Raw genomic sequence first — 144179 nt, 5'->3', positions numbered from 1 at the left:
TTAGACAAAAAGCCAAATATTGCTCGTCGCAATGTCAGGAGAATAAACGAGGGGAGATTTGGGCACAAAATCAAATATCTGGATAGGTTATACTGCCAACTGTGCAGTGTGCGGTCTGGCGGTACCCTGCAATAGAAGCACAGTATTCAGTCTCCTTGGTCACTCCTCGTAGATTGTGACCGGATGTTGTTTCAATTTTTTACAGCCGGAGATTAAATGTTAGGAACATATGTTGCGCACATCTGGGCTCATGCCAAGAACTTGGACGCTGTAGATAAACTGACTGGCCCCAAAATCTTGAAAGAGTTTGAGATCATTACTGATGAAGTAACTAATTATTAGTCTCACAAAGACGATCGTCCCAAGGCACAAAATGCCAGTGCAATCAAATAATATTCTACCCACGCACCCCGACAACAGGATCAGTATCTCTTCAGCTTGATGACAAGGCAAGCCATATCTCAGGCAACTTTGCTATTACCTCGCATTAAGCAGTTCACGCCACACGAAATTATCTCCTGCTTCCTCAGCGACTACACTGCACAATAAGTTTGAATTATCACTATTTGGAAACCTAGTAAATCTCTCCCACTGCAATGCCAAAGTTCCAAATTTGGCGCAAATGTGGGTACAAACCTGCTCAGTAATGGTGCAAAAGCGCGTCGCCCTGTGACGTCATCATCGGGCTCGGCGGTGCTTCAAACAGCAAAGTGCTGACGCATGCAGGAAGAAGGCCGCAGCTGAGAAGTTCCAGTGAGCTGTCAGTAGGATTTATGATGTCGCGTTGGCACCAAATTTCACCACAATTTTGCCCAATGCCACCGTGAGGAGAGCGACACACCCTCTCTTATCCACAACTGTCCATTCACAAATGTTCTACTATTGGCGAGTCTGCGACACCCACAGCTGAGATCCCCCGGTTTCCTAAGGAGTGGCCGGCAAAATATTTCAGACACACCGACACTCAGAATCCCCACAAAAAGGCCCCGGTGGGTGGCATAAAGGCGTCAATGAAACCACCCCCTTGTTCTGTGACTTACCAGGGTGATTCTGCCTGCCTGTATTGGGGATCAGTTAGGTATCAGTGAAGAACTGCCAGGACAGTTACGTCCTCGGCAGCAACGTTACGATCGACGAGAAACTGTAGAGTTTCCGTGGGCGATGCGCTTTCATTCAATACATTCCGACAAAGCCGGCCAAGAACGGCAACGAGATCTTCGCCATGTGCGACCCCGAGGTGCTCTACACTTCTTGCGTGGAGGTGTACGCTGGAAAGCAACTTGACGGAGCTTTCCGCAAGACCAACTCCCCATCTCATGCGATTGCATGCCTCATAGCCAAGTTATGAGGATCGGGAAGAAACCTAACGACGGACAACTGGTACACTAGCGTTCCACTGGCCACTACGTCCCTACACAAGCACGAGATGACCCTGATTGGAACGGTTAGGGAAAACAAGAGATAAATCCTTCAGGTATTCACTGGGACCACTGGCCGCCCATTCTCCAGCAGCATGATCGGGTTCAGTGCCCAGACCACACTGGCGTCCTACACTCCAAAAATGTGATTCTTCTCTCCATCTTTCCCCGTGATGATCATATAGATGAATCGACTGTGGACAGTAAGAAGCCTTAGGTGATTACCAGCTACAATTAGGCCAAGGCGGTGACGACACAGTCGTTCAGTTGTGCGGAACTTCCGACGTGAGCCGCACGTGCAGAAGATGGCCACTCACGATCTTCTTCTCGATACTTAGCTTCCCTGGAATCAATGGGCAAGTGGTTCACTTCTGCAACTAGCATCAGAAAACCCTTACACGACGACAATTCCTCAAAAACCAAGCCCTCGCCCTTTTTCATTGTAAAATGTTATCAACATACTAATTTTTTTCATTGTACATTGTTCTAAAGCTGTGTGAACAAGAAACGAAACGTAAAGCAAAATGTATTAGAGGTCTTACACGGAAAATCACTGAGGGAGGACAGTTGTAGGCATGGAGGTGTACTGCGCCCTCCCTTTGTGTTTTGTTTTAGGATGCTCCTTTCTAACGGAGGGTACAACAACAGAATTATCGATGTGTGTTTCTTGTTTTCCGAACACCATAGTTGTACATTACAAAATTCCCTTTTGAGTATAATTCACCTTTCCTGTACAATCACAGTTCTCACGCCAACGTGTAGTTATAATTTAATATCTTACTTCCGATTGACACAGTCCTTCAGATTAATAAACAAATTAACAGTAATTAATGACAGTCATAATAAGCATAATAACTACAGTTTTGTTTCAAAAATTATTTTTAAACTACTTGCTAATTTCGTAGTCCACAAGAAGCTGACGCCTTTCGCCGACAGTCGTAACCACTTGCATCTAGCTGCTGCATCGGAGTGTATGTGTCATGCGGTAACCGTGACTCATGGTCTGAAGCCGTCTTCTCGCTACCGTCACGTACTTAACAAGGGTGCGGTACAAAGCACTAAGTCTCATGGTCATTATAGTTTTCTTTTCTTTTAATTTTTTTAAATAGAACTGCTCTTACAGAGTATGATGATTCAGTGAATTGCGCAACTGGCGAAAATAACAACAGGATACAGATAGCGATACCTTCAATGTAAATGACGACGTTCCTAGAGAATTCATATAAAAAATTACCCTGATACCTTCAGCGTAAAATATTGCCATCAGAAATAAAAAGTAACTGAGTGAAGCCAGTTTAATTTCATTACCCCATTATTGCATAATCAGATAGATCTAATCGTAAATTACTGAAAGACATTAATTGGTTGAATGTAAGCGACATCTCAGTAGTGTATGAAAGCTACTAATCATGTGGACAAATACTTTTTGTTACTCAATGTGCATCCTGTGTGTCTGACCAATAATACTATCACCGTTATAGTTCAGCTGCAATTTAAGTGAATCATATCAACAATAAATGGCGCTGTACAATTAGCAACACTATTCTGTATTCTAATCTGCAACGAAACTTGTGGGAAGATTACTACATAAATTTTCGTACACAATTTTTCATAACTTGGCACAGCAGTGCTCTTTAGAAACTTCTACTTGCCTGGGGTGACATGAAACAACAATCTTTATATACCTTCCACTTGTTCTCCTGCAGGACGACAGCAGAAATTGTTATGAAAATTTTGCACTTCATGTTTTGCCCATCGACCGCAGTAAAGTATTTTCTCGTTATGTAGTCAAAAGACAATCCAGTCACTTGTACAGACTCTCCTATGCGTTTGGTACAAGCATTCAACTTAGTATCTCCGAAATGCAAATTCTAATGAGGATAGCTGTAATTAAGGCTATCTTCACTTCTAGTCGTCGTTTGTGGAATGATTAGTACAAATTTTGAAGTACAGTACGTTTTTTACATAAAAGGCAAATTGGAAGTATTGTTGCTTTTAATCAGAAATTGCAATATATTTAAAATGTATGTATGACTGATTATTTTCTGATCACATAAAGTTCTGAACAAAAATATTAGGTCTGATGACTTTACCTGATACTATTCCTAAGCCGTGACGTCAGCTCCTAGGTGATGATGTAGGCGTATAGCATTCTCAAAGGAAGCACATCAGGTAAGTGAGATGAAACACGTGGTTACCACACAAAAATGAAGTTTCCGAATCAACAGCTTCTGATATCCAGTGCCTACTCGATTACATGTAAAGATCGAATAGAAAGTCATTTACATTGCAGAAGCCACGGCACACGCAACAATGAAAGACAGTTGATGATCGCTAAGTTCGTATCCGCGGAAACGCATCCCTTGAGTCGCTTTAAGATGACGGAGCGTGTCGGAAGTGATCATGTCGCTGTGCCCGAGGTAAAGAGGAGGCCGTAGTACGCGCCGTGGCTCGAGTACGGAAAGGTAAGTGATGTGTTGCACACGGTTTCAGTAAGAGACGTAGGAGTGGAAAGCGCACAGTTTAGAAGCTACAGAATTCGGATGCGGTGTCCACCGCTCCACTTTCATAAAACGACTTTAATATTGACTCAGTGACTTTGGAACTTACATTCAACGATATTACTTATTATAAGAGACATGCAAAAATGCTGAGATACTGTGTAGTTATTATTTCTTTGCTGGAAATGGGGGTCGATATTGTGTGGTTTTGTGTTCTACGCATTTCATAAATAGATGAAATGAAGCAGACGTGACTTGTCATTATCAAAATTCCTCCATGACCGATACAAAATCGTAGCTACAGTGATCAAACCGTTGCACTTCGAAATGTGTATCTATATTGCGTTTCATTAAGAATCTGTTGAGCTGACATGGCCTTAAAGCGTGTGCGACTCACCCGTTGGATGTTCCTGTTGGTAATTCGTTGCCCTACGTCGTAGCAAGCCTGGTGATAGATTTTCAATTGATACTGCGTACTATCTGATGTTGGTATTTTCCGACAGTTTCTTAATTTCCGAATTTTGAATAAAAAATTGCCGCGAGTGAGAGAAAATACCCGCCAACTTAATTTATGAAGCACAGGAAGTTAGGAAAGAGCAATGTGATTCTTTATCCACATCAGATTAATTATCCGCCGTGTCCACTTCCTATAATTCATCATGGGAACCCTTACCAATAAAAAGGCCTTGGACAGAGGAAGTGAACCTTTATCTTTTGTTGTACATCTCACACGCCACACTACCGTTGCTTATATGCTTGACTTGAAATTTTTGTTTTTTGACAGCAAACGCTGGTTGTATGCAATATCATTTGCCTAACGTCAGTAATATTACAATGCTAGCAGCAAATATGAGCTACAAAAAAGTGACACCATAAAAAATATTTCTCAACTTCAGTTTTATAGTTGAAATCAAGAACGTGATACTTCCAAAAATACGCAATATTATAAAATCTGAACATAATAGGTATCTATGAGCACACTTAAGCATTCGAATTGTAGTTCACGATTTGCTGGAAAATTCTACGATCTGGCATTCTGATGAAGTTTTTTGTCGATTTTTCACATAACCTAATTGAAATGTTGAAAATATTTTTTTTTTTTTCGTGGTAACCGAAATTTCACTTCCATAAAGTAACAAAGTAACCATCATCACTTTGGCCCCTAAACTGCAAAACGAAACCAACGCGAATTTTTACAATGTTCTGTTACAGACGGTTCGATTATTTATTTTATTTTCAACATTATTTTCGATATCGTCCCCTTAAGTAAAAGATGCATTTCATTAGGTGTTTATAGCAGGTGTATATTACTCTGATGTGTATGGGATGTTATATTTTGAGTAGTTTGTGGGATATTTGCTACACATGGATAGAAATAAGTAATTACATGCAGTCGAGGGGATAGTATATGATCAATTGAAATTTATTTTCTTTTTAACCCGATATTCATTTATCAAAACAGGGCTAATATTTTTCTGCACTTCACCTGTTTGTATGTAGGGCCTACACTAATTCTGAGGTGTACATATTCTCCTGATTTTGGCTCTTGTCCCGAAGTTTTATCATCATTCTTATCTCTCTTACATTTATGCAGTTATGCGGTGGATTGGGCTAGGAAACAATCTTATTCACTGCAATTACATCGTCCTCCAGGAAATAGCTGACGAAGAGAAGGAAGTATGAGTTCTTCCAACATTTCGCAGTCATAAGCACTACAAAGCGGACGCTCAAGTTCCCTCAGCATGCCGCAGCCATTTGCTGATATCCAGCCCGAAACTGTGATAGACGCCCGGCCACACCTTTGGCTCTGCTGGACATATTTACGGTCGTATCTGGTTCCACGTGGTCGATACACATGGACAGAGCTATTTGGAGCAGTTGGTAAATATAACTAGTTCCCAGTATGAAAGCGGCATCCTTCTGTAGGCCAGTACGAAATTTAACCTGGCAGCCCTATGTTGCTCTTTCAGCATTTCCTTAACAGACGATTTCCGTCCATACTTTCCTTCCTCGTTGAGCCGACGACGTATGGTCGACCTGCTCACTGTTAGCTGCAGGATGTTTTTAATTTCTCTGCTGCTCCTGAAAGGGTCCTCATCACTGCAGCGGAGTATACTCCTGTCTTCACTCTCTGTGGTAGTCCGTGGGCGTCCAGAGCGACGACGATGGTTTAAGTGGCCATCATCTTCCATCCTCTTCACCCAGAGATGAGCAGTGGATTTTCTGTATCCCAGAACAAGGAGAATGGCGCTGATACAGTAGCCGTCTTCATAAAGCGCTAGGATACGACCTTTATCAAACTCACTGAGCTGTGTCATGTCGCCTTGACAGAAGTAAGAACCGACTCACAAGCCAACAGGAAACGATGTGCCACACAGGACGCAGGGCACTCGCACGAGCACCGAATTCAGATCCATTCAAGATTTCAAGCTTTCAATACTGTGACACACAGATTATATTCACGATTTCATTGGAACGTTTAGAGCAATATCATTAAATCATGTTGCGTACGATCCAATTGTAACCGATAGGTGGGTTCAGTTTATGGGTATATCTGCCAAAATCACTAGTCTGAAATACGCAGCTGTTGATTTACCACATATGTCGTAAAAAACAAGAGCTTGAACCATGATATAATTTGTCATCTAACACAGCTCCTTAAAATAGTTCTATCTGTTTAGCAAAATTCAGGTTAAACAGAAATATGTTTTAGTCGTAACTATTACTTCGAAGAAACGAACATACACTCCTGGAAATGGAAAAAAGAACACATTGATACCGGTGTGTCAGACCCACCATACTTGCTCCGGACACTGCGAGAGGGCTGTACAAGCAATGATCACACGCACGGCACAGCGGACACACCAGGAACCGCGGTGTTGGCCGTCGAATGGCGCTAGCTGCGCAGCATTTGTGCACCGCCGCCGTCAGTGTCAGCCAGTTTGCCGTGGCATACGGAGCTCCATCGCAGTCTTTAACACTGGTAGCATGCCGCGACAGCGTGGACGTGAACCGTATGTGCAGTTGACGGACTTTGAGCGAGGGCGTATAGTGGGCATGCGGGAGGCCGGGTGGATGTACCGCCGAATTGCTCAACACGTGGGGCGTGAGGTCTCCACAGTACATCGATGTTGTCGCCAGTGGTCGGCGGAAGGTGCACGTGCCCGTCGACCTGGGACCGGACCGCAGCGACGCACGGATGCACGCCAAGACCGTAGGATCCTACGCAGTGCCGTAGGGGACCGCACCGCCACTTCCCAGCAAATTAGGGACACTGTTGCTCCTGGGGTATCGGCGAGGACCATTCGCAACCGTCTCCATGAAGCTGGGCTACGGTCCCGCACACCGTTAGGCCGTCTTCCGCTCACGCCCCAACATCGTGCAGCCCGCCTCCAGTGGTGTCGCGACAGGCGTGAATGGAGGGACGAATGGAGACGTATCGTCTTCAGCGATGAGAGTCGCATCTGCCTTGGTGCCAATGATGGTCGTACGCGTGTTTGGCGCCGTGCAGGTGAGCGCCAAAATCAGGACTGCATACGACTGAGGCACACAGGGCCAACACCCGGCATCATGGTGTGGGGAGCGATCTCCTACACTGGCCGTACACCACTGGTGATCGTCGAGGGGACACTGAATAGTGCACAGTACATCCAAACCGTCATCGAACCCATCGTTCTACCATTCCTAGACCGGCAAGGGAACTTGCTGTTCCAACAGGACAATACACGTCCGCATGTATCCCGTGCCACCCAACGTGCTCTAGAAGGTGTAAGTCAACTACCCTGGCCAGCAAGATCTCCGGATCTGTCCCCCATTGAGCATGTTTGGGACTGGATGAAGCGTCGTCTCACGCGGTCTACACGTCCAGCACGAACGCTGGTCCAACTGAGGCGCCAGGTGGAAATGGCATGGCAAGCCGTTCCACAGGACTACATCCAGCATCTCTACGATCGTCTCCATGGGAGAATAGCAGCCTGCATTGCTGCGAAAGGTGGATATACACTGTACTAGTGTCGACATTGTGCATGCTCTGTTGCCTGTGTCTATGTGCCTGTGGTTCTGTCAGTGTGATCATGTGATGTATCTGACCCCTGGAAAGTGTCAATAAAGTTTCCCCTTCCTGGGACAATGAATTCACAGTGTTCTTATTTCAATTTCCAGGAGTGTATTTTAGTACTGAAGACTGAAGTAAACTGTGGCGTTGAGATTATATGAGGTATTGCATACATTGCTGTATGTCACTTAGAACGCTCGTTGTGGGGAGCAGGGGGAAAACAGTCTCCACAAACTTCCGATTTGTAAGTCTCACAAGGTGTGGGTCTGATATGTGCGCTACCGATTTTGATCAAATATTGTATGGACGTTCTAGCTGTCTGCTAGACTCTCCCTAGCTTTTGAAAAAATCGAAGCCAAAATTGAGGATGGACAATGGTATTTTCAATGCTGTACACAAAAAGAGCGTCTACAAATACAACGTTTTATTAGTACGTTACTGGTTCTATCTGGTATGTGGTGGCGAACTGGTAAAGAGCAAGAGTACGAATACAAAGGTCTCAGATTTGATCCCTGGTCAGTCCAACGATTTTTATCTCCCATTTTACACTTATTTCCCCTTGGGTAGTGTTTGTCGATGTGAAAAATGCCGAGTTGCACGGTTGTCCGAAAGCCACGTTAAACTGTAGGTAACCCAATTATCTGGCTAGGTAAGTCAACTGAAAGGTCAGAGGAAAGCAATGGCATACATCTCCAACTGGACCGTGCTCATTAAAGCACTGAGTTCCAAAGTTAATGATCTATGGGTTACTGACATTAGTGCTCGGCCGGTTACTTACGTTTACTGGTATCAATCTACAGCACGAGAACACACAGTCACCGTTCGAATTGTCAAGGTGGTATAAGACGATGCTGTAGGCCACAGTTACAATCTTGTTCATGGCTATGTCTCAGTCGAATACCCCTTTGTTCCTTTCTGTGTATTTTGAGATATACTTTTATACACTTGGTACGCATCCACATTGATATCTGATAGAGCTATATTTAGCAACATGAATCAGATATATTCTGATATATTGCTCGGAAAACATATGTCAGTGCAGCGAGATTTCATTTGAGTGTTGCGCATGGCGCAAGAAATATTTGTGTTTTGCTTGCTTCTGTGATAGGTTTCACCCCACTGAATGCGCGCAAGTTCATGAATAGACTATCAATAATTGGAATTACGCATTAATACACTTAAAAGATGTATTTTTGTATTATATAACCCGATGAAAATAACTATAAATAGATTATAAGCCTACTTGCTTATTACTCGCGCTTCTAGATGCTTTCCTCAAAAAATTAAAAGAAAAAGAAAAAGAGAGAAAGAGAGAGAAAACAAATTTATTTCAAATATCACCTCGATGACGCAATGTTCGTCTCGTGATGTAAAGCAAGGACAGTTGATAGGTATTATCTCGTGGTAGTAGCGATATGTATGGCTACAGGGTTCTCTCTGTTACTGAATTCTGTTCTGGTTGTTTGCAGAGGGAAAAAAGTGGTAAGAACACCTATTCAGTGCACCATTTGCAGCGCGGTCTGGGGGGGTTCCACTCGTGGACTGTGCGGCTGGTCCCGGCGGAGGTTCGAGTCCTCCCCCGGGCATTTGTGTGTGTGTTTGCCCTTAGGATAATTTATGTTAAGTAGTGTGTAAACTTAGGGACTGATGGCCTTAGCAGTGAGTCCCATAAGATTTCACACACATTTTTGCAGTGCACCATTAAAATACTCAGACTGTCTTGGTTATTTTGTTATTGTTATTCGTCACCTCACAACAACTTTCCTATCACTCATTGCTGCCGATGCACGTAACGAATGGATCAGGATGAATGGAATGTGGGATGTTTCGTCACGGAGAATATACACACTTATCTCGGCGTCTTGTGTTCAGTTGTTGTTGTTGTTGTTGTTTTTGTTGTTGTGGTCTTCAGTCCTGAGACTGGTTTCATGCAGCTCTCCATGCTACTCTATCCTCTGCAAGCTTCTTCATCTCCCAGTACCTACTGCAACCTACATCCTTCTGAATCTGCTTGGTGTATTCATCTCTTGGTCTCCCTCTACGATTTTTACCCTCCACGCTGCCGTCCAATACTAAATTGGTGATCCCTTGATGCCTCAGAACACGTCCTACCAACCGATCCCTTCTTCTACTCAAGTTGTGCCACAAACTTCTCTTTTCCCCAATCCTATTCAATACCTCCTCATTAGTTACGTGATCTACCCACCATATCTTCAGCATTCTTCTGTAGCACCACATTTCAAAAGCTTCAATTCTCTTCTTGTCCATACTAGTTATCGTCCATGTTTCACTTCCATACATGGCTACACTCCATACAAATACTTTGAGAAACGACTTCATGACACTTAAATCAATACTCGATGTTAACAAATTTCTCTTCTTCAGAAACGCTTTCCTAGGCATTGCCAATCTACTTTTTATATCCTCACTACTTCGACCATCATCAGTTAGTTTGCTCCCCAAATAGCAAAACTCCTTCACTACTTTCAGTGTCTCATTTCCTAATATAATATCCTCCTTTCAAGACACTGTCCATTCCGTTCAACTGCTCTTCCAAATCGTTTGCTGTCCCTGACAGAATTACAATGTCATCGGCGAACCTCAAAGTTTTTATTTCTTCTCCATGGATTTTGATACCTACTCCGAATTTTTCTTTTGTTTCCTTTACTGCTTGCTCAATATACAGATTGAATAACATTGGGGAGAGGCTACAACCCTGTCGCACTCCCTTCCCAACCATTGCTTCCCTTTCATGCCCCTCGATTCTTATAACTGCCATCTGGTTTCTGTACAAATTGTAAATAGCCTTTCGCTCCCTGTATTTTACCCCTGCCACCTTTAGAATTTGAAGAGAGTATTCCAGCCAACATTGTCAAAAGCTTTCTCTAAGTCTACAAATTCTAGAAACGTAGGTATGCCTTTCCTTAATCTAGCTTCTAAGATGAGCCGTAGGGTCAGTATTGCCTCACGTGTTCCAATATTTCTACGGAATCCAAACTGATCTTCCCCAAGGTCGGCTTCTACTAGTTTTTCCATTCGTCTGTAAAGAATTCGCGTTAGTATTTTGCAGCCGTGACTTACTAAACTGACAGTTCGGTAATTTTCACATCTGTCAACACCTGCTTTCTTTGGGATTGGGATTATTATATTCTTCTTGAAGTCTGAGGGCATTTCGCCTGTCTCATACATCTTGCTCACCAGATGGTAGAGTTTTGTCAGGACTATCTCTCACAACGCCGTCAGTAGTTCTAATGGAATGTTGTCTACTCCCGGAGCCTTGTTTCGACTCAGGTCTTTCAGTGCTCTGTCGAACTCTTCACGCAGTATCATATCTCCCATTTCATCTTCATCTACATCCTCTTCCATTTCCATAATATTGTTCTCAAGTACATCGCCCTTGTATAGACCCTCTACATACTCCTTCCACCTTTCTGCTTTCCCTTCTTTGCTTAGAACTGGGTTTCCATCAGAGCTCTTGATATTCATACAAGTGGCTCTCTTTTCTCCAAAGGTCTCTTTAATTTTCCTGTAGGCAGTATCTATCTTACCCCTAGTGACATAAACCCCTACACCCCATTTTGCACTTCCTGTCGACCTCATTTTTGAGACGTTTGTATTCCCTTTTGCCTGCTTCATTTACTGCGTTTTTATATTTTCTCCTTTCATCAATTAAATTCAATATTTCTTCTGTTACCCAAGGATTTCTACTAGCCCTCGTCTTTTTACCTACTTGATCATCTGCTGCCTTCACTACTTCATCCCTCAAAGCTACCCATTCTTCTTCTACTGTATTTCTTTCCCCCACTCCTGCCATTTGTTCCCTTACGCTCTCCCTGAAACTCTGTACAACCTCTTGTTTAGTCAGTTTATCCAGGTCGTATCTCCTTAAATTCCCACCCTTTTGCAATTTCTTTAGTTTTAATCTACAGTTCCTAACGAATAGATTGTGGTCAGAGTCCACATCTGCCCCTGGACATGTCTTACAATTTAAAACTTAGTTCCTAAATATGTCTTACCATTATATAATCTATCTGATACCTTTTAGTATCTCCAGGGTTCTTCCATGTATACAACCTTCTTTCATGATTCTTGAACCAAGTGTTAGCTATGGTTAAGTTATGCTCTGCACAAACTTCTACCAGGCAGCTTCCTCTTTCATTTCTGAGCCCCAATCTATATTCACCTTCTATGTTTCCTTCTCTCCCTTTTCCTACTACCGAATTCCAGTCACCCATGACTATTAAATTTTCGTCTCCCTTCACTATCTGAATAATTTCTTTTATTTCATCATACATTTCTTCAATTTCTTCGTCATCTGCAGGGATAGTTGGCAAATAAACTTGTACTACTGTAGTAGGCGTGGGCTTCGTGTCTATCTTGGCCACAATAATGCGTTCACTATGCTGTTTGTAGTAGCTTACCCGCATTCCTATTTTCCTATTCTTTATTAAACCTACTCCTGCATTACCCCTATTCGACTTTGTATTTATAGCCCTGTATTCACCAGACAAAAGGTCTTGTTCCTCCTGCCACCGAACTTCACTAATTCCCACTATATCTAACTTTAACCTATCCATTTCCCTTTTTAAATTTTCTAACCTACCTGCCCGATTAAGGGATCTGACATTCCACGCTCCAATCCGTAGAACACCAGTTTTCTTTCTCCTGATAACGACGTCCTCCTGAGTAGTCCCCGCCCGGAGATCCGAATGGGGGGCTATTTTACCTCCGGAATGTTTTACCCAAGTGGACCGCATCATCATTAACCATACAGTATAGCTGCATGCCCTCGGGAAAAATTACGGCTATAGTTTCCCCTTGCTTTCAACCGTACGCAGTACCAGCACAGCAAGGCCGTTTTGGTTAGTGTTACAAGGCCAGATCAGTCAATCATCCAGACTGTTGCCCCTGCAACTACTGATAAGGCTGCTGCCCCTCTTCAGGAACCACACGTTTGTCTGCCCTCTCAACAGATACCTCTCCGTTGTGGTTGCACCTACGGTAAGGCTATCTGTATCGCTGAGGCACACAAGCCTCCCCACCAACGGCAACGTCCATGGTTCATGGGGGGTTGTGTTCAGGGTAATACGAAAATCTCAGTAAGAGAAGACAACAATGGGATGCCGGTGATTCAGGCAATAATACCCAACTATTTCTGTCGACTTAACACCATGAGGACAGACAAATTGGCTTCTCAATGTATTTTGATTATACTTCGTTAGCCTTCTTGTGAGCACATTCTAATACCTCGTGGGAGCAGGCATAATATTTACCTTTTTGAACACCGAGCAATAACATACGAAGGTAGTAGATGGAAGTATACATAGTAACAATCAGACTTATGGGTGTGGATCCAGTTCACCATTAGAAGACTAAACAAGAGCAATGAATACGCTGGTTAGTATACATTATTTGTATAAATCTGAAGATGAAAAAGCGCAGATCTGCACAGTGCCACATCTGCACTTTAGTTTCTGTCTTAATGAGCATAATTTTTAGTTTCTTGATTATTACGTGGCACAGAATAGTTAGTTAACTTTGTTTCTTATAGCTTCCATTCCCACCAACATTTTTCTAGATTCTCGTGCAATTCATGAAATTCTACTTGTATGATCACAAGACTGCAAATAGATGCAATCGATTTCAAGGTGCAACGTGTTTGTTATCTTACTTTTTCTGACAGGTGGCCCAAATTGATTTTTAAAGACATTTTATTGTACTGAAATAATCTTTTGTCACAAAGTACCAGGGTAAGTGTTTCATTCGGATATATTTTGTGGGAAACTGTAATTGTGATGGAAGTTTATACACCTTAATGTTAGACACAGCTGGTAGGAGAAAACGCTGCATATTAACCAAACCTCGCGCCTCCTCTCCGTATCCTCCTATGACACTAGCACGGGATTCTCCTCGCACACTGCTACAGAGCTGTTCCTAGCACAACCGAGAATTGGCAACATTGTCACAAAAATTTGGCAACACTGTGACAGTGCATTCATTTCTACGTATAGTACTAAATTGACTTGCTCAATTCACTTGATATTCACTTTCCATTTGAATGACTCGTGCTGTATAGCCCCTAGACAGTGAGACAGAAAATTCAATTTTTTGGCTAAGAAAATGCTATTCTTCATGTAAATGACAACTTTTACTACCTTTCACGATGCGTTCTGAGGCTGAGCGACCAATACCATGATGAGAGTGGGCTGCTGGCAGCAGTGTGTCCGTGGCCCCGTGCCTCCGCCCGTATCTCGTCTCTCAACGGCTCAATGAGTCGTCAGTTAGAACTGTGGCAGGGATCAGCTGGTGAGAGCTTTTTTTCTGATTTATTTTATTGAGCTACGAATTTCCAGAAAAAATTCTGTGACGAAATCGTAAGAAAACCTGTACTACACATCAAGTCCTCTTGGTAGCTCGACACAGCAAGTTGTGTTAATGGTCATAGAGCTTGGCTTTCTGACTGTCGAGTTGCTTCACATTACCAGCATCTTTAATTTCATCTCTGAAGAAATTCGATTCGACTGTCAACGATACTAATTTCAATATTGGTCTTCACTTAAGCCACATGCCTGGAAAGGAAATGAACCTCTTGATTTCTATAGGGTCTATATGCTAAATTTCCACAGTAGCCATTGGGAACTCCCTGCAAACATTTGCGCTCTGTGCCTTGACTAACACATATGAATTCATGACAAAAATAAATTATTTGAAGAATCTCCTGTGAAAGGAAGAAGAACAGGATGTGATGCTTTAATTATAGAACACTATATCAGGAACAATGAAATTAATTCAGTGCCACATTGATGTATTGCATACCAGTGTAATAAAATACTCATCAAATAAAAACGGTTTTGTGGCCCCATTGCTATCGAGTGTGAAACACAAAACATAGATTTTATGGCTCAAATGGTTGAAATGGCTCTGAGCACTATGGGACGTAACTTCTGAGGTCATCAGTCCCCTAGGACTTAGAACTACTAAAACCTAACTAACCTAAGGACACCACACACATCCATGGCCGAGGCAGGATTCGAACCTGCGACCGTACCGGTCGCGCGGTTCCAGACTGAAGCGCCTAGAACCGCTCGGCCACACCCGCCGGCTACAGATCAACATGGATTCCGGAAACAGCGATCGTGTGAGACCCAACTCGCCTTATTTGTTCATGAGACCCAGAAAATATTAGATACAGGCTCCCAGGTAGATGCTATTTTTCTTGACTTCCGGAAGGCGTTCGATACAGTTCCGCACTGTCGCCTGATAAACAAAGTAAGAGCCTACGGAATATCAGACCAGCTGTGTGGCTGGATTGAAGAGTTTTTAGCAAACAGAACACAGCATGTTGTTATCAATGGAGAGACGTCTACAGACGTTAAAGTAACCTCTGGCGTGCCACAGGGGAGTGTTATGGGACCATTGCTTTTCACAATATATATAAATGACTTAGTAGATAGTGTCGGAAGTTCCATGCGGCTTTTCGCGGATGATGCTGTAGTATACAGAGAAGTTGCTGCATTAGAAAATTGTAGCGAAATACAGGAAGATCTGCAGCGGATAGGCACTTGGTGCAGGGAGTGGCAACTGACCCTTAACATAGACAAATGTAATGTATTGGGAATACATAGAAAGAAGGATCCTTTATTGTATGATTATATGATAGCGGAACAAACACTGGTAGCAGTTACTTCTGTAAAATATCTGGGAGTATGCGTACGGAACGATTTGAAGTGGAATGATCATATAAAACTAATTGTTGGTAAGGCGGGTACCAGGTTGAGATTCATTGGGAGAGTGCTTAGAAAATGTAGTCCATCAACAAAGGAGGTGGCTTACAAAACACTCGTTCGACCTATACTTGAGTATTGCTCATCAGTGTGGGATCCGTACCAGGTCGGGTTGACAGAGGAGATAGAGAAGATCCAAAGAAGAGCGGCGCGTTTCGTCACTGGGTTATTTGGTAACCGTGATAGCGTTACGGAGATGTTTAATAAGCTCAAGTGGCAGACTCTTCAAGAGAGGCGCTCTGCATCGCAGTGTAGCTTGCTCGCCAGGTTTCGAGAGGGTGCGTTTCTGGATGAGGTATCGAATATATTGCTTCCCCCTACTTATACTTCCCGAGGAGATCACGAATGTAAAATTAGAGAGATTAGAGCGCGCACGGAGGCTTTCAGACAGTCGTTCTTCCCGCGAACCATACGCGACTGGAACAGGAAAGGGAGGTAATGACAGTTGCACGTAAAGTGCCCTCCGCCACACACCGTTGGGTGGCTTGCGGAGTATCAATGTAGATGTAGATGTTATGGATCACCACTCAACAGCATTAAAGCACGTTACACTGTCGAGAGTGCGGAGTGGAGCAGATGTTGAGATGTTGTCGGCAGAAGGCGAGGCAATGCAGTGCCTGAGCCCCCCCCCCCCCCCCCCGCCCCCCACCCGGTACGCAGCAAACGGGTCTATGAGAACTCAGGAACTCGGCCGGCCATCTGCCTCTGACAACCACATGCGTCTAAGAAATCTCTCGCTAAAATAGTGTTGAATCAAACTGTTATTGACAATGTGACAGATAGCGAAATATATTGTACATTCGCTTGAATTGCACTCATAACTTTAGCACCAAGAGGAAAGGAGCGATAAAAGTATTGTCGACATGTGCTTTTTCTTGCCAGATGTCGTATTGGCTAGTCTCGTGTTTTACCTCAAGACTACAGTTGTAGTCAAGACTGATGCACTCAGACTGCAGTCAAGACTTCCTAGAGGATGTGCCGTAGTCCACAGTGTTTCCAGATCGAGCATACTGCTGGACATAGAATTCTGAGGGGAGCACGACTGTATTGTCCACCTTACATGAACGACTCAGCGGTCAGTTTTTTTTTACCGAAGGCAGCATCTACAACACATATTGCACGCTGAAGACCCAGAAGAATTAAAAAAAATAGTTTATGAGAGCAACGTTAACTATAGTGTATAAGCGTTCATAGTATTATATACGTGTGTGTAAACGCCGTCCAATGCCCACTCAAGGAAGACAAGGATAAACAGTCTAGCTTCAATATTATAAATACGCCTCAGTTTGTGAATGAACTCAGACTTAGATTGATAATCATTTTGAATATTTAGCAATACTGTACCCATTGGTGTTAAACTCGTTTTCAACCAATGATTCCCACAGCTACAGGAACACCACTTGTGATACCTCTTAGACAAAATACTTACGCAGTGCTATCAGATGGAAAGATCAACCTGACACAAACTGTGGGAAGTTTGTTTTACAACCTTCGTACCTGGATAAAGAGCTTTTCATGTTTGAGATATCTGTGAAAGTTGCTGCATAAGACGATTTAAGAAGAAACTATATTCGTTCAGCTACGACAATTTTTAAAGAAATCGTCTTAACGGCACTAAATCGTGGTTTGTGAATCGTTTACCAGCCGCACTCTGCCACATTTCGCTGGTTGGAGGGCAAAAAGCTTGCTGACAAGTTTCACAGAAGGAAAAGGGGGACGAAATGTCTCTCACTGGAAGGTCATGTTTTATTTAAATGATTAACAAATCAATTAAAACGAACAGTTAGGTTGTCAGTATAAGCACATTACTGTTGTCAGTATAATGTCGCACTGCCCACGGCCTGTAATGATAAAGGGCCCCTTTAGATCAGGCATATTGTATACAGAAGTGGAAGAGAGAGCACCACTGAATTCTACAATCCGTATGCATTGCATACACACAGAAATTACTGTTACAGTGTGCTAATGGAGCCCAACGAGTGAATTGCATATTTTTCCGTTGAGAAAGGGCACTGGGAAACAGTCTTCGCTCCATTAGTTTACTTAAACTGGTGTCACTCTGAGCTAGAATTTATGGTCAGCGACTAAGTGTAAGGACAATGAGTCGGATGCGGTTTTGCAACTGTGAAATACTTTCCTACATTACAGAAGCGAATATTAAATTTGAACTATTATTGTGAAAATTTTGAACTTGGATAGCTTAGAATGAGAATCTTTCTGTTTATTGAAAAGGAAAACAACTGATTATCTAAAACATTCTGTGTCATACACAACTTGAAACAGGTCACGTCGACAGAATCATATGGAAGAACTGACAGCGACGTATATCGGAAGGCAGTAAGATCCCTTGGCTTTTGGTTTGGCAGTATTCGACAGCTATTTCTAGGCGCAAGTAAATGAAGAAAGACAGCGCATTTTTGTTATCAACTGACGTCTTCATCAATTACTTTAGTTTTAATGTAATCTACGAGTAATTGCTGATGTTTGATATTAACATGAAAAGAATTCTGTTGACAGGGAAAGATACTTGTGCTTGAAGATCATTTAATCTGTTTTGGTCATTATAGAAGTAGTTGCCCAAGAACATGTGTTCCAGCGGCGGTATGAAGAAATTGATAGTAATAATGACGGGAATAATCGAATTATCCGGTAACTTCACACTTCACAGTGGATTTTCTCGAACTAAGAAATTTTATGAATTTGTGAAAAATTTCAAAATGGCTTCACATCGAGGCAATGATGCCTAGAAGATTTTTTACATCCTGCTGACATGAGAATAGCATGATCTCGACGTCAGAATCTTGCTTATACTTAACCATTTAACAGACTCAAATTCTTTTCCACCGTGACTAATTTTGTAATCTAAGCACGTCATCCGTTACAGCACACTCCTGGGGCTGGAAAATATGGCCACAATGGTCTGGTGGAACGAACTATTACAGGTTCAGACATTTACTTTTAAGAGAGACAGATTTACCTTACCTCTGGTAACCTCAAGAGAAAGATGTTATAATCCATAATCCGCATTAAACATCAAATTCCTTCATTACCAATTGGGCAGAGCCTGTTTACGTTGGGCAATGACATAGGTGGAAGACATGGTAAACAGAAATAATGTCGCCAGCGTAAACTTACTTACATTAGAAAGTTTTCTTTTATTTCATGAACCGATAGCCATTTAAAGGAACAGGTCTCTTATTTTACTTGTACTTGATTGAACTACAGACGTTGAAAAATTTGATGCTGGACTGTGGTTTGAATTCGTATCTCCTCTCTCGAGGATCTAAATCTCTCGGAACAGTAAGGTTCAATCATTTCATTCCTTCTCCCAAGACTGCAATCTTCTCTAGGTCTCCTCCAAAGATAAGTATGTGGGTCCGAATCCTGATCCAGTACAAAACTATTCATAATTTCATTTCAAGCCTTATCACGAGCATACCGGCCTGCTAGTGAAAATTAACATGCATTTTTAATGTCTGTTCACGTTTTGCCAACATTCGCAATAAGTGTTATTTCTGGTCAACCACGCACAAATCATACTGTTGGTGAGTAACCAATTGATACTTAATCTACATTCGTGGATGACAAAGAAGGCGTCCGGTTCGACTGTCGCTCAGGCACAAAAAATTTTATCCTAATTTTAGATTCAAACACCTAGCAGCTGGTAATAAAAACCGATACATAACATTTTATTTTACTTAGTTAACAATCCAATTACGTGTTGGGTTCGTATCTCCGTCACACGACTTCAAATCATGCGCTTCATCTTTAAATGCATGCACACTTTGTTACTTCTGAATGGAAGTATATCAGACATCTTTCGTGGTTAGCTAACAGGGACGAAGGGGTCTTGATAGGAGTCCCAGTTTATTACAAAACTTGTCGTCTTTTATTTTCAAGTTTAGATTTGGTTACTGGTATTGGCAAAAATTGCGGTAATTCATGACTCTTCATGGCTAGTCGTCAATATGATGTGATTAGATTAGATTTGATTACATTAGATTAATTCTTGTTCCAAAGATCATGAATACGACATTTCGTTTATTTTTATTTATACGTTGTGCTCGAGTATCGGCGAGGCACAGAAACGCCTGCGAATGAGTTTCTTAGTTTTAAGTACACTTACGAAAGAAATATAAAAACAGCTATGAGAGTTACTGATCTATGACGCTTAGTTTACAGTCAGTTCTGAGTATTATTAGTAACTACACTCCAGTCCCTAAACCTAGTTACAGAAATGCGAATCAGACGCATTACGTATTCCAGGCCGTGACAGCCACGTCTTTGAGGTGGCTGCTATGGTCACTTCCCAGCCCGCTGTAGGATCACATCGGTTCGTCTTCTTCCTGTTGCTAATGTAACTGAGATTTGGCAAGAAGGCAAGGTATGTTTGGCAACTCTGTAGTCGACGAGTTACTTTCTGGGGTGCACAGAATTAAGCCTCAAAGTTCACTTCATTTTTTCCTGTCATTTCCTTTGAAGATTCTGAGTTATTTTCGCTTGAGGTGTAACGAAATATTGTAAATTTACGGTTTTCAGCCCAGGAAAGTCGTTTCACGTGGAAATCGCAACTAATCTTGTCCTTTAAATAGCGATTTTACGAGTTCTAGTCACTATTGGCCTAGTAATAAGAATGCAAGACACACACCTGAGTGCTAGCTATGTGGTAACGTGCTGTCCTGTTAAAATGAAGTGTCTGTTCTGGTTCGTGATTCCAGTCCCGCTGACTGCAACGTTTTTATCCCTTCTACAAGCAGTCAGCTCAAACATCGATAAGGAAAACGCAAGAAAATACTTTCCGCTCATAGTGCAATGGTGAAAAACTTAACAATGCGGCACAAGACATAAGGCCTCTTTCCGTTGCTGACAAGCAAATTTTGGGTTTCCAGGAATACATAACTTTATTTATGAAATGCTACATTTGCATACCTTTTTAATATGACACAGCATACCAATTAAACATAGACCCAATCGAAATCTAAGTGAGTAGTATCTTACTAATTCAGTCCGATAGAGGAACGCTTCTGTACAGATACTCAGCTTTATTAAAACAGACTTTCGTCGGAAGGTTATTTTGGGTAGTTTCATTTCATTTCTTATTTTACAGTGCACAATTTTCGTAGGGTTTCTTTTAGTGTTTAATTTCTCTCTCATGTTTACTATTGTTTAGTCATCAACGATATATGCGAATTCTCTGATGTTATTTATAACAGTCTGACAATGTAAATTCAGTTTATTGATTACATGCATGTAGAAAACTTGTTCTGAGTTAAAGCTGTCAAACAAGGTTTGAAGAAGAATAAAATGCCACTACCACACGACAGATAATGTAGAAAATACTTTTCTGATGTATTTTGGCACGATACGCTCTTCCCATACATAATACAAAAGTTTCGAGATGCATCTGCTGCCTGGCCGTCTATTACACCTGAATATAACAAAATGCCACAGCAGTCGGCCCTTTTTCCACATGCGACTATTTTTGGTTGAGGAATTATGTTCAAGGTTCCATTAGATTGATAACTTCAGCAGATAGCAGAATTGCGTTTCAAAAATGTAGCTGTGAATGTATTTGAACTCGCGACATTTCGTCTACAGTGCACTCCATATACCGTTACACTACTAGCTTAACCCTAGCTACAGCATCTCCAGAAGTCAACAACAATTCCTCCAGAACTTCCGCATTCCACCGTGTTGTGAGATAATGCATAAGGCCAGAAATATCTCAGGACAGACAGTTCCAGCTTTTCTTTTGCACTGCAAGACGTTTTCAACCAACAGATTGCGCAATACAGTAGCTCAAATGGAAATAAACACTTCCTATTTAAATTTCTGCATCCTACAGTCGTTTGACTATTGAAAGTGGTTCCAACAAGTAACCACTAGAAAACACTGTTCTGTATCGCAATAACTCAAGATGTTCCCTGATATTTGTAGTACCTTGGAATTACTTCACATCTTATCACAGATATGACGGTTCTTCAGGCTTGTAAGCTCACATTTATTACAATATGTGACATACATGAAATGTTACCAAACTCATTATTACGTCAGATCGGTAATTAACGTACTAAGTTCGTCGTATTCATGATTTCCTCTTGAAAATAACATACCGTAATTATTATTTAACACAAAATGACAATAAAAAATTAAGTTATTCACGAGCAGCTAGTTGAGAATATTTATGAACTTCAAATGACACGACGAACCGTCTCGTTCTGCATATGGATTCAAACCCAGGACATGCAGACTAAGCAAAGACTTCGGGACTGACGGAAACTAAAATCGAGGTATATCACTCTCTGTATGCCTAGTCAGGAATGACTGTTAGACAGTGTCAGATGGCAGATATCTACTTCAAATTACAGAACGTAAACATTGTTAACGGACGTGAATTCCTACCCAGCATCTATTGTCCTTGTTAACGAACTACGAGAGATGTTAAATATTGCTTCTTCACAAGTAACTTACTTGTAATGCCGTGATGTAAATCTTTGCGTTGGACAGGGATTCGAACCCAGAACCTAACCGGATTGTTATCGAAGCACAATCAACTGCGACACATCGGATTTTCTCGGCAGTAGCTAGATGTTTTAACTGAAATGACGAGAAGAAACAATTTTTTCCTTCCCAGGACTCCAACACGGAACCTATCGCTGTTATTTATTAGAGAAAACGAACGTTAAATATGGGTTTCTTACATCAGCCGCGACATGTGACCATGTTTGAACTAGAAATAATATGACGAAGAGTTCAATGCTGACTGGGAATCGAACCCCCACACATACCGTTGTTGACTACACACAAAGAGACGTCAGCTACAGAATTTTTCTCCACCAGTAGCTCGGAATAACATCCTTGAACTTAGAGTGATCTCTCAAATAGTTCTGTGTCTCACTGGGAGTCAAAAACGTCAAATATCGTCAGTGTTGACAACGAATGGAAATATATTAAAAATCTAAATTATTATCCACCAGCAGAATAGGTGTTCTCATGCTAGAGCTTGATAATACATAATGAAATCTTTAGTGCCGGGCCAGGATTCGAATCCATTCACGCGCAATATGTGGAGATGTTAGGAAATCTGCAGTTCTGAACAAACAACAAATTGCAGCCGAGCTTTATTGTCACGAAGGGATCAAATTCCGCGTTAAGGGCGGTCTGAGTTGCATTCCCAGATCAGAACCAATTTTATCGACATACAGAAGCTCAAATAAAAGATGGAATAAGTGTCCTGTGACCCTACATTGCGTTTGTTTAGTCACTAGACATAAATAACTAATATAAGAAAGGTTACTGGTGACAGAGTTTCTACATGTCGCCACTCCTTACTTTATCGTGGTTCCACATAACGCCTACTTGGTAGAGAAGGAATATCACGTTTAATGTGATTTTCAGACCAAAATGCCATTATAACTTCTTCACTTGGCGTAGCCAGAAGAGAACAGAATCTGTCTCTCCTTATCAAAAATTATCAGCAGAAGTCGGAATCGAACACAGATCATAAGTATATTAACCTAGCATCAATCCAAGAGACCACCAAATTCTCTGCACTATCACTCATTATTGTATCATAACAATGTTGCGGCACACTGGATGATAATTCTGTCACATAGACTCCCGGTAGTGGTTTGCAGCTTGTTCAGTACATTCATTTACTTGGTTGACCGAATTACCATGAACTAGCTGCCTCGGCAACCCAGTGCATACATTCGATTCTTTTGTAATCACCGAAATAAATTCGCGTAACTGACACCTACACAGAACTGCCAACAGTGTAGGATGCAGAAATTTAAACAGGAAGTGTTCCTTTCGAGTTGAGCTCCTCTATTGCGCTATCTGTTTGTTAAAAACGTCGTGCAGTGCAAAAGAAAAGCTGTAACTGTCTGTCTCTCAGAAGTCTAGATCCGGCCATATGCATTATCTCACAGCACTGTGCAATGCGCAAGTTCTGGAGGAACTGTTGTTGAGTTCTGGAGGCGTTGTAACTGTGTGTCAGCTAGTAGCGTAACGGTAAGCGTCGCGCACTGTTGATAAGACGTCGCGAGTTTGGGTACATTCACTGCTACATTTCTTTAAACGCTATACTGCTGTCTGCTGAAGTTATCGATCTAATGGAACTTTGAACATAATTCCCTTCACTTCTCAACCGAAAATAGACGCATGTGGAAAAAGGGCTAAATTCTGCGACATTATGTTCTTTTCAGGTTTAATAGATGGCCAGGCTGCAGATGCATCTCGAAGCTTTTGTATTATGTATGGGGAGAGCGCATCGTACCACAATATGTCAGAGAAGTATTTTCTACATTAGCTGTCGTGTGGCAGTGGCATTTTATTCTTCATAAGACCTTGTTTGACAACTTTAACTCAGAACAAATTTTCTACATGCATGTAATCAATAAACTTCATGTGGTTTGTTAGACTGTTATAGATAACATCAGAGAATTCGCACATATCGTTGATGATTAACTTCTCTCTCATGTTAACTAATGTTTTAACAACACTAAATGAAACCGTACGAAAATAGTGCACTGCATTATAAGAAATAAAATATAACTACCCACGATAACCTTACCACGAAAGTCTGTTTCAATAAAACTTAGTATCTGTACACAAGCATGCCTCTATCGACACGAATTAGTAACACACTTCTCACTTAGATATCGATTGGGTCTGTGTTTGACTCGTATGCTGTGTCATACTCAAGTGGTATGTAAATGTGGCATTTCATAAATAAAGTTATGTATTCCTAGAAACCCAAAATTTGTTTGTCAGCAGCGGAAAGAGGCGTTACCTGTTGTGCAGCATTGTAAGTTTTTCACCATTACACTATGAGCCGAAAGTATTTTCTTGCGATTTTCTTATCGATGTTTGATCTGACTGCTTGTAGCTCTTTCACAGAAGGGATAAAAACTTTACAGTCAGCGAGACTGGAACCACGACCTATAACAGACGCTTTTTCATAATTCAGCAGGTCAGAAGGCAGGCTAGAACTCAATAAACCGCTATTTAAAGGACAAGATTAGTTGCGATTTCCATGTGCAGCGATCTTCGTGGGCTGAAAACGGTAAATTAACAATCTTTTGTTCCACCTCAAACCATAATAACGGAGATTATTCAATGGAAATGACAGGAAAAATCAAGTGAACTCTGTGATCGACGAGTTACTTCCTGGTGTGCACGGAATTAAGCCTCAGAGTTGGCAAATATACCTTGCCTTGTTGCCAAATCTCAGTTACATTACCAGCAGGAAGAAGACGAACCGATGTGATCATACAGCGGGCTGGGATGTCACCATGCTGGAAAGTGGCCGCTACAGCCTGAAATACGTAATCCGTCAGATTCACATGTCTGAAACTGGGTCTAGGGACTGGAGCGTAGTTACTAATAATACTCAGAACTGACTGCAAACTAAGCTTCATAAATCAGCAACTCTCATAGTTCTTTTTATATATCTTTCGTAAGTGTACTCAAAACTAAGAAAATAATTGACGAACAATATTTATCCAAAATTTATGTAATATGTCAAACTTGCAGTATTTCATAGTACTTCAGAGGGTCCCCACAGGTATCCAAATACTCTAATTGTTTTCTGCCACATTTTTCTCAAAAACCACTTAAAGCATAATTTGTGTATGTGCGAACATTGAATGAACCCATAAATTTATTACCTTCCAAATCTAAATTATTGTCACATTTCTAAAGTAGAGCAGGAAAGCAGCTGCAATAATAAACAGACGACTAAGCATATTTTATATCGCCAACTTGATAGAAATCCTCAGACTAGCTGAGGCTTGTAAAATATGTAGAGATTTCGAGAGCAGTGACCCGCTGCTGAAGTACTTTTCCTTATACCCAGAACCATCACATCCAGTCAGCAGAACATTAAATGCATGCAACTTCACGAGACACACATAGGCACTACGACTTTTAGTGCACTTGTCAACAAGAGTAAACAATGTTTTCACCATGTCAAATCTCCTCTGATATCAAATGCAATCAAACATTATAATGAACTCCTAAAACAAATTAATTTCCGTACCTATGGTGCTTCCATGTATCACAATATTTTCTCCACATATAAAATTCTTCAAGAAACACAGCAGAAATGCAAAAAGTGCAGTGTTGGCATTGTGTATCACAATGTTTATATTAATTAAACACTGTCATTATCTGCACGTATTTGCCATATGGGTTGCAAATCATTATTGTGAACTACGAAGTATACTGTTTGCGTGTCAAAACACATGGCGTTTATGAAAAGTAACAGACATTTCAAATTACACATTAGGCCTACAAGATCAAAACTGTCCTAACCGAGATAAAGTTCTAGATATGCACACAAACAAGTATGAATTTTGAATGTATAACTGAGCCTACTCATTTAGAAACACCCTTTATTTCAGCGCCAATTTAAGAAAGGTGAAGATAATGCATCATATACCAGATTGCAATTATTATATATTATTGGACCTAGTCAAGGTGATGTCTCAGATACACATATCTACACATGGTATTGCCTATAATCATCACAAACATGTAATAAAAGCAACATACATTCACAGATGTCCAAACACTGATTTAGGAAGGAAGGAATAAGGTGGTTCACTGTAATATAGTTTATCGAGTAGTAAAGCGCGCGCGCGCGCACGCGCACACACACACACACACACACACACACACACACACACACACACACACACACACACACGGAGGCTTCAAAAAAATGGTTCAAATGGCTCTGAGCACTATGGGACTCAACTGCTGAGGTCATTAGTCCCCTAGAACTTAGAACTAGTTAAACCTAACTAACCTAAGGACATCACAAACATCCATGCCCGAGGCAGGATTCGAACCTGCGACCGTAGCGGTCTTGCGGTTCCAGATTGCAGCGCCTTTAACCGCACGGCCACTTCGGCCGGCCATGGAGGCTTCCATAATAAGATTATCTCACTGCAGCGGAGTGTGCACTGATATGAAACTTCCTGGCAGAAAAAAAACTATGTGCCTTACCGAGTCTCGAACTCGGGACCTTTGCCTTTCGCGGACAAGTGCTCTGCCAATTGAGCTCCCAAGCACGACGTCTGTCTGCAATATACTTTCTTTCAGGAATGCTAGTTCTGCAGGTTCGCAGGAGAGCTTCTGTAAAGTTTGGAAGGTAGGAGACGACATACTGGCAGAAGTAAAGCTGTGAGGACGGGGCGTTAGTCGCGCTTGGGTAGCTCAGTTGGTAGAGCACATGCCTGCGAAGGGCAAATGTCCCGAGTTTGGGTCTCGGTCTGGCGCATAGTTTTAATGTGCCAAGAAGTTTCACATGGAAGCTGTTTATCGTAAAAGTGTAACTACAGATCCCTATGACAACTACATCAAAATTAAAACGCATTATTTTTCAAAGTATGGAAGATTTCATACACTTTTCAAGCACAATGGATATTCAATTTAAAATTTTCCACGACTAAATTACTTACCCCTTGAGAGAGCCTCAGTCACTCCTACGAACGTGTTATAGAGCCATAATTCCGATTGCTGAAGTTTGTTCCATACCTAGCCTGGACTACATCGAGTCATGTGCAATAACTGCCATCGATTTACGTTTCTTAAGATAGATTATCTTTGAAGCTCCTGAAATGGTGCTGGGAAACAGCGTGTTACAACAAGAGTAACCCCAAAATACCTATTTGTTTCTCTGCATATCTATAATTGCATGCTGGAGGCGACAGTTTACATCTTTTACTCCTAACTTACAATGTCTACTGCGGTATTTTTCTTAAATCACTTGTGATTACGTATGGAAATAGTATAGTCTAGAGTTTACTGTTATTTTTTAGGCGCCAGTATGATAAATATGTGTGGAAAACAACAGAGCAATATTTGGCTTAAACTTTATTATACTCAACATAAACACTGCAATTTTTGTATAGCTAGCAAGTCTTTTGCAGATGTGTTAAATGTGAAAAGAATATTTTGATACTTGACGAAAATGTGGAAATTAATTAGTTTGAGTGGGTTTACTGCACTGTTAGAGTGAGTTTGATATCAGATGAGATTTAACTCAGAAAGACATTGTTTACTCTCTTCAGCAGCAGAATACACACAAGGGAACATTCCAAGATATAAAGAAAGATTTTGACGAAACTTGGCAGATACATAGAGGAGTGCAAATAATGCTATAATTATTATCACGTTTTTGGCCACTTTCACTTTTATGGGGTGTAAACACATCCAAAAAGGTAAAGAGTCACTTTAGGATTAGAGGGAATATCCTCAAAACCTCAAAACATTTTTTATATGTGTTCATATAATTGTTAAAATGTAATTAACGTTTTACAGGCCAGTATAACCAATTTTTGTTATAATCTGAAGTTTTGTAAATTACCTTGGCACAATTAATTAATGTTTGAAAATGAAGGCTTTCATTACAAAATCAACTACACAAAATCTCACACCACTTCCACCCTCATTTATTGAAGCTCGTCTCTGAAATGCCATTTCTTGGAAATAAGTTTTAAAGGATACACTGTTGAATTATTTTCGCAATACTTAATTGAAAACACAAATAGACTTATAATGGTTATTTTATCTGTTTTATATGTTATTATTATTAGATTTTTGGTGTGGTCACTGCCTGTCCTCAGTATGAGATTCAATACGGTGCTTTCAAAAACTGTTCATTTGGTAACCCCAAAAGTCTCGACAGAACTGGTTCACCTCCGGCACGATTATGATGATAGGCTGCACTTGAGAAGCAATATAATCCAGCTGCAGTAGCCAGTACAAAATCTTTTCCCTTCACCAAGGTTTTCTAGTCTACTGAAATATGCATGGTGCACAGGAGGATGCTGTGAGTATCACTCGCAACTGTTTCAGAATTTTTCTGCATTTTGTTTTGTATTGTGTTGTTAGTGGTATGCATTATGTAGATAAATTTCTTTCATGGTGTAAAAAAGTGTGCCAAGTTTTTCTTTATAGATTATCATTGCTGTAATGATTTCATATTATCAAAAATAATTATCTATTATTTTTAATTAACATCCTATACATACATGTAATGGTAAACAAAGACCATAAAACATCGATTTAAAAGTAAAAATAACAATTGAAAACACAAAGCGAAGCGAAATAAGGCAAAGAATTATATGCATAATGAACATTCTTGTATTTCAATTAGAGATGTTGAAACTACTCCAACAGCACGTTTTGTGCAATATATTTCATAAAAATGGTGTTTGAGGAGTCAGCTTTATTACATATGGGTGGATATGGAAAGAGAGTGTCTCTAATCTATGTTGTAACAGAAGCTTTAATTTCTCAAAATTTATTGGTAGGTGTGGGATAATTTGTATAAAAATTCAGTTTATACCGGAGCAAAGTTAATACAGTTCTACTTCTATGTGGAACACACTTTCTTGTTCACCATGCACCAAATTACATTTGGGTTGTGATTTTACCCCCTAAGTGAAAATGGGCAAAAACGGGAAAAATGTGTATTGCATTATTTGGACCAGTTTACATACCCACCATATATCATCAGCCCATTTACTTACATTTGGAAAGTTCTCTTGTTAGTCAGCGACTCAATATTTTCGCAATCTTTAAGCATGTTATGCATTTTTGTCCAGTCGAGAGTTCGTGTGAGGTGAGCGCACATATTCTAAGAGGCTTGTAAAATGCAGAGTCCCGCTGGTTTGCTGTCCACCTTGTGACGCCTGACAGCAATTAGATGTGGGAAGCAATTGATTTGAGCATTGTGTTGATCTCTGCACGTACAGAAATGCTGATTTACGTAATATTTTTGATAAAAATGGTGCTAGGTGTTTCCTATTTCCGAACCCAACTTTAAAATACTACGCAGCAAGTTACAGTCTTTATGTAATTTTTTTATGTATTTGAATATGTGTGTGTGTGTGTGTGTGTGTGTGTGTGTGTGTGTGTGTGTGTGTGTGTGTGTGTGTGTGTGTGAGTTTACAAAACGAAATAAATCTTTCTCCACAAAATTAGGTGCCTACATTGTAAAAGAGATACCACAAACAAGGACTACGTTTTAAATATACTTTCCTTATTTATTGAAACTACGGGTACTTTCTGACTAGTTGCATCATTTTCATATTACATAGTAAATGGCTAGAGAGAATGGAGGAGAGGAAGTTGGACAATGAAGGACGAAGACATGAGCAGCACACGAAGTTAATCTTAATATTTTTCCATAGATTTACTCGGAAGTATTTATACACTTAACCTAATGAATCTTCTGCACCGCTACATGAGGGTAACCACCATAGGTTAGTGTGTTGCTACTCTGTAATCAACAACTAATTACATGCTGGTAACTACACCTGCATTCGACAAGGTTCCGATTCCCAGCAATAATATAGGAAATCATATGCCATTCTCTCAAGTTTGCACCAAAACAAATAGCTTGTTGGTAGCCACTAGACCTCACCAAGTCCACTGCCTTTGTTGAACACCACCACCAGCTATCATACTACTCTGTGCTCGTCTGTGTGGGAGCTTGCAACCAAGCAACTACACGCTCATAGAATCCCAACAAATGACTAGATCATTGAAAAATGATGAAACAGAATTTCTCAGCTCCACACAGTAAACATACGTGTTAATCCTTATACTACTCTGCAGGAACATAAACTATAAGTTAGCACGTGACACATTTGAAAAGAGTGTCAGGACTCGCTGTGTGTGATGTTAATTTCTATTTCCTTCCCCTTCTCTACACATCTGTTTCAGCTAAACTGTCCTACTATAACAAAAAAAAAATGTATAATGAGAGTAATGTCACCCACATCGTAGAACAGGTCTCTCGTTAATGGCAGTTAAGCCGAAACAAATGTACAGTGAAAGGGAAAAAAAATAAAAATTATTATCATACAGCAGCAAGTCTGGACATTGCTTATAAAAAATAATTCTCCCAGGCATTCTGTCTCATAAAAGGAACCCCACTGACCACGACCCAACGTGATGTACAGAAGACTCGCAGACTTACCTCTCCACATGAGGACCTCTTGTACCATGGAAGGCTGTTGGACAACTCCCCGACTTAGCAAGTCCCTAGAAGTTTTACGAAAATGTTTAAGCTTTCAGCCAGTTAACCACAACTAACAGCAGTCTACAGCAAAATGATGCTCCCTCCTAGGAGTTCTCAGACTGTCTTGTAAAAGATTTGCTGTCACAGTAAATCCATTTGCCACTAGTATACTATGGTAGCCCCGACTGCCCGACTACAATCCCTTTCGAAGGATTATGGGTAGAAGAGCCCATCATCGCCAGTCTCCACAAATTCATCCTCCCCAGACACCAGAAACTGGATCCTGCCTTCATAGTATGCATTCAAATACACATCGTAGAGTCCTCGTCTCTTGGTGACAGAAAACAATGACCTTGAAACCCCACATTACATATTAGCGGGAAGCCGTCCGTAAGTCCAAGTAGTGAATTAACGAAGTGATAAAATATTATGATGGCGCACTTCAGTGTTACCGGAGGCATCTTTCTTTATTTTACCTTATCATCATGTTGTACATTGAACATTCCTGAGAATTTAATTGAGCTTTAATGAAAAGTCCAACATATGATTGATTGAAATTTCCAGATAATCAGGGAAACAAAATACTCATAACTCTCAACGCCTTAAATATCATTAAAGAAAACCTGTAAATATGAGGAGATGAGTTAGCGAAATCAGAATGAATTACAGATATTACTTACAACAAACAAATTACCATCTCAAGTTTTTAATGAAACTAACATACAATCCCACAATCTGGGCCTAACACTACGAAATCAGGCTCTGCCTGTCGACCCCAAAAGTGCAAGCATATCTTGGGATCCTGTAGGCGTGCAACTACATGCTTACGGAAGTCGCAGGGACTTGCATGCTCTGTGGCAGATATACCAAGTTGAAAAAGACGAGCGAATATTACATCGGAACGACAAATGTGAAATCATTGCGAAAATTTGGTGAGCTCTAAGGATTGACAATTTGTTGGACTACCAAAACATCACAATTTCTTGTGTTCAGAATACACATTATCAGGACGAATGTGTTATGAACAATGTGGGATATAGGATCTATGATATATTATTGCTCATATTCACGGATTTCCTTTTTTCAATGTTTGAAACAGATTTTATTGTAAATAAGAGCTTTATCAAACCAGTAGTGAATTTTTCTTTCGTATCAATTAACTGTCAATACTCCCTCTTTGCTGTGGGGCAAAGGCTTCACCCTGATATGTGAGAACAGCAGCCATAGTACAGAAAAAACTGAATAATTTTGGGACCTTCAAGAGAAGCAGAAGATGAAAATAACTACAATGAATATTAAGATTTTCTTCGACGACTGTAATCTGACGTGGAATAGAAGTAAATTATTAACCGGTACAGGGAAACAGCCTACACACAGAAGGACCAAGACATTTTGAATTTGATTTTGTCGAACTGTGTCGAACGTATAGTCTTCAGTTAATATCGAACACAAACTAAGTAAAGAGGAGACAGGGCCTCCACTTGGAAACTCGAACGATGAGAAATCGGCTATGTGCCCCATTTTAAGACTGTGATGAAGGAAATTAAGAATATTAAAGTTCAAAGGGGCACCAAGTATCATTTAGATAATTACCTCTCCAGGATTAAAATGAATTTCATTCCTTACAGAAAGGCTCCAACAGCTGGAAAGAACTAATGCAGAAATGATGTGGCAGAATTATAAATCAATTAACAAGTTTTGGGAGTGTGCCATCAGCAACTGACATTTCGTCTTAGAGCTGGACAGAGAGTACAATACAACAGACAATACAAGAAGCAGCTAATGTCTAAACCTTGAAACTTTGCAAACTGAAACGTAGATGGTGCAACGAGATCTCGGACCAAAGTCACGCCTATAGAACACTGTCGTTGAAAAAAATGAAACCCGCCGAAGGAACACCAATATTTGAACTCCTTTTGTGTAAGTCGGAAGCACGCAACCCCTGTGATCAGACTTGTAAGGCAATTGTTTTAGAAACAACGGATGGAACGTATTGATCAGGATATTCTAAAGAACAATCTCTGGGATTTCAATCAAATTTTCAAGTCTAGTCTGAAAGTGTAACAACCCCCAACCATGTGGCTCATGGAAAAAATGGAATGCTGGGCATGAACAAAAAATCTAATACCCTAATCTTGGCAGCGTGCTTAAAAAACCGGCGAAAAGAAAACGAACCAAAAGGGAATAACCCGTATGACAAGCTACTCGAATAGCGACAAACGCACATCCACACATCTAAGACAGAAATTAAAGAGATCATGGCCGCCCTAAGGAATAATATAGCAGCTTGAAAGCAATCAATTGTCGCAGATTTCCTGAAGCTGGTCAATGAAGACATTCGGAACATACCAGCTGAAGTCTTTGAGGAGATACAGAGAGCTGGTCGCGTATCGTCCGAGTGGCTATCGGTGCTAGTCCACCAACTCCAAAAAAATGGTGGCTCAAAACTGTATCAACGTTGGACGGATATTATATTAGTTGATGGTGTTAGGACAGCAACCAACTGGTTGCTGTCCTAACACCATCAACATTTGTCTTCAAACAACAGCCACGGTCTCCATCATGTCATCATATGACAAAATTGTATTATATTAGTATATGTTTCATGGGAGACGCTCTCCAAAACAGTCCAGAACTGAACTGATGTTTATTTTTATAAACAGACTAATAAGTACCAGGCTAATTTCAGGAAAGGAAGTTTCTGCCTAGAGGAGAATTTCAACTTGAAACGCATTATCAGGTACAAAACGTGGTAGGTACTACTGTGCGATACTGTGCATTGATTAAAAAAAGGTGCACGACTCGGTTGAAAGTAAGTCACTGTTGAACGTTATGGAGGGATTTGGAGTGGATAATTTAACAGGTTCTGATCGATAAAAGGGTCAAAAGTTAATTTCTTTTCCAACATCTCGGACCCCTTTCAAAACCAAAACTGGTATCAGACAACTAGATGAAGTTTCTCCACTCCTTTTCAATTGAGTCTTGGAAAAGGTCATTCAAGAATGGAAGAAGACAATGAGCTAAGAGGATCGGAATAAATAATGATTCAACTAGGACCCAAACATAGCTGATGATCTAGCCATTTTTTCCACCAACATTAACTCACCAATCACGAAGATTCATCAACAGAGATAGCTGAGAAAGTAGGATTACAGGCCTCCTTTGAGAAGATAAAATAAATTGAAAATATCAGTCATGGACCACAACAGACTATTTAAAATAAAGGGAAGATTAATCGCGTGAAAAAATTTAGATGCCTAGGTTGGATGATTCAGCAGAAAAGCTTGCAGCAGAAGCGATTACTTTTAGGATTTGCGAAATTTCGTCTACCCTATTGAATGACGTAAAGCATCTATAAGAAATGTCAGATGCTATTGGAGGCAAGATCAGACCGTATGGTACGACTGTGTAACTGGGAGGACTATATCCGTTGGAAACAATGGGTATTTTTTAGTTTTTAATTTATTTATTTATTCACTCATTAATTTAATCTGGCAATCTGGGGGCCGTTAGGCCCCCTCTCACATCTGACCAGGCTATTCACTTACTTTACACGACATACATCTCGATAACCATGTAATACTACATCATGAAATTGAAAAACTACGATAGTGAACATAAAAAAGGATACAGGCACAAAGTTTATTTCTCTCCTTGCAGTGCACTTGGAAAGAGGTCGTTGCAGAGTTCATCGTGCATCGGATGACACTAACTTAATAATACTTTTAACAGCGACTGTTGAAGTCAGGGAAGGAGTTGAAGCTTGTTTGGTTGGTGATAACACGAGCTTACTTGTCTTGTTGGCTGCCCACCCAGCATCAGAGAACAAATTGAAATTGGTGGTACCAAAGAAAGGCAATCAGCACACAGGATGTGACACTGTAACAGCTATCTACAAGAGCGGAAAAATTACACCGTATAGGAAAGTGCAAGCTAACAACGCTCTTCAGACGAAACGTTTAGACTTCAACGACCCCAAAGCTGACCGCAGTGCAGTTTCTGACATAGAATACCGCAGGAAGGCTCTGAGCACTATGGGACTTAACAGCTATAGTCATCAGTCCCCTAGAACTTAGAACTACTTAAACCTAACTAACCTAAGGACAGCACACAACACCCAGTCATCACGAGGCAGAGAAAATCCCTGAGCCCGCCGGGAATCGGACCCGGGAACCCGGGCGTGGGAAGCGATAACGCTACCGCACGACCACGAGCTGCGGACCCGCAGGAAGGAACCACGAGCTGCGGACCCGCAGGAAGGAAATGATTTTCAGTCTGATGTTCTCCCTCACGGAACAAGGATCAGGTCTGAAGTGTACTGTGCTACCCATTGAAAAGTAAACAAACGAATGCAGCCTCTTCTCCGCCACGAAGGTGCAAACGAACTTCTGGTCCCGACAACGCGGGGCCCCACATGCGCCCGAGCAGAGCTCACGAGCCTTCATTACACCGTTGTTCCTCACCCATCCTGCAGACTGGATCTCGCACCTCCCGACTTCCATCTGTTTGGCCCAATGAGAGACGCACTCCGCGGGGAGCAGTACGTGGATGATGGGGAGGTTACTGGAGCAGCGAGACGCCGGCTGCAACGCCCACCAGTAGAGAGGTACCGTGCGGGCGTAGGGGTCCTCCCAGTAATGTGGTGTGAGGCCGTCGCATAGGAAGATGATTGTGCTGAAAAACGGGGTTCTGCAGCCAAGAGAGTGGAGAATATAAGAGTCAAATACATCAAACAAATCCAACCTCGGCGAAGAGTTCTCGGGCTTCCAGCCGGTAGCTCAGATGGTAGAGCACTTGCCCGCGAAAGGCAAAGGTCCCGAGTTCGAGTCTCGGTCGGGCACACAGTTTTAATCTGCCAGGAAGTTTCATATCAGCGCACACTTCGCTGCAGAGTGAAAATCTCATTCTGGAAACATCCCCCAGGCTGTGGCTAAGCCATGTCTCCGCTATATCCTTTCTTTCAGGAGTGCTAGTTCTGCAAGGTTCGCAGGAGAGCTTCTGTAAAGTTTGGAAGGTACGAGACGAGATACTGGCAGAAGTAAAGCTGTGTGTACCGGGCGTGAGTCGTGCTTCGGTAGCTCAGGTGGTAGAGCACTTGCCCGCGAAAGGCAAAGGTCCCGAGTTCGAGTCTCGGTCGGGCACACAGTTTTAATCTGCCAGGAAGTTTCATATCAGCGCACACTCCGCTGCAGAGTGAAAATCTCATTCTGGAAACATCCCCCAGGCTGTGGCTAAGCCATGTCTCCGCTATATCCTTTCTTTCAGGAGTGCTAGTTCTGCAAGGTTCGCAGGAGAGCTTCTGTAAAGTTTGGAAGGTAGGAGACGAGATACTGGCAGAAGTAAAGCTGTGTGTACCGGGCGTGAGTCGTGCTTCGGTAGCTCAGATGGTAGAGCACTTGCCCGCGAAAGGCAAAGGTCCCGAGTTCGAGTCTCGGTCGGGCACACAGTTTTAATCTGCCAGGAAGTTTCATATCAGCGCACACTCAGCTGCAGTGTGAAAATCTCATTCTGGAAACATCCCCCAGGCTGTGGCTAAGCCATGTCTCCGCTATATCCTTTCTTTCAGGAGTGCTAGTTCTGCAAGGTTCGCAGGAGAGCTTCTGTAAAGTTTGGAAGGTAGGAGACGAGATACTGGCAGAAGTAAAGCTGTGTGTACCGGGCGTGAGTCGTGCTTCGGTAGCTCAGATGGTAGAGCACTTGCCCGCGAAAGGCAAAGGTCCCGAGTTCGAGTCTCGGTCGGGCACACAGTTTTAATCTGCCAGGAAGTTTCATATCAGCGCACACTCCGTTGCAGAGTGAAAATCTCATTCTGGAAACATCCCCCAGGCTGTGGCTAAGCCATGTCTCCGCTATATCCTTTCTTTCAGGAGTGCTAGTTCTGCAAGGTTCACAGGAGAGCTTCTGTAAAGTTTGGAAGGTAGGAGACGAGATACTGGCAGAAGTAAAGCTGTGTGTACCGGGCGTGGGTCGTGCTTCGGTAGCTCTGATGGTAGAGCACTTGCCCGCGAAAGGCAAAGGTCCCGAGTTCGAGTCTCCGTCGGGCACACAGTTTTAATCTGCCAGGAAGTTTCAGTTGCACTATACATCAGTTAAAAAAAATAAGTAATTATACATACACACGTCACATATTTTCTTAGCATAAACATAATATAGTTGCACATAAACATGTTTACATCATCATTACATCGCTATAGGTTATTACATTGTGTCACATTTGATTACATGAATTGCAGATATTTACATCTTCTTTAGCGGTTTTGCTGGGATATTATCGATGTTTTTTGTGATGTCATCTGAAATTAAGATAGGTTAGACACAACATTCATTACATCAGTAGGCAAGACCAGGCGTTTTCACTACTCAGTAAATATTCAAAATAGTAAGAGAGAGAAAATGTTCGATTCCTCGCGTTTTGTGCGTGTGTGTAGAGTGTCTGTGTGGCCTTGACTACTGATAGATGCTTTTCGTGTTGAGAGATGTGCGTCTAATCTATTTCTCAAAGTAAAAGATCGCTTCACAGATGACGTCTGTCAGTTCGTCAGGTGTCACACCAAGTCAGTGGTACCTTCAGTAACAAATGTTCCGTGAAAAATTAATATGTCATCCACTGCTACGTAATCATAAATTTTACTTTAATATTCCGTCTTTCAGGTGGAGGCGCGCGCTGAAAGAAGAGTTCTTCTGTCTTCAACTGCGTCACTGGAACCGCTGAAATGAAAATTTCTATACTTCTTATTATCTGTGTTGTAACAACAGAGTTTTTCGAGTTGCTTAGCAATATTTTGATGGGTATGACTTTGACATTATTCAGCATGAAATGCTCTAAGATCTCGGTGTGCGTATAGCCCAATAATTATGTTAGTTCTAGGATGTTGTAACAGATACGCACCAGGATGCGGTATGTTAACAATTATATAAGGTCCTTCATATAGCAGACGCCACTTAGCGTTGCGTCGTTTGAGTGCTACAGATTTATGATGAGTACGAAGTAGTACAAGCATTCCCACCTCGAATTTTTGTTTTCTTTTTATTATGTTTCTGTGATGTTTGTTTCGTATTTGTGCGTGATGTGTCAATGTAGTCAATACTTCTTTTATTTTCTGATCAGGTGTGATTTCCTTGTCTGACAACTTAGGTAATGGTTCTATCCACTGATCGTTCTGTTTGCAATTGAACATGATCTCGTTAGGTGTGTAATTCGTATCGTAAATATTTAAGTTATTGTGTACGTCTTCGAAAAGACTTAGGTAGGACACCCAATTAGTATGTTTTGATGAAATATAGGTCCTCATGAATCGATTTAATTCTCGGAAAAGTCTCTCAGTCGCGTTACATTGTGGACTAAACCTCGAAATAAATATACTTTTAATGTTATTGTCCTTCAAGAAATTTCTCCATTTGTACCCAGAGTAGTATGCTGCATTATCTGACAGAATTGCTTTAGGTTTTCCCACGTGCGTCAGGTAATCACTTGAGAATCTTCGTATTATAGCATTTGCAGTGGCGGATTTTAAAGCATAAAGTTTTACATGTTTAGAAAATATATCGTAAAAAGCTAAGATATATTTGACGCCTCCAGAGCTTGCTGGATGCGGTCCACTGATGTCAGTACACAGAATTTCCAGGGGTTTACTAGGTAAAATAGAATGTAAATCTGTTTTTGTGGATAAATTCTGAGGTTTTGATTTTTGACATATGACACATGTTTTTAGTTCCCTGTAAATTTTTCTTCTCATATTGCTAAAATACTAGTATGTACTGAGCTTTGTCAAACACTTTTTCGTCCCATAATGACCCCAAACTAAGTGTGTGTGCCAAATTAGATTACGTTCAGACTCTTTGAGAATGCATACACACCAGTTAGTAGCATTTGGATGTCGGCGGTAAAATAACACATCATTGTGTAACTTGTAATACTTAGTCAAAGGATGATTGTGTTTTTCTACCAGTAATGTTATTATCTTATACCAGTGAGGATCAGATTTTTGTAATTCAACCATGTTTCTGCACATATCAATATAATATTGGTGATACTGCTTGTCTTGCATTAAGAGAATCCTGTAGTCATTTATATTTTCTAAGTCACTGTTGGTATCATTCATACCTTGTGGAAGTCTAGACAAAGTGTCTGCAATGGTGTTGTCCTTACCTCTTATGTACTTAATTTCAAAAGAGTAGTTCTAAAGTGTAACTGCCCATCGTGATAGTCTAGGATGTACAAGTTTACAAGTTAACAAAAATGTCAGGGCCTAGTGATCGGTGTAAATTACCGTATGTCTTCCAAATAAATAATAATTGAATTTCTTGAATGCCCATACTATGGAAAGTGTTTCTAACTCAGTAGTGGAGTATGTACGCTCACATTCAGTTAGAGTGCGACTCGCAAACCCAATAATTCTTATCTGTTCCTCCTCTTTATTCTTTACAACTTGAAATAAGCAACAGCCCAAGCCAGTACGTGAAGCGTCACAAGTCATACAAAAATCTAAATTGAAATCTGGATGGCTCAATATGTTAGCATTCACTAAAGCATGTTTAATTGTATTAAAGTCATTCTGGCACTGTTCCGACCAGATCCAAACTTGACTCTTTCTGAGTAGATTTAGCAGATGTTTACTGTTCAAAAGTGGTTGTGGCAAAAAACGTCTGAAAAATGAACATAGCCCAAGGAATGATTTTAACTGCTTTTTAGTTCGAGGGCTAGGAAAGTTTCTGATAGCATCTAATTTACTGGGATCCGGACGTATGCCCTGTGAATTAATGATATGTCCTAAATACTTTATCTCACTGCAACCAAATTTTGATTTTCTTAGGTTGGCTGTGACTCCAGCTTGTGCAAATTTTTCTAAAATTCTTTGAAGAGTGTCAACGTGTTCATTCCAAGATCGTGTAGCTATCAGTATATCATCTACATAGTGTGTGACTGTCTCAACTAAATCGTCGCCAAGCACGGTATCCAGGGCTGTAATGAATACCCCAGAGCTGACATTCAGTCCAAAGGGTAGAACACAAAACTGATAGGTTCGCCCCCCGAACATAAATGCAGTATATTTCCGAGAATCAGGAGTGATACCCACCTGCCAAAACGAATTAGCGAGATCTATTGTGGAAAAATATTTTGCATCTAGAAATTTCTGTAATTGCTCTTCTAAATTTTCAGGTTTTGTGTGAACCGGTAAAATTATTTCATTAATAGCTCGTGCGTCTAACACTAACCTAATGCTTCCATTTGATTTTTTGACAACAAGTAGAGGACTACAATAAGGTGAGGTGGATGGTTCAATGACCTTCCAGTCTAACATTTGTTTTAATTCTTGCCACACAGCAGGTCGTTGAGATAACGGCACGTTATAAATCTTATGGTAGAAGATCTTGTGAGGCTTAACTTCAATCTTGTACACATACGTGTTGATAACACCTAATCGTTTGGTAAAAACTTGTAAATATTTGGATAACACTTCCTGTAGTTTTATACGTTCATGTACACTGAGAGCTGTAGCTTCACTTATCTTATGATCAAGCAATGTTTTCAAGTCCATTAGCTCTGTGTCAGATGAGTGTGTTTGCATGTCTTGAATGTCTTTGTCAAGTACTAACTGAACCTTGTACCCTGTACAGTGTTTGTCATGCTTTAGAGTTCTCCTGTCCAAATCAATAATAATTACACTGCTTTTATCATTTAAAATACATTTACCTTTGGAGAAGTCTATAATGCAGTCCTTCTCGCTCATAATATCTATTCCTAATATGCAATTTGTCACAAGGTTTTGTACAACCAGGAATGGCCATTGTACGGTTCCATTACCTATTTTAACGTTTACAAAAACTTGCTTCGTAACCCTACATGACTTATTACCTAGTGCAGTAGTTATTTTACAGTTTTTGGCAGGAAACTCAGGCACAGGTTCCAATTCACACATCTTTTTATAGAAATTAAAAGACAAAACGCTCACAGCTGCACCTGTATCTAGGATAATAGTAGTTGGAATCACACCTACTACACCAGTAGTAGATGCTAATACAATTTCATTTGTGTTTAAACGACATTGTGTACTGTCTTGTAAAAGTTCATCTGATATATTGTTATTGTGGTTGTATCTTATAAATAAAACAGGTAGTTTTTGTTTAGAATTACTCGGCATATCATTATTCTGTTGTTCAAGTGTGGTGTCAAATAACTGATTAACATTGAAGTCGCCCCCCAAGAATTCTTCAGCCACGACCTGGGGCAAAGTAGTGACTGTTTCTAGTTTGTTGGATTATCATTTGTACTAGGTACTGACACAGATTGAGGTTGTGCATCAGGTGTCATTTCTATTATATTCACATTCGGATATTGCCTATTATGATCTCCAAACTTTTGCGGTTGTTGTTGCTGTTGCGCATTGTAACTTACCTGTCGGTCGTAAGGTATGCTCCAATTTTGTCCTGGTGGCTGCTGTGGTAAAGCAGAGTTTGAATGAAAGTACTGATCGTTACGAGTCCAACCTTGATGCTGTCTTGGCTCGTAGTTATTATTATTTCTATTTCTGTTTGTGTTTTTGTTATTACCTTTGTATCCGTTGTTACCGTTGTAGTTATTACCGCGGTGCCTTTTGTATGGATTGCCGCATGAAATGTTATTACTGTTGTAACTATTGTTTGTATTGGAATACGCCTGTTGATTTTGATTTCCGTACTGAGACGGCATGTGAGTTTGCTGTTTTTGTTGTACCGCGTATCCAACTGTGGGCGCGCCAGAATTGTGTTGGCAAGCCTGCATGTTTTGCATACCACTAGTGTAAACATTGTGGCTGCTGTTTTGCCGTGCGAAGCGCTGATCTTCAAGTAACATGTCAACCGAATCTAAAGCTGTTAAAAAATAATCTGAATCGTCATCCGGGATATGTAGGAGTTTTTCTTTAATGTTGAAAGGCAATTTGGCCTTCAACGCACGAAGTATATCACGCGTTGCGACTGGTTCGTCTAAAAAATGTCCCATGTTCAAGTATTTTTCAAAATATCTGCGTAAGTTACCATTTTTACTGTTAAAAGTTTCAGGTTCTAAAATTTGTCTTCCGAGTCGCTCCTGGACGGATTGCGACCAGAATTTGTTCAGAAAAGCACGCTCAAACTCACTGTACGTGGTACATACGTCAGCTTGACTGTATGCCCAGACAGCTGCATCGCCTTGGATGTAACCGACAATATATGAAATCTTTTTCCGGTCACTCCAAGTGCGTGGAAATGCGTTACTAAAAGATTTAAGAAAAATCACCGGATGAATGGTTCGTTTTTCTGGGATAAAAATCTGAAATTGCCTGTGTTTCATTAAGCTTTCATCTTCCTTCGCATTGTGATATGGATTTATTCCACTGTAATTACTGGTATGTTCAGCTGGCGAGTAATTACGATAATGTTGCTGTGGGTTACCATGATAATAGCTTGTGTTTGTGTTTCCACATCGTGGTATGTGTTGTAGTCGTGGTGTGTTTTGTTCTTGTGTATTTGTCGTGTGCGGAATGTGTGTATCATACTCGAATGTATATTGGTTTCTGAACTGTACATTTTGACTGATATTTTCGTTACATTCAGACTGTAGTTGATCGGTGAATTGTCTCATGGGTGCAGTGACGGATTGTACTGCGTCACTGATCAGCTGTTTGTTATTAGTAATGTATTGCGCTACGGAGTCGTGCACAATTGTTGGTAAATTTTCACGTAAGCATCTATCAAAATGTTTGTCTTTGTTCTCAACCCAATCATGAAATTCTTTATTAATATTTTGAAAATGAGCTGTGGCATCTGATTGTAAGATGTCAGTCAGGTGTTGTTCAACATTGTCAAATTTATTCTGTACGTCAGTAATTCGTTTTTCAAGATTGTCATGTACTGAAGGATATGTTTGAATTTGTTCAGTAAGAACTTCACACGTGACATTAAGGTTTTTTACTTGTGTCTGTAAAAGTGCTACGTCAGTTGTAGTCTTTTCGTGTCTCGTATTGAGCTGGGAAAATTTAGTACTGAGTTCGGTCATCTGTTTGGTCAGTGTGGCGTATATAAGTTCCACACGCTTACATAAAGTGTCATTACCTATCTTGATTGCTATGAGATCAGATTTGATTTCGTCATTTTGTGTTTTTAACTGTTCATTTTGTGTCTCTAATTGTGCCTTTAAGGTTGCCATGTTTTCGGCGTTTTGTTTCATTAGCATTTGTAACATGTCGGCAATGTTTACCGTTTGCAAGGTCTCTGCCCCCGCCGCGTCATTAGACGTGACGTCATGCATTAACATGGGCTCTGATTGATATTTTGAAATTTTTGTAGTGGACGGCCTATCGTCAAAATTTTCGTCAACACTTGCGTCAATGTTTGATGAATCGTCACTACCGGTTGCTGTCGTAAAGTCATTTTCTAACACTTGTCTCACGTCCGAGTCGGATTGCGTCTGAATAGTACGTCCTTGCTGTTCCATTTTTGCGTATTGTTTTCTAGTTATTACCATGCCACACGTGATATATGTTTCAAGAAAATTTTTGACACTGATTTTAAAATAAAATGTAGTTGAGCATGAATCGCTCGTAGCAACAATGGCTGTCTGTTAATTTAAAAATATAAACTGAATTTGAGATTATTGGTAATGGCTGCTGGCCATGTTACATGATATCGTACAGAAGTCGGCCATATTGTACACTCGTGTATTGGTATTGTTGCATACGTTATTGTTTAGGGAAAAGTACTGAGAATGAAATTTATCACTGAAACTGTTATGCGGAAAAGAAACACTACAGAATTTACTGAAAAGCTAATACACTGAATTATACGTCTGGTCAAGCCTACCAATTCAAAGATGCTGCGTCTTACCTTATTTTGCTGGAAGTTTCATTGCGTCTTCCCGCAAAATTTCAGAATTGGAAAATATCTTCAGATTTTGTTATCTCTCATACATTGACGTCCAGGTCCAGAAAGTTGATTTTTTACATGAAACAAAGAGAACAATGTAACAAATGACAAAATAACAAGTCCGACAAGCAGTCGCCAATATAAAATAAATAAAATAAATAAAAAAATGTTATTGTTTTTTAAATATGTTAATTATTCTATCTGTATGATGGTGATTGTGATTGTAATTGTATTTGCTTATCTGGAACGTGGACGTTTAATTATTCGGTATCAGACGCTTGACAATGGCTTTTTCGTAAAGGCAATGTTACTCGTAGTTGACCGTGAAATAAAACTGAATAATCGGACTTCGTAATTAAATCGTTTCCAAAGACTGCTGCGGTAGGTGCGGACTCATAATCTAAATCTCAATATTACAATAATTTGCCAGCCATGCCAATACGTCGTACAGAGGTGATTGTCTACTAAACATAAAAAAGTTACACAGTTAGTTAAATCAGATATATTCAATGAATAAGCCTACAGTTCATAATCCTACTTACTTTTATAAATATAATTCTTTACAGAATCGAGTGCCTAGTGTGGTTGCAACTCGCAGTATTCTTCTATAACATGAAATATGGCGGTGTGCCAGACAATAAAATAAAATACGTGCTTCTCGCACCACTTCAACCAGAGCTCTCCCTTTCTTAATCAAACATAAGAGTAACGTAATTGTGCTTTTGTTTTATCAGCGACACAGCGCTGCAGTTGTGTGCCATAGGCTTTATTTATTTGTCACTGATTATTTATTTAATTAATATTTCGCATTTCCGAGGAAACTCACGCTCGGCATGCAAATGTGCCTTTATAGGATCAGCTTATTGGGCGATTTAATGTGCACAACTATAAGGTAACTTATAACTGAATTTATGTACCTACCTTAATTTTTTCCTCATCATAACATCCCAGGTTCCTCTCCGTTTGAACTAAAGTGATTACCGACTGTCCCTACTGAAAGAACATTAAAGACCAGTGTTTTGCTAATTAATGCCGCTTGAACATAGTAAAAAGAAAGTTAAAGTTAATATGGCAAGAGAGTGAGTTAAAGTAAATGTTGTTTGCTGAAAATAATTTTCCTATTAAAACTGCTTATTAAAGTGTTGTTGCCAACTTCAAAAGTAGAAGTTCTTAAGACTGAGGCTTATAAAGTTTTGCTTAGTAAATGATCACATTGCTGCCTGTTGTAAATCGCAGAAGGTGAGTCAATATCTTGCAAATTTGCCAACATTGTGTCTCACTGTAGTAAAAGTCGTGAATTGCATTTATGGAAGGTTATATACTCGTTTGCTAAGTGTTTGGGTCTCTTGTGTATTGGAAGTGCATATTAATAGTATAACATGATCCACAGTTTGCTATTGTGTTAATGCTAGGTAACAAGTAATGGGAAGACCACTATCTATGAAAACATTAATTTATTTATTCAAAAGACAATGAGAAGTAACGTGTTGTTGAATTCCATATAACCTTCATTCTTAATAGAAAAGTATTTAGTTGAGAGAGACTTACCCTGTGATCCGTTCATAATTTTGCAGTGAACTACATTTATAATTTTATGTCAGCTAGGAAAATGTTCGAACAATAATACTGAACCTATGTCCAATTAATGATTCTGCAGTGAATATTAATAGTAACGTTATAAATACCATTCAGTTTGAATAAGCCCTGAAAGTAATAGTGTGTTTCGTTATCTGTTTTATTTTTGCAAATAGTTTGTGCTGCTCTAGCTGTTTGACACCTGGATATGTTAACGTTAAGGTTGGAACAGAGTTCATTGCACTCGCGTGTGGCCAAGTCTAGGTTGTGTTTGTCCGTTAAAGTTAGGCATACCTACTTTCTTACGTTAATCTTTCTCTTGCCTAATTAGGCTGTCGACCGTTTTCCTTAGTCTTTAAACAGTATAGCTAGGCAAAAGTATTGTTTGTTACTGTTCGAATATTTAAGTAATTCTGACTTTGATTTCCGATAAGCCACCTCCGTTAGGTACAACACGGTCAACATAACAAAATTCCTCTCAGAGGGTAACACTGCTCTGTTGTTTTATACCATAACCGCTTTAACAAGATAGTTTTATTTCACGACCTGCCTCCAACTTTAAGGTTATGGTATAGCAGTAGCGGACGGTAGTGTTGTAAGACCAGCTGTCCTATGTGGACCTGGTACAGGCAAAGTTAAGGCTGCAGTTGATCCCACTGTCCGGTATGAAGAACTGAACCGGTACTTCACATTACCACATCTGAATGACAAATGAAACGGAGACTCGTTGATTATTTCACGGTGGTAAACGACTTTAGCCACGAAAAATTCTATCCAAAGAATGGTATTTGCAATTCCCTAAAATTCATCATAAGGATCAGATCAGCATCTACTGGGCACGAAAATGCCAACGTGCGCAGGCGACGTGTCCTCACACCACATGAGCAGGGCACCCACTCCTCGCCACCCACACGCGAAAATTCTCTCTCCCGGTACAAAAGCACGCACTCCAGATAACACAGTAGCAAATCACTTTCATATTTCGATCCACATGACCCGCTGTTCTCATTATTTTGACCAATGCCACTTCAGAAATTAATTTTCTCGAAAGTGTAAACTATTTTGTTCAAAAAAGGCAAAATGAATCACATTAATATCCTCTTTCCTCCATGCCATAGTCGGCAGTCATCGATAGGAAACCTTTCGTTTTGGTCATGGGAAGGCCATACTCTCGTACAGTTAATAGTAAGCTTATAATCAATATGAACAAGGTAATTTCATGGTCTTTCTTAAACAAACGCAGTATAATGGCATGCCATGTAAAAATTATTTGCACAAAATAACTTCTCATTTGATTACGTAAAACACTTTCAGAATCCGAAGGCGCTGCTACGGCTCTGCAATGGGTCGTAAGCTACGAGAGCATCTCCATGCAACAGGTACGAAGGATTCCTACACGGCGGCTCACTATGTCAGTTCAAGGACGGACAGGCTTAATTGTCGCAAAACTCAGCTGGAAAGCGTGGCCAGTTACACCATACGTCCCTTATACCACCATTTACGGAGTCACCGGCTAAACTCAGAAGTATTTGCTGTATTGCTGTGGCTGCGGTAGCAGGCATTGGTGCAAAGAAGGAGCTTGGCGTTAGCCACAGAAACACCTGTTCTCCTCGCCAAGTGATTCTCTGAAACGCGTGAGGATGTTCGCTGACGCCTCACATTTGCTCAAACTCTTAAGGAACCACTTACTGGATGAAGGCATTATGTTGGAAACCGAGCAGTGACAAAAACCGTGTTGTAGAGTTATCTCAGACCACATTGCAATGAATTGCACAGACCGACTGCGAGTGTCCTTAGCAGTTGAACTATCTTACACTACTGCAAAGACGATTTCCTAATAATTCTTGCAGAAGGGCACGCAAGTGATTTCATAGAGACGGAGGATGAGGCTTTCGATGTACTCAATTCAAAAGCACACGAAAATAAATAACTGCACGCCTCTGGATGTGGTACTCATTTTCAATCCCAAGAACAATGCCTACTTTTATAAATGCTGCGAGGGCATGAGCGCTGGCTCCTGAGAGCATCTCCTATATCAAAAAGGTTTCCCGAAAACTATTCCGCCGCATTCCATTCTGTTCAGTAAGTTAGCCTGGCAGTGAAAATGTTCTCTGGACAGTCTCGACTTAGCAAACTTACAACTCCGAATACTTTTTTCCTCATAGGAGGCCTCGGACGTTTCTATTTGTGATATCACATATCGATACTACCCTACTGGCGTTTCACAGTTGGCAACGGAACAGCAAATCTCCCTCAGGTGCTGGCAGTGGCTGCGCGAGGTGTGGCATACCCAGTGGTACGTCCCTGCCGGGCCACGACTCCAGCCACAACTGCTCCACGAGCGCCCTCCGCTGCTGCGATGTAAGACGGCCGGCAGCAGCCACTCGTCTACACCTGCGCTCGGAGCCACTTCACTACGTGAAGTTAAGCAGACGTAACAGTATTGTCGAGATTCGCCGGTAATACCGACAAACCGTGGCATCCTGCTGTACCTATCACGCCTACTTTTATGCTCTTAAAGATCCACAATCATGGAACACGGTCGTCCCTATTCCGCTATTTTGTGTGCTAGGTGTCCATCGGATGGAGGGTGACAATATTCCGTGAGCATCATTGTTATGTACACTACAGAACAACACATCAGTTCGACAGTATAGTAATGCACTCGAATGCGCCCAATCACTCACAACGAAATATTCTACAGATGCAAGGCATTTGTTCTATTTTTCTGTATGTCTGTGTCTGTGCATGTGTTGCGGATGGCTCCAATAAGCCCGACCACGTCCTCCCACTGTGGGATCCACAGTGCAGTACGTCCGGGATAGGGTCCGAAGGTGCATCCACCAGCAGGAATGCTGGGTGTCTGAGCTTGTGATGCGGATGGCTGTCCTAAACCTCAGACATACAGAAAAATGGAACAAATGCACTGCATATGTAGAGTAATTGGTTGAGAGTTACTAGGTGTATCTGAGAGTAGTGGTATACCGTCTCACTAACAGATCGTCTGTACTGTGCATAACAATAACACGGACGTAGGATTGACGCTCTCCATCCTATGGACACCTAGCACAAAAAATAGTGGAATGGCTATGACCGTGTTCCATCGTCGTGGATATTCAAGAGCATAAAAGTAGGCCTGGTAGGCAGAGTATGATGCCGTGCTTAGTTTTTGTTACTGCCGAATCTCGACATTATTGTTACGATACATCGGTAATGTGCTCTTTAGTAGGATGTTTAAATGTGCTGACATCCCCTACAGAATCTCTTTGCGAAGGGTTTTCCTGTATTTGGCTGTAGCACTGCCGAAAATCGCCTACAAGAGGTTGAAACCGGGACGTCGGGATTGGTAATATGCATGACTAGCCTATATGTATATGTGTAGTAGAAATTTGTGGTAAGATCCTAGGAGACCGTACTGCTTAGGTCATCGGTCCCTAAGCTTACACACTACTTAATCGAACTTACACTAAGGACAAAACACACACCCATGCCCTAATAAGGACTCGAATCTCCGACGGGGAGAGCTGCGCGGACCGTGACAAGAAGCCCTAGACCGCTCAGCTGCCGGCCGCGATGGTCTAGCGGTTGTGGCGCTGCAGTCCGGAACCGCGGGACTGCTACGGTCGCAGGTTCGAATCCTGCCTCGGGCATGGGTGTGTGTGATGTCCTTAGGTTAGTTAGGTTTAAGTAGTTCTAAGTTCTAGGGGACTTATGACCTAAGATGTTGAGTCCCATAGTGCTCAGAGCCATTTGAACCATTTTTGAACCGCTCAGCTACCCCGTGCGGCTATGCATAGTGTTGCCAGCGGTTGACGGTTGTGGTTCGAATGCATAAAATGCTAAGTGTTCGTCTATAAATTACGATACCAGGGATGTTCACTCAGTAGGTATGGGGAAGGGAAACTCTCGTGGTACAGGACGCTACGTGCAATCGACGCATTGTCAACTGCCGAATAATTTATTACTACGACAAAAAATACCCGAAACCAACAGTTTGACAGGCCCCCACAACCATGTCAGAACATCTCCAGAGTTGGGCGGTGTAAACAAAAGTAGAGATGCTTATATGGTAAGCGGTAAGAGCACACACATATGGAAAAAAGATATCAGAACAGCAGCAGAAATCACGTCTGTACACATGTCCGCTCCCTGTTGCAGATCCCTACAATATAGTCTGACACAGTTCTATACGTTCATCTGACTTCCACTCTGAGTTTCCGTCAAATGTGTGGCTACATGAGTCTGCAGACAAGCTCTCGCATGTGCCACAGCAGTACACGGATTTGTTTCCAGACTACGAGTTTCCAATCTGCACCACTCTCTGGGTCTCATGAAGGTATGAGCCAAGTGTTACTATACTTTTCATGACCTTTCTATGCAAATGCGTCCATGTAGAATATCAGGAGGAGGGGCTATTCTTAGGGTTTTTAAGAGGCATGTGTATATGGGAGGCAGATATCCTCGTATGAAGTCTAACAACACATGGGCATGCCGGCAATATGACCATATATACAATATATTTTAAAATTTATCACATTGAATGGGGTATCATACTTGCGGGGTGGTTGTTACGTCGGATGTTGGACAAATATACACTCCTGGAAATGGAAAAAAGAACACATTGACACCGGTGTGTCAGACCCACCATACTTGCTCCGGACACTGCGAGAGGGCTGTACAAGCAATGATCACACGCACGGCACAGTGGACACACCAGGAACCGCGGTGTTGGCCGTCGAATGGCGCTAGCTGCGCAGCATTTGTGCACCGCCGCCGTCAGTGTCAGCCGGTTTGCCGTGGCATACGGAGCTCCATCGCAGTCTTTAACACTGGTAGCATGCCGCGACAGCGTGGACGTGAACCGTATGTGCAGCTGACTGACTTTGAGCGAGGGCGTATAGTGGGCATGCGGGAGGCCGGGTGGACGTACCGCCGAATTGCTCAACACGTGGGGCGTGAGGTCTCCACAGTACATCGATGTTGTCGCCAGTGGTCGGCGGAAGGTGCACGTGCCCGTCGACCTGGGACCGGACCGCAGCGACGCACGGATGCACGCCAAGACCGTAGGATCCTACGCAGTGCCGTAGGGGACCGCACCGCCACTTCCCAGCAAATTAGGGACACTGTTGCTCCTGGGGTATCGGCGAGGACCATTCGCAACCGTCTCCATGAAGCTGGGCTACGGTCCCGCACACCGTTAGGCCGTCTTCCGCTCACGCCCCAACATCGTGCAGCCCGCCTCCAGTGTGGTCGCGACAGGCGTGAATGGAGGGACGAATGGAGACGTGTCGTCTTCAGCGATGAGAGTCGCTTCTGCCTTGGTGCCAATGATGGTCATATGCGTGTTTGGCGCCGTGCAGGTGAGCGCCACAATCAGGACTGCATACGACCGAGGCACACAGGGCCAACACCCGGCATCATGGTGTGGGGAGCGATCTCCTACACTGGCCGTACACCACTGGTGATCGTCGAGGGGACACTGAATAGTGCACGGTACATCCAAACCGTCATCGAACCCATCGTTCTACCATTCCTAGACCGGCAAGGGAACTTGCTGTTCCAACAGGACAATGCACGTCCGCATGTATCCCGTGCCACCCAACGTGCTCTAGAAGGTGTACGTCAACTACCCTGGCCAGCAAGATCTCCGGATCTGTCCCCCATTGAGCATGTTTGGGACTGGATGAAGCGTCGTCTCACGCGGTCTGCACGTCCAGCACGAACGCTGGTCCAACTGAGGCGCCAGGTGGAAATGGCATGGCAAGCCGTTCCACAGGACTACATCCGGCATCTCTACGATCGTCTCCATGGGAGAATAGCAGCCTGCATTGCTGCGAAAGGTGGATATACACTGTACTAGTGCCGACATTGTGCATGCTCTGTTGCCTGTGTCTATGTGCCTGTGGTTCTGTCAGTGTGATCATGTGATGTATCTGACCCCAGGAATGTGTCAATAAAGTTTCCCGTTCCTGGGACAATGAATTCACGGTGTTCTTATTTCAATTTCCAGGAGTGTATACTCCATTACAGTAATGACTAATACTTCTGAAATTGTGTGGCTTTAACAGTATAGCATTTATAGGTGCAGAACCGCGTAATGGTTGCAGTGTGCGTTTATACTCTGAGCATTCCTCTCATGCCGATGATGCAGAAACTGGGAAGTGCTCTACCGTGTCATTGACTGGCATTGAAATTACAGAACAGGTAAAATTGCTATGCTAGAACTGATCTCAGTATCAACTACAGTGTGTATTACAGTACATAGTCCTATATCAATGGTCTCTTTTCCATCATGACGTTCCACTGGGCATGCTTTGATCACCGCATAATGAGTGGCTGACACCACTGGATATCTGCTACTTGTCGCTGTGCAGCATGCGATTAAATGTAGAGATCATCACCTTCAACCAGTTGCTTGGAAGCGTTCCGCAATGCTGCAGGTTCCTCGCAGAGAATGCTGATAAAATAGCTCCTTATTTAGCAATTCTGTACAACCACTCGCTCACAGAACGATCCGTACCTGAAGACTGGGAAATTGATAAAGTCGCACCAATACCCAAAAACGGAAGTAGGAGTAATCTGCTGAATTACAGGCCTATATCACTAACGTCGATTTGCAGTAGGGTTTTAGAACATATACTGTATTCGAACATTATGATTCTCTGCCTCGTGATGACTGGCTGTTGTGTGATGTCCTTAGGTTAGTTAGAACTACTTAAACCTAAGTTCTAGCGGACTGATGACCATAGATCTTAAGTCCCACAGTGCTCAGAGCCATTTGAACCATTTTGAACATTATGAGGTAACTCAAAGAAATCGATTTACTGACATATAGTCAGCAAGGATTCAAAAAATATCGTTCTTGTGAAACACAACTAGCTCTTTATACTAATGAAGTAGAAAGTGCTATCGACAGGGGATGTCAAATTGATTCCGTATTTTTAGATTTCCCGAAGGCTTTCGACACCGTTCCTCACAAGCGTCTTCTAACCAAACTGCGTGCCTACGGAGTATCACCTCAGTTGTGCGACTGGATTCGTGATTTCCTGTCAGAAAGGTTAGTTCAAATGGTTCTGAGCACTATGGGACGTAACATCTGAGGTCATCAGTCCCCTAGAACTTGAAACTACTTAATCCTAACCAACCTACGGACATTACACACATCCATTCCCGAAGCAGGATTCGAACCTGCGACCGTAGTAGTCGTGCGGTTCCGGACTGAAGCGCCTAGAACCGCTCGGCCACCGCGGCCGGCACTGTCAGAAAGGTCACAGTTCGTAATAACAGACGGAAAGTCATCGAGTAAAACAGAAGTAATATCCAACGTTCCCCAAGAAAGTGTTATAGGCCCTCCATTGTTCCTGATATATATTAACGACGTAGGAGACAATCTGAGTAGCCGTCTCAGATTGTTTGCAGATGATGCTGTCACTTACCGTCTTGTAAAGTCATGAGATGATCAGAACGACTTGCAAAAGGATTTAATAAGATTTCTTTATGCAGGGACAACTGACACTTTTCTCACCCTACAGATAAGTGTGAAGTTATTCACATGAGTACTAAAACAAATCAGCTAAATTTCGATTACGCGATAACTCACACAAATCTGAGGGCTGTAAATTCAACTAAATACTGAGGGATTACAGTTACAAATAACGAAATTGGAACGATCACATAGATAATATTGTGGATGGAACAAACCAAAGACTGCGATTCATTGGCAGAACACTTAGAAGGTGCAAGAGGTCTACTAAAGAGACTGCTTACACCACGCTTGCTCGCCCCATCCTGGAGTAATGCTGTGCGGTGTGGGATCCGAATCAGGTGGGACAGAGGGATGACATCGAAAAAGTTCACAGAAGGGCAGCTCGTTTTGTATTATCGGGAAATAGGAGAGATAGTGTCACAGACATGATACGTGAACTGGAGTGGCAATCATTATAACAAAGGCGTTTTTCGTTGCGACGGGATCTTCTCATGAAATTTCAATCACCAGTTTTCTCCTCCGATTGCGAAAACATTCTGTTGGCACCCACCTACATAGGGAGAAATGATCATCACGATAAAATAAGAGAAATCAGGGCTCGCACAGAAAAATTTAAGCGCTCGTTTTTCCCGCGTGCCGTTCGAGAGTGGAACGGTAGAGAGATAGCATGAAGATGGTTCATTGAACCCTCTGGCAGGCACTTTATTGTGAATAGCAGAATAATCACGTAGATGTAGATGACACTGGCTCTTCAATGACTTCGCTCATTCGTAGCACTTACGAGTTGCCTGGCAAATTTAAGTTGAGCACATCGCGCCATACGCTGACGGAATATAACGGCCGAGAGATTCCTGTCATACGTAGTTTCCGAAATTTGACAAATACTGATATTTATAGTGTTTAGCTGTCGAGACAATGCAATATTTTTGGTCTAGACTAATTTAATATTTTTTGGGTTAAGGAATCAGGACAACGTACTTTCTGTTTCTTCCTTTGATTGCAGGAACAGTGTTGCTAAGTTATGTGCAAAATTTAAGGATTTGTTTTCTCATGGTTTAGGCAAAACTAATAATTTTGTCGCACATGTCACGATGAAGAATAATGCATGGCCACATTTTGTTAGAGCTCATCCTTTTCCTCACGCTCTTCGAGACCAACTTTTAAGTGGGTCAGGAACTTATGCTTTGCAAGACAGTTTGATCATAGTATCCATTACGGCCAGTCAGCGGATGCCCCCTCTTGCTATTCTAAAGAAGCCGTCCAACAGTCTTTGTGCACCGTTTTCAAGAAAACTGAGAGTCCTCAAACATTCATTTATAGTTGTCTCTTGCCACATCCGGAAGTATTGATGTTCCAGAGCTTTCTGGAGCAGCTGACTGCAGAAGTTCCTTTTTGTTCGAATTATTTAGACGACATTTTCATCTCAGAGTGCGAAGATTGCTAATGTTTTCGTCGGGAGTGCGACCTGTTTCAAGTGTTGTCAGCAGCTAGCCTTTAATGTAACAGACAAACGTGTGTTTTTTTGGACTCTACTGTAATACTTAGGAAAGGTCGTTAATAGCGAGAGTGTTCACCCATTGCAGTCACATTTTCTTGTTATCCATGACCTTCAACCGCCACACCATGTGCGAAAAATTGCACTCTCTGTTAGGGGAGCTCATGCACTACATCCGATTTATTCGTACCGCCGCTCAAACCGCGGCTACCTTGCATCGCTTGCGCAGGAAGAATGACACTCCTGCGACCAAACAAAAGGAACAGTCTACCTCCCTGAAGCGGAAAGGTGTGTAGCTTAGTGGTCGATGTCTTTTTCATTTTGATCCAGCCAAACCTTTGATAATTTCAACGGATACTTCCTTTTATGGGATCGGTGCTTTTGTCCCATAAATTTGGTTCTTTTGACAGGATGATTGCCTTTGCGTTGGAATTATTGAGCAAAACTCACTGCAATTATTTGCAAATTTAAAAGCAGGCTATCGTGATTGATGTCCTTAGGTTTAAGTAGTTCTAAGTTCTAGGGGACTGATGACCTAAGATGTTAAGTCCCATAGTGCTCAGAGCCATTTGAACCATACTGGACACCATAGGCACACACATCCATGCCCGAGGCAGGATTCGAACCTGCGACCGTAGCAGCCCCGTGGTTCCGGGCTGCAGCGCTAGAACCGCACGGCCACCGCGGCCGGCTATGGTGTCCAGTATCTTTTTGGCAGAAAATTTTAGTTGGTCACTGACCATAAACCTCGTCAATCTTTGTGTAGCCCTTCTCAGTCAATGCTAACTCACACTGCGTAGAAGCTACAGTGGTCCTCTTTTGTCAAATTACCAATATGAGATGGTCCAATTCACTATTTCTAAGCTAGCTACCACAGATGCTCTTTCTCGCTTCGCCACTGGCCCAGCGACGACATCTCTGTCTTCTGCATTAATGTAGCAACAAGAAGCAGAGGTGTTTTGCATGCTTTTCCGCTTAATCGCCAGAGAATTCCCGAATTCACATTATCTGCAAACATGGATACAATGGTGCTGCACTACACCCACACAGATTGGCAACTTTATTATGTCTCCATACTCGTCTTCAAATGTGGCGTGTCTAGGAAACTTGCTTACTCGGATTACATTCAAATAAACCGTATTAATGAGTTGTATTAGAAAATGAAAAGAGACAGTACTTAACTTTGTTAATTACACTGATGTGTTGCAAGCAAAGGTCGACATACACATGGGAATTGTTATACTAAAGAGACCGTTTACTTTGTGTCACACAAAATGTACAAACAAAGTAACAAGAGTTGATGCTTCTATCCAAACCGCTAGTCCTGAAGCTACTATTCAACTACGGCGTCGCCAGGCGGTAGGGGCGCTTATGTCGTCTACACACAGTGGTCGCTACTGTAGCGTTGTCGCCCTGGTGAGGGTCGTCAGCGTGTGATTGGCTGACCTCTTCTCACAGCCCTCTCTGCTGCATCGTTCCCGACTGGCGTGCCGGCGCTTGACTTAATGTGTCCAGCTAGAAGCGGGTACGGCATTCTTAGCTCTGTGGTTTGCCAATATTTTGCCCATCGGCACGTGCTTGCAGCTCAGCAAGGTGTCATTTTGCTTTGCACCAATAACGACCAGTGACTTACTGTGGTTCCCCAGGCTCTCCAGCCTGTCTCTTACACCGAGGTCACTGGGCCGTCGTTGACACACAGCAGTTGGCATAACATCACTGTGCACGACATGGTGTGGCTGCAGAAATGAACAGTTGACCTCTCAGTGCCAAGCCTGTGCTGAACAGCTCTCAGCCCCACCTGAGCAGTTCTCTGAATGGTCTGGACCTCAAACAGCTTGGCAACTTTTGCATTTCAATTTCGTGGAAGATTACTGGAATAAACATTGGCGCATCATTGTTGACGCTTTCAGCAAATTTCCCTCTGTGATTCCTATTCTCTATGCTCTGACTCGTTCCACAAGCCAGGTCTTGTTGGATTTTTTTGCCTCAAGGGATTGCCAAGGGTGATGGTGGCAACAAATTAATAGGTCAAATGTCAGTCACAGTTTTGCACCACCTCTGGAATCATCCACATAGTGAGTGCACTGTTCCACTCACAATCCAACAGCGGAGCAGGACATTTTGTATGATCATTTAAGCAACAGATAGACAAATTTCGTTCCTCTCACACAAGGAATCAAGCCTTTTTTTCTCTTCTTGTCTTCCTACCTCCCCCAGCCATCCGATGGACCATTGCTGATGTAGTTGAGCAAGGTTGGTAGCACTGTACTTTTAACGAGTTGCTTCAACTGCCTTAAGAGCGGCACCCACTCCACCCAGAAAGGTAAAATGCAGAAGACCGCATTGTCAGTGTGATAGACTGTATGGAGGACAGAGGTGCTGGGAAAGAGGCTCCATTGTACCGCTTCCTAGACGTTCTCTTTTTTCTGCAGTGATCACGCTGATTGCTGACACGCCATCAGATTCAAATTCGTTCATGTTAATTGCATTATCTTGCCACAGGACTTGTGCTTTCAGATTCAGTGCCTACCTAGACTCAGCAGCCCTCACTTTCACCCAGCTCCCGTGGGCCACGCGCCATCGTTGCCGGTCACAGAGTCGATGGGAGTCTACGCCCTTTCACAGTTGTCGCTGTACTGATAGCCAACGTAGTGTGGGGAAGGTCCCCTCTTCCCAGTGGCTGAAACAAGTGCCACCTCGGGTCCCTCTGCAGTCATCGAAATGCCTCCATCTCGGTTTGCTGCCTCGTCGCTGGATGATGATGTGCACCCTCTGGCTGATTTTTTGGCTGGTGTTCCTGGGTGGGCTCAGGGCGGATGCAGGAGTGCAGGTGGGAGCTCGGCACTGGCCTCAGTTTTGGTACCCGACTCCTCACTGTCGCCTGCATCCAGCCCCTCCCCCTGGTCGTCGTTTGCTTATCTACACTACATGACGATGAGTTTGGGGGAGAGGAATTCACTACCACGTATTGATACCATCCTCCAGGCATTTCACAGTTGGGATCCAGCTGAGATATGCAGTTCTTTCGCCGATAGTGATCGTCCAGGATCTGGCAGACCCAGCGGTGTGTGCCTTCTGAGCCACACTCCAGCAGCTCGGAACCACGACCACCCTCCGCTACCACAATGTAGGACGGCCAGCGGCAGCCACTCACCTCCACTCACTCACAGAGCTACTTTGCTGCCAGAGCCGCAACTGGGCCACAACTCCGTAGCTTAACGTAGCAATGTTCGTGCTGTAGTACAGTGAGCCTCTTTCCTGCTGATATTAAAATTCTACGGCAAGGGAAAGAGTAGAGCTATCACAATGAGTCTCCATAGACTTGGCGAAAGACGAGGTAACTAAATCGTCCCTTACTTGTGTAAAATTGGTCGCTAATTATTTCTACTCCTATCCAGCTTTCCTATGACGACAGTTACCACACCAGTCTGTAGCTCACTTCCCATTACTCTTGTGTATGAAGTCGTACACAAAAATATTATCAACCATTTCCAGTTGAGTTAAAGAGCCATATAGGACACCCACTATCCCTCTTTCAAATTCACCATATGTTGTGCCGGGTGTAGAAGGGAGATTTGTGGCTGCAACGGTATTTTTCAGTATCCTGCCAGGTACGCCCAAGACTGACAGTAACTGAATGAGAGAAAGAGCTCGAAAATCTAGATTTAGCAGCAGCAGATTCCGATACATCATAACAGGCTTCTGACTACAATATTTAAGGATTTGAAAACTGTACTTTGCATGGGTATATTACATACCTGGCAAACATTACGACAGGTAACTGCCCACTGCGGAGTTACGGGCAATGCTTGAGGGAAGTTCGATTGGGTGGCATCCGCGAGGAATCGTGTTCAGTTTGCTTGTAACCTCAGAACCGTTCCTCGAAACTACTACCAAATTATATAGCGAGGTAACGCAAGTGGTTAGCACACTGGGCTTGCACTCGGGAGGTTGACAGTTCGAACCTGCGCCCGGCCATTCAGGTATAGGTTTTCCCTGATTTCCATGTATGGCTTACTGCAAATGCCGGGATGGTGCCTTTGAAAGGGCACGGCCGACTTCCTACTTCGTTATTTGGTTTGTAGATATCCTTTCCGATAAGTTTCGGAAATAAAGAAGGTCGACAGGCTTAAACTCGTGTTGCACGTAGGGAAATCATTATGTATTCATAACGTGTAGGCTTCCACGGCCGGCGTAATCAATAGTTAAAACCAATTTTTAACTAAGCATTATGTATTCGTTAAAAAATGAAACAAGTGCTTCATTACTTGCACCTCTGTTGCTATACTCCTCGTACGATATGTTGCGCAAACAACTGCAGTCGAAACTTTAAATTTCTGATCACTCTGTCCTTAGTCAGCCTCGGACATTGAGATGTATATTAGAACAGTATTTAATTCCTCGGGCTCTGTCAAATTACGAATTTTAGTCGGGCATTGTTGGGTTGGATGTCGAGTGGTCCGACGTGCCCGAGGGCGAAAGTTCGTCGGTCGGTTGTTTAATGAGGCGATACGAGAGGCGCTGCTGGCGAGTCACGTGATCTGTCTGACGGATACGACGGGCGAAAGGAAACGCTGTGGGTCACTCTTCTTGCTTTGCTAGCATTCTGCGATTAAAGTATTGAAATACTGGTGTTGTTTGGAGGAGTGTTGGGCGAGTTTTGGAGTATTGGGTGGGAATTTGCTGTTTCCGTGGAGGAGTTTGGTATTTACATGGAGTGCATTGGACATGTGCAGAAGTGCATGGGGGCTCGCTTGCACAAACTAAAGCAGACGTTGGGATCCCAGAAGCTTAGTGAGGGTAAGATCCTTGGGGGAAGAGGAAGACTGCAATGTATTAATTGCTTCATCTGTCAGAGGTACTATGGGTCTGCAATTAGGCAAAATACAAGAAGCATTGAGCATATGAGGAGAGCAGTATGGGCATTATTTTTTCATACTGCATCGACAAATGAGCACCCACAACATGCACTACGCCCCACAGGTGTGCCCCATGGTGTAAATACCAATCAGGAACGGAATATGCCCATAAAACTGTTTTCCAAATGCAGTAATTTATTTAATTAAGACCATACTCAGTTTTATCACAGGCAAGTTTATTGGAAAAGTGTTTACATGGGAAAGCACACAATCCAAATGAAAGTGTAAATAATTTAATTTGGGTTAGGATTCCCAAAAGAGTGCTTGTATAGATAAAAACGTTGCATTTTGGAGTGCATGATGAAGTGGCAACATACAGTGAAGGAAACTTTATCCAGTGTTTAGGTCTCCTACCAGATCACGTTTCAGCACGACAACACCATTTCCACAGTGCTCGTAATTGATGAAGAAAGACTAAGAGCTGCAGGAAGAAGAGAAAAGCCGACAACATGCAGTAAAAGGGCAGGAAAGACCAGTAAATGGAAGCTAACACTGGAAAAGATGACGATGCTGATAATCCATGATATGGGGCAGGAATGTATTAAAAATCTTTGGAAGCCGTTTAGCGTAACTTGAAAATTTTCATCTTTGAGGAACATTTTCTCAAAAACTGCTAACAGTGTATCAATAAAATTTATACACAACATTTTTTACATCTTTTCCTTAAACAATGTTTTTTTACAATTTGTTATAAAAATTAATTCAAGAGTTATAGAAGAAAAAGTGCAAAATTTTAGAGAAACAAGCATCTGTTTAAAAAACTTGTAAAACAAAAACCAATAAATATTTCTTAACATGGCATTATGACTTTGTAGAGAAATATTCACTGAACATGTAGTCAAATTTCAGAGCAATATGTTTAATGGTTTTAGAAAAAATGTTCCTTCTATTTGTTAAAATTAACATGGAGGAGATGGATAGTACTGGGTCCCCGTAAGTGTTGGGCCTTCAGCCGATTTTGAATTTGAATTGTTTGCTCATAATGTGTCAGCCTGAAGCCCTAAAGAATCTAAGTAACGAACTGCTTTAAAACAAGACTTTACCTTTTAAATTTCTGTTTTCGGTTGAGCTTCAAGTTATTAGTTTTGAGCCGTTTTAAAATTAAAGTGGTCTTGCCCTTAAGGTATCAGATTTTATGGCGCATTAATTCGCTAATTAAGTTCCAAAACCAAAGCAGTGGCTTCTTAATTTTTTTACAAAAATCTTGGCTCTTGTAATGTTTGATCAAATAAATGGTCGAATGTTCGAGTGTAACTGACAGTCCCTTATTTTGGCCCCTTTCCACAACTTAAACTACCTTTTGTGTCCTGCAGGTTTATCAAGGCGTCTCAGTATGATTGAGAAGGGGAATGGGAGGAATCAACTTGCTTGCAATGCTTAAGAATCAGGGCTCCCTGTGCGAGGTGGTGATCTATGGAGGAGGCGGTGTGAACACACACATCACTAAGATGGAGCTAGAGTCATTACGGATGTTATATCCTAGCCAGTAATGCCACCCGAGCCCGCTGCCAAAAGGTTGGCAGCATCAAAGTCCGGACGCCGTCCGCATAAGCAGCGCCAGCGAGACAGGAAATCGCCGCAAGTCTGCGCGCCACCGCTGGCTTCTGGTTTCTTAAGCGCTGGAGTCGCGAGCGCTAGGACAGTTCTGTATTCGCCGCTGAGTTGTATACTCGCCACCGAATTGTGTACTTGCTAGTCAGTTGTGTGTTCATCGCAACAGAGTAGTTGTTTGTCGTCAGCCGACGTTGACCTAGCCGCTCCGACTCGAACTAGACAGATTTCTGTAGACACGGAGTTCACTACTGTGTTTCTGTATCTTCGTTAATAAAGAGAAGTACCGACTTTTATTTAATCAGAGTGTTTGGGTTTTCATCTTTCTGTTCACTGTTCCAGCGGACCGGTCGGCCCGCTATTAAAAGTGTGGCGGTGACTTCGTAAGCCGTTCCTACAGCGAATTGTTTGTCGCTACGAACGCCGCCACAAAACTGGCGACGAGGGCTTCCGAACTCGTGTGCAGGGCTGGTTCAACTTGTTTCTGGTTATACTACTTATAGCGATAAAATTCTGGGGGCTAGTTTAATTTGTGCTCACTATGTCTGCCGAATTACAACAGTTGATCTTGTTACAGAGTCAGCAAATACAAAGTCTGGTGGAAGCAATCGCCAAACAGGCGGCTAATCCTCCGACACAAAAGGAACAAGCACAGGCAGCACCACCTTTCCGTGCTTTTGATGCATCAAGAGAAGAATGGCGAGAATATTTCGCGCAGTTGCAGGCGCACATGACAGTCTACAAAATAACAGGTACTGAGCGGCAGCTTTATTTAATTTCCACTGCAGGTGTGGAAGTCTATCGACTACTTTGTAAGTTGTTCCCGGAATCCAAGCCAGAAGCTTTAGACTATGACGTTGTTGTTAACAAGCTTGCTGAGTATTTCGAGTCGCGATTTCATGTGGCAGCAGCCAGATTCAAGTTCTTCAGATTAAAGAAACTGCCACATCAATCTAATAAACAGTGGTTAACAAATTTACGGGGCCTCATCCGTCAGTGCCGATTTAATTGTGTGTGTGGAGCTTCCTACAGTGATGTCATGTTACGAGACGCTATTACTCAAAACATTGCAGATTCTCGTATTCGTGCTGCTATCTTAAAGTTGCCTGACCCGTCATTAGAGACTGTGATGAACATCATTGAAGCCCAAGATACTTTTGACTATGCTGAGTGTGAGTTAGATCAGCCATGTATTTCTCAAATTGCCTGTGCTAAGCAAGTTATGTCACGCCCGCGGCCCCACCGGCAGAGTCAGACTGTAAACACTAGCCGGCCGCGTCATGTTAAACACATTCGTCAGCCGCGTGTGCAAAATGATAGAGTTAAGTCTTGCCCTAAGTGTGTTCTTGCTCATCCTCGTGAACGTTGCCCGTTAAGAAACGCGGTTTGTCACTTTTGTCAAAGGAAAGGACACATCCAGACTGTTTGTTTGCGTAAATGCAAGGACAATTCTAGTGCTGCCCAGCCCATGGATATTCATGTTCTTCAAAGCCAGCCCGCCCAGAAGGTCGCGTTTAAAGACTCTTCCACGGTCCGTGTGGGTAATAAACTTGTTCGCAATAAGCCACCCACCCAGCCCTCTGCTATGCGACCCCAGCGTAATTCAAACGCTGTAAAACGTAATGTACAGACTGCAAGTGAAGCGGGAGTAGTTGTTCCACCCGCCCAACCCACGAGTTGTAAGCAGCGAACACGCGCTAAACGCGCTGATTTTGTGTCTTCCGCCTCCACTGCACCGATCCAGAGACAGTGTAATAAACTATTTGTGAAGCTACGCATCCAGGATAAGACCTTCAATTTTCAATTAGACACTGGTGCGTCTGTGACTCTCATAAATAGTGCTACGCCGCCCTAAACTTTCAGCGGCAAAACATTCTTTGGCTACTTATAGTGGAGAACAAATTCCTGTGTTAGGTGTATGTAGCGTGCCAGCCACATTCCGTGGCATTACAAAAACAGTTTCATTCACAGTGCTCCGCGCTACAGACAGTGTAAACATTTTCGGATTAGACTGTTTTGACTTGTTTGGCCTGTCTATCCAAGACAATGTGTTGCAAATTAATTCTGTTGTTGTTCCGCAAGACAGCATAACCGATTTGTGTAAACGATACAGTGACATATTTAAAGACGAACTAGGTTGTGCTGCGAACTTTGCCGCTCATATTACGTTAAAAGATAATGCTCAGCCTCGATTTTTTCGTGCTCGTCCAGTGCCTCACGCCCTCCGGGCACCTGTAGCAGATGAACTTCGTCGTTGGCAAAACAACGGTGTTATTCAACCCGTTTCAGCGAGCCAGTGGGCTTCTCCCTTAGTTATTATAAAGAAACCGTCTGGCAAGTTACGTTTGTGTGCTGATTTTAAGTCGACAGTTAATCCTCAGACCGTCATTGATTCTTTTCCTTTGCCTAGACCGGACGAGCTGATGGATAAGTTAGGGGAAGCTCGTTTCTTTTCCAAAATTGATCTCCGTGAAGCATATTTGCAATTGCCCCTCGACGAGCAATCACAACTGTATTTTGTCATAAACACGTCGTTGGGGTTATTCCTTTTCTTGCGTTTGCCTTTTGGTTGTGCGTCAGCTCCAGCTGTTTTTCAGCGTTTTTTGTCACAATTTCTGGCTAATGTGCCATCGTGTTGCAACTATTTAGACGATATTGTTGTGTCCGGTCGGACGCCTGCTGAACATTTCCGTAATTTGGAGTGTTTGTTTACAGTGTTCTCAGGCAGGCCTACGTTGCAACATTGATAAATGTTCATTTTTCCTTACGGAGATGGAGTATCTGGGGCATGTTATTAATGCTCAAGGCATTCATCCCTCCCAGTCACATTTAGCAGCTATTCGTGATTTGCCCGCCCCTCGCAATCTGCAGGAATTGCAAGCAGTTCTTGGCAAATTGACATATTAAATTAGGTTTATACCTAATGCATCACAGATTGCTGCACCGTTGCATCGTCTCCGCCGTAAGAATGTTCCGTTTGTGTTGTCAGCTGATTGCCAATCAGCCTTTCAGCAGCTTAAAGGCTGATTGCCAATCAGCCTTTCAGCAGCTTAAAGAGGCTTTATTGAATGATCGTTGTCTGGTCCATTACGATCCTAACAAGCCTCTGGTGTTAGCTTGTGATGCCTCTTCTTTCGGCCTCGGTGCTGTGTTGTCTCACCGAGTCGGTAACACCGAACGTCCTATTGCGTTCGCATCTAAATTGCTGAACAAAGCTCGGTGTAATTATAGCCAATTGGACAAGGAAGCGTTGGCTATTGTGTTCGGTGTCACAAAATTCCATCACTACCTCTATGGTAGACCATCCTATTTAGTAACAGATCACAAGCCCCTGACGTCACTGTTTCATCCGTCTAAACCAGTTCCTCAGCGGACAGCTCAGAGACTACAACGTTGGGCTCTTTTGTAATCACAATACCAGTATGAGATACTGTATCGCCCTACAGCTCAGCATGCAAACGCTGACGCGCTTTCTAGATTGCCGATTGCTGCGGATGATGTCTTCGATTCCTCTGACGACTCTTGCCATCAGATTGACGCCGATGAGCATCAATCCCTCCGGGATTTTCCGATTGATTATCGTCAGGTGGCACGTGAGACAGCTACGGACCCTCATCTGAGTTTACTATTACGTTTTGTTCAACGTGGTTGGCCGTCCAAGGCAAAGGACGTATCGGATCCTGTGGTTCGTCGCTATTATCCGCAACGTCATCTGTTGTCTGTTTCGCACGGAGTTTTGCTGTTACGCACCGAGAATGACCAGCTTCGTTTAGTGGTTCCCCAAGTGCTCCAATCCATGGTCCTCGACTTGTTGCATCAAGGTCATTTGGGAGTGGTCCGCACCAAGCAGCTTGCCCGCCGTCATTGTACATGGATTGGCATTGATAAGCAGATTACGCAGATGTCTACAGATTGTTCGACGTGTGCCGAACACCAAGCTGCTCCGCCTCAACGCTATTTTGAGTGGGCACGCCCTGCCGGTCCCTGGCAGCGAGTACATATTGATTTCGCTGGTCCATATTGGCATTCTCGTTGGCTCGTCGTGATAGATGCATTTAGTAATTTTCCGTTTGTTGTGCCCATGCAGTCTACAACGTCTGCACAAACTATACAGGCGCTGACTTCAATTTTTTGTATTGAGGGTCTTCCAGAAGTTTTAGTGTCTGACAATGGTCCACAATTTACCTCTGCTGAATTTGACAGTTTTTGTTCTGCCAATGGCATTCGCCATGTTCTTACTCCGCCGTTCCACCCTCAATCGAATGGTGCAGCGGAACGTTTTGTACGCACATTCAAGGATCATATGGACCGCCTTCGTGCTACGCACTCTCGTCAGCAGGCCCTCATCACGTTCCTGTCGTCGTACCGGACCACGCCACGCGACGGCCCTTGGCCTGCGGAGCTTCTCCACGGCCGTCGTCATCGCACCCTACTACGGTTGTTGCACCCCCCGGATCGACCCGCCGCTTCTGAGCATCGCACGCGTTTTCAGCGCAACGACGCCGTTTTTTTTCAGAGTTTATCACGGTCGCCGTCGTTGGGAACGTGGTACCGTGATAAGTGTCCAGGGTCGCGGTTTATATACTGTTCAAGGTGCTACTGGGCTGCACAGGAGGCATCAGAACCAGTTGCGCCGCGCTGGCCGCCCGGATTCTGCCGCTCGTTCTTTGTCCACAGATTTGGTCCGCGGCGGGTTCCAGCCGCGCCTTCCGACTTCGCTGCCGCCCCCAGGGCAGCAGCAGCAGCCGTCGCCGCTACCACGCCGACAGCCCGTCCCGTTGATGCCTCCCGCGCAGCTTCATCCGGGAGCGCCCCAGGTGGTCGCTCCGGCGCCTGCGGTCCCTCTTCAGTCGCCACCGCCTTCGGAGCTGATGGACGTCGACCCCTCAGCCGGGCCGCCTTCCCAAGCGGTGGCTGTGCAGCCTGTCCTGCAGCCGCTTTCCTTGGGCACCCCCAAGGAGTCTGACACCGCAGCGCCTTGTCTGGCGCCCACTCAGCAGCCGTCGACGCAGCGTCAGGAGACGCTGCCTCTCTTCGTGGGTCCCGACGTCCCGTCGCGTCCAGTACCAGAAGCTGCGCCCATGGTCACAGGCGTGCACCCTGACCTCGGTTTTCAGTCGGTGTTTCCCGAGGCCCCGCGCAGCCAATGCTGGGGTGCGGATCGGGGACTGCCACCGACAACGGTCTCCGCCCCTGTGTCTTCTGCTACGCCTGCGGCCAGACCCCTCCCCCGCCGTCGACGCTCGCCACGTCATTATTCAACGACGGTGCGGCGATTTGGGGGGCGGGAGGAGTGTTATATCCTAGCCAGTAATGCCACCCGAGCCCGCTGCCAAAAGGTTGGCAGCATCAAAGTCCGGACGCCGTCCGCATAAGCAGCGCCAGCGAGACAGGAAATCGCCGCAAGTCTGCGCGCGCCACCGCTGGCTTCTGGTTTCTTAAGCGCTGGAGTCGCGAGCGCTAGGACAGTTCTGTATTCGCCGCTCAGTTGTATACTCGCCACCAAATTGTGTACTTGCTAGTCAGTTGTGTGTTCATCGCAGCAGAGTTGTGGTTTGTCGTCAGCCGACGCTGACCTAGCCGCTCCGACTCGAACTAGACAGATCTCTGTAGACACGGAGTTCACTACTGTGTTTCTGTATCTTCGTTAATAAAGATAAGTACCGAGTTTTATTTCATCAGAGTGTTTGGGTTTTCATCTTTCTGTTCACTGTTCCAGCGGACCGGTCGGCCCGCTATTAAAAGTGTGGCGGTGACTTCGTAAGCCGTTCCTACAGCGAATTGTTTGTCGCTACGAACGCCGCCACAAAAACGGATACGTCCGGCTGAGCAGGTTTCCAGGGAAGGGTGGCCATTCAATTCCACCAACACTTCCACATCCATGACCACAGGGCTGAGCTTTGTGATCACAGCAGTGAGTGTTGGAGGACGAGGGGGTTAGGGCCGGTTGGAAGAGGAGGAGGTAAGGAAGTGTGTGAGAGACCTGTGGGCAAAAGGTGGTATGCAGAAGTTTCCAGAGGAGGTCAGTATGGAAGGAGGGCGAGAGGGAGAGGTTGATTTGATAAGAACAAAGTCTGTGGGGGATAAGCTGAGTCATGAGGGGACTGGTGATATAGTTGCAGATTTCTACAGCAAGGATGTGGGCTTCAAGGAATTGGTGTTGGAAAGGACTAATATGTACAGGGTTGGGGCTGGGGAGGCGGAAGGAGGGGTGGTGTCCTTTTGGGGTCAGAAGGAAGAGAGGTGGGCTATGGTATTTTGGAGGAGGGTGTGGAGGTAAGATCAGCACTCGTGCATTTGGGGGGCTTTATGGTGGACTTGGCCAGGGATGAGGGGTGAGGGACTGGTTGCAGTGAGAGGAGTCATTAGGCAGGCCCCATATGTGAGGCGGAGGCACTTTAAGGAAGGTAGGTGCTCCAGCGTGCGACTCGAGCGCAGGTGGAGGAAGCAGGGGCAGTCTAAGCAGGGGCAGTCATAGCAGGCCGAGTAGGGAGTGAGAAAGTCATCCTGATGGGTGGCAGCAGCCACAGTGGGGGCAGGAGCATTAGTGGGAGCAGGGGGAGGAGTAGGAGCAGAGGCAGTATACAGGGGGGGATACAGGGGAGGGGAGGAGCAGCAGACAGGTGAAACCTAGAGGAGGCACTCCAGGAGGTAATGGTGGCGGCATGGGAATGGGAGGTACATATGTTTGAGGTGGCGGAGGTGTCCATGGTGGACTGAGGGGCCTACTGGCGACCGGTGTTTCTGAGATAGGGAAAGAGAACGAAGATGGGGAAATTAAGAGATGTTTACATGGACATGACGGCGGCAGGCACGGAGTGGCAGCGGCAGCAGTAGCTTCAGCAGCAGCAGCAGCAGCAGCAGCAGCAGCAGCGGAGAGCTTTCAAAGCATCGATTAGCAAGGGCAGTGAAAACCTTCCCGTTTGGAAGTTGTGGGTCTGCAGTCCAAAGGATGTAAAAGACTTTGTATGTGGCAAACCATTCGGTTACTTTAATAGAGAATTCGAAAGTGAGGAGGCACCCTGTGACCGAGGTAGAGCATGCCCTTAGAAGAAATTTTTGGTTCATGGCGGAGTGCTTTCTTGAAAAATAACTTGTATAAATAGGAGGAATCCACATTCTGCATGAGAAATTCGTGGTGTATTGACGAAAAAACGTCCCCTTTTCAGATTTCTCTTTTTAAACTGAGGAGTATCATGGCTGTGGCTGCAGTTAGCTCTCGAGTTGGGCGCATTGTAACGCAGCTGTTGGGGGGGGGGGAGGGGAGGGGAGGGGAGGGAGTTGTCAGGGCGGTCGAAAGTAAAGTAGTATCAGGGCCTTAGGCGAGTGGCAGCTGCCCAGCTGGCCGCCTCTTTAGCTGGTAGATGGCACTGGACTAAACTGCAGGTGACCGGAGGTGACCCTGAGCTGTCTGGTTAGTTTTCTTTTCCAGGAGACACCGTCTTCAGGTAAGATAACGGGCACTACATTCATTAAAATTATCGTACAATAAATTTTCCGTGTTTGTGTTGGTTAAAATGCAGCTTGCGACTCGTAAAAAAGTAGAAATATCTCCAATGATGTTGCTACAGGAGTTCTGTATGTAATGCAGGCTGTTAGAATACAGACGCAGAAGAACAATTTACATATCGTTATGTTCCTTCCACCAGCAGCTGTCCACTTGTAGATTGGCAGGAGCCTACTACCATGCACTTCAGTGATTGCTTTCTGTCCTATTATAATTCCTCATATAGGGCTATTGGCGAGATTGGCTGCAGCAACTCTCCAGTGCTAGACTAATAGCGAAAATACCCACCAGTTGTTGTCGAAACTGGATTGAGCTACTGTTTAGTACTGAATCATTTGAAGCTATTTTGTACGCAGTGTAGAATACTGTTTAATTAAACAATGTTAAAGACTTGCATCTATCCTTCCAGTCCAGCAGCTAGACTCCGATTGAGTCTTTCTCCCACCTTTTCTCCCCAGACTGCCATCTTGTATTACATCACGGGAGAGGAGATGGGAGGGGCGACAGCACCCTCTCATGGCATTGTTGTAAACTAGGTCAGTTGGACACTGGACCTCGTGGTGAACACACTGGATAAAATAGAGTTACGTCCATCTTATCAAACCACCCAGCACAGACCGAGTACTTTTCCTGCCAATATGCCGATGGGTGACGAAAGTTAGGTTAGTGGAGGTAGTCCAATTGACCCATTTCCCGAAAAAATAGGAACTGCCGACAATGACGTCACTGTGACGTTGCCACATCTATGACAGCCATTTTGTACCCACCATCTTGAATAAATACGGCAACAATGCACGGTGGGGTGGCACCAGCGTTGCTCTACTACTGATGGCATCTTCATCTTCAGTAGCAGTAGGTTCTTGCTGGAGTTTTGATTCCAGCTGCAACTGCTAAACAAGTTAAGTTTTCCAGATATTCTGTTTCGTGTGTGATTTTAAGAGACTGCCTTTTGTAGCTTGCCCTGCCTTGTCATCTAACGTAATGAACCCAAGACTATTTCCATACAGTAGTTTGCGAACACTAACCATATTTCAGTTTCTGAACGTTTAAATTGCATCTGTAATTCACTACTCTTGATAGTTAGCTTGACCTCTTGTGGTTGCGCACTTCTTGTAACTCATTGGAAGTTTACTAGACGTAAGGTTGGAAATTTTCCCTCTTTCTTGCGTGGGGCGGCGAGTAAGGTTTACTCTACTTGTTTTAAGTTTTGATGCCGTCTTTATGGCTGACCACCAAATTAGTTGCCAGGCCCACGTGATTAAAGCTAAGGGAGACATACTGACCTTAGTTTCCGGTCTGCATGACCACATTCCGGTCCAGCCCACTGAAAGAAAGGTGTCTATTTCCCATTTCTTTGCGATATCAGGACTATGAATTATTTTCTAAGTTTTACTGAAGTCTTTCTAATCCAACAGCACCTTTAGCAGTTCAGAGGTGACCTCTACGGTAACTTCTTACCAGATTGTTTTTCGCCCTTACTAACATCAATTGGAAGTTCGCAATAAATGTTCAAAAATTAATGCTAAGCATAAAAGTGGAAATAAATTCCCCACTTGCCACGTGGAACTGAATTTCACACGGACGGCACACTGACAGTTATTTTACCGAATTCTAAACGATCCAGGACGGTGTACAGTCCTCGCGAATTCACTATCCGTTTTCACTGCCAAATACGCGCTTGTCACAGCTTGGCTGTGACGTCATCCGAGGCACAGCGCGACCAGACGTTTAACTGGGGTGGACCTCACAGTGTCAGAGAGCGAAGTGAAACCTTTCTACTGCTTCATAGGCTGTATTTCTAAGGTTCCGGTGCGGACTGCCGAGAAAACATCTGTTGTCTCTGTCTATTTGCATACGGCGGCAGTCTACAAACGACCGCTATCTCGGGCATATAATCTTTAATAATATAGTTACCAATTACTTCATAAACTTCGTAATTTTTGCTGGTATGCAGGTAAACAGTTTGAAAGCACGTAGAAAGTATCAGCTTGCTAGAATGAAAACTTTGCTTAATAGAATTTATTTAGTGGAACTATCGGTAGATTGTTACCTCTGAACCATAACTTTGCTAAGACACATCAGCTGCTATTTATGTTAAGTCTTAAACTCTGTGTAGCTCTATTATTTGATATATTCGATCATCTGGTTTAACAAAAATCCTCTAACATTAAAATTTCAATTACTTAATCTACAATATTTAGGTTAGATAATTAGTTTATATTTACTCAAAAACTATAAGAGGTAGATTAACGTGGACACTTATTTTTTGGGTGTACTGAAAAACAAAACAAATTTTCAAATTTCTAAGTTCATTATTTAGCGCCTCTGATTTTTCTGAAAAACGTAGATTCTGGCGATAATGTTTGTTCTATGATTTTGGAAACCAGCATCACTTATTTATAACTTCTAACTGCACCTTATGACCAAATTCTGGCTTCCTAGCGTCATTATTTAGCGCCTCTGATTTTTCTGTTAAACGGCATTTTTCCGTAAACTATTAAGTTAAGAACATCAAGACTTGGTATTTGGAACATTGTTAAATTATAGTTTAGTGTAATAAAGTTTTAAACATTAACTTTGATTTTCAATTTTATACTAAATTGTGGTCCAATACTTGTGCGCTACATTCAGACGCGTTAAGGTGACGTGGCGCTACTAGCAATGACCTGGGGTAAGTCACGACGCACTCGCTCGCCTCTATCTCACACGTGATTGAGCGCTTGGTTTGCTTCACTTGGACTAATTTTTGTTCTTGGTTGTTGTGTAACTTAAATTACGAATATTTACTTAATTCGAATGGGTCTTATTTAAGGGCCTTACGGCTGCATGAATTGTGTGGTTACTTTAACTTGTTGTCTACTCAGTTTTAGGAGTGGTCCCCGCAGGGGTAAGAGTGGCTTAGACCTACTTATTGTGATAAACAGTAATTATTTCAGTTATTGTTCCGTTTTTAAATTTGCCTGTATAAGTGAAGGTGGTTGTTGAAACCGATATTTCTCCTGTGTTAAAGACTGTTTATGTAAGAGAAACTTACTGTTCATTATTATATATCAGGTGAAAGAGAAGATTACCAATTTCAATCACCAACATCTGTTCTGAAGGTCGAAACATTATTTCGTCGGGAACTTACATCATTGCTCACGAGCCCTGAATTACATTATTATTATGGTCATTTCTTCCCGTGCAAGTGGTCCTTTTGCCCGCACGCTGTTAATGAGTGGGCCGGTAGAGAAATAGTCCGAAGGTAGTTCGATCAACCCTCTGCCAGGAACGTAAGTCATGATTGCAAAGAAATCCTGTAGATGTAGTCATGTAGATGTAACAACGGAATTATGCTGTAATTGCGACATGTGAGTGACATTTGATTTGAGTATCAAAGCTGTTTGCTGTGGCTGAAAATAATGAACAAAAATTGAATATACACCTAGGTGCGTCAAATTGATACTGAAATAAAGAGTCATGCATGGACCAATAAAAATAAATTCTTAACTACTTGTTATGGCACTGCAGTATCCGCCAGCGTCTTCAGAAGTGGATATCGCATACGACTTTCCTAGGGTGTTTGTAAGTGGATATTGCAGACAACATCGAACAAAATTTGAATGTAGCTTCGTAAAAGTTCCGTGATTAAACGATCTCAGTTGCTGGCGAATACTGTTAATATACACTGTCTTGTGAGGATAATCATTATACATGAGGTGAAAAGGGTTTCGCCGGGTACGGTGGCCGAACTGTTCTTGTCGCTTCAGTCGCAGGTTGGAATCATACCTCGGGCACCGTGTGTGTGATGTCCGTAGGTTATGTAGGTTTAAGTAGTTCTAGGTCTATGGGACTTACTACCGAAGTGGCATAGTTCGTAGAGCGATTTTTTGACCTTTCGCGTAAGTTTTCTTTACATAAACGGCCCTATCTTCAGATTACGTTGACATAGTTCACCTTATTACACCACCAAGGGACAGTATACCGCAAGAAGTGCGATACATTTCCGCTTATTATGTCTACCCACACTCGAGGTAAACTGATTTTAAGAGTTGGGTAGACAGATAGATGGTCTAGTAGGGTTCCATTTGTACCGATTTATGTGACGAAATCCTAACAACGAAAATAGCTACGACGGTTACTGAAGATGACGGCAGCATAAATAATTCCGTACTCTTTATTCGAAATGTTCTAGTTGCAGTCGATACATCAGCATATTAATCGTAGCTACGACTTCAATCCAAATCACGTTTACAGGAATGCAAATAAAATCCATTTGCCTATACCCGTGGTAATTCAGATCCCAGTATTAATGCCACCGAGCATTCCCATTGCTAGATAGCTTAAGGAACACTTCGGCTAATGAACGTTTTCTGGATGTGGCGAGTCTAGCTGGTAAACGTATTCCACAATGTTTAGAAGTCTCCATTATTTAGCCGTTTATTTCCTGCGGTTGTGCAGAACTGGCCTACTACATTTACTCGCTAACAACAGTGTTCTGTTATTTCGATAAACATCCCGAATGATTGTCACATAAGCGATGACATGACATTAAGGTAGAAAATTCATGTTTTTTTAGTCCAGAAAGCTCTATGTAATAGGAACTGCAGATCATTTTGCCATTTTCATTGCGAAATTGCCGGCTTTTTCATCTCTAGGATAATAATAGAGGGCTGTTTGCCTGGGTTGTCTGCAAGCGTGGTGAAAGGTGTTTGCTACTGGAATAGCTCTGGTTTGTTTTCGGTTCTAATCTCGATGGAGGCAGATAGACGATCAGTAAAGCAATTTTAAGAAATTCTCGTGCCTCTAATACGTTTTATTGCTACATTTGTTCTGTAACGGCGCCCTGTGGATGTCAATATGAAACTCTTGTAGAATTTCATACTTGATTCTGCCTCCTTTTTCCGCTTCTGTAAATAAATGAATCAACTTTAGTATGGCACTGAATGTTTTTAACTGAATTTCGTTGTGAATCTTCACGCATTGCTAAATTTGCACACTTTGATGGTAGGTCAGCAGCGGTAACCCAGTATGACTGGTCTGAACGTTGACACACACCGTTTCGCGGCAAAATGCTCATATTATTTTGCTAATTCGTAACGATCTGGGGTACTTTGTCTTACTAAAACGGTTATGTTATCTCGACAAGCTGAAATTCATTTTTATTAGTACAATTCATTTTAATTCTTCTTTCATTTGTACCTTATACTTACTTGTGTTTAACATACTGATCAGCATTAATGTAGCCTTACACATGATTGAAAACAGTTTGAAGAACTCCCCGAACGTAGTCAATTACCAACATACTATGCACAGGTGTGAAACACTTGGTCGCCTTGCCTGTTATGCTGTGTAGCAGACTTCGTTATGCTGATCCGCACAGCTTTAAAAAGGCGTGGGGCCTCGCTCGTTTTGTCCACGACTTTACGTTTGGAGCGTCACGCTGATGCATCACAAGTTTGTAATTGTGTTATTCTTTCCTTGCGGTATCCTTTGTCTTGAGGTTTGTAGAGAATTTATTGTGTAGTGTCCTTGTAAATCAAAGCTTCTTGTATCAACTTAGGGGCCGAATAGGTAGAGAACGAGGTACCGACGGGTATTGACTAAAAACTCGAGCGCCTTTATTATTCCCAAGTTCAAGGTTTTAATGAGATGGGGATACAATATACTGAGCGTGTTCACGTGGCTGTTGCTGTCTCATATATAAATAATAGAGACGCTATCCTATTCACTAACATTTTGGAAGGCATCAGGCCGGAAGATGGGTTGTGTTTGCAATTCGCTAATAAATCGGTAACCTTTGCCGAGTTTAATCGGGTACTTGCGACTAGTGAGGGCTTCAGGTTTGCTGACGAGCAGTGCGAGCAGAATAAGGGTTCTCAATCTGCGTCCGTGGTTTCTAGAAGTGATGGTCTTCGTTCATCTCGTGGATTGCCAAGTGAGAGAGTTCTTTTCGTTGTGGAGCCCGAAATCTCTTGGTGTGTGGATATGTTATTAGGTGGGGGCCCAGGCCTAGCAGTTGACGCCATGAGGTGAGGGCCGGAATTTCTCTGGGTGAATCTTCTGCCCGCTGTGTCCGTATTTATAGTGTCCGTGACTGTTGGTGTCGGGTAGTTCTGTCTCACTGCTTGATTCCGAGTGGTAGCTCGAGTTCCGCAATTTCTGTGAATCCACCCCCATGAAAGCTACCTCCCAGGGATCTCACGTGGCAAATGGCCAAGAGTTGCCCCTGGTTGGACACATGCATGGGAGTTTGATTCCTTAGCACAAATAATCGAAGCGGCCAAGAAAAAACGCTGACTGACAGTCTTCAACCTGACTCTTGGGTTGGGTTGTTCGGTGGAGGGGACCAGACAGCGAGGTCATCGGTCTCATCGGATTAGGGAAGGACGGGGAAGGAAGTCGGCCATGTCCTTTCAAAGGAACCATCCCGGCATTTGTCTGGAGCGATATAGGGAAATCATAGAAAACGTAAATCAGGATGGCAGGACGCGGGATTGAACCGTGGTCCTCCCGAATGCGAGTCCAGTGTGCTAACCATTGCGCCACATCGCTCGGTCCTTACTATTGGGATGTGACTGGTTTAGTTTTACATATTGCCAGCAATACCTTTTATTTTAAAATCCGTTCGTCTTGTTACATAGCACTCTGATGTTGTTCTGAAATTTGCAAGAACAATTCTTTAAGTACAGAACGGTCTGATTTTCAGTAAATCATTTTGATGACAAGCAAGCTACCCAATTAAGGGCCGGCCGCGGTGGCCAAGCGGTTCTAGGCGCTTCAGTCTGGCACCGCGCGGCTGCTACGGTCGCAGGTTCGAATCCTGCCTCGGGCATGGATGTGTGTGATGTCCTTAGAAATACCTAAACCTAGCTAACCTAAGTTCTAGGGGACTGGTGACCTCAGACGTTAGGTCCCATAGTGCTCAGAGCCATTTGAACCCAATTAAGGGCAGTCTAAGATAAATTTCCTGCTGTGCTAACGGAGCGTTTGGTGGTGACTGGTAAAATCCAGTACGAGATTCGTCTCACTGTCACCATTCAGTGCGCCATGCCCCTTACCGTCCTTCGCCTCCCAAAATGAAGATATTGAGGCGGAAGGTCGATGATATGTTGCGCAACGAGGTTGTTAGATCGTCCACTTCCCCGTGTGCTTCGCCTATATTTTTAGTGCCTACACGACAGTGTTGTGGCTGTTGTTGACTATAGAGTTCTCAATGAGAAGATAATTGTAGAGGTCAGGCAAGGGCTTCATACAAAAACTCTTATTTGGTTTGCCGGCGCCTGTGTTTTATAGGTGCTTGACTTGAATCAAGCGTACTACCAATTACCACTGAGTGATGAATCTAAATAGGTTACTGCTTTTGCACAGACTGGAACATGTACGAATTTAACCAGGTTCCGTTTGGCTTCGCCACTGGCGCTGCTTTCCTTTCACCCCTTTTGAACGATATCCTGGGGGGATCTTAAGTTCGTGTGTGTTTACAATTATTTAGATGATGTCAATTATTGTCGCCCTTTTGAGGACCACGTTTTTTATCTTGAGCAAGTGTTAATGAAGACTTCGTTCACCCGGTTTGACCTTTAAACCTTTCAAATGTCATGCTTGCTAGTGAGCAGATTTAGTTCTTAGGTCATCTTGTTTCCTTGGACGCTATTAAGATACCGCCTTTTCTTTTTTTGGGGGTGTGGGAGGGGGGGAGTTTAAGGGCGCTCAACTACTGAGGTCATCAGCGCCCAGTCCCAATTGTTAGAGCACATAGAATCTAGTAAAACACAAGAGGGGAAGGGGCACCAGAAAGTTCTTACAGAGATGCAGATAAAGTAAGTGAAAGAGTTAGATGTCGTTGGACAAGCCAGTCAAAATAATGAAACGAACTACACGAGCAGCTGCTCGAGCGTCATCAGCTAAAATATCCTGTAAATTAGATGGCAGAGACAGGACAACACGAGATTGACTAAAGCGAGGACACTACAATAAAACATGGCGCACTGTTAATGCATGACCACAAGGATACTGCGGGGCTGGGTCACCAGAGAGCAGGTAGCGGTGGCTAAACCGGCAATGCCCAATCCGCAACCTGGTCAGAAGGACCTCCTCTCGCCTCTTACAAACAACTCCACCAACGTCAGATGACGGGACACAATGGGAGGCTGGCCGAGGCAGGAGGACTGCAGCCTTGGCTGCAGCATCAGCAGCTTCATTCCCAGGCACTCCTACATGGCCGGGAACCCACAGAAAGCTGACAGGAGAGCCATCAGCAGCAGAAGAATGGAGGGACTGCTGGATCCGCTGAATCAAGGGATGGACCGGATAGGGAGCTCCAAGGCTCTGAAGAGCACTGAGTGAGTCAGAGCAGAGTACATACGATGAATGGCGGTGGCGGCGGGCATACTGAACGGTCTGATGGAGAGCAAAAAGCTCGGCCGTAAAGCTGGAACATTGGTCGAGGAGCTGGTATTTAAAGGCGACGGCCTCGACGACAAAGGCACAGCCGACACCATCATCAGTTTTGGAGCCATCAGTGTAAATAAAGGCGTGAATGGCAAGTCGCGCACGAAGTTCGACAAACCGAGAGCAATACACTGCAGCCGGTGTACCCTCCTGGAGCGAGCTGAGGTCGAGATAAATATGAACCGGAGCCTGGAGCCACGGTGGTGTCGGGCTCTCACCCTCTCTGAAGGTAGTAGGGAGGGCAAAATCCAATTGTCGAAGCAGGCGACGAAAGCGGACTCCAGGGGGCAGCAGGCCAGACACATACAACCCATACTGACAGTCGAGAGAATCTGCGAAGAAGGACTGATAGCAGGGGTGGTCGGGCAGTGACAACAGCCGGCAGGCATACTGACAAAGCAGTACATCGCGCCGGTAGGTCAATGGTAATTCGGCACCTTCAGCATAAAGACTCTCGACAGGACTAGTGTAGAATGCTCCGGTCGCAAGACGTAACCCCCAATGGTGGATGGAGTTGAGACGGCGTAAGAGGGACGGCTGAGCAGACGAGTAGATGAAGCTACCATAATCCAGCTTTGATCGGACAATGGACTGATACAAGCGAAGCAGGACAGTGTGGTCCGCTCCCCAAGATGAACCACTAAGAACTCTGAGGACATTAAGGGAACGTGTACAACGGGCCGCCAAATAAGAGACGTGCGGAGACCAACAAAGTTTCCTGTCTAGTGTGAGCCCTAGAAACTTAGTTGTTTCCACGAATGGGAGAACAACGGGACCGAGATGTAAGGATGGCGGAAGGAACGCTTTATATCGCCAAAAGTTTATACAAACCGTCTTCTCTTCAGAGAACCGGAAGCCATTTGCCACGCTCCATTAGTATAGGCTGTCTAGACGACGCTGAAGGCAGCGCTCCAGGAGGCATGTTTTCTGGGCACTGCAGTAGATCGCGAAGTCATCGACAAAAAGAGAGCCTGAGACATTAGGTGGAATGCAATCCATAATTGGATTGATCGCTATGGCAAAAAGGGCTACGCTCAAGACGGAGCCCTGAGGCACTCCGTTCTCCTGGAGGAAGACGTCGGACAATACGGAACCCACACGTACCCTAAACTTTCGATCTGTTAACAAGGAATCAATAAATGGGGCAGGCGACCGCGTAGGCCCCACCTGTGCATAGTGCGGAGGATACCTCCTCTCCAACAGGTATCATAAGCCTTCTCCAAATCGAAGAACACGGCTACCGTTTGGCGCCTTCGCAAAAAGTTGTTCATGATGAATGTCGACAAGGTCACAAAGTGGTCAACAGCGGAGTGGCGGCGACGAAAGCCGCATTGAACATTGGTAAGTAGCCGTCGAGATTAAAGAATCCAAACTAACCGAGCATTAACCATGCGCTCCATCACCTTACAGACACAGCTTGTAAGAGAAAAGGGGGCGGTAACTAGAAGGAAGGTGTCTATCCTTCCCAGGTTTGGGTATAGGAACAATGACGGCGTCACACCAACGCATGGGGACCTGACCATTGGTCCAGACGCGATTGTAGGTACGAAGAAGGAAACTTTTGCCTGACGGAGAAAGGTGGGCGAGCATCTGAACGTGAATGGCATCTGGCCCCGGAGCAGAGTATCGCGACAGTGCAAGCGCACGTTCGAGTTCCCGCATAGTAAAGGGGGCATTATAAGTTTCCAGATTCAGCGAGTGGAAGGAAGGTCGCCGAGCCTCTTCTGCCTCTTTCCTGGGAAGGAAGGCAGGGTGGTAATGGGCGGAACTTGAAACCTCCGCGAAAAAGCGGCCAAAGGCGTTGGAGACAGCCACAGGATCAACAAGGACCTCATTACCTGAGGTCAGGCCAGGTACCGAGGAGTGGGCCTTAATGCCCGACAGCCGGCGCAGGCCACCCCAGACGACAGAAGAGGGCGTTAAACTGTTAAAGGAGCTGGTGAAAGAGGCACAACAAGATTTTTTGCTGTCTTTGATGACTCTACGGCATTGCGTTCTGAGTCGTTTGTATCCAATACAATTCGCCAACGTAGGATGGCGGCGAAAGGTGCGTAAAGCACGTCGTCGAGCACGGATAGCGTCTCTACAAGCCTCATTCCACCAGGAGACGGAAACGCGACGTGAAGAAGAGGTAGTATGAGGAATGGAACGTTCAGCAGCATTGACGATAACAGCCGTGAGGTATTCGACCTGACTGTCACAACTGAGAAAATCGTGGTCCGGAAAGGTCGCCAGGGAGGAGTGAAGTCCCCAGTCAGCTTTCGATATGTTCCAGCTCGAAGGACGTGGGGATGGGGTGTGGTGCAGGAGACGCACAACACAGTGGAAGTGGTCGCTCGAATAGGTGTCAGAAAGGACATACCACTCGAACCGAAGGACAAGAGTGGTAGAACAGATCGAGAGGTCCAAGTGGGAGTAGGTATGAGTACAGTCCGAGAGGAAAGTCGGGGCACCGGTATTGAGGCAGACAAGATTGAGATGGTTGAAGACATCCGCCAAGAAGGAGCCTCTCTGACAGGATGCAGGAGAGCCCCAAAGGGGATGATGGGCATTGAAGTCGCCAAACAATAAAAACGGCGGAGGAAACTGAACAATCAGGTGCATGATGTCAGCCCGACTAACTGCGGATGACGATGGAGTGTAGACGGTACAAACGGAAAAAGTAAAGGCAGAAAGAATAATATGGACAGCTATTGCTTGGAGTGGGGTGGTCAACAGGATGGGATGGTAATAGACATCGTCCCGAACGAGCAACATGACCCCACCATGAGCTGGAACACCGTCCGCAGGGGTGAGGTCAGAGCTCTCTGAGGTATAGTCGGTAAAAGCAATACGGTCAGTTGGGCGCAACTTGGTTTCCTGGAGACCAAGGACGAGCGGACAGTGCAGGCAGAGGAGCAGTTGTAATTCCTCTCGATTAGATCGAATACCTCTTATGTTCCAATGTAACAAAGCCATCGCTAGTCAGAAAAAAGGGGGAACGAAACGTGAAGAGCGGGTCACCTCGACGGCCGCAGAGGGCCAGGTTCCAAGGGAACAATGCTACAACTGGCGGGAGGTGGATCCTGTTCCATCGAGTCGTCGCCAGCTGCGACCACTTTCCCAGGTTGCGTAGGAGGGGCAGCATCATTCGCCGATGAGAGGCCAGCTGAGCGCCTGGCAGCAGAGCGTCCCGGCGAAAATGAGGACTGCCGGGAGCAGCGACTCGCGGATGGAGCGTCAGACGAAACGCGCCAGGGTGGAGAGGGGGAAAAAGGCTTTCTTGGAGGCCTTCTTGGCAGTCCGATGAGGCACGGGGATGATGGGCTGGACCCGAAGAAGGTCCTCACGCGCAGGGTCCGTTTTGGAACGCCGGACCTTGGAAGCTGGGGTCTGGATCGTTTCCCTGATGGATGCCTGAGAAGAGGATCGTTTCTCAGGCGGCGGCCTGAGAAGAGGATCGCTTCTCAGGTGGTGGAGCGGGAGGAGGAGGAAGGGTGGCCCCTGGGGCAGGGGCCGCGAGGGAGGGGGATTTGGAAGGGAGGGATTTGGGAGGTGGAGGCATAGACCTCGGATTTGGTGAGGAGGTGGAGGGGGGACAGGATAGGGGTGAGGATACTGTGGAAGGAGTGGACATGACTGAGGCAAACGAAGTGGTCAACGTCACCTGATGGAGGCGGTCATACTTCTTCCTGGCCTCAGAAAGAGAGAGAGATGATCCGAAGTTTTGAGTTCTTGAATCTTCTTCTCCATCTGATACACGGGGCAGTCTAAAGATCTAGGCGAGTGGATGCCAGGACAATTTACGCACCGAGGTGGTGGGGTGCATATATGTTCCTCACGAAGAGGACGTCCACAATCGCCACAAAGGGACTCAGCCTCACACCGTGACGACATGTGCCCAATTTACAAACACCGAAAGCAGCGCATAGGAGGTGAGACGTAAGGTCGCACGTCGCACCGGTAGCACATCACCTTTACCTTCTCCGTGAGAACGTCCCCCTCAAAGGCGAGAATAAAGGCCCCAGTGTCGATGTGACGGTCTCTGGGGGCCACGCTGGACTCGCCATTCGAAATCCACACCTCGGCGCTCCAGGTTGGCCCTGAGCTCCTCATCAGAATGCAGCAGGAGGTAACGATGGAAAATAACCCCCTGCATCCTATTCAGTGCCAGATGCGGGACAATGGACACTGGGATGTCCCCTAGTCGGTCGCATGCCTCGAGCGCCGCCGACTGTGTGGCGGAGGTGGTCTTTATAAGAATGGACCCCGAACGCATTTTACTGAGAGCCTACATTTCCCCGAAGATGTCCTCGATGTGCTGGACAAAGAACATGGGCTTGGAGGTGGCGAACGTCCGCCCATCGGTCCGAGAACAGACCGAAAAGCGAGGGAAGTACTTCGCCCCAAGCCGGCGGGCCTGTCCTTCCTCCCAAGGAGTGGCCAAGGGGGAAAGGGCAGGAGAACCAGAACCAGAGACAGTACCCTTCTTTTTAAAAGACTCGGCCGCAGAGCGACCTGATACATGTTGACGTTTCATCTGCGAAACGTCCGCCCCGATACCACCCACTCCGACCACGGGCTCTCCCCATGGGCGCCACCCAGCCTCAGCAAGGGCCACCTGGCAGGATGACCGTTGCTGGGAGTCCTGATGCCCCAAGGAGACGGGCATCTACTCCTTGGCCAACGTGGGCAGCTCAGGTATCGGCAGTACGATCCCTGTGTAGTCAGGGGGGCTACAACCTAGAGGGTACATGACGACCCCACCACAACGGGCTGGCTACTGTGCTGGATTTCGGGTGCCATGGAAAGTCCATCATGATCGTAGGTGCAGATGGGGACGCACTAGGGGCGTTACTTGTGCAACCCATCAGGCGTTTAGGCCCAATTTGTTGAATAGTGGGTGTGGATACAACGCTGTTACAATGCCGAGTGCCAAGGTCTTAGTGCACGGAGGACCAGTGATACACCACATAAGGCGTCCTTCCCCAAAAGGCTCGTACTTCGGTAGGATTTTGAAAAATGGAGGTCAAACCCCAAGGAGGACCATCACAAGGAAGGCCGAAACGGTTGAAACTCCTTTTAGTCACCTCTTACGACAGGCAGGAATACCTCAGGCCTATTCTTTCTCCAGACCCGCAGGGAGGGGGGATAGATACCGCCTTGGCTGTCTTGTTTGCTCTCGATAAATTCAAATTTTGGCTCGAGCACAGGGAGGCTAAATTGGAAACCGACAAACAGGCACTGGACTGAGCCTTTGCGTGCCGCAGGAAAATGGGCAGGATAAGCAGGTTGGCTGTTCGCATATCCACGTTCCGGGTTAAAGTCGTCAACAGAGGCACGGACAAATCAGTAGGCCAATGCGCTTAATCGCTCTTTTGATGAGGGAGATTGCAGGCAGGCAGACTATCCAACAAGTCATCAGCCGCCAAATCCTGTGTTGCGACTGAGGTACCTCAGCTCTTGACTGAGCTCTGGCTCGAGCAGGATCGAGATCACCATTTTGGCCCAATTAGGAAGTGATTGTTAGCTGTCTAACAGATTCCCAGTTATATCCTATGAAAGGGTATACTGCGTAATAAAGTCAGTAGGCCTCCTGAGCCTAAAATTTGTTTACCCATTGAACTCATTCCCATCGTCTTCCAACATTTTCAGAATTCCTTGGTAGGTTGGCACTCGGCATGTTCTCGAATTTTAGTCAAGGATTTTTACATCTCACCTGTTCAACATTGTACAAGGATGTTCGCCGTTTGGATAATGTGTGTGGGCTTTGCAAGGTGGTTAACGACGCTCTTATTTGTGTAAGGGACTGCTGGAATCTTAAATTATCTATTAATTACGAGGGTACTCTTGCGCATACTAAGGCTGGGAACCATTGTGTTGTAGTTGCTGGCGATGTTTTCTCTCATTTTGTTGGGTAGATTCCTAGCACCAGAGTGACTGCCTGGCTTACTAAACGCCATTTATCTGTTATATTTTCTTCGTTTGGACCCCATATGGCCCTTGAGAATGATAATGCTTCAGCACTCCTTTCTAGGGATCTTAAACGTTTCTGTTTTAATAATGCCATCCAGCATATTATTACTACCCCGAATTATCCTCAGCCTTCATTTTCTCATCATGTCAGTAGTAACTTAGTAAATGACAAGAGCGACCTCTGTGCCCAACCTAAAACGAAATGGGCTAAATCCTCACAGTGAGTTAATTTTGCCTTTAACTCAGCCCATCATGGGGCCTCTAACGCAGTGCCAGCGGAATTGATGTTTGCTTACCCTTTTGATTCGCCGCTTGCAGAACTATGGAAAATATGTGATCTCCTGAGCATGCCACTCCCGTCATCAAACAGAATTGGCGTCAGGCCAGAAATAACATCACGTTATCTCTCAACGTCAGGAGGAATGCTGCAATCACGGTAGGCTGCCCTTCTGAGGTTCGGTAGGGCATAACGTTTTTGTCTGCAACTTGAATGTAGGTGGCGGTCAGCTCCAAAATGTGTTGGGCCTTGTTCAGTCGTTAGCTTTCTTAGTCTTGTCAACCTCCTTGTGTGTGATCTCGCCGCTAGGAAAACCTTTAAGGTCCATGTAAACCAAGTTCGACAGGCCAGCTAGTTCTTTATCCCCGTATTTCCACTCAGTGGAAGAGGAGAGTTGGTGCCCTCTGCGGTCCTTCGGTTTGAGTGGGGGAGGTTGAGCTGTGAGAGCGTTATGCTGTCTTTGGATCCTCCGACTGACTGACGCCCCCGTAGGATACGTGATTGCCGCACAGATTGGCACGGTTTCTCGCTGGAACAGGCGAGACCCATGCGGCGGCTGCAAAGTTGGTGTAGGTACAAGGCGGCAGCACGTATAGACTGAGGGGCCGGTCTGCTGACACGGTGGCCACTGCGCCCTCTTTGCGTACTCGCAGCCGTTTGCACAATAGCGTCCATTGTGTCTGATTTCTGGGTTTTGGAGGGAGAGCGCACCAAAATTTGCTTCCTGTCCTGTTCTCGCCGTGTGCAATTTGGGTGTTAGCTGCAGGTATAGTGCTTTCAATAATGGCATGTGACGTATTAAAGAAGTTACGATGCGTTTTGTGCTTATTCTCTCTGTGAACCTTGCCTGTGGAATTTGAAAGCCGATGTTTTTATTTGCAGTTATTGTAACTTATCTATTTGAAGCATCGAGTTTAACTTGCTGATATTTTTGAGTGATTTCTATTTATGTGTGTATAAGAGCTTGTGTGGGCAGCTGGTCTGTTAGAATCTCCTAGTTAGTCTCGGGTTACACGAATGTTTACTTGTTTTGCCTTTGAACTGTTCCGCTCCGGTTCTGACGTTGGTACTTAAAGCTAAGGAACAATAAATGGAAACACCAGTGCGCATTAACCCTTAACTGGTCCGGTGAAAAAAAAATTGCATTAGAAGTCTAGTGGGGTCTGAGAAACCCTAATGATTTGCAATTATTTGTGAACTTATTTTCATCTACGTGTCAAGTGAGATAATATTATTAAATGTGAATGTGTAATACATGAACTATGCGTATATACATAAATTGTGTGTGATTACCCAATTAAATTGTGCATGTAAAATAAGCCATGCTATTTTGCTGGTCAAGGGTATCCGCCCCACCCTTGTAGTTGATTATCATTTCAGGTTTTCCAGAGTCTGTTATCTTCTGGTCGTGATGCATGCTGGACAATAAAATAACTGCTTTGTTCTTCCTCGGAACATGTGAACAAAGCGTGAGGTCTGCAGTATGTCCAAAGAGAGTAGATCCAATTTGTCTAGGCCGGTTAGTTTTGAATTCTTGTGGAATTTCACGTTTGTTGGCTGTCACTGTTGCCAGGATGGTGAGCTTCTGTGTTTACAATTTCTCAGCAAGTTCAATGGAGGTGAACCAATTGTCAACAGTCACATTAAGATTTGTTCCTTTGATGGGTTCACTTATTCGCAGCACTGTTTGCGTTGGCAGACATATTTATGCGAACTTCACTTTCTGACCTGTCCGCAGCTCGTGGTCGTGCGGTAGCGTTCTCGCTTCCCGCGCCCGGGTACCCGGGTTCGATTCCCGGCGGGGTCAGGGATCTTCTCTGCCTCGTGATGACTGGGTGTTGTGTCATGTCCTTAGGTTAGTTAGAACTACTTAGCATCTATGGTCATCAGTCCCCTAGAACTTTGGGTCAAATGGTTCAAATGGCTCTGAGCACTATGGGACTTAAACCTCTTTCTGACCCAATATAAATGAAAGCATTATTGATGTAGAAGTCCGTGGAATCTGCAAGGCATAGAACTTTCATTTCACATTTATTAGGTTTTTCAGGCATGTGCATTTTAAAAGGGCATCGTCCCTGAAATGTTACCAGCATTTCGTAAACAGTAACAAAGATTCCAACAACAAAATACTAAATACAATTATGGATGAATGCATCCCAAATTTCGCAAATAGGAGCAAGTTTATCTGTTTCCCTTCGCTCTGCTCGTGTCTGGGCACAGTCAAACCGCAAGGCTGCAAGAATGAGCAAGAATGAGCAAGAATCTCTTGACACTCATAGTGGCCCGGAAGATCTCTCTATCTGTACCATCTGAAGCAAAAACGCTAGAAACATCGTCCTTTCCTGATTTCAATACACCTGACAAGTATAACAGTCCTAAAACTGCTTTGATTTCTATCGTAGAGAATACCAAAACCGTCAGCGACGTCTGTTGCCTAGATATAGAGGTACACGTAGAAAAAAAATAAATAAATAAATAAATAAAAAAAAAAAAAAAAAAAAAAAAAAAGAAGTCCTGGGGTCCGTCAGACCCCACTAGACCAGTTAAGGGTTAAGTAATCTTTATCTGTAGTAAGTTTTGAGCAGTGTTGGATTAAACATCAGAACGTCGAAACATCAAAAGCTAGATTTCAGGTGGGTTTCAATCTTATGGGTCAGCAACGTCAATCTTATGTATAACTGTTAAGCCTGAAGTCCGCGCGAGGCTTTTACCTGTTATTCTGCAGTATCAAAGTAGCATTCGTTGTCTGTTGGTAAATCTCCTACTATTTATAACAATTGTCTTATCCTTTTATATTAGCGGTTTTAGTACTGCAGTTAAAATTTCTCCATGTAATTAAAAGATTTAAGCCTTAAGTTAATAGTTAAGCAATTGCTTAGCAAACGTTACGTTACTTCGGACTTTAAAGTCAAGACCCCGGCAACAAGGTCTTCATGTCTTTTGTGTCTTAATGTGTATGGTGTATGTAGACAGCCTCGGCTTCTGTAATTCACGCGGCGCTTGCCTGCGTGCACGTACCCGTGTACTTGGGCCTGCGCTTGTACCCGGACGGCATCTCCGGTGACCGTTAGCTCTCACTGAAGTTTCGATCCCAGCTGCTGATGCTAAACAAGTTAAGCTTTCCGGATATCCTGCCAGGTGGGAGATTTTACGTTTACCATACTTCAGTTTTCAACGTTTAAATTCTATCTGTAACTAACTGCTCTCGATCGTCAGCTTGGCGTAACTTGGTTGCATACTTCTTTAAACTCATTGGAAGATAACCAAAACGTAAGGTTGTAAATTTTCTCTCTGCCTCGGAGGATTGATTCTTGTTCTTGGATGTTGTGTAACTTAAATAAGACCCACACAGGTGTAACAGACGAATTAAGCAAAGGTTCGTAATTTAAGGGCCTTGTTGTCTACTGAGTTCTAAGTGCGGCCCCTGCAGGCGTAAGCGTGGCTTCGGCCTACTTATTGTGATAAACAGTAATCATTTCAATTATTATTGTTTCTTTTTTTTAACTTACTTGTGTAAGTGAAGGCTGTTGTTTAACTGAAATTTCTCTTGTCTTACGGATTGCTTATGTAGGAGAAAACTTGCTGTTCATTATTATGTATCACGTGCAGTAGAAGATCGTGGTTTTAATTATCACTCTCACTGTTGGCATATTCTGAGATAAATTTATTATTTCTTAAAGAAAAATGATGTGCTCAGCCTGGGTTCGCCGTTTCAAGTCTCCTATCCTTCGTCCATCCTATGTTTGGACATTTCATTACTCTTCAGGAAAAGCTGGTGAGTAATTGTCCATCGTTGTCCTGAGTGCTCATATTTTGGGTGAAATATTTGTGTGTGTTTGTGCTTTGGTATAGTTTTATTGTGCCTCCTGAAATGTAACTGAGGAAAATTTTGTCTTATTCGTGATCTGAAAATACAGTCAAAAATTTGGCCTCGCCGTAGTGAAGCGGTACTGATAGGAGCTTTGGAACTCTTATGGTTTGTGATGTGCTTAAGATCTGGGTGTGATTACGTTTTTGTGAAGATTTTCGGACACAGTAAGTTGTTTTATTACGTATGATTGTGATTTATGTTACCGGAAAGGCAGAAGGATGTCAGTTATTGCACAATGTACACAACATCATTTACATTCAATTTCATTCAGAATTTGTGAGAAGAGTTTATTTTACTTTCTGAAGAGTGTGCTGGAGTTTGTTTCTGCGCTGAGTAAACAGATTAGAACGTTTCCGCTGCCTGCGACGACGTCACACATTCATCTTCACTGCTATTTATTAACATTCAGGCACTTCTCCTTGAGTTTCATTTGTCTTCCGGAGATAATCAAGAGGACAGCCGAAAAGGCAGATGAACATTGAGAAAGTTGGACGAATATTTAGAAAAGGCAGAGGAGGGCTACGGTAAGATTCAAGAATACAGACGATAGTTTCGAAACGACAGACGAGGGTGTCACCGAACAAGACGAGAAAGAAACTAAGAAGTCGGAAGAGATAACGAAATTCATCATTGAAGATCAAATCAATAATTGCGAAAAGTAAGGTGCGACAGCAGAAGCAGTGAGAGAAATAGTTGTTGGATTAGAGCTGCTAGAAGTTTGACCTGTTTTAGTTAAAGACCAGGAAGCTGTTCTTGGGGAAAGTGAACAGTCCAGATTAGTCAAGGCTAACGCTCGGTAACTGGAATTACCGTAAAAGAGACCAGATGATCGAAAGAACAGTAAGCTAATGTTAATAAAAGAGCAGAGAGTGAAGTAGAAGATAAGGCCACAGCTGCTCAAGAAGTCGCAATCCAGATTAAAGAGCATACTGAAATGCACAATGCTACATATGATAAAGATGAGGTGGTTTCTGTTCCTGGTGAGCCTAAGGTGCGGGTTAACCAGACGACAGAGGATACAGTTAACGAAGCAAATTACGGACCATATTTAACTGTAGGATGTTACTGACGATCTAGAGAAGACTGTACGTGCAGAAACAAACAGGTTAGCGAGTAATTAGAAGATGTAGGTCCCTTTGTGTTAATTAATAACGTGTCAGAAGTAGGACAGCAATGCCAGTTCTAGCACATATAACACTCTCATCACATGTGGTGACGTGTTACACACCTGGCGTCAGTCAGTCATTTACCTGCCCTCCTTGGATCCCCCACTCCCTCTCCCACAGGAAACCACCGGGAATTGACCGAGGTCCCACAGGGGTATCACCCAGGCAATTGTGCTACTTATATTCTAGGATCAAGCTCCTTCTCCTGATCCCCTCCGTCGTCATCCCCCTCACCCCAAACCCCCTCCTGGACCGATGGGGATCATGCAGCTCTCTGTTACCCCTCCTTCTCCGCCTCCCCAGTCGTCTTTTATAACTGGAACACTTGGGGGAGGGGGTGTCAGTCTGGAGCTGGGCAGCATAGGGAGATAATGTGTATTTCTTAATACAAATATTATGCAACACCAGCAGACACCACTCATTTTGACATATTTTTCCGTATTCTCCTGAACTGTACACATATTTCACACACTTTTCCTCCAGTTATAAAAATGGGACTCTGAAGCATAGGGAGAGGTGGTAGGCTGTTTGACATGTGACATAATTTGTTATAAACAGAGTTTAATATTACGTGGCACCAGCGAAGACCACACCCAGGCTGAAACGTAGGCACTCATCCGTCACACATTTTACGTATTTTTACCGGATTTTTCACAATTTTACGTATTTCGTACAATTATGCAGCACTGTTCCCGACATCGCGTCGACGTCATGATCCTCGCATGCCATTACAATGCAATATATGGCGGAATTAGATTTCACTGATACTGGAACACACCTCCCAACGCCATCTTTCGTAACTGGGCACCTAAATGGGCACAACAGGCATACACAGTCTGTTTGTTAATAACAAATTACGTCACATGAGGACTATTTGTTGATAAATTAATATTTCGAGGGACCAGCAGAAGCCACTACCGATTTTTAACCAAAGATGATGTGTAAGAAATACCACACTACGTTGCTATATTGCGTAACGTTATAATAAAATTCTGATCCCTCCAGCCGAAGACACTGTATTCGTAGCACAGCGCTACAAAAATACTTCTCTAGAGAGTCGTTCAGCATTCGCAACAACCGCATCGTAAATCATGTGGCCTGCAGGGTAGACCGCCCGCCTCAGACTCCGACGTAGGCGTGCGTGGGCGGGAACGCCGATGCTCGCGGACGCAGTGTCCAGGAGTGGTCGATGAAGCTTTGGTCTGGTGACCGACACTGCTGTTGTATCAGTTCGGAACGAGGGATCTCCCACCCGTGCTAATAACGGCCATCGGATCCTCAGAAGTAGGTGTAAATATCACAGCTTGGTGCAAATATCCAGCGAATACAGGGAGGTGGGTAAGCTGGTACGGAACGGAACTTTTCGTACGATTGTGGCCACCAGGTCGCGAACGGGAGTGATCCACATTGCGGCAGATCATCTCCTAAATAGTGGCCAGCCGCTGTGGCCGAGCGGTTCTAGGTGCTTCAGTGGGGAAGCACGCGGCTGCTACGGTAGCAGGTTCGAATCCTGCCTCGGGCATGAATGTGTGTGCTGTCCTTAGGTTCACGTATTTTAAGTCTAGTCGACTGATCATCTCAGATGTTAAGTCCCATAGTGCTTAGTGCCATTTCAACCCATTAGTGGCAAAGATATTTGTCCAGTGTATGTGTAATCACCTCCAGTATGGTAGCTGGCACAAACGATGCTCAGTCGTTCAGCGGAGGTCATGGCGCTACAGAAGACCCTATCGCAACTCGCGGACGTCTTTGCAGAGAAACGTTGCTGACAGTGTGAGCGCTAAGCAGTCCCCTCCCCGCCATTCAGTCCTTTCTCTCTCTGGACATCCAAGGCAACTGTACTAACTCGCCGACACCTATATGCTCAGCAGGCGAAATCCGCGAACGGCTTTGCTAACAATTTAAGGGCAAAGCGCATCTCTAATCACCACACTTTCTTTCATCAGCAGGACTGGTGCAACAGACATGCCCCCCATCAGACGTGAACCATACCGGGTAAGTCGGGAAAAAGTTACCGACCAAACATAATCGTAAGACTAGATCTGCCAGGTGTAACTGTCGCAGTATTATAGTGCGGCATCACTGTAACTCTCGCAAATGGACGCGGAAGCAGTCAGGAGTATGTGCGACGCCGCCACATGGAAACGAGTCTGAGATGTGCTCAGTGTGAAGCGACCCACTTCGTTTAACAATGAACATCTAATTTTAGGATAAAAACTGTTTTTAATAATCCGCAATTTTTCCGTACCTTGCAATGTGAAAGCTATTAGTGACAGGAAAATGGATAGGACTATTTAGTGGGAAATTGTCCCGATGTAAAATTAAACTGCATTCACATTTTTCCTTGATGTTGCGGTGTCTGTGTTATTCGAGAAAAACGTAACAAAGTGACGTTCAACAGCCCGGCCCACCCCCACGCTCAAACCCCACCTGTCACTGCTTTCGGCGTGTTGTTCGTGACACACCCTGCTGCCAATACAGCAAATTTCGCGACTACAAGAATTTTGCCTGATCGACCTTACTCGGTCTTCCTCGACTGGGCTGTACCGTATATCGGTGTCACCTAGCTGCTCAAATCCCGGCTGGCAGAAAGCACTGTTTAAACTTGTAAATAAGTTATATACAACTGCAACCAGTCACTTTTTTTTTTTAATAATAATGCCTTACTATATGAATCGGTTTTCGAACCTTTTCAGGTTCATCTTCAGATGGTTTCGGGAGGATCCGGGAAGTTACATCATTACTGGTAGTAGCATAATGCTGGGTGCTGGTTCTATGGCAGAAATGACCCACTCCCTCCCTCTCCTTACATCATAAACACACTGGTGTCAATGTAATGTACTACCACAGAATATGACCTGTACCACATCTATAAATGTTAAAGCCCTCCATTGCTAACATAAATCAGTACTTTATACATATTGATTCTAGCTGGAACAAACAGAAGCTGCCCTTACCAATATCCCACATCACTAATATTACAATAAGAATAAGTCAAGAGTTAAACAATTTTTGTTCACGATTTTTTAAATATTAAATGTACAGCCATACAAACAGCTTTAATCGATTACAATCACTATAACTCTTATACATATACCTTTAGCTAAAATAAACAGTATCTGCTCTTGATAATACCCCAGATCATGTTAAAGTAACAACAGAAATAAGCCAAAAGTTCATCTGAAGATTTGTTATTAATTTAAATATACAGGCCCTAGTCATACAGACAGCTGCACCTTACTGCAGATACAGACTTATTGTATTATTGAGTCCTTGGGATTCATGTTAATGCCAAACATGATAACTGCAAGTAGAAAGAAGATATCAAATCACCTGAAATTTGTTCTTGTAGCAATTTATTTATTTATTTATTTATTTAATTTATTTATTTAATCTTGTGCTCTCATGTTATCGCCATTCTGATTAAAATACTTGCCCTTATATCGACTTTAAGAAATGTAAAGGACAACAGATTACATCTCTGTACAAAGTAGGCCTATGCCATATCTCTCTGTCAAGATCTTGTCAAACAGTTGTAAAGCGCATGCTGGATGCTGGAAAAGTGTCACACGAACTATATTAATTTACACTTCGATAGTGAAAGTGTTCTGGACATCAAAATGGAGGTAGACAGATTGACACTAACCGAAAAAGCCGCCTATACTGTGGCAGTAAATGAAAACTATAAATTTACATCCATATCTACAGATAAGCTAGTCATGGCGATACATTAAAGTGTGACCCATCTTCATGCCATAGAACCAGCACCCAGCATTATGCTACTACCAGTAATGATGTAACTTCCCGGATCCTCCCGAAACCATCTAAGATGAACCTGAAAAGGTTCGAAAACCGGTTCATGTAATAAAGCATTATTATTATTAAAAAAAAGTGACTTGTTGCAGTTGTGTGTAACTTATTTACATTCAATATGCTGTCACGGTTCTAAAATATCCGTAATGGATAAGCATAAACTGTTTAAACTCTCGCGGATGTTTTAGTCATCTACAAATCTGGTATTCGTATTCTAAACGAAAGTATTCGTTGTAATTGCGAAAGAATATAGCAGGCTTCAGTTTCACAAAGCGCCGACGTCCACACAGATAATGCGATCCCATTAACAGGAATTTGGTGTACTTTTAATTGTAAGTAAACATGTGGAACGTAACTTACACTTCAGCTAGAATGATTTGCACTTTTTCTCTTGCGCGCCACGGGCTCCCCTCCTGTGCCGACCTCCGCCCCCAGAGCTGCTGCTGCTGCTGCCACCGCCCCCCAGTGGCCTCCAGACTCTCCCTCTGCCTCTGTGCGCGGCTTTCAGCCTCTGCACCACTCGAGTCTCTCCTCGCTGTCTTACCCCTTCCCCGCCGTCCGGTCCCTACTCCTTGTCAGCATGTTCCACATGTTCCTCTCCACGAGAATTCTGAGGAGAACCTCGTCAGTCCTTATTTTATCACCTCCATCTAATTTTCAACATTTATGTGCACCAGCACATCAAAACTGCTTCGATTCTCCCTGTTCCGGTTTTTCCAGAGTCTGCGGTTAACTTCTCAAAAAATTCCCCTGCAAATTAAGCACAACATTGTAGAGGACATATGAATGAAAGCCAGCGTTTGCTACTACCAGTCTTCTTTCGGCCAGGAATGGCACCTTTGCCACCAACGGCAGTAGGTTCAACGGCGTGCTAGTTTCTGCCGATTAAACATACTGGCCCCAGGACGAGGGCGTGGTGAAAAGTAATGCCTCCACATTTTTTGTGCGAAAACTGTTCAAGCTACTTAAATAAAACAAATTTTATTAACATTCTACATATTTGTTCTTCACGTCTACGTATTTGTTTCTCAACATAGTCATCCTGGCGACGCACATACTTCTCCCGACGTGGACCAATTTGTTGATACGGTTACTGTAGAGTGGTTGACTTTGTTGATACGGTTACTGTAGAGTGGTTGACTTTGATAGTGGTGAAGCAGTACAGGCAGACTTGAGGTTGTCAACAAAGTCAAGTTCGCGAAGGTGTTCTCCAAGTTCTGGAAACATACAAAATCGTATGCGGCCAAGACGGGACTATATGGAGGATGGTCGATGACTGTGAGCACTAGACACCGGGCTGTTGCAGATGCAGCAGTGCTTGTGCGTCGTCTGGCATTGTCATGGTGAAGAAGGGGATTTATCACCGAGTGCAACGTTACTCAGATGAACGTAACTAAAAACTGATGCAGTTGTCGAATGGATGGCCGATAGCCTATGTTAGGTTGTGGGTATGAGAGAGCAGAGTAATGGACGTATTATGATTACTAGTATTTATTCGCCTATCAAATGTCAGGCAATCCACAATTAATGCAAATGAGCCTTTAAATACTTATAATTAAATGTTTATTATGAGGCCCTGTGGCAACGCAAATCTGATAAATCTTACATGAGAGTCGGGAGGGGAGAAGAGGGAGGGGAAATTGAGTATAATCGTGTGAGTATGTAGTGACTGTCTTCTGCACAGACCACTTTTACGACAGTTTTTCAAGGTAATACATAGGACTACAGAAGGTAATATGTCAGAGTTTTTCTATATTTTGCAGGCAAATTGTTTGCGGTGTCACACGGCAGATGTTCAGAGTGAGGCTCTGACACCGTAATATTATAAATTACCTCAAAATTCCCTACGCCTCAGACGGCAGCAGCTGTCGGCGACGGAAGTGCTGCGACGTCAGTCGGTGGCGGCGTCAGCGGCCCTCGCCTGCGGCTGGCAAGGGGAAGGTCTCAGACACGGCCAACCGATTCGGCTCAGATTTGGCAGGTCGCTTGTGTACAACCTAAAACGAAAGACTAGGATATTTTGGGTCAACACCCCCGCGTTCCTGAGAAAATCACCTCTAAAGGCTATGACGAGCAGTCGACTCAAAACTGGAGGGATCGATAGATAATTGTAAGTAGAGCATTTTTCATCATCAGGTATGGGGTCCGAAAACGCATACATTTCCAGAAATCGAGGTAAGAAACATTTACAACTGCCGCATCTGTACCCACATGGTAAACGATTTTCACCGACAGCACTGATAGCATAGCCAGCACGGTAGCTCAGCGTGTTCGGTCAGAGAGCCGTTTGGCCTCTGTAATAAAAAACTAAGTGGAAGGATCAACAAACGAACTCTAACGGGTGTCAAGTGACGTCCGCAACGACCAAAAACGATCATCAACGAACAAAAACGCAAAAAAAAATAAAGAAATAAAAGATGGCCGTTGCGCTAAGGTAACAGGCTGGGAATCGGAGAACACGGGTTCGAATCTTGATGAAACCTAGCGGATGTTTTTCTTTCCGTTTGTATTTCTCCTTATCTCAATTGATAGTGACTGGAGGGTTAATAAGGTAAGTAAATCAATAAGGAATGATGATAATAATAAGGTACGCAAATAAATTTCTCAAACCTCTTGGCATAGTAGACAACTAACATGTTACTCCTGGTTACTTTACAATGGCTCTTCCAGTCACTGTTACGTGTCCTCACTTTTCTTCTAACAACTAGATGGATGGCACTTGTCATATAAACATTCGAAACAAATATACTCACGGCACCAATAACATTTAATGAACGCCTGAAAAATCGGTGCTGAAATGTGGTTATGAATTATGCTGTGAATAGTTATTGCATCCGTGCGGTTGTGCAATTCCCGCTGGGTTTCCAGAAGCACACTGCAATTCTGAAGCCTGAGAATGTTTATTTATATCCCCAGGTGAAAAACTATGACACGGTTGGCATACAGGTGTGCAGTTTGGCGGTATTACTTTTACTGTGCACGTCGGCTGACAATCGCTATCTATAAACATTATGTCATATTATAGTATTGCTTTGTCCACTGCAGGAATCCACTACAAGGCGAAACTTGGTTTAAAACCATACGTTTCTGACAACATTCTCAAGAAATGTTTTGTAAATCGCATTCGTCAATTTCCCGGATTTGGAGCAGGTAATGTAAACATTCAACGAGTCGGTTAAACGCTTGACCTCTTCTATAACCCGAGGACCGAATGTAAAATTCGTTTCTTGTAAACACAGGAAAACCTTAGGCAACACTTTTCCAGAGGCTCTGATGGCATATTGCGCCGTGTATGTAGGTGTTACTTTGTTTTTACTGCCAACTGCGACAAGGGTTCGTTTTTATCCCTTCTGCGATAACGTGCGTCGAATGTTCACTCGACACTCGCATCCTGTTTGATCGGTGTCGATCACGTATTCACGATTAAAACCGGTCATAAGTGACGCCGTTTGCGTGTTGAAAAGAGCTGCCACTTTCTGTATATCTTCTATATTTTGTACCTCCTTATGAGAGACGTGCCGTTGACGAATTTTATACTCCGATTTAAAATTTGTTGCCCAAGATAATAATTCAGCAAACGCAAAATCCTTGTTGGCCGTATATTGAAGCGCTGCACCTGCAGCCCACTCCTGAAGTATTCTCGTTGTTACATTCTCGTTGTTACATTGTCGTTACGACAAAGAAATTCGATAAATCGGTCGAATATCCACTTATTTATCGCCCGGTATTTGTATCTTGTCCCTCCTTTAACGATATCACTTTCCCACAATTTCAAGTCCTTCCTTTTCAGGGCTGTTGTTGCTCCATTCTTTTGCAGTTTTTGTAAGTTCCAATTTGGATGATTCCTGGCTAGCGCTACCTCCTTTACTTTTACTTCAAGGGGTGTAGCGCCGTAGTTCAATCGTTTAATAACCGGTTCGTAATACTCATCGGGAACAAATGAAGCACATATTCCCAATGACGTGGAGATTTCCAAACAGTTATCCCGACTAGTGAGTTGCAAAATGGTCATATCTTCCACTGAATCACCTGCTGCTTCGTCTTCGTGGTATACTACTTCAGTATCAAGAAAAGTCATTCCTTCGTCAGCTCCAAAGATCGCTCGAAAATAGCCGCTCCTATCAATCTGGAACGCCGAGAAACAGAACTGCCTGCTTCCGGTAGTGCATTGGTTCAAATGGCTCTGAGCACTACGGGACTTAACTTCTGAGGTCATCAGTCGCCTAGAACGTAGAACTACTTAAACCTAAGTAACCTAACGACATCACACACGTACACGCCAGAGGAAGGATTCGAGCCTGCGACCATAGCGTTCGCGCGGTTCCAGACTGTAGCGCCTAGAACCGTTCGGCCACTCCGGCCGGCTACGAACCCGGGTTTTACGATTCCCAACCAGTTAGCTTGGCCGTTGCGCTAAGCTTTTTTTATTTTATTTTTTTTATTTATTTTGTTCGATACTGTTCGTTCTGTTCGGTCTGGGTGGACGTCACAAGGCATCCCTTGAAATTGATCGTTGATTCTTTGACTCAGTTTTAGAGAGCACGCAGCCCTCTGACCGAAACGCTGAGCTACCGTGCCGGCAGCTATCGGCGCTGTCGGCGAAAAGCGTTTACCATGTGGGTACAGAAGCGGCAGTTTTAAGAGTTTCTCACCTCGATTTCTGGAAGAGTTTGCATTTGCGGACCCCATACCTGATGATGAAAAATGCCCTATTTACAATTATCTATCGATCCCTCCAATTTTGAGTCTATTGCTCGTCATAACCTTTAAGGGTGATTTTCTCAAAATTACGGGGGTGTTGACCCAGAATATCTTATAGTCTTTCGTTTTAGGTTGTACACAAGCGATCTGCCAAATTTGAGCAGAATCGGTTGCCCGTGTCTGAGGCCTTCCCCTTGTGAGTGTCGGACGGCCCTCACAGTTTCCAAGATCAGCTGCTGGCTGAAGCTCACCAATCTCGCGAGTCAGCAGTCGAAGCTATGAAGTAGAAGTTATAAGATGAAGTTACGAAATTTAGTTAAGAGATGTGATTTCTTTCCAACAAGGAAACTTGAATCTGATTGACTGGGCTCTGAAGGGTCTGAGCTCTGAATGATCACAAGCGGACGCGAGCTCTCCGACGAGAATTCTCTGGGCTACGTTTTGCTCGGTTAAGCTTACGAAGCTCGAGGTTCCGTTTCCACTTGCAAGATACGGATCTCCAGCGCCCGTCCCTACGTTTGGCGGACGATTGCGCCGCTCGCCAAAGCTTCTGCCTCACTGCAGCTCGTCAGACACTCCCCCCGCGCTAACCTCCCACCCTCTCGGAAGGACGCTGCAGGCTGGCCGCCTGTGTTGGCCACTGTGCCTCCAAAACGTTTCTCTTGTTCCCTGCTATCATGTGAATGTGCTATAGGATAATACGACAGCTGACAATCACTTGTAATCTACAGCTGCAATTTATTATTCAGTTCGGTTGTGGACTAATGTGAGGTTATGTGAATCTGCATATGTTGCAGGACTGTTTCTGAAAACCGTTCTGTAACACTGTACAACAAGCAAACACTGAACTGTGTTTTAAATCACAGGTATGAAAGAGCTTCGAATTAAAGAGTACTCTCCATGTAAAGTGTAGTAGTTGCCTAACGATAATGACGAACCCAATAACTCTTTATTCCAAGCAGTGAGTGGAGGCAGTCAAGTTGTTGTAGCAGGAAATTCACATGAAATTAGTCTCCTCATTCTGCTTCTGCACAGAGACAAGTAACAAGTAGGAAAGTTACTAAACCTTTTGGATAATTGCACGACCGTCAGCCGAATACACTGACACCGTACTACCGTAAAGTTCGGGTGACTTTTCTTGAGTCAATCACCTACACACTGACTAAAGAAAGCCCTGCAGGTGAATGGGACCCCATGCTCTTCAAGATATTCTGGTCGTGCGAATTAATTTCAAATACAGGGTGTTTCAGAAGTGATGGTCAATAATTCACACATTGAAAGCACAGGCAAAAACTATTCAAACGTCCCAATACACATGGGTACATGAATCAACCGTTTTAGACATATAGCACATTGACTGTTCCAGTTCATCAGTGTCAAGGAACATATGGCATCTCTAAGCGTTGAAGTAGGTGTTCAAAATGTGGTCCATGCGTCTGAATGCAACAATGAACTCGTCTCTAAAATGAGTTACGAATCCTCTCAGGCAGTTCTACGAAATCCTCTACATGCTGGAGCGCTGCTTCAATCCGCAAGTCTACTTCCTCAAGAGGGCTGACCTCAGCGTAGACCTGGCTTTTGACATGACCCCACCACAGCAATCCGCGAGATTTAAATCCGGAGACTTTGGTTAGGAAGAGTAATGCCTATGCTGTGGCCTTCAATGTTGACCGTACTTCCAAATTAGAAGCCGGCGCACTCTTAGATGAAAATGTGGCTGATGCATGACGGCGCCACAGCACATGTTCAGGCGTTGGTTCAGTGGGACATCATCGTGTAAATCTGGAAGTATAGTCCGCAGAAACCGCATGCACTGCTGTCCGGTTAGTCTTTGTGGTATGAAGAGTGGTCCAGTTACATGGTATCCGAGCAGTCCTGCCTTGACCTTCAACGAATAATGCTGCTGATTATGTGATATATGGGTTCCGTTAGGACTAAAATCCGGCCCAAATGTGACACTTATCGTAGTTAAAAATACCCTCACGGGTAAATGCAGCCTCATCTTTGAACAAAATACTACTTGCAGGCAGGGGATTCAGGATACAATATTGTTTCACCCATTAGCAGAAATTCTCTGTAACAGGGAAGTCTGCACTGTTGAGGGCTTGCACTCGCTGGAGATGATATGGATAGATGTAAAATCCGCCACACACTGCTACGGCTCACGACACACTCTTGGCTAGCAATCCTCCTCGTTGAAGTACGCATTGTACACGTACATCAGAGTAACACCCTTTCCTCAGCATCGGGTGTTATGGATGTGGATCGACCTTCTCGTACATGTGCAAAACTCCGGGTTTCTCCAAGGCGTTGATATAGCCAGCTTAATGTACGCCTGTTGGGCTGCCTGCAGAAAGAGAAAGATGCTTCATAGTATACCGTCGCGTCCGCTGTGTTGTGAGGTGCCTAGTATACCTTTTGTATATGTATACGTGTATGATATCGAAGAGGGAAAGAAGAGACGACAACGACGACAGAGCATGAGAAGAAATGTTTTTGTTTGAGTTTACCTATTTGTTGTGCACAACACAGAACTACACGGCCACGGTATCACCTGATTCCGGAATAGCTAGCTTAATATATTAAGGTAGTGGGTTTCTATGCAGCGTTATTTAAGTGTGATATTATTCTTCACTTAACCTTTGAGACTTTAAGAACCAGCTACTCTTAATCAGGCCCAATACTTGACTTGTAACGAGAGCACGTACGATCAGTCTGTCACAATATTAAAAATACGTAAGATTCTACACCACTATACGAATAAACTTCTTTATATTTTGTTATTTCATGAACAGTGATATTTTCTTATATTTTTCCACAAAAGAAAAACATTTGAAAGCATTTGATAAAAAAAAATTCCCATTTTGCGCTCACAAATCATCCACACCTCTATATAGTTTGTAAACGTGTGCATGAAAAATAGTACACTGTTTCTGCTGATCACCACGTATGAGCGTTTGGGTTGCTAGGCTACTTCGATCAACAGCATTTATATTGGATTTTGGAAATGATCTTTGGATACAAACTTACGTCCTCCACAATGGCTCATCAAATATTCCACACTTTAGCGATAATTAAGAATTCGCGTAAATTTGCTTTCGCGCCGCCGTTGGTTTGCTTTAAACTCGCAAAAATACGTCTTGATACCGCGGCACACTTGCGACGCTTACTAGCCTGTCACTAAATTGACCTGCATACATCTACAACCAATTCCAAGGTCATAATTCGCCCTACAAGATTGTGTGCAATTTACGATTCCAGAAATGATTGGACGAAGTTAATCACTGATCCCGACTTTCTATGAGTAAACGAATGACGTCACGTCATCTACATAGTTATTAAACTATTATTCCAAATGATAAACATTTATCGTCATATTTTAACGGTAATCAGAAAAAAGATATTATCGTAAAATAACACAACAGATCGCAAATCGCACGTACCGAAATGATAGCTTTACATAGCGTCGGGACTCAATCACGCAAAACTATATAAAGGAATCCCCCAAATCTCAATTTCTCCATACCAACTGACCGATATAAATAAGATATTCAACACCTCAACTCATAGATCAATCCCGACTTGTAATGTTATAATAGGATCGTGCTGCCTCAAGGACACTGCCATCCGCTTTGCACCACATGAAGGCCATTCCAGGGTATTCTTCATTGGTGTAACCTCTCTCTCCATGATGCCTTCATATTCGTAACTGATTGTGAGAGCCTGTACATCAGAGCGCACGGGGAGGAAGGGGGGGGGGGGGAAGTAGTTGGGTATGCGTAAACGGATAGTAGATTCCAAACCTTAGGATACCAATCTAAATATCGTGGCATCCATCGGCATTTAGAGTTTGTTGCCATATCTAATTAATATGATGCCTTGGCAAGGGATGATATGCGCACCAGTGTTCATTGTATGTCTTTAGCTACTTTTGGCCCGTACTTTCCATGTGCTCTACTGAAACACCCTGTATATTGGTATGAGGTAATATCGCTGTTGTGCACAACAGTGATCCTTGCCGCTTGTTACTTGAGGATAGAAACGTAGGGTTCCCTGCACGTCCCAGTGCAAACACGCAAGCATGCATGCATGCCCTTACACTTTACTTCAGCTGGTGGTTTTGGGTACGATCCTCACGACTATCCCCTCAGGGGCTCGCCGCTCTTTGGCAGGTTGGTGCAAGGCTACCACGGGGACCCAGCCTTTGCAGCATCTCTTCCTTTCCCTGCTATGTGTCTATCCTCTTGCTTTTCTTTTTCCCGTCCCTTGGCGAATATGTTCTGCGTTTTCAGTAGCCTGACATCGTCACTTATTTTCGTTCCTTTCTTTGTTTATTCCCCTTCTCTCATCCATCCTCTGCTTCAGCGTTTGAGGTTCCTCTTTTCGTTCTTCCACCCTCTCTGCTCCCAAAGGCCGGCCCACGCATCTGATGCATAACAGGTGATGTGTAACGCGTAATTCCCAGCCCCAGGTGGAAAGGTAGAGTTTGCACATACCCCTTTGTACAGGCCAGGCCCTGGGAGGGGTGATTGCCAATTGGTCCCTCTGAGATGTTACCTTCTCAATTTGCCTGTCAGGTGTTGGCGAGGTGTGAACAATCACCTAAGGCGGGTAAGCCCCCTACTGAGGGGTGGCCCCCCAGTTGGAAAGAGCGCACCGTCAGAGACACTGCCTCATTGTGAAGAAGATGATTGGCAATCATTGGCGATTTTCTCACAGTCTACACCTACTACACACAAACGAAATGTGGCTAACGATTCAAAGACCCTACCAGCTGCACCACGGTTCATTGTGGTTTCCTGTACCGAGGATGGTCAGTCCTCCATTTATTATTCAGAGAGGTGCTGATGCAATTGCTGGCCCTGTGAAATCCTGCTTTAGTTTATGCATGGCACTTTGCTTTTGGAGACTACTTCTGATTCTCAAGCACAACAACTGCTTGCTGCTTTGCTCCTCCATTGCTATCATATTCGTGTCAAGGCCCATCCGATGCTCAATTCTTCACGTTGTGGTATTTACTATAGGCTGCTCGATGGTCTAACCGAGGCAGAAATCCAAAGATACCTCTCTGAGAAGGGCGTCATTGCAGTACATCGAATGATGGAAAAGGTAGTTGCCCATAGGCTCTCTTCTCACTTTTGATAGAGTAGTGCTTCTAACAAAGACCAAAGCAGGCTATGAAGTTCTCAGTCTATCTGTACATTCTGAAACCGAGTTTTGTTGTAACAATGACATTGGTAGCAGTACCTCAAACATCCTGCCAACTCCTGGTCATATGTGTAACCTGTCGTAAGCATGCTCATGAGAGCGATTGTCTACCTCCTCCTCTCCACTGTATCAATTGCTATGGCGACTTTGCAACCTCCTCCCGAAATTTTCCTTCACCTGGAACTCCTGGATGGCCTGCTCATTGACATACATGGGACAAAGTGCCTTACCCTGTCGCTCGCAAGTTGTTGACTAGTCAGTAACCCAGCGATTTACCATCTGGCACTTACAGTACTCTATGTGGCCATGTCCTTCATGGAGCAAGATGTAGCAGAAAGACATGCAACCTCAAATTCACCACCGTATTTGTAAATGACAGCATCCCAGTCTTCTCCTCCTCCTCCTCCTCCTCCTCCTCCTCCAGCTGCGCGGCAAGCCACGAGACTTTCGCCTCATAGTGCGAAGTCACATGCTACACTACCAGCAGGCCGGAAAGGACAGAAGGAATACTCCTGAAAAACCTTTTTACGTCCAGCCAACAAACATCTGAATCATCTACCACCCACAAAGGTTCCAAAACGTCAAAGTCGCCTTCGCCGACTCAGGCTCTTTACCTGTGTCACCACTTGACACCCTCACCCAGCCGACCTCCTTGTCGCCGGTGCGCACTGCCAACAGATTTTCTTCCCTGGACTCTACAGACCAATGGAGGGAGAATGCCGACGCCTCTGTACATCTAATGGAGCACGATCCTCGAGCCTCCTTGCTCCGTAGCAGTGAGTCTCTCAAGTTTGACTCTCGGCAAATGGTGGCTTTCTAATGCTGAGAGGAGACTTTACTCAGTGGCGCCTTTTGACGAACAGTATCTCCCCAAGACCAGGCAGAATACCTTACGAACGCTGTCATTACCACTACAGAATGTTCCATTCCTCGCACTTTATCTTTACCACGCTGTGTTCCGGTCCCTTGGTGGACTGAGGCATGCCCCGACGCAATTTGCGCATGACGACGTGCTCTCTGCGTTTTAACTGTCATCCTAAAATCGTGAACTGCACACACCACTGTTTACAACGAATACAGTGTCGTCGCGTTTCTGGGATAGCAAAAAAGCTAGCTGAATTACATTTACTAGTTCTTTCAACAGTTCCACTCCCTCTTCCGTCATGTGGGCCTACCTCCCACGGCTCTCCGTCACCAAGGTCCATTCCCCAATATCTATGCTGACAGCAGCAGATGATAACACTGCTATCACCAACACCTGCGATCGCTGTTTTAACCAATATTAAGAACGCTGCTAGCTTCATGCTTCCATCCACTATCACCAAGCCTTCCTCCATCGGAAACGAGTGGAGGAGGCTCAGATGATACCCATATTTTCTCTCAATCGTGAGTGCTAGGACGCCGCTTTCACCGTGACGGAGCTAGGTCATCCCAGTCCTCCACGCCAGGTCCAGAAGATGTTAACATTCAGGAGTTACAGCACCTTTCTATTGCTGGCAAGAACATTCACCGCCATACATACAATCGCATATGGGCAGAGGGCACATTTCGCAGATGTTGACATGAAGCCACTATCATCCCTGTACATAAGCCAGGTAAGGCTTATCCATTCTCTCTCACCAGCTGTGTTTGCAAGGTGCTGGAATGTATGATACATGAGCGGCTGGTATGGTGGTTCAAGTCCCGCAATTTACTAACCACTGCGCTATGTGGATTTTGAGCATGCCGTTCTGCAGTTGACCATTTCGTCACTTTGTCAAACGCCCCCACTCTGAACGGTTTTCTACAGAGATACCAGACTGTCACCGTGTTTTTTTTTGATTTGGAGGAAGCCTGGAACACTTGGTAGAGAACTGGAATCCTCTGTACTACATGTGGAGCTTCCGACGTCGCCTGCCCAGTTTCTTTCTGGAATTTTTAAGGACAAAGTTTTCATCGTACGTGTGCGTTCTGCCTTGCCTGACACGTTACCCAGTGTCCAGTTCTGAGCGTCGTCCTCTTTGCTATCGCCATTAATCCTATAATGGTCTTGTCTCCACCCGGGAATCACCAGCTCCCTTTTCGTTTGAAGATTTTGCCTTCTATTGCTGTTCTCCACGGACCTGTCTCATTAAGCAGCGTGATTAGTGCTTTCTCGATCGTCTTTACACATGGAGCATCGACAAAGGCTTTCGTTTTTCCTCTGACAAAACCGTTTCTTTGAGTTTCTGGCGGCCCAGTTGGTTTCTTCCAATGACTTTACATCTTGAATATGTCGCTCTTCCGTTCGTTGAAACTATAAAATTCCTGGGGCTCTTGCTCGATAGGAAACGTTCTTGGTCCTCCCACGTGTCTTATCTGGCCGCCTACTGTACGCAGTCCCTGAACGTCCTCCGCGCTACATCCAGAGGAGCGGATCGGACCACCTTACTCCGTTTGTACCTGTCTCTTGTCCATTCGAAACTAGACTACAAGTGGATGTACGAACGTGCAGATGCATAAACCATCTTATGCTGCCTCAATACGGTCCGTCACCGAGGTATTTATTTGGCCACTGGTGCCTTATGCACTAGCCCAGTTGAGTGTATGCAGAAGTTGTCAAACTGCTGAAGAGAAAAACAGTGGTGTGGCAGCAGTTGATATGCATACTGTTTGTCTGCCATTCCTAGCCACCCATCCTATGCCTCCTTCTTCGATGACTCCTTTGATTACCTCCTGGTGTTTGCTTTTGGCTCTTGCTCCAGCGGCCTAACTCTACATTGCCTGCCACTTTTCCAGTTGGTGGGAGCCCTTCACCACCATGGCTTAGTGCAGTGACCCGTGTTCACCTTGGACTTCATTTGATTCCTAAGGACACTACCACAGATTCGCTTTACCGCCCTATGTTTATCGACCTTCGCACGGAACGTCGCAATATTGCCTTTGATTACATTGGAGGCTCTCGGACCGATCGTTTTGTTCGGTGTGCCTTCGTCATTGGCACTGACGATATGCGGTATCGGCTTTCGAAACACCGCTCAGTATTTACAGCGGAGCTCTTCGCCCCAAATGGCTCTGAGCACTATGGGACTTAACATCTATGGTCATCAGTCCCCTAGAACTTAGAACTACTGAAACCTAACTAACCTAAAGACATCACACAACACCCAGTCATCACGAGGCACAGAAAATCCCCGACCCCGCCGGGAATCGAACCCGGGAACCCGAGCGTGGGAAGCGAGAATGCTACCGCACGACCACGAGCTGGGGACTCTTCGCCCCGTGTTGCGGCTTTTCACGGATGATTCTGTAGTATACAGAGAAGTTGCAGCATTAGAAAATTGTAGCGAAATGCAGGAAGACCTGCAGCGTATGAGCACTTGATGCAGGGAGTGGAAACTGACCCTTAACATAGACAAATGTAATGTATTGCGAATACATAGTAAGAAGGATCCTTTATTGTATGATTATATGATTATATGATAGCGGAACAAACACTGGTAGCAGTTACTTCTGTAAAATATCTGGGAGTATGCGTGCGGAACGATTTGAAGTGGAATCATCACATAAAATTAATTGTAGGTAAGGCGGGTACCAGGTTGAGATTCATTTGGAGAGTCCTTAGAAAATGTAGTCCATCAACAAAGGTGGTGGCTTACAAAACACTCGTTCGACTTATACTTGAGCATTGCTCGTCAGTGTGGGAACCGTACCAGATCGGGTTGACGGAGGAGATAGAGAAGATCCAAAGAAGAGCGGCGCGTTTCGTCACAGGGTTATTTGGTAACCGTGATAGCGTTACGGAGATGTTTAGCAAACTCAAGTGGCAGACTCTGCAAGAGAGGCGCTCTACATCGCGGTATAGCTTGCTCCCCAGGTTTCGAGAGGGTGCGTTTCTGGATGAGGCATCGAATATATTGCTTCCCCCTACTTATACCTCCCGAGGAGATTACGAATGTAAAATTAGAGAGATTCGAGTGCGCACGGAGGCTTTCAGACAGTCGTTCTTCCCGCGAACCATACGGGAGTGGAACAGGAAAGGGAGGTAATGACAGTGGCACGTAAAGTGCCCTCCGCCACACACCGCTGGGTGGCTTGCGGAGTGTAAATGTAGATGTAGATGTAGGCCATGCAGTACATCTGGCAACACAGGCTTTTCGATTGTGTCATTTGCTCCAACTCTCTCAGGGGCCTTCAAAGCCTCTGTGTGCTGTACACCATCCATCCCTTAGAGCGAAAGGATCCCTGGACCCGTTGCACAGTCACTCTATATGGGGCCCCTGCGATGCTAGTGTGGGTTCCTGGGCACGTCGGTCTGACGGGAAACGAGGCCTCCGACGCTGCTGTCCTCGTGTCTCAGCCCACTAGTTCTTCAGTTCCCTCCATTGACCGCTGGTGACGCCAACTTGACACCACCTGCTGACAGACGGCAACACACTTTGCCTCCCCTTCATGGGAACAAGCTCTTTGAAATAACTCCTCACCTGAAACCTGGGAGGGGTTTAATTACCGAGGGTAAATTTTTGAATGAAAAGACTGGACACGAAATGACTTATTACTACTTTATGCTTTACAGATCACTCACACCTGTAGCTCTTATGTAGCTCATCACATTAACCATCACTGTCAGAAATTCTTCAAAACGACCCTTGCAGGAGCTTGTGGGACATGTTTGTAACACATGAGCTACTATCTGCCATCACACACCACAGTACCAAGATGGTAATGAAGATTTATCACTTGCAGAACGTGTTTACACATCTTCTGTGCACCATTCCAATCCACAAATTTCTCAAGGCTTGTCAAGTCCGTGGATTTTCTCGTGGGTGGAAGGCAGTTTCAGGCATGGCAGAGAACACTTTCGTTGCTGACTGCGTTTTTGTTTATTGGTGGCATTGAATTCATTTTCAGGAAGAAACCCGGCCATGATAGGAATTCTGATGTGTGTGTAGTAGAGCACATTTTCACCTGATGTAATGATGTGGAATGTGACGTGATATACATAACCAATGTGTAGAAATATATTGTACAGACCTACTGACAGTGGATGCAGATCAGTTAAGAAGTACATCTTATCTTTTTCACATATGTACTATTCCACTAAATGGGCACACAGTAGATGTACTGTGCTATTGACTGAAGAGTGTTTGCTGACACTGTCCGACTAGACCACAGAGCTTGTGCAGAATGTTGGATGTGCTTTTGAGCTTTCCAGGTGTTGGTGTTAAGTGCCACTTAAAAGGAAGTGTCTGTCCCAAGGTATTTTGGGTGCATGTTATGATACTCTGTCTCTCTCAAAATGGGCATGAAGGGCTCTGTGTGCCAGTCTGTTTGACAGATGAAAACGTGCAACTTAAGTTTTTCTTACAGTACGTTATAAACTTTTTTGGTAGTATTGGTTGAATATGGCTAGGTCAGAAGATGTTGACCAGTCATCTGCATAGCCAAAATATGTGGGCTGTATTGGAGAATATCACATTCATTTAAATTAAACAAGAGAGAAGCGAGGACTGTTCTGTGTGGTAAGCCATTATGCAAAACTTCTGTTCAGATGCTGTCATTCCTTGTAGTCATAGCAAATATCTTTCCAACTATTATGTTGTCAAATTGTTTCAATGTCTATTTTCATGCAATAATTTGTAATAATTCATGGCAGAAATCTAAAGCCAAGAAGTGGAGGCAGTCAGATAATCCCAAAGATTCCTTGGCTAAAATGAAATGAGTCACTGTATATTCTAATCCCACAGGAGGTGGGACAGACACAATCAACTTTATTAAGCCTAGACACAGCTTGTTACAATAGATACACTAGCAATGGAGAGGTGCACAATAACAGTGAGGTAACACACACATCAAGGCAAATGTGACTGAGTTAGAGCTGGCCAGTCCTGTCTCCAAAAGCTGTCAGCCGACCAGTAGAGTGCACAGATGAGAGGCTCTGTGAGCATCCGTGAGTGTCAGCCTCTGGCTGTTGTTGAACTTCTAGCTGTATCTGCTGGCTTGGGTGATGCACATTACAACTGCTTACCCAGATTTTGGGTGTGGATCTGTGCGGGTAAATACAGTGGGCAGTTCAGTAATAAGATTATGCTCATCAGAATTGACAGGGGGAAAAACCACTAATGGTTCACGTATATCTGCCAATGTCTCACTCTCTCTTTATCAGATTGTAAGTATATGACAAAATGCTTATGAAAGGAGTATGGAAATCTAATAACCGTGAGTGATTGGAATGCTGTAGTAGGCGATGTAATAGAAGACAAAATTATAGAACAGTATGAACTTGGCAGTGTGAGTGACAAAGTAAAAAACACAGATTTAATTGTTCTACAAGTTTATTATTAATTATGAATATACTATTCGAAAATTACAACTTTTCGAAATGTACAACCTCCTCTATTAGAGTCATGAGAAGATTCTAGATGGATTACATCATTTTGAGACCTTTTTCAAAATCTGTTATTGGATTGCAAGGTGTACTCGGGAGCAGATATAGAGTCATATCACAATTTAGTAATGATGTTAGTAATGATGAAGAACAGACTGAAACTTATGAGATTTACCCAGAACTATTGGTGATGAAGGATGTGGGGTACTTGGAAGAATTATGTGTGTGTTTGAAGTTCTCTGAAGCAGTAAATACTGTGGTAATGAATACTGCAATAGGCAAGTCAGTTGAAGAGGAAGGGATTTATCTGAAAAGGATAATCATGGAAGAAACATTGTGTTACAGAGGAAATACTGAAATTTATTTGTTAAGTAAGGAAATACAAAAACGTGCAGTAAGAAATAGGAAAACATCATTGTAAGTCATTTAAGTGTAAAATAAATAGGAAAGCAGAGGAGCCAAAGTGAAATGACTGCAGCAAAAACGTGAAGGAATCAAAAGTGAAATAGTCGTTAGTAGGACTATTGAGCATATAAAAAAGTCAAGGCAATCTTTGGTGAAAATAAAACCAAAAGGAACAAACATTAAGAGTGCAAAAGTAGTTCCACTGTTGAACACAGAGTATTGAGCTGATAGGTGGAAAGTGTACATTAAGGCATCTATGTGGGGTAAAATTTGCCTGATGACACGATAGAAGAGTAGTTAGAAGGCATTGGTTATCGAATGAAGATTAAGATTTAAACACAGTACTGGGAGATAAACACAGTACTGGGAGATAAACACAGTACTGGGAGATAAACACAGTACTGGGAGATAAACACAGTACTGGGAGATAAACACAGTACTGGGAGATAAACACAGTACTGGGAGACAAACACAGTATTGGGAGATAAACACAGTACTGGGAGATAAACACAGTACTGGGAGATAAACACAGTACTGGGAGATAAACACAGTACTGGGAGATAAACACAGTACTGGGAGATAAACACAGTACTGGGAGATAAACACAGTACTGGGAGATAAACACAGTACTGGGAGATAAACACAGTACTGGGAGATAAACACAGTACTGGGAGATAAACACAGTACTGGGAGATAAACACAGTACTGGGAGATAAACACAGTACTGGGAGATAAACACAGTACTGGGAGATAAACACAGTACTGGGAGATAAACACAGTACTGGGAGATAAACACAGTACTGGGAGATAAACACAGTACTGGGAGATAAACACAGTACTGGGAGATAAACACAGTCTTGGGAGATAAACACAGTCTTGGGAGATAAACACAGTCTTGGGAGATAAACACAGTCTTGGGAGATAAACACAGTCTTGGGAGATAAACACAGTCTTGGGAGATAAACACAGTCTTGGGAGATAAACACAGTCTTGGGAGATAAACACAGTATTGGGAGATAAACACAGTATTGGGAGATAAACACAGTATTGGGAGATAAACACAGTATTGGGAGATAAACACAGTATTGGGAGATAAACACAGTACTGGGAGATAAACAAAGTACTGGGAGATAAACAAAGTATTGGGAGATAAACAAAGTATTGGGAGATAAACAAAGTATTGGGAGATAAACAAAGTATTGGGAGATAAACAAAGTATTGGGAGATAAACAAAGTATTGGGAGATAAACAAAGTATTGGGAGATAAACAAAGTATTGGGAGATAAACAAAGTATTGGGAGATAAACAAAGTATTGGGAGATAAACAAAGTATTGGGAGATAAACAAAGTATTGGGAGATAAACAAAGTATTGGGAGATAAACAAAGTATTGGGAGATAAACAAAGTATTGGGAGATAAACAAAGTATTGGGAGATAAACAAAGTATTGGGAGATAAACAAAGTATTGGGAGATAAACAAAGTATTGGGAGATAAACAAAGTATTGGGAGATAAACAAAGTATTGGGAGATAAACAAAGTATTGGGAGATAAACAAAGTATTGGGAGATAAACAAAGTATTGGGAGATAAACAAAGTATTGGGAGATAAACAAAGTATTGGGAGATAAACAAAGTATTGGGAGATAAACAAAGTATTGGGAGATAAACAAAGTATTGGGAGATAAACAAAGTATTGGGAGATAAACAAAGTATTGGGAGATAAACAAAGTATTGGGAGATAAACAAAGTATTGGGAGATAAAGTATTGGGAGATAAAGTATTGGGAGATAAACAAAGTATTGGGAGATAAACAAAGTATTGGGAGATAAACAAAGTATTGGGAGAGTCTTGGTCATGCGTAAATAAAGAAATAATCAATGCCAACCAACAAATTTCATTACTTTGCAAACATTTCAGAAATGTAGAACTCGTAAATGTTAATAATATTGGGCGCAGATTCCACACATTACATGGATTGCACGTTAACAACATGGGGAAAAAACTGCTCGTCGGAAAAATTGAAGAAATTATCACCAAGAGGCATCAAACACTCAAAAGTAAAATCATCCTGGATTGGCCCCCCAAATATTCGAAGGAAACAACGCCAGCAAGACCTCACTCACCAACATCAACAACAAAAGAAGGAACTAGGTGCCTCCAATATTCAGGCACAGTGAATGCAGTACCAGCTCTACCAATTGCAGACCCAGCTCTAACACCAGCAGCAATATTATCAACAGCAGGTGCAGCAGCTGAACAACTACCAGGGGAACCAGACACAGAAGGAAATGCTGCTGCAGATGATAATAGAAGAATAGGTGCAGTCGGGAAAAGAAAAGCAGTACTTCCAGCACACCTGAATGATTTTTTATTGACAGGGTAAAGGTAAGTGATCAATTAAATATGCCAAAGTCTAACAATATGCCAAAGCCTAACAAACCCTTTAATTTCATGCTGATTCATCAAAATGTCCAATCATTGCTAAATAAATTAAGTGAAGTTGAAATTTTATGTACTGATGAGCTAAAAAACGTTTCTGTAGTGTGTATAACTGAACACTGGCTGCCTAAAGATGCAATGTCAGTCACAAAACTTGCAGAGTTCAATCTTTCTTCATCATTTTCTAGAATTACATCCAGTCATGGAGGGTCATGTATATTTGTTAAAAGTGGCATTGATTATTGTAACATAAAATGCATTGAACTGTTAGCTGAAGAGAAAATTTTTGAAGTATCCGCAGTTGAACTCTCTGCATTAAAATTAATAATCATCTGTGTATATAGGAGCCCTGATGGGAACTTAAATGATTTCTGTCACCAACTAGAAGCAGCTTTAAATACTATAAAAAACTTGAACAAAACAGTGATCATATGTGGAGATTTTAATATTGATTTTCAAGAAATCTCAAAAGACCAGCAAAGCTTGATGACCCTACTGGAAACATATAACATAAAAGCCACCATAGACTCTCCTACAAGAGTTACACCAACAACTAGCTCAACAATTGATCAGATATTAATAAACACAAATGTAAATCACAATTTATGTGCCGGAAATCTTAATACTGGCTTCAGTGATCACTATGCACAGTTTATTGCTTTGCACACCCCAAGTGAAACAACTGAGAAAGAGGAACTTGTAAAAGAAGCAAGGAAATTCACTAACAAACAAATAAACCTTTTTGTACAGAGACTAAGTAAAGAAACTTGGTATGAAGTGTATACCTGTGAAAATACTAACAAAAAGTTTGAAAAATTCATGGAAATCTTCATGTCATACTTTGAAGCTGCATTTCCATTAAAAAAGCAAAAATGTCAGCCTAACTTCAAGAAGAACAAATGGATTACAATAGGTATTAGAATATCTTGTGCAGAGAAAAGAAGATTACACGATATAGCAAAGACACAGAACATGCCTCATGAATTTCATTTGTACCTGAAGAATTACAAGAGGATCCTCAAAAATGTTGTAAGGAAAGCTAAAACAATGGCAAATGACAAATACATTGAAAACTCAAAAAACAAGTCTAAAGCTATATGGGAAGTTATAAAAAATCAAACAAGTGAAACTAAACAATATAAAAATGTGAACTTATGTTATGAAGGACAAATGATTTCTTGCCCAACAGAAATTGCAGGGACCTTCAACAAATATTTTGCAAACGTAAGTGAAGAGTTGGTGAGTGGACTGGAAGAACACAACAAAATATCACCTCCAACATGCAATAGTGTGAGAAATGTGTCTACATCTTTGTTCCTTTCACCCACAAATTCTGAAGAAATTTTATCAGTTATAAAAACCTTGAAAACAGGCTACTCATGTGGAATTGATGGAATTCCAGATGCAATTATTAAAAAATGCTGTCTTGCCTTAGCTGAACCCTTGACACATTTGTGCAACAGTTCACTGGCATCAGGAACCTTCCCTTCATGCTTAAAAACAGCAAAGCTGAAACCACTGTTTAAAAAAGGAAATCCAGAATGTGTTTCAAATTATAGACCAATAGCCCTACTGCCTGTATTTTCTAAAATTTTAGAAAAAGTTTTTTATAAGAGATTGTCTGATTTCCTAAGTAAAAATAAGATTCTCTCTCCTTCACAGCATGGCTTCAGGAAAGGCTATTCAACTGAAAGTGCAATATTTGAATTTCTTAATGAAATCTATACTAAACTGGATGCAGGTGAGTTTGTGACAGGCATATGTCTTGATTTATCTAAAGCTTTTGACGTCATTGACCATAGTGCCCTACTGCAGAAGCTTGACCAGTTAGGAATTAGAGGTATATCCAATGAGTGGCTCAAGACATACCTATGTGGTCGCAAACAGGTGGTTGAAGTGCAATATACTGACCATAACAAAATCAGCTACTACTGTTCAGGATATGAAAATGTGAAATATGGTGTCCCTCAAGGATCAGTATTAGGACCCATTCTGTTTCTCCTCTATGTCAATGATCTTATGTACAACAAGTATTGCCAAACTACCCTCCAATTTGCAGATGATACAAGCTTCCTTATTAGTGGTAAAACAGAAGAAAAACTTAAAGACTCCGCTATCCAAACAATGAACAGTGTAGAACAGTGGTTCAGCTACAACAAGCTAATTATAAACAAAGAAAAGACAGTAGCACTGAATTTCTATAATGTAAAAGGAAGACACCACCCAAACATAGAAATAGAACTTAGGGACAGAGTTCTTGAAAGTGTTGACAGCACTAAATTTCTGGGACTCTGGCTCCAGAACAACACAAAATGGGCGGTACATATTGAATATTTGCAAAGAAAACTAAGCAAAACCTGTTACATGATACGGATCTTAAAAACTTGTTGCAGCAAAGCCAGCCTGTTAAATGTATACTACTCCTATGTGCATTCTGTAATTAAATATGGCATAATCTTCTGGGGCAATACAACAACAAATATTAAACTTTTCAGGATGCAAAAGAGAATACTAAGAATTATTGAAGGGGTAAACAATACGAAATCGTGCAGACCCATATTCAAAAAACTGTCAGTTCTTCCTCTTCCCTGCATTTTTATCTATGAAACATCAGTTTTCATCAAACAATATATCAATAGACACCCAGATATCTTATTAAAAAATGAAGATATACATGCACACAATACAAGGCAAAAATCTGACCTTCATGTGAAACGGGTGAGAACATCATTGTGCCAAAAAGGCACACTACATACTGGGATAAGGATTTTCAATAATCTACCTAAACATATTAAATCAATAGGTAAACTCTGTGGTTTTAAGGCTGAAGTAAAGGCATATTTAATTGATCATTGCTTTTACAGTCTGACAGAATATATAAAAGCCAAAGAACAAAAATAAAGATGCATTATTAATATTCTAATTTGTATGTTGCCTGTAATGTTTGTTGTATTTATGAATCTGTGCTAAATTACTTCAATATCTAGTCCTTAGGATTGCAATACAAACTGTATTTTATCTTGTAAATACCTAACCATGTCCAATATCCTTGTATATATTCTATACATATAGGATTTGAAGGACTAAATAAATAAATAAATAAACAAAGTATTGGGAGATAAACAAAGTATTGGGAGATAAACAAAGTATTGGGAGATAAACAAAGTATTGGGAGATAAACAAAGTATTGGGAGATAAACAAAGTATTGGGAGATAAACAAAGTATTGGGAGATAAACAAAGTATTGGGAGATAAACAAAGTATTGGGAGATAAACAAAGTATTGGGAGATAAACAAAGTATTGGGAGATAAACAAAGTATTGGGAGATAAACAAAGTATTGGGAGATAAACAAAGTATTGGGAGATAAACAAAGTATTGGGAGATAAACAAAGTATTGGGAGATAAACAAAGTATTGGGAGATAAACAAAGTATTGGGAGATGTGCAATCAAATAATGCTGGAGGCACAGTTAACATTCCTTCACATGTCCTAGAAGACTGGGGGGGCGTAGGGGTCAGGGTGGTTGTGAGGGGGTGGGGGAGCATTGTGAATTTGAAAGGACCACAGAATTGTATAGAAGTCAATTACATACTGTGGGAAAACCAGAAAAGGATAGAATAAAAGTGTTAGAGGTATGGTTCTACATAAGAATGTTGAAAATTCAGTGGCCCAAATTATTAGAAACAAAGAGTTTCACCACAGAAACAGTGACAAGAAGGGACAAAATGACAGGCCACATGTTAAGAGAGCAAAGAGTATCTTCCATCATACCTGGGGGAGCTACAGAGAAAACTACTTCAGGAGAAGGGAGAGATTAGAGTAGTCCCGAAAATAATTGAGTGTGTTACACTACGAGGTGAAGTAGTTGGGATAGGAGCGTAGTTCAGGATGGGCCACAACAAACCAGTCAGAAGACTGATGAACTCTTCTGGATCATGTACAACAAATTTGATAAGAGAAAACTTGTACTGTAAATCTTTAGATAAAATACCTAATCCCTTAGTCAGTTTAAACAAAGGGAGAATACCACATTTTTATGGCATCCTGTTAGGCACATGAAGCAAGACATTATTGTATAATTCCATGATCTAATTCACTCAGAACCACTTGATTTAATTAGACTACTTTCCAATACATTTGTTTTGCTTTTGTTGTTCATCTTACAATCTCTTTAAAGTGATTTATTTAACTGCACTCCCAAATGATTTTCCATCTGTCACGAAAGGAAAACATTGAGGTTTTTGAATGAATTTTAATTCCTCCTTTTTTAAACTTCTTGTTCAATGTACAGATTGAATAGCATTGTGGCTCTTTCTCTTCTCAAACACTGTTCCCCTTCTGGGCTTTTCAACACTTGTATCTGCGGTGTGGCATCTGTACAATTTTCAAATAACATTTTTCTCCAGGTACAGAGTGTCAAATTGAACAGTTGTTAGCCATCTAAATTTCCAAATTGTTATTTTACTGAGAATACTGTTTTGGTTATATATTGTGCCATCTTCAGCCCCTGTGCACAATCTGTTGGAAGATTCGCACGTCTGATCCAGTCAGAACGAATGCCAATATTCAATGACTGGCACCGGTAGATTTTTTGATACAGTGATCACTTGAAACATCACCTGCTGGCTGTTCAATTGTACAGATTGGAAAGTGTACTGAAAAGCCAAGGCCCACAACCATCTGTGAGAAGATGAATGTATAGAATCTTCCACTCCATGTGTTTTGTAGAGTTCAAATGCTCTATTTGTGAGTTTGTATGTGACATTCTGTATGTGGCTAATTTTTGTGCATTAAAACTAAAGGCCTACTCATTGTTCTTCACTACAGTATGTCCATTTGCCCTATTCTCTGAGTAGTGAGTCATGTTTCTTTGTTAGTAAATATATCCATTTAAAATTGGACCTCTCCCTCCCACCCACCTGTAGCCCTGTAAAATATTCTGCATGCCTCCATCATTGTGGTCAAGGCCTTAGAGATGAGCACCTTAAACTAGATTCACTCAAGTACTCCACACTTAGTACTTGTATCATATTCTGAAGCTGCTGTAAGTCTGGCCAACGTTTTGCAGTATATGCCTCTGTGAGTTAAAAGTATACACACCTTTTGCTCATTTCTGTATAATTAACCTAGTGTTTAATATAATAGAAGGAAACATTCCACGTGGGAAAAATTATATATACAAACAAAGATGAGGTGACTTACCGAACGAAAGCACTGGCAGGTCGATAGACACACAAACAAACACAAACACACACACACAAAATTCAAGCTTTCGCAACAAACTGTTGCCTCATCAGGAAAGAGGGAAGGAGAGGGGAAGACGAAAGGAAGTGGGTTTTAAGGGAGAGGGTAAGGAGTCATTCCAATCCCGGGAGCGGAAAGACTTACCATAGGGGGGAAAAAGGACAGGTATACACTCGCACACACGCACATATCCATCCACACATATACAGACACAAGCAGACATATTTCTTGTCTGCTTGTGTCTGTGTGTGTGTGTGTGTGTGTGTGTGTGTGTGTGTGTGTGTGTGTGTGTGTGTGTGTGTGTGTGTGTGCGTGTGTGCGTGTGTGTGTGTGTGTGTGTGTGTGTGTGTGTGTGAGTGTACACCTGTCCTTTTTTCCCCCCTAAGGTAAGTCTTTCCGCTCCCGGGATTGGAATGACTCCTTACCCTCTCCCTTAAAACCCACTTCCTTTCGTCTTCCCCTCTCCTTCCCTCTTTCCTGATGAGGCAACAGTTTGTTGCGAAAGCTTGAATTTTGTGTGTATGTTTGTGTGTCTATCGACCTGCCAGCGCTTTCGTTCGTAAGTCACCTGATCTTTGTTTGTATATATAACCTAGTGTTTAATTAGTCTGATACAGAAAATGGAACATTCACATGAATGTCACCAATCCTTGATTTCTAAAGAGTTAATCTATCTTGTTACTTTCACCTACCTTCACTTTGCAAATGGAGCTGTTATTTTATTTTTTTGTTTCATGCAGTTTGTCTGATGTCCTGGACTTAACATTGACTTTTCTAAATTTTTAGAATCCATGATATTACTGGCCCGAGAGTTTGATTATAAGCTTACATGGATGTCATACTTATGACTTGAATCATGATTCCTTATGTAATACATATTTTAAAGTAGGTTTATTAATTTAGACTGTGGGGAACAGACCACGCTTTCTTGTCTGTTTCAATTCCACGTAACTAGCTCTGCAGACCCAGCTTTGTTATGTATGCATACTTAATGTATCTGCTATACCCCTGAACCATAATTAATTTTATACTCTACACAAGGAGAGAATCAAATGGACCATGAAATAAGGTCATTTTGTATGGAAGACACCTGAGGAATGAACTACTTGTCAAGGAAAATTATTCGGGATAGGAATTTCGCTGTTGAGTCTGATACTTTCTGAAGGTAGGCTCGTCCTGTCTACTAATGTCTGGACATGAGGAATAACTTTTTTTACTCAACTCTTCATTTCATCCCCCAGACACAATGTCAGTTTGAGTCCTTCAAATAGATCTGGTAGCCCGTATCTCACTCCAGCTGGCTTACAACCAATGTTTAGATTTCTGTGGGTGCATAATGACCACCAAACTTCACATTAGAATGAGTGTCTGGTGCATCTATCGTTTGATTTCAATGTGTACAACATCTAAGAACTACAACTGTAAAACAACTTTCTCTACAGTATGAGATTTGTCACCTAAATCTCTTCTTGGTTTCCTCCACTTCCATGAGATTCCCACTCCATGACATCCTTCAACTGCCCTGCATCCCCCCTGCCTCTTTATCCCATGTGTTTCATGTTGGGAAAAGTCTCTTCTAGTTCTATGTTATAATTATTTGTTCCCCATTTGGTATCTTGCTCTATCTTTTTTCTGATGACTCTTTGCACTTTTCTGTATATTGACAAGACACTCTACTGGGGTGGAATTCCTGCAGGGCACATTTTACATGGTTCATTCACTGATATGTTTATTAGTGAGGCATAGTGGACTACTCAGCATTTTTTTTTTCTCTTTAGTTTTGTTAGATTGTGGGCTGCTTAATCAGAAAATATTTGAAGCTGGTGCTTTTGGTCTCTTCTTGAGCAACTAAGGAGGGATGACAATTTAAAGTTCAGTAGGCATGTCTGTTGTGACTGAAATCTGACAGTTGCCTTTCCAGCCCCCCACCTCCACACCATCCTCCTCCCCTTCACCACCCCATTACCAAACACAAGCACACACTAGAATAGAAAGTCTTAGTAATTATTAATATAGGCAACTTCCTAAAATTAAAACAGTGAATACTAGCAAATAGTGTCACATAACATGTTCTTTATCTCAAGTGTACTTTTAAGGTTTTATTATTTAAAATGTAATTACATTTGAATCACATTTCAGTTACCTATTTGGTTTTTTTTACACATCAGCTGTGTTACAGGTGCATTACTTTTATTTTTCAGAATTGTTTGTTATACATGTGAATTAATTTACATTTTTTATTTTTATCATAAATAAACTCATAACTAAGTAACAGTACACTACTAAAAAGAACATTTATGCAGAATGTGCCTTTGTCTTATAGCAAATGCCAACAGTGTTTTGGACGAGGCAATACTGCAAGCTGCTGGCATCAGAACAAGCAAACGTGGCCGTCCGCAGATCAGGTGCTTGAAACACTGGCTAGCTAGTAACATTATACTAATTTACATCTCTTTGTTAATTGTAAACAACTCTGACAGATATTCAGAGTTATGTCATAGGTTTTACAAAAATTACTCCTCAGATTCAAATTTTTGTTGACTTGTGGTAAGTGTTCAATACCTGTGGCTTAGGAAGCTATGATAAATGTCCCCATAGTGAATATTTCACTCTCCAGTAGTGTGTGCTGTGATATGAAAATTGCTGGCAGATTACAACTGTGTGGAGCTCTCCAACTTGCACTGTGAACCTTTGCCTTTAGCTTGCATATGCTCTGTTGACTGAGCTACCCAAGTAAAAGTCATTTCTCCCAATAAATTTCTTTCAGAAATGTTCTCATCTGTTTCTGTCCACATTTCAGCTATTCTACATACATCTGTTCTTATACATAATGTTCTTTGTGCAGGTGAGGATAGTGCGACATATATAGAGCAGAGGGTGAAGAGGTTGAGACAAACAGAGGAGCAGAACATACTATAGAGGTATGAAGTAGATTATTAAAATATCCTTAAAATAATGCAAAGTAATTTGGCCAAAATTTGTTGTTTAAAGCAGAAGTTCTCACTAATCTGTCCAACTCTCAAAGCTCTCTTTCTCCTGGCTTACTTTCAGGACGGTAACTTGATTTTAGGATCTGTTCAATATCATAAACATGCAGGAACTTTTTACATTTTACACTAGTAAAGTTTTGTCCATTATCAGAAATGATTACTTCTTGATTCCCAACATGTGGAGTGTAATTTTTAATCGCCTGTCATATTGTCACTGCACTAGTGGCACTTTTCAAGATATGTAAGTTCACATATTTGGAAGATAGCTCTCATATTCCAACAATGTGTAACACGTGCACAGCACCAGGAAAGGGGACCACCTTAAGTGAATGGCAACTATTTGTGGGGATTTCTTGGTAATGATTAGGTGTAGCTCACCTTTGGAACCATGGTTCAAAGATTCAACATTGTGACAGACTAATCATTTCTGGATAATCCATTACATGCTGCTTTGGAGGAAAGGAAAATAGCAATAGTCATTGATTTTCTCAGCACATTTAGCCACTCCAGGATCCCCAGTGCTATATGGGTGCACAAGCTTAGCTTTTATCAGTTATCATACCTCATGTGACAGCAATAATGTAATACACTATTGTGAAGCACACAGTATGTAACTAGTACCTCAGGTGGGTTTAGGGTAAATTGTATTCAGATCTCTCTCTCCACCTGGGATCTCCGTCACGGAGATGAGACACGTAACTAAAGATATTTAATGCAGATGAGAAATGTTATCTGGCATCAATAAGACTTTATATTTAGTACTTTATCCCTCGGATCCCAAGTTACTACATCATTCTCTCCTTTTACGTAAACTATTTCAAAACCGTATTGTAGAACTGAACCAGTGTTCCATGCAGTAATTTTCAATTGAGAAGGAAGCTTAAAGGCTGGTTATCACAGTATACTTTGGTGTGATTACCAACAAAACAGTGATGGAATTTCCCAAAAGTGCATATAATTGTGAGAACTTCTAACCCAGTGGCCGTGTAGGCTCACTAGCAAAGAGTATGGCACAGACAGTTCATGTACTGTAAATGCCTCTGATTTGGAAGAGACAAGCTCCCAACCTGGTACTTATCCAGATGGTACAATTATTGTGAATTAGCTAGTGCATTTTTTATTTTACTGAAAGCAGATTGGCATACTTCTGACCAAATCTATGATATCTGTTTGTGTAGAAAGTTCAGTAATAGTTCTGCATTTAATAATTGCTCTGGAATGAAGTTACACTAGAAGTAGGATAAATCTAACGGTATTTTTAATTGCCTCTGTCTGGGATACTGGAAAGTAATGAAATGGTTGTATTTTTGTTGTCAGTTAGGACACTAAGGCACAATAATGTGCTCCAAGAAATTCATTTTTCTCACCACCAAATTTCATTTTTTGAAATTGCCTTTAACATCATGTTGCTGAAATTGATATAAAACTTTCTCTACCATTTCCTCATGCTCTTCCAAAGGTAGTGTGGCAGTCAACAAATCATCCACAAATAAAGTAATTCTTTTTAGTAATTCCAGGCCTAATAAATAATCCATTGGTGCTATAATCAAACCACCACTCACATTGAGAGAAAATGAAATCATTCTAAACTTCTAGGTATGACCTGTAAAGATAAAAGCATGGTCTTTCTAGAAGTATCTGCGAGTATGACAAACTCAAATTAATGGAAATGAAGTACTTGATCCCTTGGATCCACTGGATTTGTTCATTTAAAATTTTCTGGTCAGATTCACACAGGATTACCATTTTATTAATTTCCCTCAGGGGCAATACCAGCCTAATACTTTTCACAGCCTTAGCTGCAGCTAACAAGAGGTTACAGATTGGGCTGTTTTATGGCCCAATTGCTTCCCAATATACCATCATGTGTACCTCTTTCACTACAGCTGTCCATTTCAAACAAGGAATGGGCAGAAAGGTAGACAGAATGGTTCATGTGCTAGAATATTCAGATAAAACTAGATTTTTCTCCAAATATCTCAGCTCATTTCCCTGAAATATTAACTAAACCTTTTCTCTGAATTTATTTAGACACTGAGATTCTCATAACTTCAATTTAATTTTCTGTTCAGTATTCAGTCGAGTGAGTATTTCGGTATGCTGGTGTCAAAATCACAGTTTGTCGGCAGATAAAAAAACAAATCTTATCACCTGGCAATTTTCATCCCAATGAGATGAAACTGTGCTTCACATTTGTGAAACTAATATAGAATTTCCTCCATGTAGGCATCTACTATAGCCTTCTTCTCACAAGACAAATGAACATCTATTAGGCAGTCCATGATTAACGCCTTTATTATGAGCAACATGCCTATCATTGCTACATTCCCTATCACCAGCAGAACACAGGTCTGCCATTTCATTATCTGAGATTGTGTGCTATGCTATAGCTACTAAAATCCTGCCATAAATTAGGCAGGTTAATCAGATGACACTATTTTTCAAACAGGCCTTGGGAAATAACACTTGCTGCATCACTCGTGTCAATTGTCGCTATCGTAAGTATGCCTCCCACCACAGCATGTATGGCAGCCTGCAACAGAGTTTGTGATAGTGTGACACTTTATGTTTCCATTAGATAGATAAAAAATCTCCTCAGCAGGGCAGGAGGGGTCACACTTTTGGAGCCACTGTTTCCGTCCTCAGAAGGGTTGAAAGAGAAGGAAGAGGGATGAAGGGAAAGGAACTGGAGAAGTTTAGGAATAGGGATAGAGTTTGGAAAAGTCACCTAGAGCCTTGGGTTAGGGAAGACTTACCAGACAGGATGAGAAGGGAAGACTGACTGACTGGGGCTGTACTGGACGAGATTCAAAAACCTGAGAACTTTGAGGTGGAACACAGAGTAATCGGCAAGAAAGAGGTTAGCGCTAAAACATTGCACATGAGTTAATAAGAGCAAAAAATTGAGTGCATTGTATATAACAACAACAGATGGGACAAGGACGGGGACAGTGGAAAATAGACAGCTCAGAAAATGAAAAATGTAGAAAACTAAAATGCAGTGAAGGAAGTAGTAATTAGTGTGAAGAAATGCTGAGATGCAAGACACTGATGTGTACTCACGAACTGTGTTTAACTTTCCTGGCTGTGGCCTGTTCAGTAGCATACACTCATCGTATAGTTGTTGGAGTTGTCTGCTAAGCAGCAGCAGTTATGACAACTTGCCTTTGTCTCACCTAAATGTTAGTCAGCCAATTTTACCCTTATTCACCTTTTGCCATCTACACTTCTAGTATTTTAATTTATCTGTTTGTCTTGGTTGATACAATTTCATTGGTAGCATCAAGACATGAGGCGGCCATAGACATCTTCTGTTGTTGTGGTCTAGTCCTGAGACTAGTTTGATGCAGCTCTCCATGCTACTCTATCCTGTGCAAGCTGAATCATCTCCCAGTATGTACTGCAGCCTACATCCTTCTGAATCTGCTTAGGGTATTCACCTCTTGGTCTCCATCTATAATTTTTACCCTCCACACTGCCCTCCAATACTAAATTGGTGATCCCTTGATGCCTCAGAACATGTCCTACCAACTGATCCCTTCTTCTAGTCAAGTTGTGCCACAAACTTCTCTTCTCCCCAGTTCTATTCAATTCCACCTCATTAGTTACGTGATCTACCCATCTAATCTTCAGCATTCTTCTGTAGCACCACATTTCAAAAGCTTCAATTCTCTTCTTGTCCAAACTATTAATTGTCCTGGTTTCACTTACATACATGGCTACAATGGATACAATACTTTCAGATACGACTTCCTGACAAATTTATACTTAATGTTAACAAATTTCTCTTCTTCAGAAACGCTTTCCTTGCCATTACCAGTGTACATTTTATATCCTCTCTACTTCGACCATCATCAGTTACTTTGCTCCCCAAATAGCAAAACTCTTACTGCTACTAAGTGGCTCATTTCCTAATGTAATTCCCTCAGCATCACCCGATTTAATTCAACTACATTCCATTACCCTCGTTTTGCTTTTGTTGATGTTCACCTTATACCCTCCTTTCAAGACACTGTCCATTCCATTCAACTGCTCTTCCAAGTCCTTTGCTGTCTCTGACAGAATTACAATGTCATTGGTGAACCTCAAAGTTTTTATTTCTTCTCCCTAGAATTTCATACTACTCCGAATTTTTCTTTTGTTTCCTTTACTGCTTGCGCAATATACAGATTGAAAAACATCAGGGAGAGGCTACAACCCTGTCTCACTCCCTTCCCAAACACTGGTTCCCTTTCGTGCCCCTCAACTCTTATAATTGCCATCTGGTTTCTGTACAAATTGTAAATAGCCTTTCGCTCCCATTTGCCACCTTTATAATCATATTGAGAAGTAAACACAGAATCCAAAAAAGCTGTCTAATCCAATAGATCATGTAATTTAGGAAAATGTCTACTGGTTTGTTCTTTTGTTGGTAAGGGATTTATTAGTAACCCGAGTGCAGAATTTTGAGTTGTGCTGAGGTTCTGCCGAAAGTCTGCCGAGTTTCTAGGATTGACACTGATTCCATTGCTTTTTCAAAGACCAAGCAGCAGGACCCAAAGCAACAAAATCCAGAGTCTGATTGAGAGTTGTTTTGTACAGTGTATCGATATGTGTTTTTTGTTTAATGATTGCCAAAACGTTTCTAGGGATTAGAGCTTCACCATTTCTTACTTCTTTAATGTAAGCACTGAAGATCATTGTGGTACTTATTGTGTTTGTAATTTAGGTACTTTGTTTCTCTAGAACATTTACGTTACGTGCTTTTTCAGTTACAGGCTGTATCGTATGTAATGGATGAAGTTTTTTTGCAAAGTTTTTTGTGGCGTCTCAATTTTTCCTTAAACGTATGATAAGTGGTGATGTTAGGAAGATTGGGAGATGATGTCCGACAGTGCTCATTGAACTCGTGGAAGGTAATGGGCTCATAAAATTCTTAAAGTAATTTCATCAGTTTAACTACTAGCTGCTTAATATGTATTTTTATTTATACCAATCCGTGTTTGACTTTTGATCATTTTAATTTGATGGAACACACATTAGTCTTCAGTTAGCACAGTGTTAAAAAACAACAACTATTCTGTATGTTATACATCACTTATAATCATGGAAAATGGGAGTAACAACACATTTTCTTCACTCTGTTGCCAACTGATATGTTTGTTAACATTGGAAAATTATGTCCACAGTCAGTTACATATTGTGTACAGGTCCTGAAGATATTGCTGACGTCAGTTCTGTGTATGCATTAAATTTTTTTATTTTAATATTAAATGTATGAATCATGGGGAAAAAGTACTTAAAAGACATTTTCCTGGAGAGCTACTACGAGCTGACAGTCCAAGCATTGGATCGAATGTCACGAAAATTCCAATGAAGAAGTGCCATTGTGAGAAAAACAAAAAGGAGAAGCAAGAAGGGGTCCCCTCTGAGGCCGCCAAGGGCCTGGCTTCGAGCGAGCACTGCTGCCGCTATCAATAGGCAGAGCGTCGTCATCAATTTTTTCAATAGGTTCGTCAACTACCATGTTAAGTTGGTCGGGAGTGGGAGCTTCCTCCGCTGGTGAACCACTTGTCCGGCTACCCGCGGTGTGGCCAGGCAAAATGGATGACTGCCTGGGGCGGCAACTGCTGTGTGGCACAGGAGAAGAAACGTACAGGGGCAGAGAAGGAGAACTTTGCTTCCTATGAGCCCTCTTGTAAGGTCGTTTGGTCAAAGTACTGGTCGATGGCTGGGTGTATGTAAGGAGTCTTCACGGGACGGTTCCTTCTTGAAGGCCCGTGAATCTGACTTCTGGGTCTTAGTCTTGGCATAAGCTGATGAAGGTGTTTGTGGGCTAGGGGTGACAGGATGAAGAGGAGACGTTGACCAGGCGATCTTAGCACTGGCCAAACGGACGACCATACCGCTAAAGGCCAGATTGCATGTCTGCATCGACACCTCCTTGGTCGTCTGAGGAGAGGCGAGGACAGTGCTGTATTTCCCCACTGGGAGCAGCGTGGGCTTCCTACTAGCAAACAGCTTGCGAGCAGCCGAGGTGGACACTCTCTCTTTGACCCGAATTTCCTGTATACAGCGTTCATCCTTTTACATGGGGGCAGTTGCAACAAGGAGACTGAGGCGGACAGTCGCCTTCATGGGCGTCCCTGCCACAAGTGATGCATTTAGCCGCATTAGAACAAGACTGGCGGGTGTGCTTAAAATGCTGATACTGGTAGCAGCGTGTAGGTGTCGGGACTTAGGGGCGAACACAAATAACCTCACAGCCCGCTTTGATGCGCAAAAGCAGCTGAACACTATCAAAGGTCCAAAACCATGTCCGGGTCGGTACAAGGTCATTGTTGACCTTTTTCATGACCCTGTGGACAGCCGTCACGCCCTGCTCAGCAAGGAGAGACTGAATCTTCTCGTCAATCCACTGAGTTATCTATTAGATACCACACCACGCGACCAATTCAAAGTGCGGTGAGCCTCCACCTGGACAGGGAACGTGTACAGGAGTGTGGCCCGAAGGAGTCCAACAACAAGGTACCGTTACGCATCGTGGTACAAGACTTGACAGATGCATCTATGCCCTTCTGAACAACCAGGGTTGACAGATGAAAAATCCTTTCCATCCTCAGATGTAGAAACTACGAGGAACTTTGGGGCAGGCTGTAGTACATTTATCACTGGTGGCTGGTAAAGTTTGTTTTTTGGGCAGAAGTCGAGAGAGGAGGAGGAGGAGGAGGAGGAGGAGGAGGAGGAGGAGGAGGAGGAGGAGGAAAATCCATTGTGGATGTATCCCCATGATTGCCAGCATCTCCGATGGCGCGCTCCTTCCTTGTGGGGACTCTCCCAGAGGGCACTCCCACCTCAGGTGAATGTTTACACCTCAGGTCACACCTCCCGAGAAACGGACGGAGGGACCAATCGGCATGGTCTGAAAGTGTCAGCTCGGGCAATCACCCCTCCCCAGGCCTGGCCTCTACCATAGGGTATGCACTGGCCCTACTTGTCTACCCAGGGTGGGGAATTACACTTTACCACGTCACCAGCAACGCATGCAAATGCATGGGTCGGCCTTCAGGCATGCACAGGGAGGAAAGAAGAGGAAAAAAGAAGGGAGAGAGGGAGACCAGGGAGAGGGTGGACAAGCAGGCAAGGAGGACAAGGCAAGGTAAAAAGTAGGGAAGACAGCGAGAGAGGGAGAAGGACAAAGAAAGGAAACAGGAAGGAAGAAACCAGAATAGCGAAAAACCAAGATGACCACAAATGTAAGTCATTGAACCGTCTGTCTCTGGACGCAGGAGCGAACTACCCCCTTTGAGGGGGAGGGACTCCTTTCAGCCGCCTCTTACGACAGGCAGGAATACCTCAGGCTTATTCTTACCCCGGACCCGCAGGGGGCGTCTCTCATTCATTGTGTATTCTACTACATGCTACTGTGTTTTAATTATATTGTGGAAAGGAAAGTTGCAACTCACCATATAGCGGAGATGCTGAGTGGCAGATAGGCACAACAAAAACAATGTCTCAAATATAGCTGATAATAGTACATTACTGGCCATTAAAATGGCTATACGAAGAAGAAATTCAGATAAACAGGTATTCATTGGACAAATATATTATACTAGAACTGACATGATTACATCTTCATGCAATTTGGGTGCATAGACCCTGAGAAATGAGTACCCAGAACAACCACCTCTGGCCATAATAACGGCCTTGATATGCCTGGACGTTGAGTCAAACGGAGCTTGGATGGCGTGTACAGGTACAGCTGCCCATGCAAATTCAACACGATACCACAGTTCGAGAGTAGTGACTGGCGTATTGTGACGAGCCAGTTGCTCGGCCACCATTGACCAGACATTTTCAATTGGTGAGAGATCTGGAGAATTTCCTGGCCATGGCAGCAGTCTAGCATTTTCTGTATCCAGAAAGGCTCGTACAGGACCTGCAACATGCGGTCGTGCATTATCCTGCTGAAATATAGGGTTTTGCAGGGATCGAATGAAGGGTAGAGCCACGGGTGGTAAGACATCTGAAATGTAATGTCAATGCGAACAAGAGGTGACCGAGACGTGACCAATGGCACTGCATACCATCACGCCGGGTGATACGCCAGTATGGCGATGACGAATACACATTTCCAATGTGCGCTCACAGTGACGATGTGAAACAGATGCAACCATCATGATGCTATAAACAGAACCTGGATTCATCCGAAAAAAATGACGTTTTGCCATTCGTGCACCCAGGTTCATTGTTGAGTATACCATCGCAGGCGCTCCTGTCTGTGATGCAGCGTCAAGGGTAACTGCAGCCATAGTCTCCGAGCTGATAGTCGATGCTGCTGCAAACGTTGTCAAACTGTTCGTGCAGATGGTTGTTGTCTTGCAAACGTCCCCATCTGTTGGCTCAGGGATCGAGATGTGGCTGCTAGTGATACGAGTCCGTTGGGATCCACTATGACGTGACTTATTACCCTCCTGAACCCAGCAATTCCATGTTCTGCGAACAGTAATTGGATCTCTACCAACACAAGCAGCAATGTCACAATACGATAAACTGCAATCGCGATAGGCTTGGTATGGTTTTCTCCTCGCCACACAAGGCATCACAAAAAAGTTTCACCAGGCAACATCGGTCAACCGCTGTTTGCGTATGAGAAATAGGTTGGAAATGTTCCTCATGTCAGCACATTGTAGGTGTCGCCACCAGCTCCTACCTTGTGTGAATGCCGTGACAAGCTAATCATTTGCGTATCACAGCATCATCTTTCTGCCTGTAATTTCATGTCTGTAGCACATCATCTTCATGGTGCAGAGATTTTAACAGCCAGTAGTGTAGTTCCCGGTACTCCTTTTAGGGTATGCAGTATTTTAGTGCAGTGTAACATAAATGAATACTGACAGATAGTTACCACAGATTTGTGTTTGCTTGTACTTCCAGTTCCAAGAACATCCGCCAGCCAGGGCAAGTAGTTGTTTTTATGCTGCAAAGTGGTGGGAACGACAGGGGCACCCATGACTGTCCTCACCAGCACCAACAGAATCAGCCTCAGCCAGAGGCTGGCCGAAATTATATACATGTGGAATGTGGAAATTGACAGGAAAGGAATGCTCTGTTAAGTGTGCTGTTCACAAAGTAATGAGGTAGACAAAAAGGAAATGTGGGTAAAGCAGCTGAAGAAATTAATTATACTCTGTGTGCTCCCCAGCGACCCTGATTTCGGTAAGCATAGCAGACACTCCACAAATGAGTCACATTACCTGATTTTTAGTATTTATGACAAATTTGTCTTTAAACAAATTGTGATTTCAGCACAACATGGGAAAAAGGGAGGGGGATGGTGTGATCATTCTAGTTGAGAGTAGTTTATGGCTGTTATGGAACACAGAGATCCCTGCTATTTCAGTGGACCACCTTGCTTATTTTGAATGTTACTAAATGTAAAAGACTGAGGATCCTGTTTTATTCAGGGAGTGGAACGTTTGGCAACGCTGCTCTACGAGTATAATCTAAGCTTTCATTGTTGTATAAAAACTCAATGCATTGTTGAAGCTGTTGTAAGGTTGTGACAGTCAGTCGACAAGTTACTATGGAAGTGTGATGTGATTATGTAGTGTACTATGTGCAGTCTTCATCAGTTTATAACATAAAAAGAAGTGTTAGTGCCAAAACACAATGTCGAAACAACAAACCTTAATTTCTTTCTTTTCTAATAAAGACAGTGTATTGCAAAAGACAGATGAGTGTGACTACTGAAAAGTGCTAGTGATTGTGATGAACTGCATAGGTCTACCAAGTCATCAGTTTCCCTTCCACAGTTTTCAAACAATACATGTGCTATTTCTGGCACATCCATGAATTGCAATTCTAAACAGTGTATTGAATGCGAAATTAAGTATCAGCAAAAATGGGAGTGTAAGTACAATTGGTTGTACTTTGATCATGAGCGGGGTGGGGCTTTCTGCAAATTGTGGGAAATGCATTTAAAAAACTATACTGAAGCTCTACAGAATACAGGAGGAGTGTTCATTTCTGTAGCTTTCACTAAATTTAGAAAAGCTACTGGAAGCACGGGAAAACTAGAAAATCATACCGACTCAGAAAAACATACAATTTTCAAGTGCAATGGCTCTTGCATATTACAGGGATTAAATGCTCCAATTCAATTCATACACATATTTAAACAAAATGGAACTTTAAAGATTTAAATTGCAAAGCATTGTAATCATTAACTCGAAGTCTGTATTTCCTTAGTAAGGAAGAAATACCCCACACAACAAAATATGAATCTCTAATTAGTAAGGTAGTACTCAAAAGCGACATTAACCGTGAAAAGTGGTTAAAATTTCAGAGCAAAAGCTCCACATATTTTAGTAAGTATACTGCATCAGAATTTTTGACTTGTTTGGGAGAGTCTTTACACTTTGAAGATGAGATACTGCTCCACGACAAATTTTTCATTAATGGCAGACAAATCAACAAATGTATCCAACCAAAGTCCATTGTCTTTAGTAGTTTGATATGTTGCACTGTCTCCATCGTTTGAAGTGAAGAAAACATTTTTATGTATCGTTGAGTTGGAAAGCACATCAGCCGAATCCAATCATACAGCAATTGATACTGAACTAAAGTAAAGAAAACTTTCTTATGACAGATTATTTTCTTGTTATTTCGACAGTGCTATTAATTTTAGTGGTTCTATCTCAGGAGTCCACGCTCAATTGTCAGAGAGGAAGGGCCATAAGCTGCAATACATTCACTTTAGAGCACATGTTTTGTCAATTGCTGCCACCAACTCTAGGAATAAACACCATTATAAAACGCACATTACATGTTATTCAAGACAAATTTTTTCATGGTTCTTCCAAATGAGAAGATGTTTTGCATGAAATTCAGTATGCATTAGAGCAACCTCTTAAAAATACCCAAAGCTGTTGACATCTGATGTTTTAGTACCTATCCCATAGTTCACATGCAATTATAATGGACTTGTAGGTTAGGAAAATAGCGTGAACATATACAGAAGGATGGCACGGATTTACCAAGTATAGCTGGAGGAATCCTGTTAGAAATGATGAATTCCAATTTCATTGTAGGTGTAGTGATATTAGACGATAAGTTAAATGCAGTCTCAAACTCCCGTAAAGATTTGTAGAGACAGTCACTTAAAATTTAGCGAATCCCTCTACTTGTTTTTTGAACTCTCGAACATTTAAGACACATTGACTGTCTTTGTGACTGCAATGGACACAGTGCAGAAAATGAAACTCTTAATGAAATTAAGAAACTGCAGGAGGATGCAACAGAAGTTAAGGGTGTGCTATTCATGAATGTAGAGGAGCAGATTCAAGCTATGAAAAGTGTAAGGAAATTTGTTGAAAGTATGATTGATGAAATTGAGCATCAGTTTGATGAGAAGGCAAAACTGATAACTAAGAGCATATTTTGAAAGTTTTAAAGAATTTCTGGATTTTAGTGATAATGATTGTAAATAACTGTGCTTGATTTTGGGGCTTACAAACATCAACACTGTTACTAGACGATACGACTTCTCATGTCGCTTCATTCATTCTGAGAGCCGACATCAGCTACAAAGCACTACGGACACTCACTGAATGTGTACTGTGCATTCCAGTTTCAACTTGCCATGTGGAAAGGTCATTTAGTACTATGAATAGGGTAATGACAAAATTAAGGGATAGGATGGGTCGGGAAACTCTCCAAGCTTGTGTGAAGATTTCAACTTCAGGGGACAACGAGCCAACAGGAAGTTTTATTGATGACATCATCTAGAGAGATGTTGTAAAAAAGCCTCTACATATTAGTTTGATGTAAATGTGAGTTTTTGCATGCAATAAAATTATTCTATCATTTAATACAATTAACTTAGGCTTAGCCCAACAGCTTAGTATTTAACCTACATATTCTTTAATTGTATATTAGCTACTCATGAAAAATTGAAACTATTAATAGTGCTGCTATGTCTTTAGAACGCCATCACTTAAATTTTAAGCCTATAATTTTGTCCTGTTTTTATTAACTTAATTCTGTCTCAAGAATGGAGGAAAATACGACAACTCAGAAATATTTGTTTCAGGAAATAACATTAACAAATTATATACAAAGTCCACGCACTTCTGCGTGGTCCAATTAACTGATATTAAAAATGGAAGTTATAAAACATAACTTGATGAAATAGAAACTGAAGAAAATCTATGTGTAGTTCGGCATGCTAAAGTTTGTTAGAGATTCAGGAGCTTGAGTGAATGTCACAAGTAATGATTGTCAATCACAAATTGTGCAGGGTAGGTCATTGTATCATATTTTGTACTGCTTCAAACTGCTGGTAATAGTAGTTACAGGTACTCCTTTTAGGGTATGCAGTATTATAGTTCACTGTAACAAATGCATATTGAGAAATACTTAACACAACCATGTATTTGCTTTTACTTCCAGTTACAAGGATGTCTGCCAAACAAGTGTCTGGTGTGCGGTGGAGCAGTTGGTGCAACAGGCTCACCCCTGATGGCCCGTACTGGAACCACAAAAATGCGGCTGTATCAGAGGCTGGCAAAAATAAGACATTCTGGACATCGCCATAGAGCAAGCCGGAATGCTGTGTCAAGTGTGCTGTGCCAGAATTAATAAAATAGATGAGCAGGAAACCCGGCTGAAGCGGAAAAAAAAAAAAAAAAATTGTAATCCTCCTCACGTTTCCCCGGGACCGTGGTTATTGTAATCACAGCAAACACTCCAAAAATTAGTCACATTATCTGATTTTTAGTCTTTGGCACTCACTGCAACACACATGTTATACTGTTGTTTATTACTTCCAGTATCCCTGAAAGAGCTGTGTCAGTGTGGTTTTCTTACAAATGTGGTGCTTTAAACGAGTGATTCCTGACTGGAAACAATAATAAAAAGTAGCTTATGTGCAGTATGTACCAAGTAGACCTGATGTTTCCATCCACAACCATTCAAAATTTGTTCGACACTTCAGTGATTAAACTTGCCACAGCGAATTAAGCATGTGACCAAAGGTAAGTCTACTTCAAACAGCAGCTGTCCAACATGGACATTAATGTAATGAAGTGGCTGTGACTGCTTACATGAACACAATGGAAAATGTGTGTGGAAGTAGCACGAACACTGTCAGAGAACTGGCTGTGAAACAAACCATTTATAGCTCATGTTCTTTGGGATTGATTTTTTGACACCTCCGAGGAAGTTGCCTCTTCTGACAGACGCGTCCAATGCCTGACAGACGCATCCAATGCCTCACAGATTCGGCACCAGGGTGCACGACTGAAGTTGGAAATAATGGAGCATTCTGGATAAAAATTAAGGCACTGAAAACGTTTTACTTTTTCTTTCTTCCTTTCTTTGGCCTGCTGCACAGTTTTCTGTCAGTGACAGCAAGCACATAATATCGAAGATGAGAAGAAAATTTGAGATAGTTGTAATTGACATTACCCTTGTAACTGAAATTTATTTCAATTTAATATTTTGAGTATTACGATCTCTTACTTGCTTTATGTCTATACACACAATACACTGAATGAATCAAGAGTGCCCCTTTTTAACACTATTTCTTTTTACTTAAAATTTATCTCTGTTACCATCTGTTGCCACCCATCGGGCTGCCAAAAAATGTGCAAAACATATCTTCTGATTATATATATAATATCAGTAGGACGACTTGTTTATATATTGAAATTGGTCTGTGCTGCATTTATTTGCTAGAGTGCACGTGTTTTCTCATGGTGGAAATAGAATAAGAAACAATGACATTTCATTTGTGTTGGACAGAATGTGTGTTTGTCTGAAGCACTTTTTCCCATGATCATTCTTCCTATAATGGAGGAAAAATGCAACTGCGGACACTGCATCATGTAATTTCCCATTGCATCCTCCACAGTTACACAAATAACAGCTTTGATAGAGACCATCTGATCAACAATTGGTCATTTGGCCCAATCAGTGCTACCTAATAATAGCAGCAAGACCATGCACTCAAATTACTTACGAAGTCACAATCTGCCTTACATCACTGCACACTTCAGAAATAGCTATGGACTCCAGTTATCGTTATCTTCAGTCTGAAGGTGGGTTTGGTGCAGTTCTCCATTCCAGTCTACCTTGTGCAAGCATGCTCATCTCTCAATAACTGTTATTAAATCCATTATCATCTGTTTAAAGCTGGTAGGAGGCACCCAGTAATGATCGTAACCACACACACACACACACACACACACACACACACACACACACACACACACATGGAATGACTTCAGTGCCGTCACCTGCGCCAACTTCTGTCCAAATGACTGGCCAGAGGATTCCAGCACTGCAATACCTCATGAGGAACAAATACTTCTATTTAGTGTGTGAAGGCAGTACAGAAGTCAAGCTCTCAGTACACCCCATGGTCACTGCCTTACCACATTCGTAACATTGCGCGTGCGCTAGTATGTGGCATTGCTGCTTTGTTTGGACTACAACATTCCTTTCTATTATTTCCCTTACATTAGCATGAAGACAAATTTTCTAGTCATCAGTAATGATATAAGACAGAAATGATACAGGATAGAAATGCTCAGTAGCGTTCACATACTAATTGGTGCAAGTGAGTGGGTACTGATTTTTATGGTTTGGCATGTGGTACCCAAATGTTTTATTGTTGAACTCTCTCCGTTGTATTCAAATGCTGCACAATGATGATATGATCATACTTCATCGCATTGTCAGGTCCCTGAGTGCAGTGATTTGGATCATCATGAATTAATGCATTTAGATGATCAGCAAATGCTGAAGGTCTTTCCGAAAACGGAAGGTCATTAATGTCAAAACAATCATGCTTTAAATGAGAAAAACATTTTCTTGTCATGCTCTGTCCCACTGCATTATCCCCATTCATGGTGAGAATGTTACCATTGAAAACACTTATTCATATACACCGCTATTCTCATTGTGTCCATTTAGCAATTTTAAATTTAAATTTACCAGTGCTTCGCGTCAACCTAATATTCATGGATTGACTCTTTACCTAAAGATGTCTGTCCATATTAAGTGGGAACAAGGTAATGTACTTTATAAAAATGTTGAAAAAGCACACTGTATCCTTTGGGCCCTAGGCATAAGAAGATAAGACAGTTCACAGCATTTGCCATGAAAATGGGAATGAATTAATATTGAAATACATGGCCTGGTTCATTTTGATTGTAACTGGAATGAGTATGCCCACATTATGATATGAAAGTCAACTCCAGCTTGAACTACACTCTGCAGGTTGAACACTCCATTTGGCCACTGTTGCAATGTATGACTCAGTACTTTGAAAAAGAGGCTGAATTGTGTCTCATGTTGTGCTACATGCCTCCAATGAGCTAAGTTTCCGTTTCATTGTTTGGCCTACTGATAATGTGCAGCCATATGTGCCACTGTGACCAATAGCCCTTTGCAAGGTACAAGACTGATCTTACATTTTATGCAGTTCGCAAGGGAACAGGTTAAGACAGATTAGCATTCACTGACAGCACTAGTATTTGTGGAGTATGGAACACGTTGTCATAAGAAAAGTGAGACACCCATGTCTGGTACCTTTCAGGTAGAACATTTTTTCGATACCTCTTCCTATATTGTCTGAAATGGCTGCGAGTTGAATGTTTTAGTCATGTTACGTAGCCCATGTCGACACAAATTGGGGAATTTCTTCATGGTGTAGTCACGTTCATCTCCAAACATGATACCTCCTTTATGCCATTCTCTTGCACCTCCCATGAACTGTTTCCTCTGTGGTGATTCCATATGTACCACAAGACTCACCAGCTCTGGGGATAAGAGCAGAACTGGTAACAGTTCTAAATTATGTCAAACATGTTATTTTAAGAGTGTGACATTTTCCTTGTACGAGCTTAGCTGGAAGTAAGCATCTATTTCTAATGGCAAATCTTATTTGTAGAGCATTGGAGCACCAAGTGATTCCAGGTGACGAAAGCTGCACATGATCTATCCTTTCAAGAACATTTGCTGTGAAGACTAATCTGACATCAATATGTTTTAGAATTGTGGAATATTTTTTTGCACATGTGTTATGACCTCCTTGGGGACATGTGACCTCAGTAGGTATCAACACAGTGAAAAATGTAAATGAGCAAATACCAAAGAAATTGTAAATTTCAACTCATTCCGTTCATGAGATATCCAGATGGTACAAGACACTGGCATCCAGGTTGATGGTATGTCCCTTGCCTTCAAGAAGGCTTTTGGTACACACAATGACAAACTGAACAAAATACAAGCTTACAAGATTATTAGATAAGCTTTGTTGTCGTTTGATACTTCTTAGCATGTACGAGTCAACAAAATGTTCTTGGTAAGTAGTACTTGTGATTTGTATGAAATTAAATTTCGTTGCATCCCAAGAAGGTATGACAGCCATTGTTCACGATACAGAAATTTCTGTACCCATTCTGGAAATATGTACTATTGTTGCTCAGCCAGCTGAACAGCCTCCAGTTTGAATCAGTCCTGAAAGAGCACTAACTGTAGGAACCACAGACATTCTGCATGGCCTCATGCAAGTATCTGAAACTTATCTTTTTATGGTATAAACTGCCAAATTAAGTAATGAAGGATCTATGTTGGCTGTTTCTGAGCTTTGTATACATATTTTGATATTCACCCTAATGCATATGACATACGAAAGACAGTATCATGCTTTTACTACTTTAAAAAAACACGGACGGCAACACTTGTTCGTCTTGACAAGAAAGGCATACAGACAATGTTTGCTACTTGCTTCACAATGTTCACATTCCCATTGTTGCCATGAACTATACTATGCAACGCCATGTGCAGTCCGAAGACCATTATTTTCTGCATTATGTCACATGTTTATTTTCTAGCTGGCCTTACAGCATAGAACTGAATAATAGGACTAGCTAAAGCTCTAATTGCCCAAAAGGTGAAAAGTGAACTTTCATTTCACAGAAAAAGAACCTTTGCAGGTTGTGAACTGGAAAGAGACTAAGAATTACTGCATCCAGGAACAAGGTTAGGTAAATGATAGAGGAGATGAAATCTGTAATTTGCATTATTATAAGAACAAGAATGGGTGGCTCACCATGACCACCAGCTAACCCCTTTCAGAGGAAGTAACTGATGGGGAAAAAATATTGTGGGTTCCCATGTTTTCTGTAAAAATCTGAGCTGTACTAGCAAACAACTAGCTTAATTCATTACTGATGTAGCACAGAGACTGTATTCAGTCAGAAATGCGCAAAGTAGGATGTACTTTGCAGCTGAACCACCAGCAGGTGGGCACTTATTATGCCTTACAGAAACACTACAGACATTGGGCGCCAAGCTAGCCAGGCAACCTGTGGAAATAGTTGCCACAGCTGCACCTAAGCAGAAGGAATCCCTTCCACACCAGCAACTGCAAAAGCATTTAGCAGATGTGCCACAAAAAAGTGCAACCTGTGAGCATATACATTGATCAGCCAGAACATTTACCATCGTGCATCCAGGTGATAGCAACACCACCTGGTGAGGAATGACCGTCACATAGATGCACAGCGCATGTAGAATCAGTGACCGTGCTGTCCAAATGTAGAATGGGAAGGTGCGTGAACTGATAATGTGAAATCCCAAATAGTGTCTCCTGACAGTAGTGTGAAAAAGGGCAATGATTCAATATTAGAGATCCCTGTAGTAAAGCAAAAATCAGAAAGTGTTAAGTTATTGGATGATAGTTTCCCTGATGAATTAAAAATGAAACAGTCATCTGAGATGGTAGAGTTTAAAAAGGGGAAGTTAGATATGACTGAGCAATCAGAAGTTTCATTTAATTTTGATGATTCTGGTGTTCGAGCTAGTTTTTCGTCACCTGAGTGTGATAAAAAGCCAGCTAGTGAGCAACCCAAAAGATACTGGGGCTATTGATTTAAATGTAATGTTGCAAGCAATAGCTGCCAGTAATGCAAAAATGTCAGCCAGTAATGTTAGAATGACAGCTGAGTTAAAATCTGATACGATTGAGGTAAATAACAGGATTGTGGCCAGCCAAACCAATTTTAATAAACAGTTTGAGGCAATGAACAATAAATTAGCATCCAATAAAGCTGAATTAGAAACTTCCTTCAAGACTGGCTGCAATAAGTTGAAAGAGGATCTGAACAGTTTAAATTATAAAATTGATTACAACCATGAGGATATTAAGAAAAAGGTTGCTCAACAGTTATCTGAGATGTATGAAACAATAAAATCCGAGGTTGCTGAGGTTCGCAAAGACTTCCAAATGGAAGATGCGAAGCTGGAGCACAAGTTAACAGAAAGGATTGAGGCGGAATCTGAACTGTGCTCAGATAGGTTTGAAGACGTTAATATAAAAGTAAACATATGTCAAGCAGAAGTAGACGCAATCAAAACTATCTACTCTTTGCACAATATGAGTAGTATCAATGTTGAAATGAGAGTAGAAAATATTAGTACTAACATTGCTAACCTTGAGAGTAAAGTAGCTACAGTAACTTCTGGTAATGGTAGTATACAACAAGTTGTAGCTGCAAATGCCGCATTTATCGAATGTCAGCAGTTCTTGCGGTTCGATCCAGATAAAAATATCTACCCGCTACATTTCTGGAACAATTTTGAAGATGTGATTCCACCAACTTGGCCCGAACAAGAGAAAATCTCATTTATTAGAAGCCATTTAGCAGGTGACTCCATGCGTTGGTCAGCTGATGTTATGTTTAAGTGTAAAACATTAGCGGAATTTAAAACAGCTTTCATTATTTAGTATTGGTCTAGCAATAAGCAAAATGAAGTGTTGAGAGAATTTTGGAGTGGAAAACGATTCAATGCAGGCAAGGAATCTATTAAAGAGTTTGCCAGGTCATGGATCTCATGTTTGTCACATATGGCTGAAAAGCTAAAACCTTGAATGATAATACTAGGTCTTGAATCCAAACTGCCATGGTATTGGCAAACTAGAATTATATCTGCCCCTAGAGACAATCTGGATGATTTCATTGAATATTTTGAACGTGTAGAGCGTGTGGCTGCCAATGAGGAGCAAGCACGTAATAACAGAAATGGTAATAACACTAGTAGTAATTTTAAGAACGAGCAGAATGGCAATGTAAACATCAGAACAGTAGGTGTTCGCCATCTTAAGAGAGGTAGGAATTGGAGAAATAATTATCAGAACCAACAATGGCATCCAAATGATAGTAATTTTGTTCCAAACAAAATTATGCAGGTAAACGGAAGTGCGGAAAGCAATGCTGTGCCAGTTAACTGTAATGGAAATAAAGGAAACAGTAGTAGGTCGAGGCAGGAAAACTAGTTCCTGTCTATGAGGACACTGGCACTCACCAGGTGGTTACTTTTCCTAAGCCAGTAATTACAGTAATTGGTAAGACACATCACAATACTCAGACTGAACATGTGGATGAGGGGTCGGTAGCATCTAAGGATACAGCAGAAATATTAAACCACTCACAGTATTTGATAGATACCATGTTAGAGACGCTTTCTAAGTGGGAAGAGAAAGAGAAGGCGCAGCAGTGTAACAGTAGGGAACAGTTACAAAATACTGAATTGTCGGGTGAAGAAGCAGAAGAAATTCATGCTTATATTTACGATGAGGATGATGTGCTCTTATCTAAAGTGCCTGTGTAGGATGTTGATACTGTACTAATAGATTTAGGGCAGGAGGTAAGTGAGAAAGTAGAGGGTAGCCTGTTGGGGGTTTATGAACCCAGTAGCTGTGACCAGTTGTCACTTGAGAAGGAACCCGATGGTAATAGTGGAAGTGGTTTAGCTGTAACTCATGTTATGCCCAGTTTGGAGGCGCAGTATCTCTCAGACTAAATTAATTTGGGTCACGTTCGGCAAACTAAATGTAATGAAGTCGTGCGGTGCTTCGATTTGGAATTAATAGACCGACTGGAAAAGGCAGCTGAAAATGTAATTCAGGAAACCCCTACACACTTTGACCTAAATGTAATGAATACAGATGTTTATCACTTTAGTTGGAGACAAATACAAAAGGAAATATTGGACGAGTTTGAGGAACCACCTGTACAAACAAGAATAAGCCACCCTATAATAATAGTGAATATGTTGGGTATGAATGTACATTGTCTCAGACAGTGGAAGTGAGGTGAGTGCGATATCTCAGTCCTCCTTTGATGCAGTGCCTAGTAAAGACAAGCTTACCGTAATGATGGTATCAGGACTAAGAATAATTGGTGCTACTGGCAAGGTGTCACAAACAGTAAAGCAAGAGGCTTTACTGCCCTTTGTTTACAATTTAGCATGGATGATCAATTAAATTACCATTAATATCAATCTCGGTATTTAGGTTTTAATTGGTATTGATTTCTTGTCGAAATATGAGTGTTGTTGACTTGGAAAGAAGCCAGTTAAAACTGGTCTTGCCAACAACCAGAGTAATTACGGTACCTTTTATAGATAAATATGTAACTAATGATGAAACCTGGGAGCTGACTATATGAGTTCTGGAAAATAGGAGATATTGGGACAAAGGTGTTAATCTTAGTAAAAGTAAGCTAAATGCAGAAGAAGAAGCAGCAATTACTTTGGACAAAATACAATCTAAATTGCAGAAAATCGATAAAATTTCAGCTAATCGGAAGGAAGAACTGAGACGGGTTTTAAAAAGGCATCATAAGGTATTTTCAAATCGACCTAGCGTGGTCAAAGGTTATGAATGTCAATTAAAGGGGAAACCTGGCGAAGTGTTTTCCAGGAAGTCATACCAAATACATGTAGCTAGGAAGGAGGCGGTTCGAAAGGAGATACAGAGAATGCTAGAGTGGAGTGTGATTGAAAAAGCGGTCAGTGAGTACAATAACCCTCTTGTTGTACCAAAAGGAGACGGGAATATCAGATTGGTTTTGGATGGTCATTGGTTGAATGAAATAGTGGTTAGGGAAAGTGATAGACTGCAGAACATGGATGAATTATTGCAAAAATTCCGGGGAGTAAAATTCTTAACCTCTATGGACATCACGTGTGGATATTGGAATTTGCCACTGGCAGAAAGTTCAAGGAAGTACACAGCTTTCTTGTACGAAGGAGTTTGTTACCAATACCATGTGGTACCTTTCGGACTTTATATCTTTGTTTGTGCCTTCGTACGTGTGATGTGCCATATTTTAGGACCAGCCTTAAGTAATAAAATAACAGTGTATGTAGATGATGTGTTAATAGCAACTCTTACCTGGGAAGAACACAGTTTTATTAGAGGAAGTTTTAGAGGCTATTGAGAGAGGTGGCGTGAAACTAAAGATTGAAAAGAGAGTGTGTCAAAGAGGAAATACGTTTCTTGGGATATATGATACGTGGAAAAGGTATTCTGCCTGACCCAGGCAAACTAGCAGTCATTGAAAAATTTGAGGCTCCCAGAAACAAGAAGTAGTTGAGATCGATGTTTGGTCTTTTCGGTTTCTATAGGTGTTTTGTTAGTGATCAGGCTTTTAATGCACCCTGTCTTCAACTCCTGCTGAAAAAGAATACCCCTTGGGTTTGGACAGCAGAATGCCAACAGGCGTTCAAGGTGCTTAAAGAATCTGTAATTAATAGTCCTATTTTACATCATCCTGATTTTGAAAAACCATTCTGTATGTCTGTTGATGCTAGTGGCTATGGTATAGCTGCGGAGATATTCCTGGTAGAAATAGAGAATGAACAAGAAGTGCACAGGACTATAGCTTTCGCAAGTCGATCTTTACAGGCAGCAGAGAGAAATTATGGCCTCTCAGAACTGGAAGCTTTGGCAATTGTATTTGGGGTGCAGCAATTTCAGCAGTATCTATTAGGTCACAAGATAATTGTTCACAGCGACCATAAGGCGTTGACCTTTTTAAAGACCTGTAAGTTGAGGAATGCTCGTTTGGTAAGATGGTCATTGTATCTCCAGCAGTTTGACCTTGAGGTTAGATATATTCAAGGGAAAGACAATCTGGTAGCTGATGGGTTATCTAGAAGTGTGGAGCTTGTGATGACATGGGAATTATAGCAACTGATCTAAGTGAAGTACGAATGTTTGCGTTGCACAAAGTAAAGAAAGAAAGTGCATTAAAGAGGATGGTTAAGAACTTGAGACATGAGCAGAATGCAGATGACCAGCTGAAATCAGTGAAAAGCTATTTAGGAAATATGAACTATCCTTAGGTTTTGCAGTACTATTGTCTGCATAAAGGCATTCTATTTAGAAGGAAAAATGTAGGAGTTTCAGAGTGGAAGCTGTGCTTTCCCTCACAACGTGTAGACTTACTAATCGACTATGTACACCTGAGGTATGGGCACTATGGTGCAAAGAAGTGCATTGCCAAATTAAAAGAGAAGGTCGTGTCTGACAACATGTACTGCCATGTTGCCAAGCGTCTAGCATCTTGTGTAGTGTGCCAGAAAGTCCGTGCTGCCAACACCAGAATACAAGGGGATATGCATTCAGTAGAGCCAACTGAAACCCCACAATTACTGGCTTGTGATTTGTTTGGCCCTCTTCCTGCTTCGAGAGGTGGGTGTACCCATGTTTTTGTTGTGGATGGATTTGGTAAATATGTTAAGCTATATCCAATTGAACGAGCAAATGCAACAACGTTGATAGAAAAATTTCTTCGTGAACGTTGGCGTTCCGAAGAATTTGCTGTCAGACTGTGGGCCTCAATTTACTTCTGATAGATTTAAAGCATGTCTGTATAAGGCCGGAGTGAAACATCTGAAAACATCTGCGTGAACGTATTATGAGAGAATTGAATAGGCTTTGCAGGACTTATTGTGATCGGAAACACTCAAGTTGGGCAGAGCAAATTAAGTATTTTGAGAATGTAATTAACAACTTAAGGCATGATGCAACTGGTTTTGAGACTTGCAAATTTATGTTTGGCCAGGAACCACACAATGTGATTGCAGGTATAGTAGAATTCCCTAATCTAACGCAAATATCTACAGACAAAAAGACATGAAGGGCTAGGGCAAATATAAGGGAAAGAACATTAGATAGAAAGAAGCGTCATGACAGAAAAGCTGTACCCACCAGTTTTGAAATAGGGCAGTTAGTCCTTGTCAAAACCAAGGAAAAATCAAAGAAAATAAATGCAGAAACAAAGAAATTCATGTTCGTGTACTAAGGACCTTTCAGGATCATAGGGTTCTCTGGCCTATATGCATTGGCATGTAGTTTTCGTAAGAGTAAAAAGCTATTCGGTCTCAGGAACATGATCGACCTAAAGAAGTTCGTAGGTAGTGAATGAATTCTGTAGGGAGGAGGTTGTTCTGTAACCTCTACACAGTGTGGCAGCTGTGCAGTCCCAGCTGTGTGAGATCTTATTTCCTTTTCAGGTCTCACTCATTCTTCATCTTTCCTGTCCACCAAAGTTTTGACTCCTCCTTTGCAATACCAAAATTTTCTGTCATGGCTATGAAGCCATGAGTTCTGTAACCATTCTATCCACCAATTAGCGAAGAAAATACCTAATGCGACAAACCTAACAGTGACATAAACAACAGAGAAGCATGATGTAATTAAGATACAAAGGTATTTGAGTAACAAGTATGTATAGAACGCTGGTAATATTATAAGTACAAAGTGTTTTATTGGAAAATGTCCCACAATAATATTTAAAAAAGATATACAAGTTCGTTTATAAGCAGGATCGTAAGTGTCAATGAAACCTATTGTATGCTGTAGAGCTAACTAATTAATAGTAAAAGAGATTGTTTAGTCTTATGAAAAATATGCAGATACGTTAAGAATGAACTCACCTTGTGTAGCAAGGAATGGCAGTGTAATAGAATTGAGCAGTGTGTGGTTGAGATATGAAGGACACGTCCTTGAAATATTTATAAGGTTGGAGCTGGCCGTTATTTGGTGTAGCGTATGACAGGACACACCTACACGTACTGAGGTTATGAGTTGGAGGCATGAATGCAACCATACGTACCCTTATGTTAGATGAGACAGAGCAGCTCGTGGTGTCCTATAGGTTTAAGGAATTTAGCATTATGCTTGTCCGTAATTACTTAATGCACTTTAGTGGTAGGTCGAGAGAGACAACCTGTGGTTTCAGCATCCAATCAAGTGAAAATGGATTGCAACATGAGCAAACTGATGAGCTGCAATACACTATAGATATGAAATAAATGTACTATCCTATGCGTTAAGTGTTAATATAGTGAGTGTTAAGTACATACACTAGCTACATAGTTGAGTAACATAATGGCAGATGTGAAACAACATTTATAGCTCAGCATAAACACACTTCGAGGAAGTACATAATTGAAGATGTGGAACTGGCACAGCAGCAGAGGACCAATAAGTGGATTTAGTAGTCAACTAAACAGTGTGTTTTGAACACTCAGAACTGTACTATTACCAAAAGTTACATGTACAAAGAGGCTGAGACGACAACTACTAATCAAATATACTCAAACTATCTCTAAGAATAAGGTAACCGAAGGTGAGTCAGCTAAGTAAACAAAAAACAAATATATCAAGAACGTATCAAGCATTGGTTCAGTGTTCTGGCCCAGAAGTAAGAAATTGAGATTAAATAGGATTCATGATTGTATGCCTTGAGCATAAATTTTCTCTAGTACATGAATAATGGCATTTTGAGCCATTTGTTTACCGATTTTATGACAGTTAAGTAACCAGAAGAGTAAAATTGATAAAATTCTGTTAACTTTGTTCCAGTGACATATTGAAAGAAAATGTATATCCCCATTTCATTGTGACCCACCCTTAGATATTAAGTGAACAGAGTCTGAGGCACTCTTTTTGTTTGTTCTACAGGACAAATCAGATAGTGGCAGCCTGGTAGCTACATGAAAGCGTGGAGTGACTGACAACTCACAGTGACCCCTCCCGTTTCCCCACGTAATTTAGAGTGAACATGAAGGACGCACACCACAGCAACTTCCCCTCCTCTACCCTTGTGAATGGAAGTGAAGAACGCCAGCCAAAGCGGCTACAACCACATGTGTAAAAATGAAATCGTCATGATTTGTCAAATTTTCTTTCAGGTTTAGAGACTACTGCTAAGATATAATCATCTGCTTGTGTATCATGAATAACTGTGTTATTTTCTTTGAATTTGTGTAA

General features: G+C 42.6%; 1 protein-coding gene across 1 annotated transcript; it reads left to right on the top strand.

Annotated features, from left to right (window-relative positions):
* Positions 1-62173: 62173 nt before the first annotated feature.
* Positions 62174-130487, top strand: LOC126482242 (cell division protein ZipA-like). Its single transcript, XM_050106221.1, has 3 exons — positions 62174-62246; positions 65383-65665; positions 130292-130487. The coding sequence occupies exons 1-3, from the start codon at positions 62174-62176 to the stop codon at positions 130485-130487; spliced, it is 552 nt and encodes a 183-aa protein (XP_049962178.1).
* The last annotated feature ends 13692 nt before the right edge of the window (positions 130488-144179 follow it).

The sequence above is a fragment of the Schistocerca serialis genome, chromosome 5 (genome assembly GCF_023864345.2).
Source record: "Schistocerca serialis cubense isolate TAMUIC-IGC-003099 chromosome 5, iqSchSeri2.2, whole genome shotgun sequence".
Classification (NCBI taxonomy): Eukaryota; Metazoa; Arthropoda; class Insecta; order Orthoptera; family Acrididae; genus Schistocerca; species Schistocerca serialis.
This window is presented reverse-complemented; position numbering and strand designations above follow the sequence as displayed.

Excerpts from the sequence above, each read along its gene's own strand:
- LOC126482242 (XM_050106221.1), top strand. The coding sequence starts at position 62,174 with ATGGATATTCATGTTCTTCAAAGCCAGCCCGCCCAGAAGGTCGCGTTT. Across the intron at positions 62,247-65,382 it reads CTCTTCCACGGTCCGTGTGG|ATTTGGTCCGCGGCGGGTTC; the intron begins GTAATAAACTTG and ends CTTTGTCCACAG. Across the intron at positions 65,666-130,291 it reads TCCTTGGGCACCCCCAAGGA|TGCAGAAAATGAAACTCTTA; the intron begins GTCTGACACCGC and ends CAATGGACACAG.